This window comes from Bicyclus anynana, chromosome 10, assembly GCF_947172395.1.
Source record: "Bicyclus anynana chromosome 10, ilBicAnyn1.1, whole genome shotgun sequence".
Lineage (NCBI taxonomy): Eukaryota > Metazoa > Arthropoda > Insecta > Lepidoptera > Nymphalidae > Bicyclus > Bicyclus anynana.
In genome coordinates, this window is record NC_069092.1 from 15,626,391 (window position 1) to 15,770,569 (window position 144,179).

At 37.0% G+C, this 144,179-nt stretch overlaps 3 protein-coding genes and 4 long non-coding RNA genes across 7 annotated transcripts; 4 read left to right on the plus strand and 3 right to left on the minus strand.

The window, feature by feature from the left end:
* Positions 1 to 1,328: 1,328 nt before the first annotated feature.
* Positions 1,329 to 9,399, plus strand: LOC112047576 (actinia tenebrosa protease inhibitors-like). The gene is made up of 7 exons (XM_024084717.2): positions 1,329 to 1,337; positions 2,113 to 2,302; positions 2,925 to 3,107; positions 3,943 to 4,157; positions 7,159 to 7,264; positions 8,274 to 8,426; positions 9,200 to 9,399. The coding sequence occupies exons 1-7, from the start codon at positions 1,329 to 1,331 to the stop codon at positions 9,397 to 9,399; spliced, it is 1,056 nt and encodes a 351-aa protein (XP_023940485.2).
* A 2,585-nt stretch (positions 9,400 to 11,984) lies between these two features.
* Positions 11,985 to 40,057, minus strand: LOC112047589 (transmembrane protein 135). Its single transcript, XM_024084735.2, has 10 exons — positions 39,941 to 40,057; positions 24,373 to 24,550; positions 23,010 to 23,143; positions 21,838 to 21,964; positions 21,202 to 21,353; positions 17,812 to 17,902; positions 17,036 to 17,188; positions 15,727 to 15,867; positions 15,016 to 15,182; positions 11,985 to 12,928 (listed from the first exon to the last, which is right to left on the minus strand). Exons 2-10 carry the CDS (start codon positions 24,529 to 24,531, stop codon positions 12,877 to 12,879), a joined length of 1,176 nt encoding a protein of 391 aa, XP_023940503.2. The 5' UTR covers positions 24,532 to 24,550; positions 39,941 to 40,057; the 3' UTR covers positions 11,985 to 12,876.
* A 20,117-nt stretch (positions 40,058 to 60,174) lies between these two features.
* On the plus strand, positions 60,175 to 62,068 carry LOC128198463 (uncharacterized). The gene is made up of 2 exons (XR_008251187.1): positions 60,175 to 60,401; positions 61,617 to 62,068. It is a non-coding gene; the product is annotated as an uncharacterized LOC128198463 (long non-coding RNA).
* Positions 62,069 to 62,525: 457 nt separating this feature from the next.
* On the minus strand, positions 62,526 to 81,910 carry LOC128198458 (uncharacterized). Its single transcript, XR_008251182.1, has 2 exons — positions 81,796 to 81,910; positions 62,526 to 63,060 (listed from the first exon to the last, which is right to left on the minus strand). It is a non-coding gene; the product is annotated as an uncharacterized LOC128198458 (long non-coding RNA).
* Positions 65,471 to 66,914, plus strand: LOC128198465 (uncharacterized). Its single transcript, XR_008251190.1, has 2 exons — positions 65,471 to 65,550; positions 66,594 to 66,914. It is a non-coding gene; the product is annotated as an uncharacterized LOC128198465 (long non-coding RNA).
* A 122-nt stretch (positions 81,911 to 82,032) lies between the features above and the next one.
* Positions 82,033 to 84,178, plus strand: LOC128198461 (uncharacterized). Its single transcript, XR_008251185.1, has 2 exons — positions 82,033 to 82,524; positions 83,621 to 84,178. It is a non-coding gene; the product is annotated as an uncharacterized LOC128198461 (long non-coding RNA).
* Positions 84,179 to 141,415: 57,237 nt separating this feature from the next.
* On the minus strand, positions 141,416 to 143,638 carry LOC128198421 (uncharacterized). Its single transcript, XM_052883901.1, has one exon. It carries the CDS (start codon positions 142,885 to 142,887, stop codon positions 142,123 to 142,125), a length of 765 nt encoding a protein of 254 aa, XP_052739861.1. The 5' UTR covers positions 142,888 to 143,638; the 3' UTR covers positions 141,416 to 142,122.
* Between the last annotated feature and the right edge of the window lie 541 nt (positions 143,639 to 144,179).

Below are 144,179 nucleotides of genomic sequence, written 5' to 3' on the forward strand. Positions count from 1 at the left end.
CAAATGGGTGAAGGACGTCTTTAATTATGAATTTCTTCTACAAGAGTTTCGTTCCAGTAAATTTTAAATTTTAGAGGATCATTATATTTGTCCTTGACTTTAAAGCCCGATGCATGTGATGTCTGAGTTGGTAAATTCTTCATACAAGCAATAAATCCAACCCAGTATTATCCAATTAATTATTATCAATTAACCAATGCATACGGGATTAAAAAAAACTGTCTATTGTATAAATTCATGTATAAAAATTAGTTTTAATTTGTTTCTGCAGTTTTGTATTTTTAACTAAATTATGTTTTTTTATTATTTACAGAATGATACCGTTTTGAAACAGACATAATCAAACACGCAGCGAAATAGAACAGTGGCCTAAAAATAAATAATGATTGTTTACAGAACGTTACCACTGTACTAAGAAATAAAAAATGATAATATTATTTTGTATCATTTTTACAACGGTTAAATCTATAATTTTGTTTTGTTGAGAAATAAATAAGTAACTTAAGCTAACTTATTATAATAAACTGACGGACACGGTCAAGCTTTGCTTTTACTTTTAGCTGATATAGAACTGTCTGGTTATATTATTATACTAGCGGATTGCCGCGACTTCGTCCGCGTGGAAATCAATGTAAACTTTCAAACCCTATTTCAACACTTTAGGGGTTGAAAGTTAAAAATTTTTAAAGAACATTATATTTCGTATTTTTTTCATGATTTATGAACAAGTTTTTATAACTGTAACTCTAAAAATGAAGGACTTTCTATACAAACTTTTAACCCCTTTTTCACCCCCTTCTCATTTGATTTTCGCAATAAAAAGTATCTTATAGCCGTATTATGTATTATGGTCGTATTATGGTCTTCAACCGTGGCAAGTTTCATTTGAATTCATTTGGTAGTTTCAGCGTGATACCCGAATAACAAAAAAACATGGACAGACAGACAGACAGACAAAAAATCGAAAAAAAATATTTTTAGCTTCACTATCGATTATATAATGCCACGCAACAAAAATTTCAAAATATCTTTAATGTACAGAATGTACAACAAACGTTATGCCACGGTATCAACGGAACCCTACACTACCCGTGAGCCAACACGCACTTGGCCGGTTTTTTTTATTTGGAAAAGTTAACTATCAATATCGAAATAAATTGAATAATGTTAATTATTATAATTAACTATTTGGTTTTACCTAAGTTGGGAAATACGACTAATAATCTATATATTTATGTACGAGTTTATAGCATTAATATAAATGGAAACCATTGTTAACAATCAGTACATTGCTTACCGGCACCTAGCAACCTTTCTCATCAAACACAATGAAAACCGTAAGTATATTCTGATTCACGTATAAATAATTGTGAAATTGTTTTAAGAAATGGCAATCCCCTGTTTATTATCGAAGCTATCGCGACTGTAGTCAAGCGCAAGCGATAACACATAACTACGATGAAGACTAATGTATTGATGCATAGACTCGGGTTTGCCTAGAAAATGCCTTTTACATTTGCCTTTTATGTATCCTGTGCTTGTGCTCCTGTGCTTGTGCTTTAAGTTTATATTTTCAAAGGCATGAACCACATGCGTAAAAGTTTTATTTATTTATTGAGAAAGTCAATTACTTTACGCCTAAAATCAGAGTATCTGTTGCAGTTGTACGTAATAAGTACTAAATTTGATATAAAATACTTTACATTCTTCAAACAGATGGGTGAATGTCGTTTCTAACACGGATCTTTTACTATAATGAGTGAAATGAGAATGCGGGGGCTTATTTCAAAAGACATAAGTACTATTAATTTGTTGAGAGTAGTGTATCTAAAGGTACTTTTAATAAAGTACCCACATACTTTTGTACCATATTGCATCCATATTTTAATACTAGTAGACGCCGCGCGGTTTCACCCGCGTGGTTCCCGTTGCCGTAGGAATACGGGAATAAAATATAGCCTATAGCCTTCCTCGATAAATGGGCTATCTAACACTGAAAGAATTTTTCAAATCGGACCGTAGTTCCTAAGATTAGCGCGTTCAATCAAACAAACTCTTCAGCTTTATATTATTAGTATAGGTTCATTTTAATAATAACATTGATTGTTACAGTTATTCTACTTGGCTGTGATAGCTTGCGTTTACGCGCAGCACGAGTGGGACGAGAGGGGAGAGCGAGGCGAGTGGGGGGAGCGGGGCGAGAGTGGAGAGTGGGGCGAGATAGGAGAGTGGAGCGAGAGGAGAGAGTTGCCCAAATGGAGCGATGCGTTTCATTCGGAGGAAGAGAGTGAGGAGACAGAAGGTACCTTGTTTAATAATAACCTTATTTGAACTGCTAAACTGCGGATAACCTTCCGGCGTCTGTTTCCTGCCACTTTCAAGGCTAGAGAAAATGGACTCTTTCTATTAGCGTCCCACGATATCACGAGTTTTATTAGCTCAACGCTGAAGCGGTTGGACTCATCACCGAGGGGTGGTGGTAGTTCGATTCCCACCCGCTGATTAATGTCGTACCTGCTTTCATCACAGTTTTTCCGACTAGTTGGAAGCGAATGGGATTATTGCTAATATTCAAAATATATAAATATAAATAATTTAAAAATACTTCTGCCATGATTCCGTCAAGCGCAAGTCTGTTTGCTCATAAAAAAAGTTCATCACTTCTATCTTACCTAACTCTCTCTCTACAATTAAAACTCACTACCGGACTAAGAAATTATCTTAGTCCGGGATCCGTAGAACATTTTTACAACTGATTAACGAATTAATTTTTGTGAGTAGCTTCATCTCGAGGAGACGATCAACTTTTTTATTTAGGAAAATTCTTGATTGAAGATTACAGTTATAGTAAAATGTTCTAGGGATCCCTGACTATCTACGAGTAGTTTAATTTATTTGTTTGTGCTAACTTCGATCATTTTTAGGAATTCCCGGAATCTGTCTGCAGGATGATAGCACGCGTCACTGCTTTCACGCCGAACCCAAGTACTATTACTCGCCTAAACGTAAGCGATGTTTAACCCTACGCTACGTAGGATGTGTAAATTACGGGAACAATTTCAAATCCATAGAAGAGTGTGAAAGAACTTGTTCAAACAGACCTACAAGTTAGTGTTTTTGTTGTAATCTATATTAATATTATAAAGCTGTAGTGTTTGTTTGCTTGAACACGCTAATCTCAGGAACTACTGGTCCGATTTGAAAAATTCTTTCAGTGTTAGATAGCCCATTTATCGAGGAAGGCTGTAGGCTATATATTTTACGGGAACGGGAACCACGCTGGTGAAACCGCGCCGCGTTAGCTAGTATATTATAATTTGAAGGACTGTTTATAATAAAGGCACTGTTATTTACTTTCAGCGTTGCAATAGCGTCGGATAATTGCCACAATGTTATGTGACCATCATAATCTATACCCTTAATATCACCAGATACACTATTGCAATGCCACTACAGTATAGCTTGGCAACTTCGTTCGTAACACTCCCATTAGTACACGCGGGCCGGGGACGTATATCGATGAAGAAAAACCCACGACTGATGCACCTCAGTTCCCCGCACGCACGTCTTCACACCCGCGCAGTCCTTCCCCCCGTCACCCGCATATCATGGGAGTGTCATCAACGAACTTGTCAATCTATATACGTCGTTGTTTACGTGTCTAAATTTTTTACATTAGGTACTTCATAGTTGGTGTATGTTACACCCTTGTGTCTTGGAAAGCACGTTAAACCGTCAGCCCCGGACCTTATCATTAACATCTGATAGTGGCTGTTAAAGAAATAATATCACTCTAAACCCGCCAACACGCATTCGAGCAGCGCGACGGGCTTAAACTAAGCTCCATACCCCCTCCTCTAAAAGGAGGTAGGCCTGGCCCTGTAGTAGGCCATTAAAATAGGCTCATAAGGATAATATCACACTTCAAATGTCTAATTTCAGAAGGTACCAACATCTGTCTGCTGAAGCCTAACCCCGGTCGCTGCCATGCGTTCTCCCGGAGGTTCTACTACTCGCACGCACAAAACAAATGCATCGAATTCACGTACGGAGGCTGCGGAGGGAACGGAAACAGGTTCAGTAATAAAGAAGAATGTGAAAGGACTTGTGAAAGAAGAAATTGTGAAAAATACCAGACCGCTCCAGTTCCACGATTCGTAAGCGTATTTGTTTTTAGTATAATACTGTATTATATATTCTGTATTTGTATTATATCTGGTAGGAATAGAAACATCAACGACGTATTTTAGACTACATACTAATAGGATACGAAATAAAACGCTTAAATCGGTAGACGAAAAAAGTCTGATGCTCATGATGAGTCTAAGTTGGTAAATTCTTGATACAAGCTATAGATACAACCAGTATTGGCTAATTATTATTATTATCAATTCACTAATGCTTATAGGAATATAGGATTAAAAAAAAACTTTCAATTAGATACATAGGTACCTGGATAAAAAACCAGAGGGCCTAGTGGCGTAAACGCAAATTTCTAAGGAATTGAATCCATCTAGTGGCACTACTGCACAACTGTTTCAATTCCATATAAATTTGCGTTTACGTCAACGTGATAGTAACATTAAGAAAATATTGAAAAATCCCACTATCCACACTGTTCCCATTTGTTTGACTGCAGTTTCGTTTTTTTAACTAACATTTATTTTTTTGTTATTTACAGAGAGATTCCGTTTGGAATAATCGTAATCAACACACAGCGAAATAGAACAGAGGCTTGAAAAGAAAATATGATCGTTAATTCACGGAATGCATCCACTATTCTAAGAAATAAAAAAAAACAATTCAATATTTATTTGTTTTACTTTTACCACGCTTAAATCTATAATTATTTACTAATATCTACAATACTTTATATCTACGAGTAAAGTGTGTGAGGTTGTAGGGGGCAAACTATGAATCTACTGAACCGATTTTTAAACGAACCGATTACGGAAAAGCGGGTGAAACCGCGAGCCGTCTGCTAACCTAAAATACCGACAACGAATTCACAGACCTATCTATACTAATATTATACATGCGAAATTAAGTCTGTCTGTCTGTCTGTTACCTTTTAACGGCTAAACCGATCAAGATGAATTTTGGTGCAATTGTAAATGGGACCTTGAAGCAAAATATAGGGTACTTTTTGACTTCTAAACTCGTTGTTTAGATTGTCCGATTTAGATCAAATAAACGCCATTTTGTTTAATAATCTGTTGGCATTTTTAGATATCTTTCTCATATAAGTCTTGACTATTGGTAAAAATCTCTAGAGATTGATTTGCATAGTCGTCTCTTGATGCCAATTTTTTACCACTAAGAAAGTCCTGCAATGCAAGAAAAACATGACCGGGTCAACACTCATGGCCGGTTCTGGCCGTTTCTGTGCTTTAACTATGGTCTTTTATAGACAATCTTTTGTGCGACCCATTTGTCATTTCCAGTCACTACCCGTTTAAAAAATGGGTCAATTTCATAATTTTTGCTTCAAAGATAATTTTTTTCATAATGTTTGACTCATCATGTTTTTGACATTTTTGGTTTGCAACGTTAACGGGACCATACACACCATTCATAATTTCAGACGCCTGGTATGAATTTGAACACCCTGTACAACAAAACTAAATAAACCAAATAAAAAACAGCGAGAAATGTCACCTTGATTCAATGAGCATAGATATGAAAATCATTAATGGATATTTACGAGTTACAGATCACTACATCCATCTAGCGAACAAAAAATGGATATTTTTTTCCCTTTAATATTAGGTAAAATAATGGTGCTAATACCTAACGCATACGTAATTTAAAAATATCTTTGCAATAAAGTAAACTTCAACGTTATCGTACTTGGGCTTTATAAAGAGTAAAGTGCGATAGTATTTTTATTAGGAAAAAATAACTATAAATATCGAAATAAATCTGCCAATTTGGTTTTACCTAAGTACTTAATTAGTCAATTATTAATAATAATTATAACTCGATAATTCTGTATAAAGTACAAATGAACTCCGTTATAAAATTATTATCACTCTACCGTTTCTACCACCACCTATCTTGTCAAACACTATGGAAATCGTAAGTAAATTCTAATTCTCTTGTTTAATATTAAGTTATTTATGAAAATTATTTCTCAATAGCAATTTCCATATATGTTTTTAGTGAAGTGCTTGGCATTTACTGTATCTGCAGTGGTAATAAAGGCTTTTTACACACAATTAAATAATTTTGTAGATTATGTGTAAACAAATTTATATCATCATCATCATCAGCCGATGAACGTTTACTGCTTGACATAGACCTCTTGCATGGACTTCCAAGCACAACGATCTCGACCCCCTAGCATCCAGCGGCTCCCTGCAACCCGCTTGAATTCCTCGGTCCACCTAACCTCTACCAGCACTGCGCTTTCCGGTGCGGGGTCACCATTCCAGCACCTTGGAATCCCAACGTTTATCGGCTCTTCGAACTATGTGGCCTGCCCATTGCCACTGCAGCTTTGCTACTCGCTGAGCTATGTCAGTGACTTTGTCTCTTTATTTCTGATTTGATCACGCAGAAAAACTCTAAGCATAGCTCGCTCCATCTACCGCTAAGTGACTTTGAGTGAAAGACAAATTTATATTTTTATCATCATCATTATCAACCCATGTTCGGCTCACTGCTGAGCACGAGTCTCCTCTAAGAATGAGAGGGGTTAGGTCAATAGTCCACCACACTGGCCCAATGCGGATTGGCAGACTTTACACACGTAGAGAATTAATAAAATTCTCTGGTTTCCTCACGATCTTTTTCATTGACCGTTTGAGACACGTGATATTTAATTTCTCTTACACAACTGAAAAATCGGAGTAGCATCGCCGGACCGGATTCGAACCTACGCCCTCCGGAATAGTCAGAGAGTAGAGGCAGAGGTCATATCCTCTGGGCTATTATGGATCACTTATATTTTACACTTATTTTATACCATTAAGTAAAGTCCTATTCATGAAAGAAGTCCACCAGACGCGGCGCTAATGTCTTAATGCTCATTGTCATTTGGTAATAGTCTTATTGTCATTAGTGTAAGGTGCTGTCAATTTTAGTTCAGGTTTAAGTCGTGGGACTTCTTTCATGAAAAGGACTCTATATCCAATTTATGTATTTGGGTACTTACAGTTATTCTACTTGACTGTAATCGCGAGCGTTTGTGCGGCGTTCGACTGGGGTGAGCGGATCGCTTCAGTTCAGTCGGAGAGTCAGTTCGTGAGCGAAAAGAACGAAGGTACCTCTCTGACCTTATGCTATAAGTCTGGCAAGTTCATTGATATGCGTGTGACGGGGGGAAAGACTGCGCGGGTGTGATATCGTGCGTGCGGGGAAGTGAGGTGCATTAGTCGTGGGTTTTTCATTCATCGCTACACACTCGGCCCGCGCGGACTATCAGGAGTGTTACGAACAAAGTTGGCAAGCTATAGCAGAATCACGCAGTTTCACCCGCATTGTTGGAATAAAATAGCCCATGTTACTCAGCAATGGCGTGCATAATGGTTTTACTAAGGTAGGCACTATAAGTACAAATGGTAAAAAACAGATAATTCCTTATTCAATACCCTACCTACCTTATAGGTTTGCAATCAGTAATCGGGGTAGTCATTGCATTTTTGCATCTATGATGTGCACGCCATTGTACTGTAGCTTGACTACAATCTCACCTATTAAGTGATGATGCAGTCTAAGATGGCGGCACGTCTTTGTCGGTAGGGTGGTAACTAGTCGAAGCCTCCCACCAGCCAGACCTAGATCAATTAAGAAAACCTCAATCGGCCTAGCCGGGGATCGAACCCAGAAACTCCTTTTTGTAAATCCACCGCGAATAACACTGCGCCACGGAGGCCGAGTGTAGAAACTTCATCTTAGATTGCATTAATTACCATAGGTGAGATTGTAGTCAAGGGCTAACTTGTACGTACGAGTAAGGACTCAATAATAAGTAAATAAAAAATTTATTGCTTCCTATTAACATTTACTGTGTAAAGGTAGAACTATGGGGATGCAATGACCTTCAAACATCTTTATCAAGAAGGAATTCTAACCTCGACTTTATCATTAAGTATCAACTTATATTCTCGATACGAGTCCTCTCAGAATGAGATGGGTTAGGCCAATAGTCTATCACGCCAGCCAAATGCGGATTGGCAGACTCCACATACGTAGAGAATTATGAAAAATTCTCGGACAGGTTTCCTCACTCGACTTAGTAAATGATTTTTAACATTTTTGTTCAATTTTAGTTATTCCTGGAATCTGTCTGCTCAAACGAGAACCTGGTTCCTGCATTGGTCACTTTAATAGATACTACTACTCGAAAAAACATAAACAATGTTTTCGCTTCATCTACGGAGGCTGCGGAGGGAATGCAAACAAGTTTGAAACCGTAGACGAGTGTGAGAGGACCTGTTTAGCGAAACCTAACCTTTCTAAGAACAGTAAGTAAACTTATTTTTTGCTTTTCAAAAGTTTTCCAGCCCCTTCTCTTTCGTCCCAACGCAATAAAAGAGATAGTGGTACTTCCTGTTGCGTTGCCATTGTTTGAAATTTGTCTATTTCTCTTACCGAGATATGACGTTGATCGCATGTTAGCACTAAAAGTGAAGAGAAATAGACAAAATGTATTCCAATAGCGGTAGAGTAATCCCAGTCCCATCTCATTCGTCCCAACGCAATAAAAGAGATAGCGTTAATTCTGGTTGCACTATGTCTATTTCTCTTCACGAGATTATCTTGTTGATCACATGTTAGCACAAAACGTGAAAAGAAAGACAAAATATCGTTCAATGGCAGTGGAGCAGTCCCAGTCCCATCTCTTTCGTCCCAACGCAATGAAAGAGATAGCAGTATTTCTGGTTGCACCGCCATTGTTTGATCTATTTCTCTTGGTCGCATGTTAGCACTACAGAATGCGGTCCTCATATTATTACGCACACTCAACTCCATATGAGAGTGTTCTTAGACATATTTGATGAAAATCGGTTGAGGTGAAAGTGGGGAAGAACAACTGAATGTCTGCAAATATACTCGAGGGGGGGTCTCAAATGAAAGCACCGAAAGGGAATATTAAGGACTTGAACGAGAGTGTAATTAATAACTTAATGACCTACAGGGGTTTTTCAAAATTTTCAATTTTATTTTATTTACTTATTCCTATAACCAATTTCAGTAAGAACCCACCCCTGTTTGCTGAAACCTAAACCTGGTTTCTGCTATGGGGACTTCCCCAGGTTCTATTTCTCTCATGAACAAAGCAAATGCATCGAATTCAGCTATGGGGGATGCGGCGGCAACGCAAACAGGTTCAGATCACCACAGATGTGTGAATTGACTTGTTTAGGGAGACTTAACCATGGGAGCTACGGGTAAGTGTTTCTTATTTAAATTCTTTTTCTATACTAATCTACTATATAAAAATAAGTCGGGTTTTCCTTCCTGACACTATAACTCCAGAACGCACGAATCGATTTCCACGGTTTTGCATTCGTTGGAAAGGTCTCGGGCTCCGTGAGGTTTATAGCAAAGAAAATTCAGGAAAAGGTAGAGGTAGGGTAGGGGTTAGGGTAGGGGTAGCGTAGGGGTAGGGTAGGGGTAGAGTTGGGAAGGGGTAATTGAAACTTTACATCGAGTTTCACGCGGACGGAGTCGCGGGCGTCTGCTAGTATTTTATAGAGATTTACCTACTTTTTGTGTTACCATAACACAAAATATTTAACCATTTCAACGTTACATCACTAAGTAAGGCTATTTATATCCGTATTCCAATGAGAAGGGGAACTAATAGCCTTAATAGCTCAACTGTACGAGTGGTCGTACTCATCACCGAGGGATGGTGGTTCGATCCCCGCACACAGTCTTTCCCGACTAATTGGAGGGCACTAGGAATATTGGTCATAATATTTAAAAAAGATATGGCAAATATTCTTTTTAAAAAAAAAAGAAAACTAAGCGGGTGAAACCTAGGTTGCGAGATATCTCTTGAAGATAAAAAGAAATTGCCGACCAATAGCGGCGGGGTTGAGACACCGCTTACTCTTTCGTCCCAACGCAATGTTGTTATGATGTATGCTGTTAATCCAACTTAGTACTTCCAGATTCATTATCATCATCATTATCAACCCATAATCGGCTCACTGCTGAACACGAGTCTCATCTCAGAATGAGAGGGGTTAGGCCAATAGTCCACCACGCTGACCCATTGCGGATTGGCAGACTTCACACACGCAGAGAATTAAGAAAATTCTCTAAAAACAATTTAATTTTTTTTTATTTCACAGAGAGACAACAGATGATGAGTTTGATGACTCAGTAGGTATGGACATTATCACACCCACAGACAAAGAACACTGAAGCACAGTGAAGAAAGAAGACTAAAATAAGTTATATGATCCACTGAAGACATAAAACGGGGTTTACAAAGAAATAAATACTTTAAAATATATTTGTTTTTTTTTCAGTCACGTCGTATGCATGATTATTTTAGAGTCGGAATAAATAAAATTTCGTCTTAATAAGCTTCCATCGTCGAGTGTAGTACACTGGAAACTCTGTTTATATTTAAATTTTCGATTTTATTTTTATTTTTAATTTAAAAGTATTATACAATGTGTGCCTTAAACGCATCCTTAAAATAATGATGTATTTATATTTAAATGCAACATTGTCGTTTTGTTACATAAAGACGTGTGTTACATGTGAAATTATTTAAATTGCTTTGTATTAAAACATCTAATACCTATATAAAATTCTCGTGGCCAATAATCCAGGCCAACATCTATTTTTCAAACCCCTAAATCCTAGGGTAGGGTAGTGGTAGGGTAGGGGTATGGTATAGGGATATGGTAGAGGTAGGGTAGCGGTAAGGTAGGGGTAGGGGTAGGGGTAGGGTATGGTAGTGGCAGGGTAGGTTTATGGTATAGGGATAGGGTAGGGGTAGGGTAGTTGTAGGGTAGGGTAGGGTAGGGGTAGAGTAGAGGTAGGGTACGGGTAGGGGTAGGAGTAGGGCAGTGTAAGGAAGGGTAGGGAAGAAGTGCAAATAATCTCACGCACTGATTTCTGGGATACTAAACTCTACGAGACGAATACCAGAATCTCGTTTCCCATGCACTGATATTGTAGGTATACTGTGCACTGCTATCGTAATAATTATGTCTCGACTAGGTTTCTACTAATTAGTTACTCTAATTAATGTAAGATAGCGCTATTATTAACTAATCCTCCGACATTATTATATCATTTTAGCCCTTTGTCTAACAATCGTCTATTGAGATAACTTGGATCTAAGATAAAGTTATCAGATGAGACCGCAGTAAAGAGCTACACACAACTAATTAAAGTAAATTAAAATAAACAGCAAATGACTTTCTAAATAATTTATTTAATTATTGTATACTTTAACTCCTACGTACTTACATATATGAATGCATAATATATAGTTTAAAATTATTTATCCAAGTAATAACTTACGACACCAAATCTTAATAATCTGTTAACTGTCTGTACTGTACTGTACTGAAAACATTGCGTAGCTATTTACTAAGTCATTAGGTAATTAGATGGTAAGAGACAAATGAAATTGGAAAAAAAATATGACAACAGAGATTACTTAAGATGACTTTTTTATCGTTATAATTCGGTTTTTCGCAATTTTATTAATAGTAACTACAAATTAGATAACGGTTTTGGTACATTTGGAAAAACCGAAATGCCGTCTGTAAGTAAGTTAGTTTCGGAACAAAAAAATGTCTTTAAATACATCGGCGCCGGTAGCACACTCGACACTGGGCGCTAAAAATTTTGTTTATTATTCATATCTTCGATTTTATTTATTTATTATTTCAAAGTACCTAGTATTATAATTATATTACAGATAATTTTAACCCCTTGTGTAACAATCGTTTATTGAGATAGCCGAAGTAGGTAAGCTTGGAATAAAATAAAAATATGTCACAATGAAAATAACAAAAATATATTATCTATACTTAAAATGATAATTTATAATTAAAATTAACAACATTATTACTTTATTTATTGTCACATACATAATACAAAATGTTTTAACATTAATGCATTAATTATTTAGCGACTGATCACAAGTTTATAACATCACAGTTCATACACTTAATTACCTAATAAATCATTAAAAAAATAATGATGTAATAAACGATTACCATCACTTCAAAAGTAACTAATAAAAATTAGACAAAAAAAAAACATGTTCCTATGTTTATTTATTTTTGTGCACTCTGTTACTGTATTTTTGGTGTATATACTAAATTTCGAGTAGGTACCCAAATACTTACGTGGATTTTTGGCATATATTTTTTAATATGACCTAAATTCCCATTTCCCTCTTAATAATATAAAAAATAAAAAAAATATTCAATCGTCTTCCGGTCGAATCCGACTCTTTTACCGTTGAATTATCGATAGCGCAATACAAGTTACCCGTGGCGCCATCTAGTCTCACACTTTGGAACTTACTTACTTACTATATTCAAAAAGCTAAAAGAAACGAATTTTCATACAATTTTCATTTGATAGTTAAAGCTATCACTCGAAATTCAGTCGGTACAATTTTTTCCGACGACGTCTTTTAAAATAAAGCTGTTGCCTTGATTACAATTTACACAAAACCATAATTTATCCAAAATACTTAGCCTTAAAAAACCTACGAAATTCAGTAGTAGTAGATATTATAAACAATCAAACATATAAACAAATTCATGAAATATACGCATTTAAAAATAAATATATCTTAAAATAATATAAAGTTTTGATTTTTATTATATGTAATATTATTGTTTATTCTTTTAGAGGTAGTTTCTCCATTTCTTGATAATCTTCCTAAGCTACACTTTTGACCATTTGCCTCAAGCTCGCCTCTATGACTTTATCCCTGTAAAAAAAGAAAATTACACACTTTATATGATGTTATATTACCAGTAGCGGACGCCCGCGCCTTCGTCCGCGTGAAATTTAGTTTTTCCAAATCCCTTGGGAACCGTGGATATTTCCGGGATGAAAAGTAGCCTATATGTCAATCTAGAGTCTTATTCAAATAAAAATCTATGCAAACTATCGCGTTTATAATATTAGTAGGACTACACGATAATATGAGTCTGTCATGTACAAATAAGACGCTTAATTTCCTTTTTATAACACAGAGAGTCTGCGACAGCCGTCCTTCATTTTAGGAAGACTGAAAAATTTGTAAGTCTATGGTTCTACTGAGGTTCTACTAAAAGTAGGTAAGTATACGGTAGTCAATTAAGGAGTTTGAACTATAGTGGTCTCGGAATGTAGCAGGTTTTAAGGGTTCAGGACAACATGCTAACCAACTAGCATTAATTAAGTATATTTTTTCTTTCTAACAAAAATTAAACTTGAAGAGATTTGAGAATAAATGGCTTTTTTATTTTTTATTTAACAGTCTAGGAATCATGTCCTCAATCATCACTCACTTACTTCATGGCAACCCTTCGAAAGACACCAACAAGAAAGAAAGTAAAACAAATAAAATTAGTTTTAAAAACTATACTGTCTGTCTCTAGAACGACTGAACCGATTGATTGTATTTGAACTTAGACTGAACCAGTATAGAGGTCGGGAGACAAATAAATGACCAATCAATAAATCAAGTAATAATATATTTAATACTTAATCCTGGAATCATATATTTTAGTAACTAACTATGCAATACTAATAAGTTCTTTGTAATACAGTTTGTGCACCTTCAAGGCAAGAACGAATAGGCATCTTCTAGGCAAACGCGTCTTCATCTTAGACCTCATCATTGCTCACCATCAGGCATGATTGTACTTGTAGTCAAGCGCAAGTCTATCCAAGTATCCAAGATAAAAAAGTACAGTTGCACAACGTACATAATTTAATAACTACGTAATACGTATTACGTAAGCTGTAACTATACTCGTACTTTGTGTTTGTACTTTGTAGAGTATGACTATGACTCACTTGATCACTTCACTAGTCTACGTCAAGGTCAAGTAAATAATCATTACTATTACTACTTGACGTCTTTCACTTTCTTTACCACTTTAATTTAATTTCCAATGCTACACCCATGATTACATATCGGGGAAAGCAATTCAAAAATACCTAGAATAATGCCTATTCACAAATCAACGACTAAAAAACAACGTATATACCTCTATTCGAATGTAACATCGATAGCGCGACTGAAAGAACTAGTGGCGCCATCCATCGTCAGTAAAGAGAAAACACATTTTAAAAGTGTTTTCTCATACAGGGAGAATTATTATTTTACAGAAAATAATGATTGATTTATTATGCGAACAAAAACTTTTTTCATATCTTTTTTAGTTCAGTGATAAACTAGCATCGACTTTATAAGATGTTTCAGTCCTCTCATCAATAGATGGCGCTATAACAACTAATATGCTCAATTAGATCCCAATTAGAAACGACCTTCACCAATCTGTTTAATCAATGACGCAATTACTGTTTGTATAAAACTGTGCATTTTTTAATTTTCAAGAGTTTTTGTAAACATAATTAATTCCATATAAAACACTGTATCCATTAGTTAAACAGATTGATGGAGGTCTTTTCCAATTCGCATCTTCTACCAATAGCTAAGCTATAAGAACTGGTGGTAGAGTCATTACCTACTCTATAATTTGATTAGTAGATCAAAGAGAGCCGTGATAGCCCAGTGGATATGACCGCTGCCTTCGATTCCGGGCATGCACCTCCAACTATTCAGTTATGTGCATTTTAAAAAATTAAATATCACGTGTCTCAAACGGTGAAGGAAAAACATCGTGGGGGATCTGCATACCTGAGAGTTTTTTTAATTCTCTACGCATGTGAAGTCTGCCCATCCGCATTGGGCCAACGTGGTGGACTATTGGCCTTACCCCTCTCATTCTGAGAGGAGAATCAAGCTCAGCAGTGCGCCAAATATGGGTTGCTATTGATGATGATGATGAGGTAGGTACTCACATTCCATTGGTAACACTATTGGTGAGCTTCACGACGTACCCCGGACAGTCCTGGGGGTGGAGGAACCGGGCGTGGAACAGTACCCCCTGGCTGATGCAGTACAGAATCACAGATATTGGAATATTATCAGGAATTATTTTCCTTTCGTACAGTATCGTTGAATACAGCTGTAACAAAATAAGATATCATGATTGTTTTACTGTAAATAAATGTCTTAAAAACCTCAATTAACCTCAAAAAAAGTGTCATCATCTCCTTACCCTTATCCCACTTAAGTGGGGTCGGAGATATATCTTTTCCATTTGTCTCTATTACTCGTCAACTCATCATCCACTCCTTTTACACACATGTCCTCTTTCACACAACCCAACCATCTCTTCTTTGGCCTTCTTATATCCTTCCACTTGCCCATTCAACATTTTTCTAGTAACATGACTTAATTAAAAAAATGTCAATCACCATCTTCTAAATATGAGTAACAAAGTAATTTGTATTTAACAATTAATTTGTTTTCTTCCTCAATTTTATGTTTGTACTCGTAAATAATAACTAATAATAATTTTACCACTTTATATCATCGAAGCAGGAGATATTACTAATTACGTATTGAAATCATAATAATAGATAAACTGCAGTACACAATTATACATTTTATACATTTATATAATGCACACACACACAAACACTAATGCTTCCTTAACAAGATCTCACCTTAAAAGCTCCTGTCAATGAAGCTATCGCAAACCCGAGGGATGGTTTGAAGTTGAACGATAATCCAGCGAGGCACCCCGCAGGCAATGCATACATTGCGGAATCAGCACCATGCGTCTTGCACAAGTAACATATCACAGCCTGGAATGGATAATGAAATGGTTTTTTATACATGAAATATTTTGTTTAGCTATGTATCGGAATAGAGGTATTTGGAAATAAGTTTAGTTACTTAAGGAAGACGAAGTAGTGAATAGTGTGGTGTTACTTAACAAAGAGTTTTTTTTAGATTGAAAGTTATGTAATAAACGTTTAAAGTAATCAGAGGCCGATTTGATTATTTTATTTATTAAGTACTAGCTGACGCCGCGCGGTTTCACCCGCGTGGTTTCCGTTTCCGTAGGAATACGGGGATAATATATAGCCTATAGTCTTTCTCGATAAATGGGCTATCTAACACTGAAAGAATTTTTCAAATCGGACCATTAGTTCCTGAGACTAGCGCGTTCAATAAATCAATCAATCAAACAAACAAACTCTTTAGCTTTATAATATTAGTATAGATGTACCTGTTTTAAAAATACATTTCCTGCAATGATAGTTTCATATTATAGATCGGTTACGTCCCTACAAAATGACCGCAGAAAGTGATCCGAATAAAAGCCACAATAGCTCAACGGTAAGAGCGGTTGGACTCATCACCAAGGGGTGGTGGTTCAATCCCCGCCCCGTTGGTTTATTGTCGTACCCACTCCTAGCACAATCTTTCCCGACTAGTTGGAGGGGAATGGGAATATTGGTCATAAAAAAAATATGGCAAATATTCTTTTTTTTTTAAATAAAAAGAATAATAGGCTACAAAACTGAGCGCACACATGCACAATTTTGTCTTTAATTCCATTATTTATTTATGTATTATATAGTTTTTACACTTCCTGAACACACAACTCGACATTGTAGACGATATTTAGGTATTATTTGCTTAAATAACGTTCGTTGTTAACATTGAGATGTAAAAAAATTTCTTTTTTGAACCTAATTTTTCATGACCTAATAACACATCTAACAGTATTTAATATCATTGATCTTCTGTGACAACAATAAAAACAGAGACTAAGTTCATGAAGTTATTTAGACACTCTTACAATGTCTATTGCCTATAAACCGTCACTTTGATGAGGCTAAAGTATCAAGTACTTATTAGAAACTGTTTCGCGATTTATTACTCACTAATAACACTGACTTTTTAACGAGCTAACTAATGAACTCTTAAAAAATAATATTAATTAATGAAACATAATTATCGTACTCTGTAAATACCGATATAACTGCCGAAGAACAGCCCCATATCCAAGTGCCTCCACCTCAGTTGAGACAGCGCCTTCAACGGCGTGCCCAGCCGTGGGCCCAACACTCGCAGCATGGTGAACCCGAACCCTATGCCGAAGTATTTTAGGAAACCCTGAAAATAATTGTTACAAGTTTATTTTTTACTAGCTGACGCCACGTGGCTTCAGCCGTATGGTTTCTGTCCCAGTAGGATTACGGGGATAATATATAGCCTATAGCCTTCCTCGGTAAATGGGCTATCTAACACTGAAAGAATTTTTCAAATCGGGTCAGTAGTTTCTGAGATTAGCGCGTTCAAGCAAACAAACAAATTTTTTAGCTTTATAATATTTATATGTATAGATTAAATTTACATATTAATCAGGAATTAAGTAAAACATTTTTATGTTTCTAATTTAATATGTTGCAAAGTCTAATTATTGAGAGTAGGTTGCCTAAAATCTTTTGAGGATGAAGGAGAGGGCGATATTCTTGGACGACATTGGTCAACTATGACTATTTTGTACTCTATACGACATTAAATTCTTGGTTTGTCCTACTGGGCAAACTATTTTATTAACCCATATTTAACAGTAGTTTCTTTGGCAATCTACTCTAAATAAAAGTTTGTGTTCAGAAAATAATATTTATTTTACGAACACACGAAATTTTAATTAACATTTTTCATCCAATAAACAGATAGGTGAAGGTCATTCCTAAGGCGGATTTTCTATTAAAATGTTATAATATAAATACCTTTAAAATAAATGGTCTACACGGCCCTGCGTGTGGACAAACGGTTTTTGAATCTTCCGTTTTCCGACGTACTTTTTCAGGAGTGAAAAGCCTGAAATAGAAAATCATGTTTTTATCTACAGTATTAACAACCTAGATCGTTCGGACTCGAACCTTGGACTTCATTATCTTTAGCCAAATATACTAAGCACTGAACCAATGAAGCAACAAAGTAAATTTTGAGTACAAGAATATACAATAACAAACTCAACAAGAATAACTAAAATAAAATCTTTTTAACAAAAAAATTTAACCGACTTCAAAATCACAAAAATAAACTAAAAAAGCGAATAATAACATCGTAAGTGCTACCTTCTGATAACTTTGAAGGCGGTGCAAAGCCAGTGACGTATTAATTAAAGCCGTTTCTGAAAGAACCATGGGATAGAACTGTCTTTAAATCCTATAAGTTAATGATTTAATCAGCTTTAGTTAATATTCACTGTGTTGGCCCCGCCTTCAAAGTGATCAGAAAGTAGCACATACGATGTTATTTCTCGCTTTTTAGTTTATTTTTGTGATTTTGAAGTCGGTTCAATTTTTGTTTCTTAAAAGATTTTATTTTTCTGTTTTTAGTGTGTCCTAGCATTTAATTTTCATAGAAATCAGTTCAGTAATTTTGTGTTAAAATTAAAATACCAAATTTTCCCGTACTCTAGTACCGAAATTAAAAATTTTCATGTAAATTAAATGGGACCAACCTGGGAAGTATACTCTTCCAAACAAAAAAGAATTTTTAAAATTGGTTAAGAAATGACGAAGTTATGCGGTAACAAAACATACGCGTCGGATTGGGAACCTCCTCCTTTTTTGAAGTCGGTTAATAACTCAACAAGATAGGGCTTGCTGATTCTTATTAGTATCTAACTATAAATAGACGTGCCTTGAGAACCAGTTTGCACTGGTTGTCGAGTTGATATCAAATCATACTAAATCGTTGTTAACAGTCCATACAGCGAATCAGTACTTTACGTATTGGCCTATATCTCGTTATCGCTGACTACCGAACTATATCTACGAATATCTTAAAGGTATACCAGGGTCGTAGCTACCGCCGTATCAGCCGTATCAATGATATGGGGCCCTTATCCCGTATAAGGTGCTTCCCGAAAAAAATATATAAAATATTGCGTATAGAGTTTCTTTTTAGAAATTACAAAAGTCAAAAGAGCAATCATTTTTTTCTCGGGTTAAGCCTAAAAATTTCACAAAAATCTCCACTCTTGTGATCTTATTCAAATTTATTAAAGTGAATAAATGTAACTAAATAAAAAGAAATAAATAAAATAAAAAAAACTCGGTTTTGAGCTATATCAAGATGGCGCCCTTAAAGCAATTATGACATGACAATTGACAGCAAACGTCAAATCGACTACTGCATTGAAAACGTCATCAATCCGCCATTATTACCCATAATAGTGTTGCATTTCTTGGGAGATAATGAATATTATTTCGAAAGAATTAAAGTAATAAAAAAAATATTTTCTTTTATTTCCGCTATGACTGGACCTGGGCTCCATACAATTTAGGACCATCTCCTTTGAAAATTATAAATTTAGTTATTTCCTTAGTTTATTTCAATGTTCCTACACTCGATAAAAAAGTAGTATGTCACAACAAACATTTTGGCACCGATTTTATTTTTTTGTGATAGAGTTGAATAAAAAACTAAAGTGATTTTTCGGGAGATAGCGCTAGTCTAATGGGGCCCCCCAACTAACTTTGATACAAGGCCCCTCTTAGGCAAGCTACGGCACTAAGGTGTACTTTTGATATTGCAAGTGTTTGTGTGGATCAGAATGTTGAGAAGTCAAAGGCATGAATACATTAATAAGGACTGGAATAACCTACCTAACGGGAAATCTGAGAGTAGCGCCAGTGATTGGAAAACTAGATGAGTTAAATTAGCTGGATGTTGGCGTCCGAAATGCGCGCTGTTGGCTGACCCACAACTCCACAACACGTAGATGGGCCGATGGGTAGAGTTGGATGCTTGCCCATTAGGCCTATGCCCAGCGGTGGACGTCCATCGACTGGCAATGTTGGTGATTATAATGATGATGATGATGATAAAAAATTCACAAAACAGATTTCACGCAAACAGATTTGCTGGAATTAGCTTGCTTTAGATATAGTTTGTCACAACGGAACGATATCTATAAATACCTACTCTGAAACAGTATTGTTGGAAAGTAAAAATTATAATCCTATAATCCTAAAAATGATATAATTAAGTAATGCTTCCGGTACTATTGATATAATGCAGGTAAGTTTATTGCAAGGTCATGTAATTAAATTTTTTGAATGTAGATTGGTACTGTTATCTTTTTGACGTGACAACGTCTTATAATTCGATGGACCCGGCTGCACACTCGAAAAAAGATGACGTCATGCGTCGTTCCGTCGCCCTAGGGTTGCCAGCTTTTTTTACAAGAGATAAAGTATGTACTGGTCTATGAAGATTATTAAACAGTATTTTAGAAAAACGAACATTTTCTTTTGAAAATGCAACCATTCCATCAATATTTTCTTATGACGTTGTCACGTTCAACAATCGTCAGTAAATCGACTTTACAGACAACCGATTTTTTTTCAATAGGTACCACGAAACTACCCTTGGCTTTTGTTTTATTTTTTATAGAATATTTGCCACTCCTATTCCGATTAGTAATAAATACTGTGTTAGGAGTGAGTACGATAATAGTTCAGTGGGCGGGAATCGAACTCACTTCCTCTAGTGTTAAGTCCGACTCCTTTACCGTGGAGCAGTTGAGTTTCATCACTCATTAGCTACAGGGCTACTGAAAATTATTTACATAAATTGGATCGAGCGATAAAACTAGCGCTTTTTAAATCGGTAAAATACAAAAGTCATAGATTGTAATTTTCGTACCCTTAAATAATATGTTTGGTTTGTCTTATAATAAACAGACGACGATTTAAAAATAGTTATTGACGTGACAACGTCTTATAATTCGATGGACCCGGCTGAACACTCGAAAAAAGATGACGTCATGCGTCGTTCCCTCGCTCTAGGGTTGCCAACTTATTTTACAAGTCTGCCCAGGAATATGTAGAGACCACAACCGCTCCGGTTCGTAAGGTAGGTTCTGCCGAGAAGAGCCGGCAATAAATTCCACAGTTGCTCTATTTAAAACATTATTCTTTACAACATTTCCAACCTCTCAACCTTTTTACTTAACAATGTTAATAAAATACAAAATAAAAAAATACAAAAAAAAAATTAAAAAAAAAACTTCAACGCTCCCGCTTCGGGACATGTAAAAGTGCCCAATCAACCTGTAATTTATGGTACTTATATTAATTAAGCCACTATTATAGTTCGCTTACCATAACAACGGTGTCTTTCTATTGCTATCTGCTTCTAATCGCATAAGATAGAAGAGGAGGGCGCTACCAACCATAAACATTAGTGTTTGTTTTCCTTTTGTCATTGAAAAGTAGCCTTTTCTATCAAAAGTCCTTGTCCAATATTCTATTACCTGAAATTAACAAAATGATATAAACAATTAATTTATTCCTGTAATTCGATTTACTCATAATAAATAAATTATTAATAAATAAAGCAATTAATTCCTGTAATTCAATTTAAAACTGAAATGTCACCTCAAACGGAAACCCTAGGAAACGGGTTAAACGATTTTGATAAAATTTTGTATCTACATAAGTTTTGCTTATCAGTGGTGTGCACAAGGTTTTTAACAAGGGTATGCAATATTCGTAAAAATTGTAGGTACATAATAAAAAAATCCTTTTTCAAAACAGTTTCGTAATTAGTCTTGACCTTGAGGATGGGCAGTACTTCTTTAGGGTTCTGTATCTGTGAATCGTGTATCTCACCAACGTAGGAACCAATATTTAAAAACGATAAAAACAATTCATCATTATCAACCCATATACGGCTCACTGCTGAGCTCGAGTCTCTTCTCAGAATGAACGGCTCTTATAAAAACTCATTATACTCACCAAATTAACGAATAAATCCACGATAAGCCCTCTTCTTGATGGTGGCTCGAGAAGAATAAAGATTCCATTGATCATGTTGGGTATGAGAATGTACGTATAGTACGTCAATTTGTTACCTAAAAGCCTCCTAAAATTAACAAATACGTAAATGAGTAAAGTAATTAAAAAACAAGTCAATGGGAAGATTTTCCTAACTGCGCAATGCTCGCTTTTCAATTGTTGGGTTAGGAGATCTAAGTGAGAGATAATATGTACAAATTTGGAGAAACGCTACGGTCCCACGAAACGATGCTACCCCAGCCCGATAGCCCCAACGCCATGTTACGCCCCTGGTGACGACAAAGAGAAAAAAAATTCTAATTTCGAATCTCAAACTTGTACGTAGAAAAATTAGCCCCTTTGTTTACCGCGACATGGCGAAATGTTATAATTTATTTGGTGACGTTGTACTAGACTATAAGCCCTTGAATAAAAATTACATGTGAAATGACCCAACGTGAATAATGCTTAGAAGGCTGTTACTATATCAGAAAATAACTCTGAACACTAGGCCGTAATTTCTGAGCGGTACAGTGGTGAGTACGCGAGTGAATGGAATTTCTCAGGTACAAATGATGAATTACGACTAATTATAATTGTACGGCTTTGTTATAGTGTTAAAGATGATTAAAAATAAATGTCGAAAATCCTAGTGCCGTACTAAAATGGTGGTGCCGGAAGTCAGAACAAACTTTTAATTGTCGACAATTGCAGAAGCGAAATAGGTCATTTATTACTGTACGCCGTACATTTTTCCAGCGCAGGAGTCGAAATATAAGGGCCGCAAGCCTTACTCTTCACTCGCGTACTCACCTGTACCGCTCAGAAATGACGGCATAGTGCTCAGAGTTATTTTCTGATATAGTAGGTAACAGCCTTCTGAGCGTTATTCATGTTGGTACATGTGATTTTTGTTCAAGGGCTTGTAGTCTATAAGTATTTGAAGCATTTATTTATGTTTTCTTCAAATATTCAGATTATTAAACATTACAAGCAATATTACAGTTCGTTTCATGTAAAATGGTGCGGGTGACAGTTCGTTTCACTCTTGAAAGTTTGCCGAACGCTATAGTACTAATTATGAACGTCATACAGGCGACTACCCATGTTATCTGAAAAACACTATAACTCACCGAATCGTACACGCAAATGTCCCACAAGTGCCACTCACTAGAGCTCCGAAGAGAGTAGAACGCGCGTAATACTCCACTGCCTTCATTAGCTCTTCACGTTTGAGAATTTTCTTACCTTTCATTAAGTTTTGCACCTGAAATTCAGTAACTCGCTATTAGACTCTAAAGTTATTTACAAGTTGGATTTGAACAAACTTTATAACTTTATTTGTCCCAAAAGTATCAAATGATATGTTACTAGCGGACGTCCGCAACTTCGTCCGCGTGGAATTCAGTTTTTCACAAATCCAGCAGGAACCATGGATTTTTCCGGGATGAAAAGTGTTAATCCAGAGTAAAATCTATTTCCATTCCAAATTTCAGCCAAATCGCTTCAGGAGCCGCAGCGTAAAAGAGGAACAAACATACTTACACACTTACACACAAACTTTCGCCTTTATAATATTAGTGTGATGTGATTTCGTGTGCTTTTTACGTACATTTTACATCGGATACGTATTAGTCCTTTTCATGAAAGAAGTCCCCCAGACGCGGCACTAATGTCTTATGTGCTCTTAAGTGGTGATGGTGGCCTTATTGTAATTTGTGTAAGGCGCTGTCAATTTTAGTAGCCCATGATAAGGACTCTAGTAAACACCGTGGCTTTTTTAACTGACTTTACGGCTCTGAGTTCTAGCCCTTTTGAGCACTTTGTCGGTGCTGTCACAGATGCTAGGATTACTAACTTACCATGTACAATGAACTAGAGCTTTGGGCCAATTAACTGTTCGCGTAAGTAGAAACGACGTAGGATGAACGACAGTGCACGCGCCATGTGTGGACGAGTACGTTCGACGACATATTATCACAGCTTACTACCACATATAGCATGATAATGATTATTATCTTACCGTACGAGTATGTACGATGAAGTAGGATTTCGTGCTGCCATTGAAGCTGTTGGCGTAAATGATGACGTAAGATGAGAGATAGCGTTCGTGCCACGGGTGTCGCAGCACATTGTATGGCACATCGCGGCACGTACTGTCCCATACTATGATGATGATTAACTTACCATATTATGCACAATGATGTAGAACTTCGCGCTTCCAATGAAGCTGTTGGCGTAAGTGATGATGTAAGATGAGAGATAGCGTTCGTGCCACGGGTGTCGCAGCACATTGTATGGCACGTCGTGGCACGTACTGATACATACTTTAATGATGATTAACTTACCATATTATTATGCACAATGAAGTTGTTGGCGTGAATGCTGACATACGAGACACTGTCTCTCGTATGTTCGTGCCACAGGTGGAATAGCACATTGCACGGCACATCGTGGCACGTGAAATATGAGATACCATGATGATGATTATCTTACCATATGTATGATGAAGTAGAATTTCGCGCTTCCAATGAGGCTGTGAGTGTAAGTGGGGACGTAGGATGCGAGACAGTGTTCGTGCCATGGGTGGAGCAGCACGTTGCATGGCACATCACGGCACGTGCTGTCGAACATATGCTTGCTTATTTCCACCATCTTGATTTATGCATGTGACCTGTGGCAAAACAATCTGGGTTTTAACCTTTATGTATGGACGTGGAGTCCCACAGGCTCCTCGATGTTTTCGTTTTCTTAGTTTTACCTAATTCTCCCTATTCCTCGCGATTGATTGTAAAACTACCAAAAGGGAGGAGGTTGCATCTTCCGATGAATATCACGTAAGTAAAAACCATAAACTACTTAGACCTTTACATTATGTACTGACTGCCAGTATTAATGCCAATTTACGTTATTAGACTGTTGTCAAAATTTGTATTTGTTACCATATTAATAGTTTACGTTTTTGGATTCTTATATATTTTGAGAAAAAAAAAAGACTTATTTTGCTATAGGAATAAGTTTGACTATATTCAATACCTAAAAAAGTAGTTTTAGACTGAAAAGCACCATCATTTTGATTTTCAAAATTTCTATAATTTTTAAAGTAAAAGTTGATTTTATTTTAATTTTAATTATTTTATTACTAAATCCCATAACTCCAATATTCACTCACTTTTAATGCGATCTTATATAAATTTTCTCAAAAAAAGTGTCTGCATATGCATATAAAATGCCTGTGAGGCTCCACACAGTAGTGATAAAAAAAAATGACGTCCTTACTTAAACGTTAATAAACTTCCAAAAGATGTGAAGATATTTACACATTAACACTTGTCTGTGATTTACTTGACTACGCCGTCTGTTTATCCAATATTGAAGATAGATGGTGTATCATAATTGAAGATATGATATTTAAGAAATAAAATTACAAAAAGTAAGCTTTTGTGTGTAAATAAATAAAAAAAACATTATAGATTATAAGCCAACGACAACCAAACAATCGGGGGTTTGCATTTCCAATAGCCTGTCCGCCATCTTGGACTCCGCCATATTGGATTTAAGTCACGTGACTATTTTTTTGTATTCCTGACAGCAAACCCTTTTATTTGATATCCATATCATGGGGGTGGATTTCAAACAGCCAGTCCGCCATCTTGGGGAGGCCGCCATATTGTATTTGTAATGACGTTTCTAGCATATCATCAGAATTCAGAGCGTGTGTAAAATTTCATCCTAATTGAAGACCGGAAAGTGGGTCAAATTAAGATTACATGATTTTCTTACATACATAGTTACCTGCTGATGTCCTTAAGTTTTCCTAAACCGAAGGTTGCCTGGAAGAAATCGCTACTTAGCGATAAGGCCGCCTTTTGTATGCTGATCTCTTCTTAATTTGTTTTTTATTTCACTTGTTTTTGTCTTTGTGGTGTGCAAATAAAGTATATTTATCTTATTTATCTTATAGTTACAAGTAAAGCTAATATTAATAGGCGTGTTAATAATAAATTATTGATATTTTTGATATTATTGATTATTACGAAAGTAAACAAAATAAAACTCAAGTTATCATTACGGATGATTGATATTGTAAATAACAATCTTTTATTTCGATTTAACACAAGAAAGGGTTTGATGTTATTGTCATATTATCATCACATACCTACTTACAATATTGTGATGTGTAATTCACAAATCACAATCATATAAGTAGGTATTGTATAATATTATAAATAGGTAATAGTGTCCTGGCGTAGGTATAACTTAATACTCGAGCGCTGAAAATGCTTCAGTAGGTACTAGAAGTAGCAAGACAATTAATACTCAGCGATTTATTACATAACTGTAAAAAAACAATTAGAATCGACTTCGGTGTATTGTTTACGTAACATCATTTGGCAGTAACCTTTCAGATAGCCGTGGACGGACTTAAGGTATCTTACTAAATATGAATCCATGGACGATGAAATGCAGAATGTTTGATTACGATTATAATTAATGCTAATAGAGGATGCAGACTAGAATTGTTTTTTTTATTATCGACAGATTAACGCTATAGTGCGATCACGACATCTAATATTTATTGACATTGTAGTCTAAGATAGACGCTATGATTACAAAGTTTTTAGCTATTTTTCTTCTTTTTTGGGCAATTTACGTATCCCTTCCGACAGGGAGACACGCCGAGACTTCGGAATATCCATTAAAACCTAGCGGATTCATCTGCGTCCTACAGTGACATCACAGGATCCGTTGCATATTTTACTGTGATATCCCGAGGTTTGTTCCGATTTTTGTCTGCCCTAATTAAGGTGGGAAGAGGTGCTCTGTCTTTGTATGAGAGGAACATCAACAGCTTCTTTCCTCGCTCTTTTCAGCCTCTTTGAGATCTATCACAGCCTTACTTAACGACAACATCACTGAGAAAATTGCGTAGAGCCGTGATAGCCCAGTGGATATAACCTCTGCCTCCGATTCCGGCGGGTGTGGGATCGAATCTGGTCCAGGGCGTGCACCTCCAACTTTTCAGTTGTGTGCATTTTAAGATATAAAAATATCACGTGTCTCAAACGATGAAAGACATTGTAAGGAAACCTGCATATCTGAAAATTTTCTTAATTCTTAACGTGTGTGGAGTCTGCCAATTCGCATTGGCTTGGCGTGGTGGACTATTGTCCTAACCCCTCTCATTCTAAGAGGATACTCGTGCTCAGCAGTGAGCCGAATATGGGTTGATAATGACAGGGGGATAATGAATTGCGGAAAAGATCAGCCTGACTGTCCAACGTGACCGTGATTTGTACAGCAATTATTAAGTTTCTTGTTATATTTTTTCTAATTAAAAATAATTGTTTGAGAAAAAAAAGGATTGTTCTGTGTCTAGGTATGTTATTCTATAAAATATAGTCTTATTATATTGTGTCTACAGTAAATGGATGTAATAGTGGAGTGGGAGCAATCAGTGCGTAGGCTTGTTAAATTGGAGCAAGCTACTCAGCTGTTGCCTGGATGAGATGGAAAAGGATCAACTAATTATAGTTCAAAAGATCAAGATTATTTTAATTTAAGAATTAATTAACAAAATAGCTTCTAATATTCTTTCATAGTGGTAACTGGCTATTTTTTAATGGAATTTTATGAGAAACTACCGGACGCCCGCGACTTCGTCCGCGAGGAATTTAGTTTTTCACAAAACCATGGATTTTTTCGGGATAACAGTAGCCTTAATCCAGGCTATAATATATCTCAATACCAAATTTCGGTTATTCTAATCTAAATTTCTAATCTAATTCTAATCTAGCTAATTCGGTTCAGTAGTCGAGGCGTGAAAGAGTAACAAACATCAAAATCATCAGTTTTCGCCAATCTCGGGATTTAGCCTCTTAGCCTATAGTTTTAACACTTTCAGAACACTCAACTCGACATTGTAGACGATATTTAGGTATTATTTGCTTAAATAACATTCGTTGTTGACCACAACTAACGAGTTGTGTATAAATTTCCTCTTTTGAGCGCCTCAATTTTCATGACCTAGTAACAAATCTAACAGTATTTAATATCATTGGTCTCGGCGTTTGAAATGGAATTTTATTGAAAAGAAAAAAAGTGATTATTCATTTATTCCTTTTATAATACGAGTAGCTACGCATAATGATACAGAAGCGCAGGTAAATAAAGGCCCGGTCTGAGGTTGGTTTAATTGAAGCAAGAGGGTAACCTATTTGTAGCCCCCATAGCTATCAGTATGCAAAGTTTGTTTACTCTATCGGCGAACGGCGTGCCTTCAGCTTTGCATAATCTACAAGGATGTATGTTTATAATGTGCACATAGACTTATAAAATAGGCAGATGGTATCTCGCTGTCAAACAACTGAAGAACCATAATGGCGCCGAGTATCGAGTACGAGTCTGAAGCCGGCGAAACCCATTAAAAAAAAAACAAACGTCACGCGTATCCTTGACAACCGTATATACAAACTTTTTCATAATTTGTATTTCAAAACTTAACACTGACAATAACAAAAAATTCTCCATCTTATTTCTTTACTTTTTGTGAACAGATTTAAAAATAGTTAAAACTTATTACGTAATTTTTCTTAAATAAAATTTAAAATTACTGATGCGACGGTTCGTGTCGTACCTACTGAATGGAGAAGGTAATACTTTTTGATTTTTGTATTTGGAGCGGCTACGGCACCGTCGTGTTCCATACGCTCCATCTGTATATTATTGATTAATCTGTGGAGTCGACAGACGACATTAAGCGAGATACATGGAATCACTGGTTGCCGTCGGCCTACGATAGTGGGATTTTTGACGGCCTCCGTGGCGCAGTGGTGTACGCGGTGGATTTACAAGACGGAGGTCTTGAGTTCGATCCCCAGCTGGGCCGATTGAGGTTTTCTTAATTGGTCCAGGTCTGGCGGGTGGGAGGCTTTGGCCGTGGCTAGTTACCACCCTACTGACAAAGACGTACCGCCAAGCGATTTAGCTTTCCGGTACGATGTCGTGTAGAAACCGAAAGGGGTGTGAATTTTCATCCTCCTCCTAAGAAGTTAGCCCGCTTCCATCTCAGATTGCATCATCACTTATCAGGTGACATTGTAATCAAGGACTAATTTGTAAAGAATAAAAAAAACAAAAAAAAAAATCTATGTCTATACAAAAGGTCTATGGCCTGTTAGTGGACGGTTCATGATGAATATGTGGTTTACATATTATTACAGAGAAAGCTAAGAGCCGTGATAACCCAGTGGATATGACCTCTGAATATGATTCAGAGGGTCTAGATTTGAATCCGGTCTGGGGCATGCACGTGTATCATATCACGTGTCTCAAACGGTTAAGGAAAAACATCGTGAGGAAACCTACATACCTGAGAATTCTTTTTTTTTTTTTTTTTTTTTTTTTTTTAATTTATTTTGTACCAATATTAGTAACACACAAAAGTAAAAGAAAAACAGTGGACAAGGAAACACTTATCTCTATAAGAGATCTCTGCCAGTGACCCTTGCAGTGGGAGAGATTTTAAACAAAAGAAATGGATAGGTACAACAGAAAAAAATTCTCTACGTGCGTGAAAGCTGCCAACCCTCATTGGGCCAGCAGTGGTGGATTGGCCTAACTCCTCTCATTCTGAGAGGCGACTAGTGCTCAACAGTGAGCCGAGAATGGGTTGCTAATGATGATGATGATATTACATTTTAAAAAACGACGACCTCTAGTCTATATCTATACTAATATTATAAAGCTAAAGAATTTGTTTGGTTGTTTGATTGAACGCGTTAATCTCAGGAACTACTGGTCCGATTTGAAAAATTCTTTCAGTGTTAGATAGCCCATTCATCGAGGAATTCTATAGGCTATATATATTATCCCCATATTCTTACAAGAAGTTTTTAATAAAATGCAAAACCATAGAGCGTGTGTAGCTTTCTTAGTTTGCATGTTCAATTTTGTAATCCAAGATATAGTTAAAATTCTGAAGATATTGTGATCGAGGCAACTCTAGTACTTAGGGTGTAGAAATAGGATTTAAACTTGCCTGAACTTGTTTGGACTTGTCTCGCATCAAGGTGCTGTTAGAGTTGTACAACTTTTACTAGTACCCGGGATATTGTGCTAAGTTTCAGAACAACAAAGTTGGTTTGAGATGCTAGAAAGTGCAATTGATGCTCTATGGATTTTTGTATTCTGAGGCTAACTATAGGTGCACCTATAGTAAGCCTCAGAATACAAAGACACAGATTAATCAATAATATACAGATGGAGCGTACAGAACACGACGGTGTACAAAATTTAAAAACGAATACATTCTTGAGTCAGTACTACACAAAGCGTCCCATCACTAATTTTAAATATTATTCAAGAAAAATGGTATGCGCGGTGGTTTTGCATATCGGAGGTCCTGGATTCGATCCCCAGCTAGACCGATATAATTTTCTTAACTGGTCCAGGTCTGGCTGGTGGGAAGCTACCGGCAAAGATGAACAGCCAAGCGATTTAGCGCTCCGGTACGATGTCGTGAAAAACCGAAAAGGGGTGTACATTTTCATCATCCTCATATCAAGTTAGCTTGCTTCCATTTAAGACTGTTATCACTTATCATCAGGTGAGATTGTGGTCAAGGGCTAACTTGTAAAGAATAAAAAAAACGGCAACAGAGAAACATCATTTGTGAAAATTTCAACTGTATCACGGTTTACGAAATACGGCCTGGCGATGGATGGACGGACGACGGAGTCTTAGTAATATCATTCCGTTTTGCCCTTTGGGTATTGAATCCCAAAATCAGTTTTAAAAAAAATTTTAAAAGTCGAGTTTACTGTCGAATCCATTAATTTTTCTTCTTAATGATAAAGACGCTTGACGGTAATCGGATTAACTTTTACCTTCATACAGAGAATAAAAATATTTTGTGGATACTAATAATTACTATTATTATTATTATATTATATTACTATTATATTATCATTATAAATGTTTTTGAAAGAGAAGCTGCTGAATTACTTACAGGATGTTCTATAGTAGATTGTTATACAAGGGGCTAAAAAGACCCATTATATACGAGGTATTTTTAGGGCCCGAGACGAAGGCGAGGGCCGCCTAAATAGAAACCTAGTTTATAATGGGTTTAGCCTCACGTGTTACACTCTGCTTTTCACTACGATTGCGAGAAAATAAAATTGTTTAGTACAATATTCAATGATTTATTTTAATTGAAAATTAAATGTACAAAGTCTACAATTTTGGATATTAAGGGAGATGCTTTTACCCGGTAACATAATTTCCGACTACTTTGAAGATGAATAATGAAAATATGAGGTAAACGTGGGAGATAATAGTTTAGAAAACTCCTTTCGTAAGTGAATCCATTCGTTGTTGTTTTCTTCACTTATTACATTTTTCGTAGGTATCGTAGGTAAGTATTTAAGTAAATGCGTCTCGACTTTGATGGTAACAGATTAAAAATTTCATCCATCACCAAATTAGGATCACCATTCTCACTAGACGAAGACAACAATAACAATTATCGTTGAAAAATATGTAAGTCACGGTCACAAATTTACAATGAATTTCGGAAAAAAATCGAGTGTGTATTATTCACGCCAATTGTTTTTTAATTTCTCGCTTTCAATTTTATTTTTTTCACATGAGAAAAAGGCAAAGGTATTACACCGTAAAGGATGTCCCATGTCTTCAAATCTCGCTCTATTCGCAACTCAATAAAAATTAAATAAAAAAATAAACGCAGCCCACAGACAAGAACGCATTCATTCCAATTTAAAGTTTTTTATTTATTTTTCAAAACAATCAGAGCCTGTACCAGTACCACTATAATGATTCTATTTTCGAATAAAACCTCCTTCGTTTTATAGTAGGCTAGTACTTGGCTAGTACTCGTAACAGACAATAATTAAAAAAACAAAATTACTTTAGCCCCTAGAGGCTAATATGTTTGTTTAGCTCCGCTGTGGAGTGGTAATATGACAGTGTTTTTGAGCAAGAGTAGTGAAAAGTATATTTTAACCCTCCGAATCGGAAGTAGAGTCAGTAAAGCACTGTTTTATAAGTTTGACTATGTATTTTTTGAGTAGAGCCGTGAGAGCCCAGTGTATATGACCTCTGCCTTCGATACGGAGGATGTAGGTTCGAATTTGATCTGGGCATGCACCTCCAACTTTTCAGTTATGTGCATTTTAAGAAAAAAGATAACACGCGTCACAAATACATACAATACGAGTATGTTAGAAATCGATCCGATGGTCATAAATTGGTGATTATTTTTAGAATATCTGTAAATATAATTTTTTAATAAAACTTTGGTATTACAAACTCATCATTATTTAGAATATGGTACAGAGCGTTTTTGTGAATTGTGTATCTACTGCACAAAAACTTAATATGTAGTTACTTTATGAATTATAATTTTAAACATTTGATGATATTCAGAAAAAATGGCACATTTTACCTACATATTATTTAATTAGCTCATTTACGTAATGTGTTTTTACAGTTTTCATATAAATATGTTTATAAATAATTACCATGTAATGATATGTATTAGAGATTTAGGTATATTATACCTGTTAATAATTACTTAAATAATTAGGCTGCTTATAATTATCATCTTTTTCAAGGTGTTGTAAATAATACTAATTTTTAATTAAAAAATTCCACTAAACTGCAATGTGTGGAAAAGAATGACATCTAAAACCTGGTACAGAGTTCCTCCAAAACAGCAATTGAAAGACAGCCTGCGATTGACATTTTCATCATCATCATTATCATCATCATCATCATCATCATCATCATCATCATCATCATCATCATCGTCATCATCATCATCTTTGAGATAATATATTTTCAAGATTTTTATGATTTCAACATTAAAAACACGAAGACACGCGCGTACGCTAGTTATAACTATAAAAAGAACTCCGGGAACATAAATTACATGATACAAAAATAAATAATAAAATTTATAATTAGTAAAACAATTTCTACAAAAACTTAAAGCTATAATATTTACACAAGGCTGTTTTTTATTGCCATTAATTGCATCAAGATGCAAGGATGCCAAACATTACTTGATGATAAAAAACGGTCAAGCTCGAGTCAGATTCACGAATTTATAATAAACAAGAGAGGCTGAGACTAACAGAATATTCATTAAAATATACGTACAAACCTTTTTTAGTTAGTAGGGTAAACGCGTAAGATAAAAAGCCTCTTGCATGAACTACTATCAAATAATACACATACAAAGGCCTGTTTGCGATGAGTACGGAATTATACGGGCTTAAGACGAAGAAAGACGTCATTGTTACGAGAAAGATTATTTAGACGTCGGATTAGCGTTAATTAGAGAAGATTCCGCCGTGTTTACAAGGGACTGACGGTGGTTCCTAAAAGGTTTTCATTAAGCGGAAAGTTAGCGAAAATTAGGGAAAAATTTCCTTAAAGTTATAATTAATCATAGATTAAACGAACTCACTTCAAGGTCACAGAAGATTGCAGATTCGATTCTCAAGTAATTTAATGAAAATTTTTAGAAACTTGGTTTGATATGTGGATCGAAGGCATGGCACAGTATGGTAGGTTATACGGCAATTAGCAAAGATATATAATTTTTACATTTTTTAAATTGTAAAAGTATAAAAACATAAACTGAACTTTCTTTATGAATAATACGCATAAAAAATATATATTTGGCGACACAATATTGCAACATTTTTTTGTATTATCATACAACATATTTACAAAAAAGTCTCCAGAATTAAAAGGTAGAAATCCCAATTCTGCCAGTTCGCAAATTATACATATATATATATATATATATACACCTAGACTCAGACACGCACACAGATGAACGTATGAAGACAAACCGCCATTTATCACACTTCACACTATCACAGTAATATTATATAGGTGAAAGTTTGTGTGTGTGTAAGTATGTTTGTTCCTCCTTTACGCAACACAGATTAATCCTACTAATATTCTAAACGCGAAAGTTTGTTTGGATGGATGTTTGTTACTCTTTAACGCTGCAACAACTGAAGCGATTTGGCTGAAATTTGGAATGAAAATAGATTTTACTCTGAATTAACACATAGATTACTTTTTATCCAGGAAAGTCCATGGTTCCCGCGGGATTTGTGAAAAACTGAACTCCACGCGAACGAAGTCGCGGACGTCCGCTGGTTTCCGATATCTGGCAATAAAATCACACTCACACATAGATACTCGGCGCCATTATGGTGCTTTAGTTGTTTGACAGCCAGATACCGTCCTCCTATTATATACTAGCGAACGCCCGCGACTTTGTCCGCCCGTAGACCTCCTTAATCCGTCATTCTTGCAAAAACCGTTTGTATCGCATGTCTACTAACTATAAACTACCTCCCTGTCAAATTTCATCACTATGTATTAAGTTGTGCTCTGTAAGAAGCGGTGATCGAAACTACATAACTGCTATAACTTGGCAACTTCGTTCGTAACACTCCCGATGTTTCGCGCAGGCCGGGGGGCGTGTAGCGATGTATGAAAAACCCACGACTGATGCACTTCACTTCCCCGCACGCACGACTTCAAACCCGCGCAGTCTTTCTCTCTGTCGCCCGCATATCATGAGAGTGTTATCAACGAACTGGTCAGACTTATAACTGTATATACCTATAGAAAGATCAGTGACTGACTTTTTATGTAATGACGAAGGTCTGGCCTTCACGGGCTCTTGTTGATGAACTTTGCTCGCACGTGGTCACACAATTGGCATTACAAACTAGCACAGATTGTATGATAGCTGTTATTGTGATTGTTGGATTCTAGAGTATTTTGATCTTATCTTTGAGCGAGTTGATTATACATGCTAATATATCTACTAATATTATAAAGCTGAAGAGTTTGTTTGTTTGTTTGATTGAACGCGCTAATCTTAGGAACTACTGGTCCGCTTTAAAAAATCCTTTCAGTGTTAGATAGCCCATTTATCGGGGAAGGCTATAGGCTATATATTATTCCCGCATTCCCACGGGGACGGGAACAACGCGGGTGAAACCGCGCGGCGTCAGCTGGTTTTTTATATTTGGTTTTTGAATTAATATTTTTATTTCAACTCTCAACTGGAGCAGTGTGGTGGGTCTAAGCCCCATAATCTCTTATGCGGAGAGAGGACTCTCCATGCAGTAGGCCGTTAAATAGAGGTTGATATTGATGAAATATTTTACTATTAACCATACCGATCATTAATTTCTCTTTCTGAACTTGCACTTCGTCCGCATGGTTTTGGGGTCAAGTTTAGAAAATACTTTGGTTAGCGGCGATGACGTAACATTAGTATTAGTATTAGTAGCATAGTCTGGCAAGTTCGTTGACACTCCCATGATAAGCGAGCGACGGGGGGAAAGACTGCGCGGGTGTGAAATCGTACGTGCAGGGAGGTGCATCAGTCGTGAGTTTTTCATTCATCGCTACACGCCCCCCAGCCCACGCGGATCATCGGGAGTGTTACGATCGAAGTTGCCAAGCTAAAGTAGATGATGACGTATGCGTGCCAAATATCAACGCAATCCGTTTAGAGGAGCGATTCCGGTATTTTACACTCGTCGACGAACTTTTCGTCTATACCACGTCTTATTTGAATTTGATCATTGTTTTAAAGGACGCTAAAATTAATATGTATACTTTTTCGAAACGAACGATGTCAGTGAGTTGAAACTTTACAGAATTCCCTTAATATACGAGTAGTAGTTTAAGCTGTGTGTTGATAGATATGTCAGCAACGATTTCCTATTTTTTTTTTCTGATAAATAAGTAAAATGTAAAAATTGTTCTTAATTTAAATCTTCTAACCATGTGTTTGATTAGGATTAAAATTAATTAAATAACATAAAAAACTAACGTTAAAGATATATATTAAGTTTTCAAAATGTCGATAATAATTTAAGGCAATTAGATATGATTTATTATAGGGTCTTATGTTTATTGTAATCTTGAAAAAAATCAATGTAATTGTGAGATATGCTACCGATTAAGATAACGACGAATTATTTATTAAAACAACCGGATAGAGTGTACTAGATGTTCAACAAACATAATTATATTTTGAATCTCTAATAAAGTTTTATCAAAAGTAAGTATACAAATTATTATTTACCAGAAATATTCAAGGAGACTTTACATCGAATAAAAAACTTTACTGGTAATCTTAAGCTAATTTGAATATTTTTTGCTAGAATTTCATTTATTTTTAAAATTTACTTTGAGTTAATGTGTTTTTTTAATTAGTTAGGTACCTAAACTCAGTTAACCTAAACTAACCTAAACTTACCTAAACTCACTTACTTTGTTAAAAAAAAATACGTAGGTACGCTGTTGGCTGCTGCTTTTTTTTTAAAGATTTAACGTACCTCAATAGGTATCTTTAGTTGACCCCTCAAGTTGAGTTCTTTCCGAAAACCTTTTTCAACGCAAACAAGTAGGTACGTGTACCAGTTTCTATAAATAGCCGACGACCCGCGGTTTTTTCTGCGTAGTTCACGTTCCCATGAGAATACGGGGATAAAATATAACATATGATACTCATAAATAAATTGACTTTCTTGTGGTAAAAAAATTTTCAAAATCGGTTCTGTAGATCCAGAGATTTAGAGAAAACAATATCCAGAGAGTACAATACCGGAAACTGCGAGACATCTTCATCATCATCCGAAATTCCTCAGTGCCTGGAGAGAAAAGTCTTCGAACAGTGCATGTTGCCAGTGATGACCTATGGTTCCGAGACTTGATCGATAACTATGGACCTCATAAGAAGACTCAGAGTCACACAGCGGGCGATGGAACGAGCTATGTAAGAAGCATCTCTGCGGAGATCCGCAGAAAAACCAAAGTTTTTTTTTTTACAAGTTAGCCCTTGACTACAATCTCACCTGATGGTAAGTGATAATGCAGTCTGAGATGGAAGCGGGCTAACTTGTTAGGAGGAGGATGAAAATCCACACCCCTTTTCAGTTTCTACACGACATCGTACCGGAACGCTAAATCGCTTGGCGGTACGTCTTTGTCGGTAGGGTAGTAGCTAGCCACCACCGAAGCCTCCTACCAGCCAGAACTGGATCAATTAAGAAAATCTCAATCGGCCCAGCCGGGAATCGAACGCAGGACCTCCGTTTTGTAAATCCACCGCGCATACCACTGCGCCATGGAGGCCGTCAAATACCGACACCGACATAGCTCAACGAGTTGCGGAGCTGAAGAGGCAATGGGCGAGGCACATAGTTCGAAGAGCTGATAGACGTTGGGATCCCAAAGTGCTAGAGTGGCGACCCCGCACTAGAAAGTGCAGTGTTAGTCGACCCCCCCACCAAGTGGACTGACGACATCAAGCGAGTCGCAGGGATTCGCTGGATGTAGTTGGCTCGTTATCGTGATGTTTGGAAGTCCCTACAAAAGGCCTATGTGTTGCAGTGGACGTCCATCGGCTTATATGATGATGAGAAGAAGAAATTCGCATGATATTAATTTTGGTGTTAGTTTTTTATTATTAATTGACGTTCCAACTAAAAGATCCTACTAATGGTAAGTGTATGATTTATGTATATCTTGTTTATAGCTTATTATATAGCTTAGTTATAGCTCATATAAATGTGTTATTTATAGTATCTTACTATAGTCATTATATTTAAAGAATAATTTCTTTATTTTAAAACTTGCAGAACGCTCCCGGTTTCACCTGCGTTATCCCCATTTCCGTGAAAATACGGGGATATATTATATATTTTTTAAATATATAAATATATATATCAAACTCTCACATAACGTGTTTTTATATTGGTACAAGAATTTAATTCAAAATCGGCCCTTAAGATCCAGAAATTACCCTCTACAACCTCACAAATTCACAAACTTTATCTCTTTAGGTATACTCTTAATCTCTCTCTCTCTCTCTCTCTCTCGAAACTTTGTTGTCAGTCGTTTGTCTACTTTTGTAGACTACCGGAAACATTATAACAAATAAATACTATAGAAAATAAAAACAAAATCAACACAAAATTGAACTACAGGAAACTTTTCAGAAAACACATTAATACGCGTCAGCTTGGACTTACAAAATAAATATTAAATTTTATATACACTGAAGTTAGAAAAATGAGCTGTCAATGGTTCCTTGCGCTTAGCATTCTGTGCCGAGCGTTGAGAAATTATTTCTTTCCTTCGAACTTGATTAATTTGTCTACAATAGCGCTGTTATTCTGTCACCAGTGCCTTCGAAGTTAATGTCAAATACAACATAGACCAGGCGCTATGGGGTGTGCAATGTGCATAATTCGAGGACTTTGAACAGAGACGGTCAATGAAACACTCCAGTGGTTCACTATGACTTCATTCCATTAAAGTGTTTTTCAGATAGCATGGGTACGGTGACAGTCGCCTGTATGACGTTCATAATACGTACTACTATCGTGAATCGCGGCAAACTTTCAAGAGTGAAACGAACCCGCAGCATCCTACATGAAACGAACTGTAACAGCTAGTTTATTAAAAAACACAAAAAAGAAAAAAAAACAAACATTCCTTAAAAATGTGTCACTCCAAAACTATTCAATGAATTCAACTGAAGCTTAACATGACTCGAGTTCATCAACATGGGACTTTCAATTTTGACAAATAAAACCATTGTAATAAAACCATACATATTAAATAATACTAGATACTGAAAACCGTCCACGTTTGAGACACGTGATATTTAGTTTCTTAAAATGCACACAACTGAAAAGTTGGAGGTGCATGTCACAGACTGGATTCGAATCTACGCCCTCCGAATCGAAGACAGAGAACATATCCACTGGGCTATCACGTCAATAATTTACTACAATGTAATAAAAACCCATAACTTTCCGTTGATTTTAAGTTTTTAAATAGCAATAAAAAACTTCAAGAAGTGTAAATTGCTTGCATTATACACTGACCTATGTGCTAACTCCATTTCAATTGTTTGTAGATCGGAAGACGTACGAGCGGTGGAAAATTTACGTGAAAAGTACCTTAATCTGGTTCCATTATTTCTGAACTAGTTAAAGTTATTCTACCATACAAATTTAATTCATATAAAAATACTATTAAAAACAGAAACAAGGAAAGGAAGGTAAAAAATACTTTCCAACTCATTCTACAAACCTACCATATATTAAATGATCTTTTTAACATAATAAAAATAGAACCGACTTCAAAGACGTAGGTATTTCAGTTGTTTTGATTTTAATACAAAATAACGAAACCGATTTTCATGAAAATGAAAAAAATACCAATGTGAACGTACTCTTTCAAACTCTTTCAAAGAAAAAAAAAATTCAAAATTGGTTAATAAATGACGAAGTTATGAGGTAACACACAATAAAAAACATACGCATCGTATTGAGAACCTGTTTTTTTAAGTCGATTAAAAAAAATTAAAATCGAGTTGTTTCGAAAGAGTTCAATCACAAACAATATGTTACGAGATTTTTTTAAATAATTAAATCACTCAAATTAATCCAATAAATATGGTAAAACAAGTCCACAATATACCAAATATTATGAGGTATTCAAAGTATATAAAAAAGGAAAAAGGGACGGCAGCATAGACGGTGGGAAGACGAGCTGAAGCTTACAGCTGGCCCATTCTGGAGAAGAGTAGCTCTGGACAGGAAGCACTGGCGAGAGCTGGAGGAGGGCTTTGCCATGAGGCACAATGAGATTAGGGACATAATTTAATTGTACAAAATCTTCATTAATAAAGGCTATTTTATTTTATTTATTTATTTAAAGTATATAAAAAAAGGATTTTCAAAATCGGTTCACAAACGACGAATATCGCTGGACATTTATCTACATTAAAGAAATCATACTCGTACATACAGACATAGAACCTCCTCCTTTTTGGAAGTCGGCTAATAAAGTACAATTGTACATAGACAATAAACTACCTACTAGTCTTATTTTTCATTAATGTGTTACTTAATATTTAATGTGATAACAATTAAAATGATGAAATTATAATATGGCTTACAAAAGAAAAATAACATACCAACTTATACGAGTTGTTCGTAATAAAGTCGTATCTGAATTTTCAATGAACACTGACATCGACTGTACTGCAAACGCGTAGCGGCATCACTGAATTATTGTGCAAACATTACCTCTGTACTGTCTTAAGCTGCCTCTACACGACACGTGCTCGGCAAGTAAGTTATGAATGCAAATATTAACTCAATATAGTCAATTTACACGCACAAAGAAATATCGTGTAAGTTACTAGTCTTATTCACAACAAAAGTTTTTGTCAATATTATTCCTGAGAATTTCATCGAGTCAAAATTCATAATTACTATTTATTAATAGATCAATGGGTTTATTTTACGTACAATCAAGTTGCCTTAATTATTTTATCTCATTAAAGCAAATCACAAATAGCTTGAATATCATGTAAGATAAACTTTTCTGTAGAAACCGCATGAAAATTTCTTTTGCTGTTTTCACACTCAGGATTCTTATTTTACTTGTATATTATACCTACATAATAATGTCAAATATTTTATCATACACATATTTTGTTGAATAATATAAATTCAATTTATTCTTTATTCAATCAATACACAATTTTGTGGAATTGACTACAATATAAATGATTAATTATTATTTTAGGTTAAGATTTCACAATTCAATACAACAAACGTGTACGTGCGTGTAGAGATATCATTACAATCGCTATCAGTGGACTGATAATCGCTTTTCATTATTGACCAACGTGTTTATCTCATGAATCATGTGAACCGGAAAGTGCATTGTTTATGTACACGCCTATTTACTATTTTTACTATACACCTACTAATTACTCACACACACACACTTGCTGCCAATATTTATGAATGACTCCTTGATGTTTAGTGGTTACTATTGTCTATTAACAAACCAGCAAATATGTATTCCAATTGTAATCCATATTTTATTGCAATCAAAAGCCAGTTTTTAAAAACAGATTTCATTAATGAATGCATTCAATAAATCCTTATTTTTATTTTATTTATTTATTTATACTTTATTGCAAAAAACAAAAACAACAACAAAGAAAACATAGAAAACATAGAAAACAAGTATGTGCAAAGGCGGTCTTATTACTTATAGCATTATCTGCCAGACAACCCATGGATAAAGGAATTAATGTAATTAAATGCGGGATAGTGCAACAAAAGAAAAAAAAAATTAAGTATATTTAAATATTTCAAAATAATTTCTTAAGTTTCAAAATAATTTCAGTTTCAGAGGGACCACTTATCAGTGCGGCATCGTAACAAAACGCTGAATCTCCAGCGGTAGACACGAACTGGCACTGTTCACGTTAGGTCGGCAACATAACAGATCAAGAACCTTGCTAGATCAGATCAGATCTAGGATAATTTAAAAAAATAATAATTACTACAATAATGCAACTAAAATTGCCCTCCTAACTCAATTGTATGTTGGTTAAAATTTTACTAACCTCAAAAAAGCACTAGAATTCTGGATAAATCACACTTATTAAATTAAATTAAATTAATTAATTAATTAATTAATTAAATTAAATAATATATTTTGCCACTGTCACTTGTCTATTTAAATAGCGCACATACATAATGTAATGTGTACTCCAAATAATGAATTAAACTTTTATTTCATGTATTTATACGAAGTACTGTTTTCACGTATTCAAATTGTGTGAACGGCAATATAGAATTTATTACCTTCATTATAAAGTGTATTATGGTACAGTCTAATGATTGCCATGGATTACTTATGGGATTACTGTGAAATTTTCCTCCTTGGACAATACAGGAAGTTGCGAATAACGGTATCGATAATCGATATCACAAATGGTGATACGTTTTTTCAAATCTGTTTAATTACCACTTGAATGGAATCTCACCTGATAAGCAATGATACTGCCCTATATCTAGTCCAACTCTAGCTCGATAATTTAGGGTAGGGTCCAATGACCTCTATAGAAACCTCAATAGGTTCAATGACCTTTTCAACTTTATGACGATTTTCTAATAATAATTAGGATTTTCTATTATACTGTTTAGGTTAGCCGTCGTATCTCCTGCAAATCTTAGACTACTAGAGTAATTTGTATAAGTTATAATATCATCATCATTCTCGACCCATATTCGTCCTACTATTGGGTACGAGTCTCCTCTAAGAATGAGAGGGGTTAGGCTTTAGTCCACTACGTTGGCCCAATTGTTGCCCAGTTGGCGGATTGGCAGACTTCACACACGTAGAGAATTAAGAAAATTCTTGGGTTCCCTCACGAAGTTTTTTCACCGTTTGAAACAAGTGATATTTAATTTCGTAAAATGCACATAGCTGAAAAGTTGTAGGTGCATACTCCGGACAGGATTCAAACCTACGCCCTCCGATTCGAAGACATACATCATATCCACTATGGACGTCCACTGCAGGATGTAGGCCTTTTGTAGGGACTTCCAAACATCACGATACTGAGCCACCTCCATACAGCGAATCCCTACAACTCGCTCGATGTTGTCAGTCCACCTGGTGGGGGGTCCACCAACACTGCGGTTTCTAGAAAGGGCGTGTGCTCACCCTTGAAATATCGGATCGTTATTATCCCATTACAGTTACACTAACTCTAAACCTGTCTATACTGGAGCTGTGTGGTGGGTCTAAACTACAAATGACGTCAGGCCCATAAGGCTAATAAATGATAATGACCTCTTTTTTTTTTATTCTTTACAAGTTAGCCCTTGACTACAATCTCACCTGATGGTAAGTGATGATTGTGTCTAAGATGGAAGCGGGCTAACCTGTTAGGAGAAGGATGAAATCCACACCCCTTTCGGTTTCTACACGACATCATACCGGAACGCTAAAGTCTTTGTCGGTACCTCTCAGTTACGAGGTATGTGCCAGACTGCGAAAGGTCGTCAGGTCTTTAAACACAATAGATATATTTTACTTGCTGATTTACTCGAAAACTTTAGAAACTGGATTTCGAATCAATCAAATACATGTAAGAATAACATGTAGGTACCTACTCGTAAATTTAAATAACTTTGTAAATACCTCGATGGTTATACGCCTAGCGCATGCATCGTTAGGTCCAGGGTTTCAAGTTCAGGGTCGAGAATTTCCTTAAAATATTGGAATTTTCTCCGTTTCAGTTCTTGCTAATAGCTCAGACGACGAATGACATAGCTCAACGAGTTGCGAAGCTAAAGTGGCAATGGGCAGGGCACATAGTTTGAAAAGCCGATGGGCGTTGAAAGCGCCCAAAGTGCTGGAATGGCGACCCCGTACTAGAAAGCGCAGTGTTGATCGCCCTCCACCAGGTGGACTGACGACAACAAGCGAGTCGCAGGGATTCGCTGGATGCAGGTGGCTCATTATCGTGATGTTTGGAAGTCCCTACAAAAGGCCTATGTCCTGCAGTGGACGTCCATCGGCTGATATAATGATGATTATGATGATGACTTTTGAAACGTCTAGTTTGATTATTTGTAAAGACTCTCTCTCCGGTTCGGAACGGATTATATTGTAATAATTTGTCATACGTACTCTTATATTAAACATTCAAGACAATTAGTTTCAAAAACATAGAAAATCACGTATATTATAAATATTATTTTGAACAAAATAATATGCTATTATTCGTGGTTATTATGGCTTTTCAGTTCACCTAAACCGAGATAAACTCCATGTTTGTGCACTATACAATAATGGATTGTTTTTAAGATCCCTCAATTACTTTTGAACAATGACATTGGCTTTACTTGTATTGTCAGTCAAAAACCGAGATTAAAGTGGGTTTTTGTTTGTGTACAATTTCAAAAGTTACTTAAAATCATCATTATTATCAACCAATGGACGTCCACTGCTGGATATAGGTATCTTGTATAGACTTCTAAACACTACGATCTTGTGCCCCCATCTTCTAGCAGTTTCCTGCTTTCTGCTTGATATGGGCGGTCCACAATATGATAAAGGGACCCCGCAACGAAAAGAGTAGTGTTGGTCTACCGTTTACACTTTCCAGTACGAGGTCGCTATTCCAACACCTTGAGACCCCAACGTCCATCGACAACGTAAAATATAGAACAAACGAAGTTATGTGTAATTGGATACAAAACGATTTCCTTTTCTTTTTTTTTACTATCTACAAGTTAGCCCTTGACTACAATCTTACATGATGGTAAGTGATGATGCAATCTAAGATGGAAGCGAGCTAACTTGTTAGGAGTAGGAGTAGGCTAAAATCCACACTCCTTTCGGTTTCTACACGACATCGTACCGGAACACTAAATCGCTTGGCCACGGCCGAAGCCTCCCACCAGTTAGACCTGGACCAATTAAGAAACCTCAATCGGCCCAGACGGGGATCGGACCCAGGGCTTCCATCTTTTAAATCGACCGCGCATACCACTGCGCTACGGAGGCCGTCAAAAATTTCCTTCCGCCGTTTCCTTCTCCCTTTCAGCGAGTAACTAACTACTCACAGCGAGTGACTAATTACCTTATATTAATTGTGTTAAATTTTTCCCTTTCAACTTAAATGATATTCATTAACATACGAATACAACATTTCACCACTCAGGGCATTCCTACAAAAATCAAAATTGAATCTATTCTAATATTATAAAGCTGAAGAATTTGTTTGTTTGTTTAATTGAACGCGCTAATCTCAGGAACTACTGGTCCGATTTGAAAAATTTTTTCAGTGTTAAATAACCCATTTATCGAGGAAGGCTATAGGCTATATTATATTATCCCCGTATTCCTACGGGAACGGGATCCACGCGGGTGAATCCGCGCGGTGTCAGCTTGTATTTCATAACCCGACTCAGGTCTCGAAATAAAGATAGACCTGAATGCGCATAAACTAACCAATGAACCGAGATGATTAATGATCAACTAAAATTATCACTAACTAGCAGAACTTCGCGGTTTTGCCCGCGTAGTACCCATTCCCGTGGGAATACGGGGATATAATATAGCCTATGTTACTATCTGATAATGTAGCTTTCTATTGGTGAAAGATTTTTTCAAAATCGGTCCAGTCGTTTTTGAGTTTATTAATTACATAAAAAATACAAATTTTTCCTATTTATATTATCTGTACAGATTCATCGTCTAGGCGGTCATACGTGACCTTATGACGTCAATCTATCACTAGCTGACGGAGTGTAGAGTAGGTGCGTCACCTTTATCTAACGCATTGTGTGCTCCAGGACTAGCGCGAGTGGGTTTGACATCTACGTCACTCGCGTACGCATGGTCGTGCGTATGTAGGTAACTACATGTATGTAGAGTAACAATAATAACATTACCGTAAAGTTATTATTCGTATTTGTTAACCGACTTCCAAAAAGGAGGAGGTTCTACGTTCGGCTGTATGTATGTTTTTTTTGTTTATGTATGTCCAGCGATAATTCCGTCAATTATGGACCGATTTTGAAAATTCTTTTTTTTGTTTTGTAGGGTTTACTTCCAGGGTGGTCCCATTTTTTTCATGTCAGGATCTGATGATGGCATCCTGGAGAAATTGAGGGGAACTTTCGAAAGTTGTAGAGACGGCTAGTACGTTTGTTAGTGTTTCCATAAGGTATTTTAAACCACTACAACTTTATGAAGGTTTGGAGTTGGTCTGATGATGGAGCCGAAACACAGACGATGGAACTCGTCAAGGATTTATAGCAGTCACCTTTTGTTTGGGCTTGATTAATTTGTATTGATGAGTACTTTCCACCTATATGGGTTGTGACTGTATTAAGGGTCTGGTGATGAAGACGAGGGACAGTGAAGAGAACTCCTCGTCGGTTCACAGTAGCTACCTTGTGTTTGGACTTGATAAATTTGTAATGATGAGAACTTACCACCTAGATGGATTGTGACTGTATTAAGGATCTGGTGATGAAGACGAGGGACAAAATTATCAAGTCCAAACACAAGGTAGCTACTGTGAGCCGTCGAGGAGTTCTCTTCACTGTGCTTCGTCTTCATCACCAGACCCTTAATACAGTCGCAATCCATCTAGGTGGAAAGTTCTTATCAATACAAATTTATCAACTCCAAACACAAGGTAACTACTGTGAACCGTCGAGGAGTTCTCTTCACTGTACCTCGTCTTCATCATCAGACCCTTAATACAGTCACAATCCATCTAGGTGGAAAGTTCTCATCAATACATTGTTGTTTTTGAACAGGTTGAATTTTTTTTATTAAAATTTTTATTAAAAATAAAACATGTCAACTGCGAGTTGGACTCGCCAATAGTTCCATATGAAATATATCTACTTTTACTTATAAATTTGGCTGGTGAAGGCTTCGGCTGTGGCTAATTACCACCCTACCTTATTGGCAAAGACGTACCGCCAAGCGATTTAGCGTTCCGGTACGATGTCGTGTAGAAACCGAAAGGGAGTGATTTTCATCCTACTCCTAACAAGTTAGCTTCCATCTTAGATTGCATCATCACTTACCATCAGGTGTGATTGTAGTCAAAGGCTAACTCGAAAAGATACACACATCACTACTTAGCCCCAAAGTATGCGTATAGTTGTGGGTACTAATATAGCGGAGTTTATAATATTTTATATAGGTACCTACTTCAAAAAAATACTTATATATTGTATAAATACACCCAGACACTGAAAACATCACACAAATTATTTCCAGTAGTGGGAATCAAACTCACAGCCGTGGATACAGAGAGCAGAGTCACTGCTCACTGCACCACGCGCATATAAATCATTCTTCGTCTTAATTTAAAAGCAATACGTCATCATAAAAAAATAATTAAATATCTGTTTATGCTTGTGACAAAGCCCTTTCATCCGATACCCCACATGGCAAGGTTATTTGTTTAAATTGTCTAATACAGATTCGTATAAAACCCAAAAAGTATGCACTGCATTTTGACATATACGAAGTGCTCTCGGGTCCTAACCCAATCTAGACTTATTTTATTAGTAGGCGAGCCAAAGAGAGAATTTTTGTAGTTACTCGAGCGCTGCAGATGAACATAAGGGAGTATACCTTGAACGTTGTTGTATTAGTCCTTAATATTGGTGGGAATGTTTGTGTCAACAAAAAAAATACTCTTTGAGGCACGGGTGTGTTACACCATCAGCATTCGACTCCAAGCTGAGAAATTTACCTAGAGAATAAAGAGGAAAGGATATCTCATAGTTTTAGTTTTTTTTTTTATTGAGAACGAATACAATAAGGAACTTAAGCTAACTTATCCCAACAACTATACAAATCATGCCCACGTGGAATGATGGCAAGAGTACTAGCTGCATTTCCGCGCTGGACAGCCAGGTTATTCCTTTGCACAAAAAATGAGTCAGAGCTTCTGTCACAAGTCGAGGCAACTAGCTGCGACTCCATGGCCCAAGGGTCTCCACGGCAAAAGGTACATTTATGTAACTCTTACTTGGCATACTTGAGCCACTTACCGGTTTCAGCTTTTTCTGCTGCGGCTCCCGGTCTTGTTTCTGTCTCCCTTATAGTCTTGTCCCTTATGTCTTATACTAATAATAACATGGTGCTAATGTGTCAACGCATGTAGTGTCTCACATTAGGGCCCGCCCCCATTTCCCAGGGAACCAGCGTCAATGCATCTCTCTTGCCATCATCCCAACTTATTCCTGACGGCTCGATTAAATTCATAGTCTAATAATGTTATTTTTTTTAATACCGTAGAACTATTGACTCTTGATAATGTTTGTTTATCTAGCCACCCATAATAATTCTAAAACATCGTAACCCACGTTTTATAGGTAACTTTGTATCGATACCGGTATTAAAATTGGCCGATCGCCAAAATAATTTCCTAGTGAGCTGGTATTTATCGCTTCGGGCGCGAAGTGTGTATGCGAAGCGTGCAATGAAAGCACCTGATAATAATTATTAACCCAATAGAACAGATAATATTATACAAAATACAAAATTAGCTGTATTTAGCAACGATTATTTAATACTATAGACATGTTACGTGCCTACAAAATAACCGCAAAAACTGATCCAAATTCAGCTACTTCACTGAGCGTACGCGTGCGTTTCCGTAGGAATACGGGGATAATATACAGCCTATATATGCCTTCCTCGATCAATGGGCTATCTAACATGTAATAATAACCAGTGCACAGTTAAACCAATTGTGGTATGTGTTGCACTATGGTTAGGCTTAATTTAAATATGTTTTTTTGTAGAATTATAAATAATTGAGATTAGATTAGCGCGTTCAACCAAACGAACAAACTCTTTAGCTTTATAATATTAGTACAGATTTATGACAATTTCTGAACACTGCCTGAGCACACAGATCGACATTGTAGACAACATTTATGTATTATTTGTTTAAATAACTTTCATACTTTACAATGCGTCTAAATGAAATTAAGACAATTGACTAATTGTCTTAGTTAGAAAGTATGAAAGTGGCTACTTATGTCCGCCTCAGTTTCGACGCGTTAGTGATAATCCAATACTATATAATCTTTGATATCTACTGTATTATTAGTTCTATGTGCGACACCACCTAATAGCATCATTATGTTCGCGCTAATTGAAAAAGATGTTAATTCAAACGAAAAAAATTGTTACCATTAAAACCCAACAACAATAAAAAAAGCTTTGCGTCATTATATTTTGTTACATACTTAACTTTAAAAAAACACGATTTTCATTGAGAAACTCCTTCATGTTTTCATATATAAATAATATAAACTTAGATTTACATTTCACGATGAGATTTAATGTCGTATCATAAACGTTAGCTTATAAAAGTCTCCTGACGGAAGATGTAAAAATTGTTATAATAATTGTAGTCTTTTAAATGAATTGAAGACCCCAGACAGTCTTAAAACTGCACGTTCTTTGTCATGTTCATACCATTAGGATTATATTGATAAGACTATAACTTAATGGTTCTGTATATCATCATCAGCAAATAAAAACCCACCACGCTGCTGCAATGCGAGATGACGTCAACAGGGTGACAATTTTTACGTAATATTTCTTAGAAAAACAAAACTCACTTTCTTACAGCCTGATCCAGGATTCAAATCTAAGACCTTGTGATGCAAAACCACTTAGGCTAACCATTGTACCAAAGGGGTTGACTCTACTGTTATTGATGTTGCTATTTATAAATTATTGAAAGAAAGAAAAGAGAGAGAAATGTTAATTCCTGGATCCAAGACTCAAACGACTGTTTCAGTCAAAGACCAGATCCAGATAACCAGTAAGTATATTTCGACAGGTTGAGTTTCGAATCCATAGTTCAGTCTATCTATCTTTCTTTTTTTATTCTTTACAAGTTAGCCCTTGACTACAATCTCACCTGATGGTAAGTGATGATGCAATGTCATGTTAGGAGGAGGATAAAAATCCACACCCCTTTTCAGTTTCTACCGGAACGCTTGGCGGCAGGTACGTCTTTGTTGGTAGGGTGGTAACTAGCCACGGCCGAAGTCTCCTACCAGCCAGACCTGGACCAGTTAAGAAAATCTCAATCGGCCCAACCGGGGATCGTACCTAGGGCCTCTGATTTTTAAATCCACCGCGCATACCACTGCGCCATACAGGCCGTCAATATGTTTCTATAGTACATGTCCATTATACACAGACAAACAGAAACTTGAAACTCGAAACTCACACTTTCGTAATTATTATACGAACGACCTTATGAAAAAGAACTACAATAGTGGAACGTGACAACGTCATAAGAATATACTGATGGAATGGTTGCATTTTTCAAATGAAAATGTTCGTTTTTCAAAAATACTGCGGACAGTACAGTGGGCTTATCTGGGTTAATAATCTTCATAGACCAGAATATACTTTATTTCTTGTAAAAAAAGTTGGCAACCCTAGAGCGAGGGAACGCCGCATGACGTCATCTTTTTCGAGTGTGTAGCGGGCTTCATCAAATTATAACGAATTTTGAATTTTCTTCATCAAATTTTGATGGCCTCCGTGGCGCAGTGGTATGCGCGGTGGATTTACAAAACGGAGGTCCTGGGTTCGATCCCCAGCTGGGCAGATTGAGATTTTCTTAATTGGTCCAGGTCTGGCTGGTGGGAGGCTTCGGCCGTGGCTAGTTACCACCCTACCGGCAAAGACGTACCGCGAAGCGATTTAGCGTTCCGGTACGATGTCGTGTAGAAACCGAAAGGAGTGTGGATTTTCATCCTCCTCCTAACAAGTTAGCCCGCTTTCATCTTAGACTGCATCATCAGGTGAGATTGTAGTCAAGGGCTAACTTGTCAAGAATAAAAAAATATATATATCAGACGTTGTCACGTCAAAAAGTAAATGACTACATGAAATGAAACAAATCCTACATTTAATTTTGTGTTTGAGTCCAATTAGAAATCAACTCGTGTTCCATTTAACGGCCAGTGTCATTAGTTTGACCCAATTTATCAAACAATGTGCCTTGATTGTGCCCATTGAAATTTTCTATAATAGACAATAGATTCAACTTCATTCACGATATTATGAACTCACGTCGGTATAGTAACAATGAAACAAAAAATCAAATACGAATTTGATTAATTTCAAACATTTTGTGCATTTTAAATTGGCATATTTTATTCAATCAATCATTCAAATATATTTTATTCAAATTTGTCCATAGTCATGTTTGAAGTGCATTGAAATGTTCTATTTCGATATTTTTAAGGTTCCGTGATAATCAATAACAATGAAATTTGGCACTAGGCAAATAAAAATAATAACAATATTCAGCTGATTTCTCATTTAAATTATATTTTGGTAATCATGCCTAATGGTAAAATTGCAGCCGATATATTTACTTCTAGCAGACCGACTTCTAGCAGGTGTATTGGAAGCTGGAAGTGATATCAATATCTTCGCAGTACGAATCAGCAACGAGAAACTATAACGTTTTTTTACTAAATAGTGATATATTTATTCATCATTTGTAACCATTTACACTAAGAACTAAAGTAATCTAAAAACTATATCGTTAAGCATAATATAATTATTGCTACTACTTTTTACACAGGAGTCACCATATCATCCTACTAATATCATAAACGCGAAAGTTTGTATGGATGTTTGTTATTCTTTAACGCCGCAACTACTGAACCGATTTATCTGAAATTTTGAATGGATATAGATATATATATTGTATATATATAAATGTACTAGCGGACGTCCGCTACCTTTATAGTTCAATAGTGGACGCCTGCGACTTCGTCCGCCCTTAGACCTTAATCTGGTCCACTTCCAAAATCCGTCCTAAGCCGACGTTTACCAACTATAAACTAACTCCCTGGCTAATTATATCTTTGTACGTCAAGTGGATTCGAGATTTCTCGATTTTGCATGACCTTTTGCATTTATTCATTATGATAAGTTGCCACTGTGTGTCATTATACAAAATGATGAAATTATATATTTCCAGTTTAATTAAGACTTTTACAATGCCTCAAGGTATGCGTACTTAGCCGTAAAACAATCACCTTCGAGTAACCACCGATGCCATCTCAGAAACATGAAATTCTATTTGGATGAAATTTTGTTCTTCTTTCTTGAATTAATTTTAAGCGCCATCTAGCAAATTACATTTTTTAGATAATTTATAATCTCGTAAGTATTATATTCTTTTAAATTTCAAATACTGTAAGTCAAAATTGTCCTTTTGAACCCTTTAATATGACTTGATGATACATATTAAGTAACCATAAGATTTATAATTTTGATTTATAAAGAACAAACACATTGAAATAAATCTGAGACATATTTTCTCTAAAACATCTCTTAAACACAAAAAATCTTGATATTTATTGTTTTATTATTTGAAGTCATGTCCATGTTAACATTTTAAGTGAATAAAGAGCTACGTCATCAGACGAATGTCTTTCATGAGTCATTATATAAGCTTGGCCCACTCCGCGAGTTATATTGCGCTGTATTCGAGAGCCAGGCTTTGTCTGCGCTCGTCTGTTATGGCTCCGCCTAAAGCCGGCATCCTGTATACTTGTCTGGAAAACAAGGGAATGTTTCTTGTTTTCAAAACATTTTTCAAGTATTTTTCAACGTTATTGTCTTCGAGAGCAACTGGGCTAAATGGCTTTTGTGTGTTATTTATCAAGTGCTGTTGTCTCGTTCAACTAGCTAGGTTGTTGTTTTATTAAATTCAACTTATTTTGTTTTGTTAAGCAGACTTTTCTTTTTTTATTCTTTACAAGTTAGCCCTTGACTAAACTCTCATCTAATGGTAAGTGATGATGCAATCTAAGATGGAAGCGGGTTAACTTGTTAGGAGTTGGATGAAAATCCACGCTAAATCGCTTGGCGGTACGTTCTTGCCGGGTGGTAACCTCTCACCATCCAAAAATATTAGTTTCATTAATGCAACAGTTAAGGATTGTGAGGTATTGGTTTGTTAGTTCCAGAGCCGTGCTGTGAAAAAGATTTATTTTAGTGTGATCAAGAGTTACTTGATCTCATACGGCGTAGCTTCTTCATTATTTTACTAACACACTGTGAGAGTGTGAGAGTGTGAGAGTGAGAGAGAACTTACCATAAGAGGCAGACAGACAAAGAACTTGTTAGGAGGAGGACGAAGATCCACACCCCTTTCGGTTTCTACACGACATCGTACCGGAACGCTAAATCACTTGGCGGTACGTCTTTGTTGGTAGGGTGGTAACTAGCCGCGGCCAAAGCCTCCCATCAACCAGACCTGGACCAATTAAGAAAACCTCAATCGGCCCAGCTGGGGATCGAACCCAGGACCTCCGTCTTATAAATCCACCGCGCATACCACTGCGCCACGGAGGCCGTCAAATTTTTCTATCTTTCAAGATATTTTCAGTTCTCAGTTGCACAGAAGTTGGTATTTGCCTTTGAGTTACAAAAACTAAAACAAGTCTTTATTTTTAATTATTTGTAGGTACTTTTGACTTTGTGAACATCTTGCAATACCTACTATTGTTGTGCTGTACACAGAGGTTTGTAAACTTCAACATAAGGAAACTTAATAGCTGTCATTATTATCTGATAGCAATCGACACTTCTCTACAGACATTTCACGCCCAAGACATCAATATTAAAATATGAGTTTCAAGCCCGTAGGGCCATGACATTATGTCTTAGGCGGTAATGGTAAGAAAGAAAAATAAAAAAATATCCATTCTTGGCTACTATTGTAGTGTCTAATTCTTCGATAACTTGACCATGTCAAGACCAAAACTAAAGTAGTATAAACATCAGAACATTACATTATTATTTTAGAATTTAAACTATCATAAGTGTTATATCATAACTGATTATGAAACACAGCTAAAACTCACGTCGGAGTATGCCCGACTAGTTTGGATCATGCCGCTTTGCAAAAACCAGATTTCATATCATCAATTAATTACATTATGATGTAATATTTGACACGATCTTTATAAAGGTAAAGGTGGTAAGTGAAGGTGCTCAGTATTGAGTTGAACGAATCAAGCCTTGATCCAAGCAAGCAAGTTGGTAAGGCATTTGAAAAATCTCATCAAGATCATCATCATCATTATCAGCCGATGTACTTCTACTGCTAAACATAGGCCTCTTTAAATGACTTTCAAACAAAACGGTTTTGAGCCGCCTGCATCCAGCGGCACTCTGATAAAAGTTTGTCCTAAAGTGACCGCGCTGGTTTGGTCATCGCAGGACTAGATTTTTCCGCGCCAGTGTCGAAAGCATACAGAAGATCTCAGTATTAGTTTAGGAAACTATTTTTAGATAACAATTAAAATAAAATGAGAAGATAATATTGATTGACATGTAAAATTTATCACACGCGTAGTTTGCAGTTGTAGTGGCCGTGTCGCAAATTGTTTTAGATGTCCATATTTACTGGAGATTCATTGTTATTATGGGCCCACGGAATCCTTAGGTGTTGCTATTTATAGTAACATGGGGTCGTATTGTGTTTATACTGTAGGTATTCTGGAGGAGGGTTGTATTTCAATACATAACACTGACTGAAACGTGAAATGATGGTTTATACAGGCTGAACGAAACAATTTTGAGAAACGAAGTTTGTTTGTTTAATTGAACGCGCTAATCTCAGGAACTACTGGTCCGACTTGAAAAATTCTGCCATTGTTAGATAGTCCATTTATCGAAAAAGGCTATGGCTATATATTATCTCCGTATTCATACGGGACCGGGAACCACGCAAGTGAAACCGCGCGGCGTCAGCTAGTATTATATAATTGGAAGGGTTCATTGGCGTAATTATGCTATGTTTTATCATAATCATCATTATCATCCGATGGTTGTCTGCTGCTGGACACACACCAAGGTGTCGAGCTTCCAGCAGTTCTTTGTAACCTGGTCGATGTCGTGGGTCCATGTGTTGGGGGTCGACCAACACAGCAATTACCGGTGAGGGGTCGCAATTCGAGCACTATATGACCCTAACGTCCAACGACTTTTCGAACTATGTGCCATGCCCTTTGCAAATTCAGCTTCGCGACAACCAGAGCTATGTTTTGATTGATTTTGATTCTTCTGCGGATTTGGCGGAGCTTACAAGGGACAAGTGCTAACAAAAGCCGCCCAGTGTCGTATCAAACTAGGGTGTACCTACGTGTTTAGTTACACCGGAAATTATGCGCATCATACCGCAACATAGCAATGCTAGTCGGTGGCAGAAATAAGCTAGGTACACCATAGATGTATTAGGTACTACAGCGTTAGCTTTTAGCGTTCTCTGTTCTGTGGGTACTACGGTACCATGGAACCAATGATATAGGTGTACCCTATATCATTCAATTTAAAATTTCAACAAGAAGCATTTGGAAAGACAGTTTTATAAATGCAAAGGTTGGAAGATGTTCTTCTTCTTAAATTGCTTCTTTATTAGTGAAGGTTGGTACCTTAAAAACCACTGTACCAAAGAGATAGAGTAAGCCATTCAATTTCAAATTTCAAGAAGAAAACTTTCCAAAGACAGGTTTATAAATGCAAAGGTTGGAAGATGTTCTACTTCTTAAATTGCTTCTTTATTAGTGAAGTTTGGTACCTTAAAAACCACTGTACCAAAGAGATAGAGTAAGCCATTCAATTTCAAATTTCAAGAACAAAACTTTCCAAAGACAGGTTTATAAATGCAAAGGGTGGAGGATGTTCTTCTTCTTAAATTGCTTCTTTATTAGTAAACGTTGGTACCTTAAAGACCACTGTACCAAAGAGATAGAGTAAGCCAGTCAATTTCAAATTTCAACAAGAACACTTTCGAAAGACAGGTTTATAAATGCAAAGGTTGGAAGATATTCTTTTTCTTCTAAGAGTGCTTCTCCATTACTTAAGGTCGACGGTCAGGCGAAAAAGATTTTCGGCTGTCTTTATGCCAGTCCTCTCCCTCATATTACGGAGACAGGACTTCTTCCTTCTTTCTTGGAAGATGTTGGGAGACGCTTGTCTTAAAAACAAGACACTAATATAGTTAATGTTTTATAAATATAATGTTATGCACTGCTACTTGTCAGAAGACGAAGCTAGCACAAGTATAAATAGAATGAAATAATAAATCAGCACACCGAACTGGCTAACTTGAAAATCATATAACTTCCAGGGAATATTTCTCGAACGCTCCCACCGCCCGTATTTCATTTCTGGTGCATACTTCATGAGCGGCCGCGGTCGAGTCTCGTCGTAATGTTTGCCTTCACTTAATGTGCTGCGAGGATTTAGTTACCTGCTTTAAAATGGACGGTATTTGCTATAATATCTTGTTCGAATTTCAAATTTAAAGCCGTTTGTTTTACCACTGTTTGCTAACCGATGGAGCAACTGCCTCGTTTCGTCCTGTGGTTAGAATAATTAAGTAGTAGTTAGTAATAATGTTCTCGGTTCCAGAGATAGGCTATAAAATGTTGATCGTTGAGAAGTTGTTTATGTTACCATATCAACTGTAAGCCCTACAAATTCTCTACCCATTAAGCACAGAGCTATGTACTCGTTTCAGCTATTCTCTTGCTGGACAATTCAAATAGGCAGATGGTGATGAGTTTTTACCTTTACCTATAACAAACTGCCATAAAATGCCATAAATTGAAAGAAAAAAAGAAAGAAAGAAAGAAATATCTTTATTTTTAGGCAGTGCCACACATTACAATAATAAATTTAAAATATATAGCTTATAGCTAGAGTAAAAAAAGAAGAACGCCTTGCAATATGTGGCATAACCTAGAAAAAGGCCCTAACTCAGCATTTTGCTACATACTTGCACTGATTTTCAGTTCAATTGCAATAACTTCAAGATCAAGGTTCTCATAGAGAAAGCTTATAAAACGAGGACTTGTTTTAAAACGCAAGAAAAAGCTTATGTGAATTGATGTAAGTAATTGGTATTAGTTCTATACTCGTACGTCTAAATAAATCTACTACGGTGGTATCAAAAAATATCTGGCTGAATTTGATGTGGGCTTCTTCTCAGATTTGGAATATTAGGAAGCCTTCATAACTTTTATTATAATATAAACTTTTAATGTCTTTTTTTCATTTTATTCATTACAAGTTAGCCCTTGTTTTGATTACAATATCACCTGATGTAATGATGTAATGATTAAGTAATGGTGCAATCTAAGAAGGAAGCGGGCCAACTTGTTATGAGGTAGATGAAAATCTACACCTCTTTCGGTTTCTACACGGCATCGTACCAGAACGCTAAATCACTTGGCGGTACGTCTTTGTCGGTAGGATGGTAACTAGACACGGCCGAAGCCTTCCACCAGCTAGACAGCAATTAAGAAGATCTCAACCGGCCCAGTAGAGGATCGAACCAGGACCTCCGTTTTGTAAATCCACTGCGCATACCACTGCGCCACGGAGGCCGTTAAGTCAAGTCAAGTCAATTCTTGAGTTTGATCACATGATTCTGGAAGATTTACAAACGAATACAGACTTTCCGTATAAACGTACTACGCTGAGTAATGTGATGATTAAACTTGGTTTTAAGTATAAAATACTTAATAAACAAGTATTGCTTGAATCAACGCGATTTCAAGTTTGGCGATACAAATATACAGGGTGTTCGGGAGTATTTCCCATAACTCTATATATATTCATTATCCTTCATGTAATTATCTCATCATCATCTCCTCTAATCTTAGAACTACCTGGATGAGATCGTGAAATCTCATCCTTAAATATTGCTGGGTTTATTATAGTATACAGGATAGGATGTACAGTAAAATACCAGTTTCAACGAAAAATCTTGAATCCAATAGCAATAACTTGCATCGACACTACAGCGAGCGCTTAAAAATGGCGAATATTTGGGCACAAAGCACCTTTGTAGGTTCTCGCGGAAAAATTGCATAGAAATTGAGCCAACTAACTCGACGCATATGTTTGAAGAGATTGGCAACGTTCCACTGTTTCCATTGTAGTAGCATAACCAAATTTTCTTTTGAAAAAACAGGACTTGCATTAACTGTAGAGGTCGCCATTAACGGTCAATTATTCTCACGTTTCTGAAAAGCAAACGGTAGTACCCACGCGGCATACTATACAAGTCATGTACGCAATGACCAACACACGATCAATTATAGTCGTGGGTGCTACAGAAACGTGAGAGTAATTGACCGTTTGTGGCTAGCATAATATAGCGAGTTACTGTGTTATTGCATTGTTGGTTTCTGATCACGAGGATCTAGGTTCGAATCCTAGGTCGGGCTGTAAGTTAACGAGTCTTATTTCTTCTTAGAATTTTTAGTTATAATTCTCAGTCCCAAATTGGGAAGTTGGTGATGTTACATGTACCTTGTAGAGCAGAATTCAAAATTATCACCCTAAACGAGCCAACCCGCATTGAGGCAGCACGGTGGGTCTAAGCTTCATATTCCCATATGTAAGGAAGAAGGCCTGACCCTGAAGTAGGCTTTTAAAATAGGCGGATAATGTTGACTGTTTTATTGGGTATTATTATCAGTATATTTTTATATGGCCTACTTGTTACTACAGTCGCAATATAGCGATGTTACATATCGATTTTTTTCACAATCGTTAATGCTTCGTAAATAAACGAATGTTATTCGCATACATTTTTGATTTTCAGAGTGGTTCAAAAAAGATAATTTATAGGTCTCATGGCTAGTGAAGCCGATAACAATTATTATGAAATTAACTCACGCTTGGCAACGATCTTACCTGACGATAAGTGTATGTTTATTCTAAAATAGAAAACACTTATTTACACAATTCACCACAACCTATTTAACTATATCTGCGCGGTGCTATGAAATTCCAAGTATTACTGAGAACGCAGAAGTCTTTCTGTCCGCGTCTCTTTTTCAGATAGCATTGCCACCCTACATTCAGAAGTAGTACTTTCATTCTGTCATTATGCAATTCCTTATGGCGGTTAAATTGTGCATTAATAAATGGTTCTTTTTAATGTATACTGGCACTCATTTCTAGTTAGTATTGTTCCTGGTAAACACATTCAGGCTAATAGCACAATACTGCTAATAGATTTTGTTTGTTTCAAGTAATTTTTGGTTGCTGTAATTATTTTTTGTTTAACTAAATACTTTTATGAGCTTGATTTATTTAACGTTTTATGTGTAGGTAAATGATTTCTTTTAAATTCGATTACAAATTGTATTTTAGAAAAAACAATTAGGTAATAGTTATTAAATATTGAATTAGCAGAGAATTAAGAAAAATATCTGGTATGCAGTTTTCTTCATTATTCTTCACCGTATGAGACACGTGATATTTAAATTCATAAATAACACGTGCCTCAAACTACTACGTAGTTGTAACTAATATCATATTTACGATAGCTATGTGTCTATATTATCATCATTATAGTAGCCGATGGACGTAAATTGCAGGACATAGGCCTTTTGAAGGGACTTCCAAACATCACGATCTAAAGCCGCCTGCATTTAGCGAATTCCTGCGACTCGCTTGATGTCGTTAGTCCACCTCGTGGGGGGTAAATCAACACTGCGTTTTCTAGTGTAAGGTCGCCATTCCAGCACCTTAGGACCTTAACGGCCAACGGCTCTTTGAACTAGGTGTCCCGCTCATTGCCACTTCAGCTCCGCGACTCGGATCCTCTCATGATTCGATCACGCAGATATACTCTGAGCATAGCTCGTTCTATCGCCTGCTATGTGACTGTGAGCCTTTTTATAACTTGTCTTTATAACTTACTTAATTAGTGAGTATATTATGACATTCATTACACTTTAAGCTGTAAAAATCTTAAAAATAGGTGTACCTACAATATACCTTTACAGTTTTAAAATGTTTACATAAGATATACCTACATATGACGTCGTGTTCCAGGTTGATACATAATCATCAGGAGCACAAGCCTCATTCTCCTATGGGAGAGAGCATTTCTGAAAAATACGGCACCCTTAAACAAAGTAGGTATGTGACCTTAATTCTTTATTAGTTCATTACTTTCGTTAATGAACGAGGTGAAACGTCGCCCAAACAAAACATCGATCATCGCACTGCACATGAAACTGTTGAAAGTAATAAATTATTTCGTAATGCCGTTTTATTACTATAGTACAATTTATAGTAGTTTACTCTGCAGCTTCCATTGAGTGGAATTTATAGTTCTCTCTATTGCCTACCTGCTCATACTGTTTACTGTTACTGTACCTATTTGTCGGCATACATCCGACAAAGTTCTGAAATTAAATATATTATAGTCATCATGAATATCCTCAGACCAATTATTGTATAGGACCTGCCTCGCTAGACGTTACTTTTCTGTCAAAGTATACGATCAACGATCTAATGCGATTATAAAAACTGTCTTTACAGTATCGATGTTTCATAGTTGTAATCGTGTTCGTTGGTTCTTTAACCAACCTTCTTTAAAAATACCTTTTAGTAGTTGAATGGTGTAACAAACGGGTGAAAACTTCTAGTTTAGTATAAGATATATACCAAATCCAAGTTCGTTTTCTTCAGAAAATGACAATGAAAATGACAATGAAATTTTGTTCTATCTATAGTTTGTATCTATAATCGGTCTGAATGAACCTCACATACACTAGGTATGTGATATTCATGATATAAACACATACACAAAATTTAAAAAATAAAACCCAGTCACGCTTTGAAAAGGTTATATAAAAAAGGTTATATAATAATTATAATTTGTTCATTTTCAATAATCATGAGTTACATTGAAACAGTGGTATTTATACATGCATTTAAATACCAAATATATTCTGAAAACGAGGTCCCAATTAGGCTATAATCGTCAACATAAAATTATTCACATAAAATCATCAAAATAAAACATTTCTAGAACTCTGTACGACGAGCATTCTAACATCAGCTATAGTAATTTATTTTACTATCTATTAAATTTTTTTTAGATGAAAAATAAATAGGTTTTTAATAGGCACATAATGTGTATTTAAGACACTCGTTCTAAGGCTAGTAGACGATACTTCGCATTCAGTCATAGAACAATGAAAACCGTAAGTGCCTTTTAAAATTTAATTTAATTTAGTTATTCTATAAATAAGGATGATGACAGTTTTTTAAATAGTATATAAAATAGGAGTCTGCTAGTAGTAAAGCAATTTTGTAAAAGTAACAGGATACCTGCGAATTACTGTCAGAGCTACAGCAGAGTAAAGGGGGAAAATGACAGACGAGAAGTTTCTGCCAAAATGGGCGATGCGATAAGTGTTGATAACATAGTACCTAAAATGCTAGAATCACAAAAAAAGTGGAAAACTATTACTAACTTCCTTGAAGATATTATAAAGGAAAAGGAGAAGGAAAACAACAACAACGACATAAGAAATAGGCAATAGTGTTACCGTGCTATAAGCTGAAAGGGTACACGGCTAACAGGGTGACAGGAGGGGTTTTAGCCCTACTACTAGGGCACTACTCTTTAGGGTGTCCATGAGGATTTCCCCTCCTGAAAGAAAAAAAAAGTCTAAGATGGAAGCGGGTTAACTTGTTGTTGTAAGGAAGATGAAAATCCACACTCCTTTCGATTTCTACACGACATCGTACCGGATCGCTAAATCGCTTGGCGGTACCTACGTCTTTTTCGGTAGGGTGGTAACTAGCCACGGCCGAAGCCTCTCACCAGCCAGACCTGGACCAATTTAGAAAACATAAATCAACCGGAGGTCAGGGTTCTAGAGCCTCCTCTTCCTACTCACAATACGCGCTGTCTCAAGAATCACTGCCTTCTGTATCCGACCCTAGATCCAACAGTTCAGCGAAAGCTTCTTAAGGTGGTGTTTGAAGCTATTCGCTATAACTATGAATGAAACAACTATTGGAACAATAATGGTATACCATGTTATTGTGTTATTGCTGCGTTACTACGAAATGCGGTACGGACGGCTTCAGTGTACTCGTGGCGTTCGAGCCGTCCACATCTCTTGCTGTGTAATTCTTTATGGGTTACTTGGGATAGGCAAAGAGAGTGACTTGAGTGGAAAAGGGGAGTGTTTGTTAACAGTCAAAGGATCCTTTAACCCTACACACATCGTTTACAAGTACGTGACTTCACTCAAAGTCATTCTCTGCCATTCTAGGGTCCTATTTTAGTTACAGTTTGATTTGTTAATTAAGTTGTCCTGACGAATGTTGTGAATCATAACCTTTGTACGACATTAGTTTCTTATTTTTGTAATCACTTCAGAGTCTGCTAAAAATTGTTATTACAGTTACTCGTCACCTTCGTCATTGCTTGCATGCTCGCGGCCTTCGTGTTGGCTGCGCCTCAGCTTGGCGGATTCGAAGGTCTCCCAGAATACAGGTTGAGTGGAAACGCACCGAACCGAGTGACCAGAATGCTAACTAATCCTAGGGCTGCAGGCGGACGTGTGCCAGGTCTGTGGCGACCCTGTGGCAATGATATCAATTGCTATCTTGAAACTCAGAACGATGTCTAACAGCTACCACAGAATATAATTTGAAATTCCTAAAGTAGGCGTCCACAACCCCATCCGAACATACCTATCTATCGGCACAGAAAACATATGTACAAGATCAGGCGCATCGCATCAAACAGAATTTTTAACCGACTTCAAATTGGAGGAAGAGCGTTCGATGCGGAAATGTGGTTGCCTGCCTTAGTGACCAATATTTTAAATTAAATTATATTTGTCATGATGCATTTTGTTTTGTTTTATTTACATTTGCTTGTAATCTACAACTATTATTTATTTGTTTATTAATATGACATACACAAAATATTAGCAGTAGGTATGGAAAATTTTAGCTGTATTCCAGGAACAAAAAAGCTTTAATAAAAAAAGCCCCACTCATTCTTTACATAGGTTCTTGCAAGATAATAAATGGAGATCAGAGTGGCAGTTTGATACTGTTACTATCGCGATAACGTTAACGCGTATTTCCAAGAAATTGAAACAGCGCCCTCTAGTGGCACTACTGCACAACTGTTTTAATTCCACAAAAAATAAGCACATTAGTAAAAGTAACTTTATTACTTATTAATAAGTCTTCGCTTGACTTATTAATAAGTAATAAAGATAAGCATACTTTTTGTCGCGAAAATAAAATCTGAAAGGGGTGATTTAGGGGTAGAAAGTTTGTATGGAAATTCCTTCTGATTTATTTTGTAAATTTATTATTTATTTTATATATATTGGTCGACTATTTATTATACTTTTAAAACTTACAAAAATATAAATAGAAGAGTGTGAAATAGGGGTTAAAAAGTTTACATAGCTTTTCCCGCGGACGGAGTCGCGGGGGTCCGCTAGTAGTATTAATATACTTAAACACGTCTAACCAAAACGTGTCCGATTTTGAAAGTATTTAAGTCTCGAAAAAAATTAATATATTCTTTAATATCCAATAGAACAACAATGAACAATTTAAGAATTAATTGCTTATAATTTAGTCGTCGTCGAACAGGCCTAACTTCATATAGGGGTAATCCTTGTCGTTTGGATCTTGGAGGTACAAAGGTAAGATGTCGTTAAACTCGTCAACTATTTCGCCGATTGTTTTGTGGTGGAAGCCATCGTACAATTGCCTTCGTGTTCTAACGATTGCTGTAGGATCATCATAGCCGTCACTCACAACAGGCACAGCATACGCGAACGGCGCGCATACACAAGCGATTACGGCAACGTAGAGTAACTGCAAATAAATAGATAAATCATCACCATTATCGGAGTATTGAAAATGGCCCACGACGGGAAAGGTGTTCCTATTTACAGGCAGTGGCGTGCACAAGGTTTTAAACCAGGTTATGCACTATAGGTATAAATTGTACAAAATGGAAAATTCCTCCTCCAATATAGGTACCTAATGAAACCTCAGGGTATGCTCTGTGTTTATGCATCTGTGAAGTGCACGACACAGTTTACAGGAGAGGAAAGCTAAGACATACCATGCTGCTTTAAAGCAAAAATCATAAATTGAATTACCTTTAATAGAAATCTAGTTTGTTGTCAATGTTGAGTCTAAACTAAAATACCCCTTCCGTTGTTCTTAATAACCAATGAAATAAAATCATTGGTTGCATCACGGCAACAACAACGGTAAGTCTACGATCCCATGGTTAGCTGGTTCAGCTATACAATGAGGTACAGGGTTCGAATCCCGGGTCAGGCCAACAAAAAAAAAACGTTAATGGGATATTTATTACAATAAAAATTTTAATAGCAGTTTGGAGTTGAGAAGTTAGCGGTGTTGGTTCACCCTTTGGTTCTGCGATTGATATTTCACTGGTCGTGTCAGTCTGCCGTCCCATCGGACTATGAAAGTGAGGGAAAAGGGAGTGCACCTGTGCCTGAGCATACACGTGTGCACTATACTCGTATTACCTCCTGCGTACATGGTTTCGCCATGATATTGGCCGTCGTGGCCGAATATATTTATACCTACTATTATTATTATAAATGATGGATCCAAAATTAATTAGTACAAATACCTAAAAATTAAAAATCTATACTAATATTTTAAAGAGGTAATGTTTGTAACAATTCTTTTTAAGGGGTAATCTTCGGAACTATTAATCCGATTTTAAAAATTCTTTCACCAGTAGAATGCTGCGTTATCGGGGAGTGATATAGGATAACTACTGAGTTATCACGGGTTTTCTCGTACTGGTCGGACCGAAAAACTTGCTTATTCGCATGCGCTGCCTTAACCATTGTGTATAATTTCAAATAATGTATGGAGGCTTTTTGAAAAAAGTTCGCGATACCATATATCTATTTTTTATATTTTAGCAGATATAGTACCTTTTGTATTTTAATAAATTATTTAAACTATATACTAAGGCTTACGTCATTATTTACACAACTAAACTTAAATCCCTAACAAAATAAATTACTTAATCATCAAGAGAATATTACAGAGATAAGATTTGCCCTTTACAGTATGTTAATTAGTTATATGGTTTCGGAGATAATACAAAATTTCTAAAAGACGCAATAATGCCGCTACAAGACGCCCCGCGCTTTCACCTGCGTAGTTCCCGTTCCCGTGGGAATACGTGGTAAAAACATAGCCTTTGACACTTGCACTTACAAATTTCATTGCAGAAGTTGGAGATGCACACTGGCTGCTTTTTACAAACGCGTTTATTTATACTAGAATAAATTGTACCTTTATCTATTTCTAATTTTAACATTTAGAGATAAGTAAGTATGTAACTCATTTATCTCTAAATGTTAACAATAATGACCAGCGCCGAAAGCTTATCATTCTCTTCGAGGCACGAAGGTGTATACCGCCAACTAGACCCAACTTTGGGCCGAGAATTTAACTGAAAATTTCTTGAATGAAAGAAAATCTCAGTATGTCGTAGCCCGACCCAGGGCTCGAACCCACGACCTTGTAATTCGAAGTCACATAAGATAATAACCACAGCTTTTCTCTTGTTATACAGTACTCATTTCAAAGAATTTTTTTTTTAATTTTTTTGTAAGGCAAGGCGCTATGATGCTTGTACTAGTTTTTGCATAATCCGAGGACTGCATTCTGTTTACACTTTTGAACTCAGAAAGGCACACAGATTATTATTCTGCATGTTGCTAGGAGATTTCTTGGTCTATTCTTAAGTTATAGGTACCCTACCCTTTTGATATCAAATAAATGGACTGAAGCTTTGTATTAGTTTTATTGCTTGTTTTAATAGCTAAGCCTAGCAATAAAACTAATACAAAATCATCATCTCCGTAGCCTTATCCCACTTATGTGGGGTCGGAAAAATATGTTAATCTTTTCCATTCGCCTCTATTACTAGTCAACTCATCATCTACTCCTTTTACACACATTTCCTCTTTCACACAATCTAACCATAACTTCTTTGGCCTTCCTCTCCTCCACAAGTCTCCTTTAAAAGTTTAAAAAAAAGTCCGCGAAAGTTCCCGCGGGATTTGTGAAAAACTGAAATCCACGCGGACGACGTCGCTGGCGTCCGCTAGTCAGCTATAAATTGATTATAAATTACTATCCTATCAATTCAGTTTAATTTAAAAAACAATTATAAATAGATTTTTAATAGGCATACCTACTCGTACTAATGTATTGTTAATATATTCATACCTATATTTATTACCGTTGCAAGACCTACGCAACCAATAAGTGTATGCATTTAATCAAAGCACAATGAAAACCGTAAGTACTTTCTAACATTTATTTCAGTAGGAGCATATAATAACGCCCTGCGGTTTCAACCGCGAAGCGAAAATATAGCCCATGACACCCACAAATGACGTGGCTTTCTAGTAGTAAAAGAAATTTCAAAAACGGTTTAGTAAATTTAGAAATTACCTCCTAAAATATCACAAACTCTACCTCTATATACTAGTTAACACCCGTAAGTTCGACCGCGTGGAAGGCCCTATCCTTTCGAATTTTAAAGAACAGTTTATTTATTCTATAAAACTTCCTCAGCAAGACCCCCCTTTATGGTAGTTTATGTTTCCCTATGAGTGTGTCAAAAACACAGTGGCTTGACATCAGAAAATGATTTATACTAATAATGTTACTAATAAACCCTGCTGGAGTGGCAGAGCATAAACTAGAGTGAAGTCCCGGACTTGTAACCGTTGTATGTAAGGTTAAAAACGTATTTTGAAACTAGTTAATCTTCTCCACTCAAGTCATTCTCCCCGTCTATCCCAAAATAATGCATGAAGAATTATCCAACAAGAGCTGTGGACGAATTGATTTGATTTTTTATTTGATTTTGATTGATTAAACGACGTGTATTCTCTTGCAAGTTAGTCCGCTACCATCCTAGACTGCAACGCAAATGAACATCACGTGAGATCAAATTCAAATAATAAAAAAAAAACGTTTTTATTTATATAGCTATACAGTTGTAATTTGTACGCCGTAGAAGTAGGTGCGACAGGATTACCAGCAAAATCTCTCTATAGCTTGCTTAAAGACCTTGGCTCCTCTAGAACTGCAGCTAGTTCTATATTAGAACGGGTATCCAAAGCTGCTCTAAATATCTTACCAAATTTGGTTAGGCAGGGAGAACACGAACGGAGGAGGGGAGTAATAATATTCGATTGTTAAGGAATTCCTCAACCCTACATCCAATGGTCACAAGTCCTGGACTTTGCTCAGATTTTCTCTCCACGCGATGGACCCGGCACCTGCACGGTGAATCCATGGATTGCTAAAATATTCATCTCCCATTATTACAGTTACTCGTCATCATCATCATGGCTTGCGTATTTGCGGCCTATGTATTAGCTGAGCCTGAGTTTGATGAAGACTTTGATGGTGTCCCAGATTATAGATTGGAAGGGAAAACACGGGATCAGGTGGCCAGAATACTCGCTAATGCTAGGTCTGTGGCAGGTTTAATCTGATTGCCCTGACCTTATACCTCGGTCTTGACAAATAGAAAGGTTTCAATTTTGTCGGACTTTATCTGAACACACAGCTACAGTATAGGTACAATAAAAAATTATAATAAAATTATATGCGCAGCGTAGTCTGTTCTGTGATCGTGATAATTATTATTTTTTTGTTTTATTTATCTACCAAACCAAATAGGTACCTTGTTGTATTAATTTTTATTTAAGGATAACTCAATTTAACTTACTAAAAATTATTGTAAGGCAAGATTTTATACTTAATAGAGATACGTCAAAAGCGCGTAGAAACCGAGGCGAACAAAAGCGGCTAATTGACCGCATTTCAATGAGTCGCATAGTAGGTAGATAAACAGCGAAAGTTATTAAAACAAATAATACTAAAAATACAAAATACAATGTCGAGAGTTGTGTGTTTAAGAACTGTAAAAACTGACCGAGTATGTACATAATTACGAGGGAATTAAACACAAAATTGTGCAAGTGTGCGTGGAGTAGCTAAATTTGTCTCGCTTGTTGCGGTAATTTTGTAGGCACGTAATATGTCTATAAAATCAAAATCAAAAATTAGCGACTCCACTAAGAACACACATGCACAATTTTATGTTTATGTAATTATAATATAGCTTTCCACATCCTAAGCACACAACTCTTTCATCATCATCACCTCCTCTCCCTTATCCCACTTAGGCGGGGTCGGAAAAATATGTCAATCTTTTCCATTCGCCTCTATTACTCGTCAACTCATCATCCATTCCTTTTACACACATCCAACCATCTCTTCTTTGGCCTTCCTCTCCTCCTGTCCTTCCACTTGCACATTCAACATTTTTCTAGTAATATTCCTCCCTCCGCATTACATGTCCATACCATGGCAACCTTCTGCTCCTCAATTTTTCTGTCACTGGCGCCACTTTCAGACTTCTTCTTATATACTCATTCCTTATTTTATCTATTCTTGTCACACCACACACCCATCTCAACATACGCATTTCGTTTACATGGATTTTTTACTATCCGTCTCTTTCACCGCCTAACATTCTGATCCATACAGCACGACAGGTCTTACAACCGTTTTGTATATTTTACCCTTAAGTCTAAGAGGCATTCGAGGGTCGCATAGTACACCTGAGACCTGTCGCCATTTCATCCATCCCGCATTCAGTCTACTTTTCACGTCGCACACAACTCTTTATTGTAGACAATATTTAGGTATTATGTGTTTAAATAACTTTCGTTGTTGAGCGACTAATTGAAATTAAGACAATCATGCACATTTGTCCGCCTCAGTTTTGATGCGCTAGTGCCCTATCTCTAGTATAAAATATCATTGATCACGGCTTATTCAATAAAGCTTGCCACAGAAAAAATAGAATATCCTATTTCATGATACAAAAACCTTATATTTTCAGTAGAAATAAGCAAATTATGATCATTGCGCATTGTACCTACCTTTCCAAAGAACCTTCTAAGTTTTTACTGTGGGTAGTGATAAATAAAATATGGTCTGCAGAACAAAAATTATTACAAGCATTTCGTTTTTGAGCTTCCTTCCTTTGTAAAAACAAAAGTTTAGAAAATGTTGTAGCGAAAATGTTTACGTAAGTTGCCGGCAGCGAAACGGTATATCGGTGTTTAGTTTAGCTTAGAATTGTTTGAGCTAAAAATAAACTCGGCGAGCTTTTGAGAGGCGGTTCTCTTTTATCTAACTTGTGGAAATGTTCGGAATTACTGCGTCGAGTCAGCTGTTTTACCTATATGTACGAGTATAGATTGGCCAGATAGCTTTTTGAACATAAATGGCTTATTTATATTATTTAAATATATTCTATTTGTAGTACCTATGTCATAATAACTCGAAATTGACGAGGTTGTGGGTAGGAAACTTTTTAAATAATAAGTTACAAACGACTGCAAAGAATAACAAAAATTTTATACCAATTTACAACCCTCCATAAATGGGGATAGGTGGGTAGAGTGACTTGAGTGGAAAAGGGGAGTGTCAGTCGACTATCAAAGGATCGTTTAACCCTACACACAACGTTCACAAGTGCGTGACTCCACTCAAGGTCATTCGCTTCCACTCTATACTCTTATTTTGATTACAGTTTGATTTGTTAATGAGGGATGATGAGGGAACTCCTCAACGATTTACAGCAATTACCTTGTGTTTCGGCTTGATTAATTTGTATTGATGAGGACTGTATGTTCTACCAGGATTTGAAAATTGGGATACATACGAATTGGATGTGGATATAGAGATGATTATTATACCAGATATGGATACGGATACGGATGTGAAATTATTTCGGATTATCCGGTAGTTTCGGATAATTTCGGTTACGGATATTAAATTTTTAACGAACAAACAAACAAAGCGCGCGAATTGTGTGTCGGCTGCTCACGGCTGATCAAAACAACTTAACATAACGTGTTTCGATTACGCTCCGATCATAACCAATATTATCCGAAACTTTAATTTCGCATTCGGCTACGGTTACGGAGCTGCCTAACATCCCTGTTTATTATTATGGCTTATAATTTTTAACAATTAGCTATATCGCTTTAAACAAATATCCATTAATAAAATTTTCGCACTGAATAATATTTTTGCGGGCGCTTAAAATTTACCCTTTCACAATAAGTACCTGAATCAGGTATTAATTGTGAAAGACTGAATCTTTTAAGGGATTTTTATATTTCGATACAATACAAAATAAAGCATACTTATGGATTACAGAAACAAATAATAACAATTTATTATTCGTCAGATAAGTTTTAAGCACTTTACTGAACTGTTTTCCTTTGATAGCGGTTCTGTTTCGAATATTGCTCATCTGCAATTTTTATAGCTCATAAATTGACGGTGCTTTAAAATTATTTGTTTCTGAACCAGCAGTACTTGTATCATCTTTACTTAATAGCAAGTAAAGAATACTAAAGAGATAAAGTTTGTGGTATTGTAGGGTTATATTATCAGGATCTAACAAACCTTTTAGGACAAAAATCTATATTATTTGTGAGCGTCATGTGCTTTAAGAGGTTTATCCCCGTATTCTAACGAATGGGAACTACGCGTGTGAAACCTTCGAGCACCGGCTCGTTGTTCATATTTGTAATTAAAAGCAAATTTTAACGAGTTACTGCAAGTTCAAGAGTGGGATCCCCTACCTCCTTATAGGAGAGGGAATCTGGCGCTTAATCCCGCCACGCTGCTCTAATGCAGGCTTTGGTTGATCATGCTTTAACCACCAAACTTAACTATTGGCTTGGTTCTTCTTCTTTGAAGAAAGAACTGATCTTAGTACTCAGTTCAGCTCGACCCAAGATCCGAACCCAAGACCTCGTGATCCAAAGCCTACACTGAGAAAAATAAGCTACTTACGTAATACGTGAGGAACTTGCACATTACTATTTAATACAGGTGCAGCATTCGTAGGTTTAATAGGTGCTCTATACTTAGTAATGATGCAGCTTACTGTCCCGTTTAGTAGCAACACTATGTTACGTATGGAGCTTGTATATTATATATATATCGTTTATAAGCGTAATAGTGTCTGGTTTGCTACGTATTTTAAGTACAGCGCACCAGGATTTTTTTCTCAGTGTAACTACAACAACGAGGCATTAATAATTTGTATTTTAATCGGATCATCAAAGCTGCTATGAAATCGAGTCTAGACTTTTTTATATATTTTTTTATTTTTACAAGTTAGCCCTTGACTACAATTACACCTGATGGTAAGTAGTGATGCGATCGAAGATGGAAGCGGGCTAACTTGTTAGGAGGAGGATGAAAATCCACACCCCCTTTAGTTTCACACTTACCGGAACACTAAATCGCTTGGCGATACGTCTTTGTCGGCAGGGTGGTAACTAGCCACGGCCGAACGGCCCACCAGCAAAAATTTAATGTTAGGTATTTGCAGTTTTATTAGGGCTTCATTGATAAGCTAACATATTTTTCCGCCTATTGAATAATCCCACACTACATTTGTATGGAAATACCACAGTAGAAAATAGGCAGTAGTCGATACCTATATTTTATAGTGAAATATAATAAGAATTATGTACCTTCCATGTTTAAACCAACTAACTCTCCAGTTATACTCATATTATCATCGTTGTTACAACCTAACCCAATTCTGCTCACTGCTGAGCTCGAGTCTCCTCTCAGAACGAGAAGGGTTAGGCCAGTAGTCCACCACGCTGAACCAATACGGATTAGCAGACTTCACTAACGCAGAGAATTAAGAAAATTCTCAGGTTTGCAAGATTCCTCACGATGTTTTCCTTCACCGTTTGAGACATATGATATTTAATTTCTTAAAATGCACATAACTGAAAAGTTGGAGGTGCATGCCCCGGACCGGATTCGAACCCACACCCTCCAGAATCGGGAGCAGAGGTTTTCCTCACCTTCCAAACACAATTCAACCCCCTTTTAAAAACTTTTAGGGGCAGATTTGAATTACCTAATTTGTCATTATTTGTTATTGTTAACGGACAGACAGACATCCAAAAAAAAAAAAAAAATTACAGTTATCGATTACAACTCCCTCAAACAAAACCCTCCAACAAAAATTTTCAAAAAATCTTCAATGTTCAAAATCGGACTTGTAACAGTTTCATTTTAAGTGCATATGTAATAAACATAGAGAGATACAAATTTCAAAGCCTTTTATGAAGACTCGCTCCAATGCACTTGGCCTATTCCACCCATTTCTTCCATCCAACCATCCACCTCAATGCGTCAAAATGGAAGGTACGAAAGGCTTGCAATCGGTAACTTATTTTTTCTCGCAGTAATTTAACACGACTCAGTTAAGTGCTCTCCTAACGGGTGAGTCTTTGGTTACTGAACGGTGTTTTAGCAGACTCTTGTTAATGGCTATGAATTTAAACCTTTGTCGTTTTTTAGATAGGTAGGTACGATTTTTGACTTATAACTAAAGAGTTATAAGTCAAAAAGAGAGAAAATCTATTTCCAGAGTAAAAATCTATTTCCATTCCAAATTTCAGCCAAATTGCTTCGGTAGCCGCAGCGTAAAGGAGGAACAAACATACTTACACACACAAACTTTCACCTCTAAAATATTAGTGTGATTAGTGTCAATGTGATGTGATAAAACCTACTCGTAGTAATTATATTGCACAAGTGGGTCTTCAAACAAAAGTTGGACTATTCAATTGATTGATTAGTCTTCAATGAAAATAAAAGTAGAAAAGACTTGAAAAGCACTCTCGTCTCTGAGCCTGCACTGCATTGACGGACTGAAATTTATGGTAAGGCTAAGAGTTAAAAATATCATAATAATCATTAGTTTAAGAACTACAGTGTCAATAGACAATCACACAAATCGCGGAAAGGACTGAGTTCAGCGTCACAGGTTAAAACAAAACACTTTAACGGGAATAATGGATATGGCTGAGAAAATAAGAAAATTTTCCCACCGTTCTCATAGCTTCTGTCTATAGTCAGATCGTAACATATTATACTATAGGTATTCTCCTTGCGCAATTTCGATATAACTTGTTGACTAGGGTGCTCTTATAAACATAGTGTAGACTAAAATTGTCTGAGCCAAATAATTTCAAATAAATACTATCAAAAATAATATAATAAAAATCTATACTAATATTATAAATGCGAAAGTAACTCTGTCTGTCTGTCTGTTACCTTTTCACGGCTAAACCGATCAAGATGAATTTTAGTATAATGGTAAATGGGACCTTATAGCAAAACATGAGGTACTTTTTAACCCAAAAATAAATAAAAAAAGGGTAAATAGGGTAAGTAGGGGAAATTTGGGTTGAAAGTTTGTATGGAAAGTCCATAATTTTTGGAGTTATAGTTTAAAAAATACAAAATATAATGTGATTCAAGAAATTTTTTAAAATTCAAACCCTAAGGTGGTGAAATAGGTGTTGAAAGTTAACATTGATTTCCACGCGGACGAAGTTGCGGTCGTCCACTATAGTTTAAATAAATAACTAATAGAAATGCAAATAAGTAAATATCTAAATAAGAGAGAAAAAAGGTAATATAAAATTAAGTGATCAAATAACAAACAAAATTACTTGTTTAAAAAAAAATCATCTTCAGACTCTAAGGGGACGATGCCGACGAAATAATAGGTATAATCGACATAAGTACTCTATGGTAAGTCTGTATTTTTTATCTTTGCTGCTTTGAGATGATACTACTACATTAAACAAATGAAGACGCACAATCCTTCAAGGTAATTGACCGTTGTAGCACCCTTAATATCCTATAATATTATACCTCCTCCTATTATTACAAAAACCATAAAAAAATCATTTGTTGATGTATATCACAAAAATCATCAAAAAATCGTTTGTTAATGGATTAAGACACATTTACTATAAACGTTTCTAAATCAATACATTTAAATAGAATATAAGACATGTCTATCTGTGATTTTAAAACAACTATTTTTTTTCAAGTGATCATAGTTTTTTACACTCTAAAAAATAATCAAACTTAAAAAAAATATATAATGTTATAATTTGTTTGTTGCTATTTTAGGCTAAACTGATCTTAGTGGGACTTTCACCAAAAAATAAAGAAACGTTTTGGGCAAATTATAGACTACCTTGTATCCCAGAAAAATCCATGATTCCCGCATTTGTTATTCGTGAAAAACTGAATTTGACGCGGACGAAGTCACGGCAATATGCTAGTTTTTAGCGTTCTGTACGTAACGGTGAATGATAAAAACAGTAATAATTAAAAATCATTTATTTAGTTTTATCAAAAGTAATTATAAATGATATTGAAAATAATATAAATTAGACTCGTCCAATAGAAGCGATATGAACTTATCCAGGCATAATGAAAACTGTGAGTTCTTACACGTACCTATATATAATAATATATCTTTAATAATACAAAAAAAAACACGAATTTCATAATGATGTAAATGATGTAATAAGTATTCCCATAACAATATTGAAAACAAATAATTAAATGCAATTTAGTTTCATAACAACTAATATATCTAATATATAAAATTCTCGTGTCGCGGTGTTCGAACTTGAACTCCTCCGAAACGGCTCGACCGATTTTGATGAAATTTTTTGTTCATATTCAGTAGGTCTGAGAATCGGCCAACATCTATTTTTCAAACCCCTAAATCCTAGGATAGGGTAGTGGTAGGGTAGGGGTATGGTATAGGGATAGTGTAGGGGTAGGGTAGCGGTAGGGTAGGGGTAGGGTAGGGGTAGGGTAGGGGTAGGGTAGGGGTAGGGCAGGGGTAGGGTAGGGGTAGGGCAGGGGTAGGGTAGGGGTAGGGTAGGGTTAGGGTAGGGGTAGGGTAGGGGTAGGGTAGGGGTAGGGTAGGGGTAGGGTAGGGGTAGGGTAGGGGTAGGGTAGGGGTAGGGTAGGGGTAGGGTAGGGGTAGGGTAGGGGTAGGGTAGGGGTAGGGTAGGGTAGGGGTAGGGTAGGGTAGTGGTAGGGTAGGTTTATGGTATAGGGATAGGGTAGGGGTAGGGTAGTGGTAGGGTAGTTGTAGGGTAGGGTAGGGTAGGGGTAGGGTAGGGGTAGGGGTAGGAGTATGGTAGTGTAAGGTAGGGATAGGGAAGAAGTGCAAATAAATAAATTAATAAGTCAAAGCGAAGCTTGAGCGAGTCCGCTAGTTATAATATAATATAACATAAATAATTGATATTAAAACTTTCATCTCTTTTTTAATATTAAGTAATTGTTTAGTACAAATTCCAGCACCTTGGGCAGCACATACCATTCGTATGATGATAAAATAAATAAAAGAATTAAAAAAACTTGGTAAATCTAAATATTTTTATAAAAACGAAAGGCGCACTCATTACGATTTTTCGAGAACTGCTTCACGTACAAAGTTGAAATTCGGTAGGGAGGTAGTTCATAGTTAGTAGACGTCCGATTAGAAGGGATTTTGCAAGAGGACCAGATTAAGGATATCTAAGAGCGAATGAAGTGCGGGCGCTTGCTAATAATATATACTTGGCGTTGAACATGGCCTCCTCGATTTAGTCTCTGCGTGGTCTCCTATATTTTGTCTTTTATAAAGAAGTCTAAATGTAGACATTGCCATGTAACTATTTAAATTAAAAGAAAATCATTGTAGCACGGTTTACCTGTGTGATAAAGATCATTAGCAAACGACCTGTAGGAATTAATAGCTTTGCTTTTTACTCATGTGAAAAAAATAAAATTAAAAAGCGAGAATTTAAAAAACAATTGGCGTGAATAGTACGCACACACTTGATTTTTTTAAGAAATTCATTGTAAATTTGTGACCGTAACTTACATATTTTTCAACAATAATTGTTATTGTTGTCTTCATCTAGTGAGAATGGTGATACTAATTTGAAGATGGATAAAATTTTCAATCTGTTACCATCAAAGTCGAGACGCATTTACTTAAATACTTACCTACGAATACCTACGAAAAATTTAATAAGTGGAGAAAACAACAACGAATGGATTCACTTACGAAAGGAGTTTTTTAAACTATTATCTCCCACGTTTACCTCACATACTCATTATTCATCTTCACATTAGTCGGAAATTATGTTACCGGGTAAAAGCATCTCCCTTAACATTAAAAATTGTAGACTTTGTACATTTAATTTTCAATTAAAATAAATTATTGAATATTGTACTAAACTATTTTATTTTCTCGCAATCGTAGTGAAAAGCAGAGTGTAACACGTGGGGCTAAACCCATTATAAACTCGGTTTCTATTTAGGCGTAAAATACCTCGTATATAATGGGTCTTTTTAGCCCCTTGTATAACAATCTACTATTTCAACTGAAGCCGTTCGTTTTCCATTCTTCCACAAATTGCTGGGCCCAGCTGCCCTATTTGTAATTTGTATGTAGATGACATTTTGTCAATTGATTTATTTTTTATTTTAATAGGTCGATAATAAAGACCAAAATAGGAAATAGACCAGCAGATTTGTTGTTAATTTTGTTGAAATTCATGTTTTTTTTAATAATTCAAGAAAATAGATGATAGTCTATCCCCCCCCCCATCCCTTCCTCGAAACTACTAAACCTTAAATTAAAAAAAAAATGCATAAGTTACCTTTTTCAAATCATTCAATATTGTGCCTACCAACTTGCTACCAACTTGCATTTTATTTACTACTCCTACCTACCCCTACCTTACTTTTCTGGTTGATTTGTTACACCTTGTGTCCGAAAAATTCAAATATCTTACGGAACCCTATTTTTTTTCCAAAATAAAATTTAGCCTATGTTACTTGTGGATAATGTAGCTTTCGAATGGTGAAAGAATTTTTAAAATCGGTCCAGTAGTTTACGAGCCTATTCATTACAACCAAACAAACATACAAACAAAGTTTTCCTCTTTATAATATTACTAGCGGACGCCCGCGACTTCGTCCGCGTAAATTTCGATGTCAACTTTACTACTACCTCCTATCCCTACCCTACCCCAAACCTACCCCTACCCTAACCTAACCTAACCTTACCTACACCCTACCCCCATCCTACCCTTACCCTCCCCGTACCCTATCCCTTTCCTACCCCTATCCCACCCGTACCCCTATCTCACGCCTATCCTACCCCTACCCTACCACTTCCCTATCCTACCCGTACCTTACCACTACCCTACCTCTACCCCTACCCTACCACTACACTAAACCCGGCCCTAAACCTACCCTACCCCTACGCCTCCCTACCCGTACCCTACCCTACCCTGTAACTTCTCTATCTTACTCCTACCCTTAGCAAACTCGGTCCAGTCCTTCGAGAGTGGTGGTATGACCAAGAGAAATAAAGACTTCTATGCTAATAATATAAAGAGGTAAAGTTCGTGTTGTTGTAGGAGGTAATCTCTGGATCTACTGGACCGATTTGGAAAATTGTTTTACCAATAGAAAGCTACGTTATTTGCGAGTGTCATAGGCTATGTTTGATCCCCATATTCACACGGGAACGGGAACTACGTAAATGTAAGCGCCGGGCGTCATATAGCGGAATTACTGCGTCTTTTAGAAATTTTGTATTATCTCCGAAACTATTTAAATAATTAACATACTGTAAAGGGCAAATCTTATCTCCATAATATCCTTGTGATTATTAAATAATTTATTTTAATAAGGATTAAGGTTTAGTTGTAAAAATAATGACGTAAACCTAAGTATATAAAATTAATAATTTTTAAAACTCAAGAGGTACTTACTATATCTGCTAATATATAGAAGATAGATATATGGTGTCGCGGACTTTTTTGTAGAACTTTTAAAGATACATAAAGTCTCCATACATTAATATCAATTTTACACAATAGTTAAGGCAGCGCATGCGAATAAGTCTGTTTAAGAGGATTTTCAGTACGACCTGTATGACAAAAACTGTGATAATTAGGCTAATATATATGATACCAATATAAAATATACACTCTCCGATAATGTAGCATTCTACTGGTGAAAGAATTTTTAAAATCGGACCAGTAGTTCCGAAGATTACCCCATTAAAAAAATGTGACAAACTTACAAACTTTACCTCTTTATAATATTAGTAAAGATAAAGATATATTATATAATATTGTGCCTCGGTCGAGTCGAGACAGAAAATGTGCCCGCCATCGCTCAACGTCTGGCTTCGAATTTATCACGAGACACTGCGATCTCTTCAAATTTATATACAAACTAGCAAATGCCCGCGACTTCGTCCGCGTGAAAATCGATGTACATTTTCGACCCCGTCGCCCCTTCTATTTATATTTTCGTATGTTTTATATATAAAAATTACAAAATCGCAACCACCGGCCGAAGGCCAGTGTACAATAAAGTGCGCTTTTTTTTATTGCTTGGGTAAAATGCCCAGTCGTAGCCATCGTAGGAGGCCCTATCCAACCCCTGGCCGACGGCCGACGTGCAATGAATTGTGTCATCATAAGTTCCCGGCCGAAGGCCGGTCTATAAAAAAGTGCGCGGCCGAAGGCTGCGCGTTTTTTGTGCTTGGGTAAATTGACCAGGAAAAAAGGAGGACTTTTCATACAAACTTTCAACCCCTATTTCACCCCCTTCTGATTTTATTTTCGCTATAAAAAGTATTCTATAACCTGCTCCGTATTATGTTCTCAAACCGTGCTAAGTTTCATTTGAAATCATTAAGTAGTTTCAGTGTGATGCCCGGTCAACAAAAAATAGGGTCAACAAATAATCGAAAAAAAAATATTTTTGGCCTCAGTATCGGTTGTATAATGCCATATGATAAAAAAAAACATTTTAAATTAATCAATAAGTTCTGTAATTTGACCTGTTACAGTTTTATTATAAGTATAAACTATTTTTGTATAGATAAACTATATATTAGCTATTGCGCCAAATTTGTGCTCTTTTTGTTTGTTGGCCGGAACTTTCATAAAGGCCCAAAATTAATGAATCTCCTTTTAGGTCAATCCAATAGGTAGTTATTGCTTGAAATAGTAATAAATCTTGCATAACATCTATACTTTTATACGATAAAAAAGTAGACAATGTGACTATTTAAACACAAAAAGAATTATTCAGTTTGAACCTGAACTTTTAAGTAGTTCCTGAGATTAGCTTCGCGCGTTCAACCAAATAAACAAACAAATTGGTCAGTTGAGTATAGAATATGTGCCTCAATATCGATATTTCACAGTTTTAGTGGAAAACTCGTTTCTCCAAATAACGCCTGCGAATCAATTTGAGCAATCCGGTTTTTTCAAGATAACTTTTTTTCTATCTGTCCAATTTTAATGAAACAAAGCCTACATGTTGCCCTGAACTTTGCTTAATCTATTTGTGAATTTCGCGTCAAAATCCGTTCAGCAGAACCACAGAATAGCGCAAACATACAGACAGACAGACAGACAGACAGGCAAGAAAAAAAAAATATATTTTTGTATTCTATTGCTCATTTTTAATCGCGCTGACTTGATTTTAGTTAAATTTAGTCAAAGTACAGACACTCGATTTCTACTCTTTTATTATAGTATAGATAGATAGATAGATAGACAGATATATGCTGTCGCGACATTTTTTGTAGAAAATGATGTGTTCTATAAAGTTGTTGTACATTATTTTATTCTAACAAGTTGTTGTACATAGTTTTTGCAGCGCACGCTGGTAAAGAAAAACTTGGAGAAGGTTGAAAAAGTTTATTGTAAGTAAGGTTAGATCCGATGACAAATTGGCAAGCTACAACCGTCTCGTGCGCGTGTTGGTTGAGAGTGAGGTCAATGGTCATCTCACGGTCGAGTGAATGACGCTGCTGTATTTGCAACCCCTTGGCGTTTTGAATAGCAATGACAATGTGCTTGAGGGAATTAGCAGACTTTTGGGAAGGCGCGAACACACGCCTGAAACTCCCATAATGTAACCCAAGGTGGGTTACATTATTGGAGTTTCAGGAAGGATCCCTAATTTTTTTGAAAATAAAATAGCCTTCCTCGATAAATGGGCTCTCTATCACTGAAAGAATTTTTCAAATCGGACCAGTAGTTCCTGAGATTAGCGCGTTCAATCAAACAAACAAACAAACGAACAAACTCTTCCGCTTTATAATATTATCACTGAATATATTGTGTACAAATGTACTATGTTTTGACGTCATTACCTCTTTTTACTCCACCTTTAAATAACTTTATTTACTTATACACCCCCCACTAGGTGTACCGAGGCTATCAAGCGGGTTGCTATTAGGTTTATTCTGACTTTATAATATGGGTCATTGTATTGTGCCCACTCTGATATAGTAATCGTAGACTAATTATGATGACATATCATGATTTTTTCACATATACTTACCTACATATTCATGTGGAGAGCGAGTAATACAAATAAAACAAAAGATAATCAATGAAATAATAGTATAAACATTATTTTTTTAATATCAAAATTAGAGAATCGATTTAATAAAACAAAAAACAATTATTTGGAAAATCTACTGGCAATACATTATGTAACGGTTATTGGTGGATGTGTTACCTAGTACAAACAATTAGACCATTGAATTGATGTTGGACTGTTTATTAAAAAAAGTAAAATGAACCAGGAGGACTATTCCCTATCTTCGGTATTTAGATTATATGTAACAAAAGTCATCCGCTGACTATTGGTGGATATCAATCAGCAGGTAGATGATATTTCTCAATAGTTTTGATATTTACTTTAATACGTTGATAATAAATACCAAAATAGTGAATAGACCAACTGATTGACATGAAAATAACCGCTTCAAACGCCTAATTATCAATAAGCCAATAGACCCTTTGTCGGATTTCATTTGATGGAATGTCGACTTTTCCTCCTCGTATATTTTGTATATAATAGGATTGGCAGACTTTACACACGCAGAGCATTAAGAAAATTCTCTGATGTGCAGGTTTCCTCACGATGTTTTTCCTTCACCGTTTGAGACAAGTGATATTTAATTTCTTAAAATGCAAAATTAACACAACTGAAAAGTTGGAGGTGCATGCCCCGGACCGGATTCGAACCTACGCCCTCCAGAACCGGATCATATCCACTGGGCTATCACGGCTATAAATTTATAGATTACACAATAAATACTTATCTATACTAATATTATACAGCTGAAGAGTTTGTTTGTTTGGTTGAACCCTCTAATCTCGGGAACTACTGGTCCGATTTAAAAAATTCTTTCAGTGTTAGATAGCCCATTCATCGAAGAAGGCTATAGACTATATTTTATTCCCGTATTCTTACGGGAACGGGAACCACGCGGGTGAAAATGCGCTGCGTCAACTAGTACAAGTATAATCTATACTTATAATAAATCTGTAGAGACGTCAATTCTGTATATGAAATATATTTCCAAAATAACTATCAGGGGGTGATTAGTGATTAAAACTGATGCCAAAAATGCAATCAGTAAAATTTTTGTCTGTCTGTCTGTCTGTATGTTCGTTATAGAAACAAAAACTACTAAACGGATTTTAACGAAACTTGGTACAATTATTTTACATACTTCTGGGCAGGTTATAGTATACTTTTCATCACGCTACAATCAATAGGAGCGGAGCAGTGAACAGAAAAGTTGAGAAAACGGGAGAAGTTACTCCATTTTTTAAGCTTCCGTCGCGTGTACAGCCTTAATGGTTAAGGCTACATAGAAATCATGTATGACGGAAATGTTCTCCTTAAAATTATTTAAAAAAACACAGCAGCATATATATGTCTATCTTTTATGGTTGACTCACAATGACACGTGTAACTCCCGATAGCTTAGCAGTTCGGAGCTTTCTAATTATATTTGTCTACTCTTATGTTTATAACACTCATCACTCATCCCTAATTAAAATAAATAACATTATTCCCTATTCAATACACCATAGTTATACATGAAGTATATACGCTAGGCCATCGCGCGTGAATACTGATTCATGCTATATGGGTTATTTTTGAGTAACAGTCGCTGCGCTCGACGCGACTCGCAGCGGGAGGAATAAAGAGGCGGATAAATGAAGAAGTGCAGCCTTAATGGTTAGGGTAGGGGTAGGGTAGGGTAGGGTAGGGGTAGGGTAAGGTAGGGTAGGGTTAAGTTATGGTAAGGGTAGGGTAGGGTAGGGGTAGGGCAGGGGTAGGGTAGGGGTAGGGTAGGAATTGGGTAGGGATGGGGTAGGGGTAGGGTAGGGTAGGGGTACGGTAGGCTAGGGTAGGGGTAGGGTAGGAGTAGAGTAGAGGTAGAATAGGCATAGGGTAGGGGTAGAGTAGGAATAGGGTAGGGGTAGGGTAGGGTAGAACTAGGATAGGGATAGGGTAGAGGTAGGTTAGAGTAGGGTAGGTAAGGGGTAGTTAAAAGTTTACATCGACTTTCACGCGGACGAAGTCGCGGGCGTCCGCTAGTAATAAATAAACGCACCCAGTTAGAAATAAAGCCCAAATTAAAATATCCCAGCAGTTATTGTTACAACGGTAACTATGGATACAAAATAAGTAAGGTACATATAATTATAATTAGTACTTATAAAACAATTAAATCTAAAAAAAACTTACAAGTTTCATTGTGACAGTTTGAGACGCACCGGCTTCCTTTTAGAGGAGCGTTTATTTACGTTTATATACGAGTATGATGTAAACCTTATCTATTTCTAATTACTTTGCCCTAAATTGACTTTAAACGTCTAATAAAAACAATCAATTCCTGATCAACATCATCATCATAATAATCACGTAAGTAATTAAAAATAGATAAGGTGTAGTTTATACAAGTACTAGTGGACGCCTGCGACTCCGTCCGCGTGGTATTCAGTTTTTCAAAATCCCGCGGGAACCATGGATTTTTCCGGGATGAAAAGTGTTAGCCTATGTGTTAAGCCAGAGCCAGATCGCTTCAGTAGTAGCGACGTTAAAGTAGTACTGAAGGGATTTGGCTGAAATTTCGAATGGAAATTAATTTCACTCTGGATTAACACATAGGCTACTTTTCATCCCGGATAAAACCACGGTTCCCGCGGGATTTTGAAAAACTGAATTCCACGCGGACGGAGTCGCGGGCGTCCGCTAGTACTTGTATAAACTATACCTTATCTATTTTTAATTTCTTACGTGATTATTATGATGATGATGTTGATCAGGAATTGATTGCTTTTATTAGACGTTTAAAGTCAATTTAGGGCAAAGTAATTAGAAATAGATAAGGTTTACATCATACTCGTATATAAACGTAAATAAACGCTCCTCTAAAAGGAAGCCGGTGCGTCTCAAACTGTCACAATGAAACTTGTAAGTTTTTTTTAGATTTAATTGTTTTATAAGTACTAATTATAATTATATGTACCTTACTTATTTTGTATCCATAGTTACCGTTGTAACAATAACTGCTGGGATATTTTAATTTGGGCTTTATTTCTAACTGGGTGGGTTTATTTATTACTAGCGGACGCCCGCGACTTCGTCCGCGTGAAAGTCGATGTAAACTTTTAACTACCCCTATCCTACCCTACTCTAACCTACCTCTACCCTACCCCTATCCTAGTTCTATAACGAACATACAGACAGACAAAAATTTTACTGATTGCATTTTTGGCATCAATATCAATCACTAATCACCCCCTGATAGTTATTTTGGAAATATATTTCATATACAGAATTTACCTCTCTACAGATTTATTATAAGTATAGATTATACTCGTACTAGTTGACGCAGCGCATTTTCACCCGCGTGGTTCCCGTTCCCGTAAGAATACGGGAATAAAATATAGTCTATAGCCTTCTTCGATAAATGTGCTATCTAAAACTGAAAGAATTTTGTAAATCGGACCAGTAGTTTCCGAGATTAGCGGGTTCAACCAAACAAACAAACTCTTCAGCTGTATAATATTAGTATAGATAAGTATTTATTGTGTAATCTATAAATTTATAGCCGTGATAGCCCAGTGGATATGATCCGGTTCTGGAGGGCGTAGGTTCGAATCCGGTGCGGGGCATGCATCTCCAACTTTTCAGTTGTGTGCATTTTAAGAAATTAAATATCACTTGTCTCAAACAGTGAAGGAAAAACATCGTGAGGAAACCTGCACATCAGAGAATTTTCTTAATGCTCTGCGTGTGTAAAGTCTGCCAATCCGCATTGGGCCAGCATGGTGGACTATCGGCCTAAACCCTTTCACCCTGAGAGGAGACTCAAGCTCAGCAGTGAGCCAAATATGGGTTGATAATGATGATGATGAATCTATAAATTAATAGGATGAAATCTCTTAGTACCTTTAACAGAGGTTATATAAGATGACGGTTATTAAGACGGTTAGATGGTTATATAAGATTTACTTTGGGGCTAGTGTCCATTGTCAAATATATTTATTTATTTGTTTATTTGCAGTTATTCTACGTTGCCGTAATCGCTTGTCTATGCGCGATGTTCGCGCACGCTGTGCCTTTTGTGAATGCCTATTATATACAAAATATACGAGGACGAAAAGTCGACATTCCATCAAATGGAATCCGACAAAGGTTCTATTGGGCTATTGAATAAGAGGGTATATGTTTACGGTTATTTTCATGTCAATCTATCTTGGTTGGTCTATTCACTATTTTAGTATTTATTAACAACGTATTAAAGTAAATATCAAAACAATTGAGAAATATCATCTACCTGCTGATTGATATTTACCAGTAGTCACCTGATGGCATTTGTTACATATAATCTAAATACCAAAGATAGTGAATAGTCATCCTGGTTTTACTTTTTTTAATAAACAGTCCAACATCAATTCAATGGTCTAATTGTTTGTACTAGGTAACACATCCACCAATAACCGTTACATAATATTGTAATATATTGCCAGTAGATTTTCCCAATAATTGTTTTTTGTTTTATTAAATCGATTCTTTAATTTTGATATTAAAAAACTAATGTTTATACTATTATTTCACTGATTATCTTTTGTTTTATTTGTATGACTCGCCCTCCCTGCAGTTTTATCCACATAAATAATGATATGTGAAAAAATCATAATAAATTAGTCTACGAGGATTGGCCATTTCAGACCCTAATCTGTCTCAGCGCTATACCAGAGTGGGCACAATACAATGACCCATATTATAAAGTCAGAATAAACCTAATAGCAACCCGCTTGATAGCCTCGGTACACCTAGTAGGGGTGTATAAATAAATAAAGTTATTTAAATGAAACACAAAAAGAAAAATACAAGCTAAAAAAGAAGGAAAACAGTAGCAAAGGAATTTTATCATAAACTATTTAAATTTTATGAAATAACTAAATTTTTACAGGTTCATTAACAACCCATATTCAGCTCACTGTTGAACACGAGTCTCGTTTTTAGCGGTACAAATTGGATGGTCAGTGGCTGACATCAGAATGAGAGGGATTTGCCTAACAGTCAACCACGCTGGCCCTCAATATCAATCAATCTCGCATACTCAACAATTAGATGATCGCAAAAACGAAAAAACAATGTATTGTCTTACGTTTTACGTATTGTCAAACGGGCAGACGAAGTAAAAATTATAAAGGTGGAGTAAAAAGAGGTAATGACGTCAAAACATAGTACATTTGTACACAAGATATTTGTATATAAAGTTGAAGAGATCGCAGTGTCTCGTGATAAATTCGAAGCCAGACGTTGAGCGATGGCGGGCACATTTTCTGTCTCGACCTTACTCAGATTTCTGTTTATACACAACAAAATATGGTTGCCTGGACAATAAATTAGACGGTTTGTTTGTAATATGTTTATTAAAATTTTATGAGGCAATTTTATATATTATATAATAATAATATTATAAAGAGGAAAACTTTGTTTGTATGTTTGTTTGATTGTAATGAATAGGCTAAAAACTATTAGACCGATTTTAAAAATTCTTTCACCATTCGAAAGCTACATTATCCACAAGTAACATAGGCTAAATTTTATTTTGGAAAAAAATAGGGTTCCGTAAGATATTTGAGTTTTTCGGACACAAGGTGTAAAAATTCAACCAGAAAAGTAAGGTAGGGGTAGGTAGGAGTAGGGTAGGGGTAGGGTTCACGCGGACGAAGACGCGGGCGTCGGCTAGTATACCTATTATATAACAAGTGAATGATTAATTTGTTGTGTCGTGTCTCAAACGGTGTATGTTCTATGTGTGTAATCTGCCAATCCGCACTAGGCCAGTGCAGTGGACTAAGGTCTCCCCTCTCTTTCTGAAAATGGACTCGTGCTCAACTGTGAGCCGAATATGGGTTGTTCATCATTATCAACACATATTCGGCTCACTGTTGACGTCGAGTCTCCTCTCAGAATGAGAGGGGTTAGGCCAATAGTCTACCACGCTGGCCCAATGCGGATTGGTAGACTTCACAAACGCAGAGAATTAAGAAAATTCTCTGGTATGCAGGTTTCCTCACGATGTTTTTCCTTTACCGTTTGAGACACGTGATATTTAATTTCGTAAAATGCACACAACTGAAAAGTTGGAGGTGCATGCCCCGGACCGGATTCGAACCCACACCCTCCGGAATCGGAGTCAGAGGTCATATCCACTGGGCTTTCACGGCGGTATTGTTAATGATGAGTAAATAATTAATAATTGCTATTAGCCGCAAAAATCCAAGCGATAACTCTAGAAAATTTATATTCAAGTTATCTCAACCAAAGTGACTAACTGTTTTCCCAAGGTAGAAAATATTTTGTAGGTACAAAAATATTTGTAGTACAAATAGTTACACTATTTATATAAATGTTGTTTCTGAACACATTTTGTTGTGTTCTTTTGCGGCCGTCATTTTCAATATGGCATTTTATTAGTTTAATAGGTTTGGGAAAGGCTATCGCGAATTGCCTGAGGCTATTACCAACTACTTCACTTTTTACGCCTGATTAATCTCGAAAGCCTTTGAAAATATTTACTGGACATCATTTAGATCGAGAGCCGGTGAACAATTTGGACTTTAGACCTGCTAGTATATTATACTTGTAGAGTTCCGTATTGTGACGAAGCCTTTTTAGGGTTCCTTAGTCTAGAAGGAACCCTTATAGTTTCGTTATGTCCGTTTGCCTGTGCTTTCAATTTTCCGCTGCTTAGTACAGAGACTATTCTACAAGAAAGCTGTAATTTAGCATGATTTTGTACAATGTACATTATAAAGTTTAACAAAGTAGTAAAATAATGTAATCCCCTTCATGTAAAGTGGGAAAGAATTTTTTATTACTTGTTTATTTCATAGTGGGAGATCTTTTACCTCTACTTTTCGATTTATAAGGTTAACATTAAGGTTTACTGTACTCTTAATTTAGCTTATAAGCAAATTTAAATTGCCATATTTTATAGTGTTATACTCGATTAACTTAAAAAACGTACACGGAGCATGATAATTGCATAAAATTCCCCAATGGGTTCCTTCCAAACAAATGCAAAGTGAGGATGATATTTCTATCGTTTATCCCATTGTGTGGAATATATTTGATTGTTTGTTTGTTTGCATGGAATAGGCTCCAAAACCACTGAACCAATTTAAGAAATTCTCTTACTGTTGGGAAGCTTTACTCTCCCCGAATGATATAGGCTATTTTATATTTCATCCCCGTATTCCTACGAGAACGGGAACTAGGCAAATAAACCACGTGGTGTCTGCTAGTCAATTAATAAAAATATAATAACTGGCTCTTACACTAATTTGTCCTCTAATAAATACGCGAAAATATTACTCGTATACATTATTGCGTAGAATCGCTATCATGTCTTGGCGAACAAATAAAAAGTCCATTTGGGAGAGCCTGTGATGTGTAATAAATATTATAATAAATAACATATTACTTGCTTGGGGAAAACATGTCATTTGAGGAAAAGGCCAGTTTTGCGTGAAAAATGACGATGTTCACTTAGGTAAGTTTTCTATTCCTGACCATGATAAAGTGTAATATACTATGATATTTCATGACAATCACCAATCTACTGTTGTGTACCTACCTACGAGATGTAAATTGAATGACAAGAAATAATAGTACTGGCTATGTAGCTCTTTCTACAATCGCAAACGCTTCGAAATAAAAAAAATCAGTATGACATTTGTTTTAACAACAAATCACATGATCAAGTTGTCGATCGTATCTGTCATTCTCATGCATTTTTTTAGCTTTCTAAGCGTTCGCGTTTGTAGAAAAAGAATCGATGTGCCACAAAAGGATACATGATTTTATAGGCCTAATTAGATTTAGAGTCACACAGTTCCTTTGATAAAGCGTTAGCTACATAATAGTATGACGTCATGAATGGTGGATAACTTCTAGGCAACTTGCACCAAATGGATTGCAGTAGACAGGTCACCTCCTCCCAAAGGAAAATCCGATTACGGGCCTCGAGGTTTAGCCTCCTTGCCCGGGTAAGGCGCGGGGGATCTTGCTCTCCCGGACATGTTCTACAAGCCCCTTTCGGGGCTGAGGCCTTCTGACCTTTGGGTCGTTTAGGTCAGTCCTCAACAGGACTGTGATGCGCTTGGATGGTGTCAAGTCCAGTAGAGTACCCCGCGCGGATTGCGATACAAATGATTTGCTTCTACGTTTCCAATTCCAACAGCTGAAGTGCCTTCTCAGCAGCTATATTTTATCCAGGTTTAATTTGAAATGTAAATTATAAGGTACTGGATTCAACCCCTTAACGGGCTAAGAAATATTGAGTATTTTTCTTGAGAACCTTTTAAAAGCAGTCCATTGGGAAAATTGCCATGTTACATACCCGTACCTCGAAGAGCATTTTTCCAGTTATTATCTTTAATATCTGACACTGATCGTTCCCGCCAACCCGCTTTGGATTGAGCCCACAGATGAGTGGTAGGTTGATAGTCACTGTATCGATTTTAAAGTAAATAACACAGAAAAAAACTTCGTCACAGATGGTAAAACTTACTCATATACAAAGCTTAAAACTTTTATTATCACAAAAGATATCGAGATATCAAAAACAAAACTGGATATATTCGATATGTCTGTTTTATTTTCCAAGAGATTCGATAATGTTTAACAGATGTCGCGCTGCCTTTTGTACGTTGTTTTGCTCAGCGTCGAGAAAATAATACTCGTATTAGCTGAATAATTCTTTTGACAATATAGCTGGAGATATAAACTTTGTCATAGCTTTCTTGGGAAATGAAGGATTTTCATACAAAATTTGCTTATCAGCGTGATAACTACTTGTTGCATCATTATAGCTCGGCAAGTTCGTTGATGACACTCCCAGGATATGCGGGCGACGGGGGGAACGGACTGCGCGGGTATGAAGTTTTGCGAGCGGGGCATTGCTACCCCGCTCCCGGCCCGCGCGGACCATCGGGAGTGTTACGAACGAATTTGCCGAGCTATCACTACAGGGCTAGGCCTCCATTCATATGAGATATAGAGCTTTTACCCACCACGCTGTTCCAACACAGATTGCGAGCATACTCTGTTTACATATAACAACACTATCAGACGGAATGGCGACCCCGCACCGGAGAGTGCAGTGTTGGTTGACCCGCCTCGAGGTGGACCGAGGACATCAAGCGGGTTGCAGGGAGCCGCTGGATGCTGGCGGCTCGAGACCGATGTTTGTTGGAAAATCATACAATAGCTTTCCGGTGCGTGGTCGCCATTCCAGCACCTTGGGACCCCAACGTCCATCGGCTCTTCGAACTATGTGGCCTGCCCATTGCCACTTCAGCTACGCGACTCGCTGAGCTATGTCAGTGACTTTGATTTGTCTGCGGATCTCCTCATTTCTGATTTGATCACACAGAGAAACTACAAGCATAACTCCACCACCTGCTGAGTGACTTTGAGCCTTCTAATAAGGCCCATAGTTAGCGACCAAGTCTTAAGTTAGGTGATCATTATCAAGCGCAAATTTTTATTTCATAAAAAATATACAAAAAATAGTTATTGTTATAAATGTATGCTAATTTTAATATAATTTCTCTCACTAAGCAAATAGTGGAATACAAATTTTAAATTCGTATAATTTATGTACATTGAACATTCTAGGGAGGGCATTAAATTTTATTGCTAGAATCTAATCAGTTGGGTACCAGATAAGACCCAAATTTGGCCGATAGGTGTAATTTAGTTAACCCATCTCGATTACAGCCGAAATTAATCCTATATTTGACCACATTATTTAGGCCGTTTCGTTGTTTTGGGCCCTTCTCTACTATTGATGATTTAAAGTTATGATTTAAAGTTACAAATGGATGATTTATGAGTGACTAAGTACTTTTGCTCAAATTATTCACAATTACGAGTATTTCACTGTAATTACTATGAATCATTCATATTTTATAATTATGCTGCATTTTTTTTTCTCAACCCATAGTCGAATGACGCAAAGAGGAGTAACATACTTATTTTAGGCCTAACATGGGTCCACGACACAATATTAAACTTACACGTACGCCACTATTGGTCGATATTTTTTGCCTTGCCTTTTTATCGTAGTGGTCTTCCACGCATATTAAGGCATAAAAACTGTTTTATCAGGTCGTTAAATTATGTAGCATACATATACCAAGGAAAATAATTGATTAATTCAGTCCGAGAAAGCTTATGACAAAATTTGGCTATATTAACAATATCGAGAAAAGAAAAATAGTATAAAGAGTCACATTAGCACGCTCTAACCATATTCTAACCCTTGGGCCACGACATTACGTTGGCTCTGCTCTGTTTTTACAAATAATATACTGCGAAAAGCGTAGGTTGGTTTTGTTAGCCATTTAAATAGGCTGATAATGTAGTTAGTTGTAAACAATCAAATATTTCTGTGCAACTTAACATTTCGTATAAATCTCTAGATACATTACATACTGTTCGCGCTCGCGCTCTGTGTTGGTGTCAATCAAAATTCTCCGTCTAACTGACATTACATGTATTATGGGTCTGTGAAGTATTAATCTGTGCCCGCGCGTTTCGGTCTTGTCACTTCGGTGCACGCGTCGTTTTATTCCATTGTCAAAATTTTTCACCAACATGTCTATTTTTTTTAACCAAAGATGTAAAGAAACTAGTACAACTACTGTAACAATCTAAGCTGCTTTTTATTAATCTACGCTGCCACTCATCCACTAATTCACCAACAAAACTGGCGACCGTGATACACGACTTGCAATCTTTGGATAAACTGCGCTTCGGCCGGATCAAGATCAAGACAAAGAAAAAAGGAGCAACGGCGGTGCTCGACGGCGATCCCAGCGATAAAGTGAGCCCGTTCCTTATCAATCCTTTTCTCGCCTGTGTTCCCGGCTCTAACTGTTGCAACAATTGTTCCAAAGGTCTCAAGTGACTAGTATTCAACCACGTGCTTTTCGCGAGCGTTTTTAAGTAACCTTAACTTTGTCGTAAACTTAACCTAGTCCAAAGGTCATTGAACTTGTAATACAGCCCAGCACAAACAATCTATTTCAGCGGCTTCTCCACGCCTCGCGTCTAACTGCGCGCTCGACGGCGAGAGCCTGCAGCGACTTCAGCTGTCAACTATCAGCTTCATAACCTTGACCGCCGAGTTTATCGCCAGAAACGAGGAGCGTACCTACCGTAACGTTGACTTTATTTATCATTTAAAATGGAAAAAGAGAGTTTTGATACTGCCCTTAGAGAACTAACGTCAAAGCGTAGCTCATTTAAAGGTCGTCTCACTAAATTTAAAAATACTTTGGAGATTTTGAGTAATTCAAAATCTATCCCACAAGTAGAAATCAGTAAGCTATCAATTAAATTAAGTAGATTTGAGGGATTATTCACTGAGTTTGATGAATTGCAAACTCAGATTGAGATTTTAAATGTGGAGAGCCAAGAAGTCGAATTAAATATTAGAGATATTCTTGAACAAGATTTCTGTTACTGTATTGCTACTGCCCAACAATTAATTGCTGACAACTCCTCACCAAGAAAATCCTCGCACTCTTGCTGCTCTAATGAGGATGATAGGGACAGATCATTGTTGGGATTTAAGTTGCCTACCATACAAATTACTAAATTTGACGGTTCATATTATAAGTGGTTGGAGTTCAAAGATATTTTTACATCCCTAGTTCATGATAATAACAAAATTAAAGATGTCCATAAGTTTTATTATTTAAATTCCTATTTAGAGGGAGAGGCCGCCCGTGTAATAAGTAACTTGGAAGTCGTGGATAAAAATTATGTCAAGGCATGGCAGCTTCTCTGCGAACGATATGATAATAAACGTCAACTAATAAATAATCACTTAAAGGCTTTATTTAACATTGATACGGTTAGGGAATCTGAAAAATCCTTAAGATTTATTATAGACCATATCTCAAAAAATCTACGTGCCCTCCACACACTAGGGTTGCCCACCGAGAGCTGGGACATGATCATAATCTTCATAGTTTCTCAGAAACTGGATGCTACCACAGCTCTCAAATGGGAGGAGTGTAGGAGTAATATAAGGGACTTGCCTACATTGCATGATTTCTTTGAGTTTTTGAGAAATCGGGCTGATGTATTTGAGACTATCAATAAAAATAAGAATATCAGACGCAGCTCCAGTGCGGATATGCCGTGCTCTCCAAAACACAAGTTCCAAACATCTAAATCATTTGCCACAACGTCTTCTAGTACAAAAGCCATTGCATGCTCGGTATGCAAGGCCAACCACCGAGTCTATGAGTGTCTAGCATTCAAAGCTAAATCTATACGGGACAGGCTATCTCTAGTATCCTCTTTAAATTTGTGCAGAAACTGTCTTCGCAACAACTGCAATGTTGAGCACTGTCGGCTGCCAGGTGGCTGCAAGATCTGTAGGCAGCGCCACAACACCCTTATACATGTCCCTGAGTCGGTGGATGAGCCGAGCGCTCCTGTTGAAACAGTCTCTATGTCGTCCTTGTCTTCAACTGAGGTATTGCTGTGCACTGCCATGGTAAATGTGATCAACCCCTCCACTAATGAAAGAATGGTAGTGCGAGCTCTTCTTGACAGTGGGAGCCAATGTTCATTTTTGTCAGCATCAGTGAAAACAAAGCTCAGGTTGGCTTCTCAGAGCACTACAACCAAGATTATGGGTATAGGCGGCCAAAAGCTAAATGTTAATACACAACGTTGCTCAGTGCGCATTCAGTCAAAATGCAGTGACTTTTCTACGACTACTACCTGTCTTGTCCTGCCTAAACTCACTGGCAATATACCTAAAGTTACATTTGATATAAACCATTTCAATATTTCTAATTTCCAGTTGGCGGATCCAACGTTCAATATACCTTCTGAACCAGACATGATCCTGGGTGCAGAACTATTTTGGAGTATCATAGGTACCGAGCATCATTCCCTTGGTGAGCATTGCCCTACTTTACGCAGCTCTCTACTAGGGTGGCTAATAGGAGGCCCTATAGGTATTGTTCCATCTGTGTCTAAGACATCCAAAACCATCCACTGCAATCTGGCTTGCAGTGATGATGACCTATCTAATCAAATTTCTAAGTTCTGGGAACTTGAAAAGGTCCCATCTAAGCCAAGCTATACTGAGGAAGAAAGACTGTGTGAACAGCACTTCCTTGAGACTACCAGCCGCCATGACAATGGTCAATTCAGGGTGAGAATCCCACTTCGTTGCAATAGAGATTGTCTAGGGAACTCCTACACACTAGCCGAGCAAAGATTCTTTAGACTTGAAAAGCGATTCATTAAGCAACCTTTACTAAAAAAGTTGTATGTTGAGTTCATGAGGGAATATGCAGACCTAGGACATTTATCTGTGTATAATGAAATCCCACCTGATACAGCTTACTATATTCCTCATCTACCAGTTTTGAAACTAGATTCCGAATCAACCAAGATCAGGGTTGTATACGATGCTTCTGCCCGTACAACTTCTGGATTCTCGGTCAATGACCTCCAAATGGTTGGACCTAATGTTCAAGATTCATTATTCAATATATTAGTTCGTTTTCGCCAATATAAATATGTACTAGCAGCAGACATAGAGAAGATGTACAGGAGCATCATTGTACATGAATCAGATCGCGACCTGCAGCTAATTCTGTGGAGGGAACACCCAACACAGCCTTTGCAAACATTACAATTGAATACAGTTACGTATGGCTTTGCTAGCTCCAGCTTTCTCAGCACACGTTGTCTATGGCAGTGTGGCCAGGAGTGTGCTGAGGCTAGGATTGCCGACATAATTAAAAGTGATTTCTATGTGGATGATCTGTTGACAGGAGCTCAGACCGAGGAGGATTTGATTCATGTACAACAATCTGTTAGTGGGGCTCTTGCAGCTGGAGGCTTTCACCTAAGGAAATATCGCTCCAATTCTACTGCGTTACTAAATTCATCCTTGTCTAACGCGCAAGGTGACCTTTCCATTAGTAATGCTGCTAGCACATTAGGAATAAGTTGGACGTCGTCGTCTGACCGACTTAATTTCCCTATTAAGTTTTCGGATCCAGGCGTAATTACAAAGAGAACCATTCTGTCTTGCACCTTCAAGGTTTTTGACCCTCTTGGTCTTCTTTCTCTTTGCACCATAAAACCCAAGATCATCATCCAAAGGCTTTGGTCAGAAACAAAGCTTGGATGGGATGATAAGGTTCCACTTCACATTGAGTCCGAGTGGCGTACATTTGTAAAAGGTTTTCAAAATATTACCAATCTATCAATCTCTAGACAAGTTTTAATCGAGAATCCCATTCGAATCGAAATGCATAGCTTCTGTGATGCATCTGAGCTTGCATATGGTTGTTGTATTTATCTTAAATCTTGCAATGCTAAAGGTGAAGTTCAGGTTCGTCTACTTTGTGCTAAATCAAGAGTAAGCCCTATAAAACGGCAGACTATCCCCCGCTTAGAGCTTTGTGGGGCTCTTTTAAGCTCAGATCTCTCTAACTCAGTTACTCAGGCTTTGCGATGCCGAATTGATCGCCATGTGTATTGGACAGACTCCAAAGTTGTTCTGGGATGGCTACAGACATCTAAATCAGCAAAAACGTTTGTGGCCAATAGAGTAACAGCAATTCAGGAACTGTCAGACTCTAGTTTGTGGCGTTACGTCCCTACAACTCAAAATCCTGCAGATCTAGTGTCACGTGGTGTGGATCCCTCCAACATAAGCCCTTGCCCACTATGGTGGCACGGGCCTGATTTCTTGTTAGGGTCAGAGGAATCTTGGCCTTCACAAGATCATAACAAAAGTATGGTAGAGTTACCCGAGCTTAAGGTTCATATGGTTGAAAAGTCTAATGATTCATTTTTTAACATTACCAATATTTCTAGATTCACATACCTACAACGCGCCTATGCATGGTTGCTACGTTTTATCCACAATTCAAGAAATCCCAATGATAAATTTACAGGTCCTCTGCAGGCCTCCGAATGTGAGAATTCTTTGCGTCTGTTGATAAAGATATCACAAAAGGAATCCTTTCAGAGCGAGTTGATCTTACTATCCAACAAAGAACCACTTAAACCAAAATCTATTTTGTCTTCTCTTAATCCATTTATTGATGTTGATGGCATATTGAGAGTAGGAGGCCGTCTGGTCTTATCTGACTTTGACTATGATAAAAAACATCCGATCTTACTACAGGCTAGTAGTCACCTCACAAAAATCTTGTTTCAATATGAGCATGTTCGTTTGATGCATGCTGGTCCCTCCCACCTACTGGCCTCTATTAGAAATCGTTTTTGGCCAATAGGTGGGAGGAACCTAGCGAGAAATACCACTAGAAGCTGTATTAAATGCCGGCGATTCAGAGGAGAGACTATGACCAATATCATGGGCAATTTGCCCAAAGACCGTCTCACAAATAGCTTTCCCTTCAGTGTAGTAGGTACCGACTTTGCTGGACCCTTTTTGATTACTGATCGTAAAGGTAGGGGTGCTAAGATTAGTAAATGTTATTTGTGCATTTTTGTATGCTTCACATATAAGTGTGTGCATCTAGAAGCCGTTAGCGAACTCTCTACTAAAGCCTATATTTTAAGTCTAAGGCGCATGATTTCGCGCAGGGGAATCCCACATATTCTTCTGAGTGATCAGGGCCGTAATTATGTAGGTGCTGCGCGTGAAATAACAAGTTTTTTGACATCTAAGGAGTATGAAAACTCTGTTGTTGATTTTACATCCAAGTTAAACATAGAATTTAAGTTCTCTCCTGCATACGCTCCTCATTTTGGCGGTTTATGGGAAGCCGGAATAAAAAGTGCTAAATTTCATTTAAATAGAGTCATGGGTAATGCGCATTTGACCTTCGAGGAACTATCCTCGCTATTTGCTCAGGTTGAAGCCATCCTAAATAGCCGACCCCTCTGTCCTCTCAGCTCTTCTCCTAATGATCTCCAATGCCTAACCCCGGGACACTTTCTAATTGGCAGACCTCTTAGTTCACTACCAGGCCCATCATTTGCCGAAGTCAAGGAGAGCCGCTTGGACCGATATCAACGTCTAGAGAGAGCCAGGCAACACTTTTGGAGAAGATGGTCCAGTGAATATGTGGCCGAGCTACAGCAGCGAGTGAAGTGGCGCACCAAATGCACTAATCTGAAGGTGGATGATCTTGTATTAATAAAAGAGCCTAATGCTCCACCGCTCTGCTGGCAGCTGGGGAGAGTGGCGAGGCTATACCCTGGATCAGATGGCATACCACGTGTGGCCGACGTCGCTACCGCCCAGGGGACCATAAGACGTGCTCTCAATCGCCTAAGCCTGCTGCCAAGTGACGATTCAGCTTGAAAACTTCATTTCAAGGGCCGGAGGATGTTCGCGCTCGCGCTCTGTGTTGGTGTCAATCAAAATTCTCCGTCTAACTGACATTACATGTATTATGGGTCTGTGAAGTATTAATCTGTGCCCGCGCGTTTCGGTCTTGTCACTTCGGTGCACGCGTCGTTTTATTCCATTGTCAAAATTTTTCACCAACATGTCTATTTTTTTTAACCAAAGATGTAAAGAAACTAGTACAACTACTGTAACAATCTAAGCTGCTTTTTATTAATCTACGCTGCCACTCATCCACTAATTCACCAACACATACCTACATGCATATCCATATAAATATTCCTCAATCAATAAAATATGTTCCAATAGTCCTCCAGTTTATTTATTATTCAAGTATCTTTATTGCATCAAAACCTATACATGGAACATAAAAAATCTGTTAACTTGTAAATGCACTGCAAAAAATGTACTATGAGTTTATCAAAATTCAGTCAGTATTTCTGGAAATGACCAAATCGCTGCTTACCTTTTAAACTAGTATCTGCTTCCGGTGTAGGCTTTCAGCGAAAAAGCCAAACTCCTTAATTTTCGATTTTATAACGAGACCTTTTAATGATCTCACGGGACTCTCCTATCAAATGCATTAGCTAAATAAATAGTTTACTTGAGTATTTATGTTTTTAATAAACTCAACTCTAGTGACAATACGTCGCCTACGTGTTTGTAGTTAGGTGCCTAATAACTTGTACTAAATTCGTAAGCAATCTCTCTAGGGGCGATAGCCGTGGCCCGAGCATAATGGTGCGAGCGTAGCAAATAAATTGCATCATGGGTTTTTGTGTTCCTGGTAAGAGTAGTTAGGTATATAATTTCTATTACCAGTTGGTGTCCCATTAATAATCCTATGGCAAGTAATCTCCTGATGTATAAATGTTTTGAATGACTATTTGAACGGCAACGGCAAAGTTCGAGCCGTGATAGCTCAGTGGATATGACCTCTGCCTCCAAATCCGGTCCGGGGCATGCACCTCCAACTTTTAAGAAATTAAACATAACGTGTCTCAAACGGTGAAGGAAAAACATCGTGAGGAAACCTGCATACCTGAGAATTTTCTTAATTCTCTACGTGTGTGAAGTCTCCCAATCCGCATTGGGCCAGCGTGATGGACTATAATGGCCTAATCCTTCTCATTCTGAGAGGAAAATCGAGCTTAACAGTGAGCCCAACGTGGGTTGATAGTAATGATGATGATGATGAAAGAAAGTTGACATGCCTGTCTCTTTTAATTGATTTAACGATAGAATTTATATTTACGATGAAAACAATAAAAAATGTTCAAATAATAACGCATAAAGCCTACAAAAATAGAATTAGAAAACTTTCGCAATACTTTAATTTATTTGGATCGTCGAATCGATGAAGATTACTCCTAAGGGACGCTATAAAGAAGCGAACTGAAATATACACAGTATTATTTAGGTTTGCCCATCCTGTTTTCTATTTTGTTGCCTTAATTTTCAATATGGGGTCCGCTTTATCATGTAAGAGGATTTGGAGGCCCCCGGGGGCTATTACCGACTACTTCACGTTTTTACGGCTGATTAAGCTTGAAAGCTTCTCGAATGTTCTGACGTCACTCCAACGAATAATGCCGGGAAATATTGCTTCGGCATAATTGTGGAGAGATTCGGTCGGACGAAGCTTTGGTAGAACTAAATTGACAGACAGGACCAAGCTAAGGACCTATTTTACCTCCAAGCTTTTATTTAAACTTCAAGCAGCTCAATTTTTTCTCACGTTCGATTGTAATTGTAGTAGTATGTACTTTTCAATTGTGTGCATTTTACGAATTTAAATATCACATGTTTCAAACGGTAAGGTTAACCTGCATAACTGAGGATTTCTGCGTGTGTAAAGTCTGTCAATCCGCATTGGGCTAGTTTGGTGGACTATAAGCCTAACCCCTCTCATTCTGAAAGGAGACTTGTGATCAAAAGTGCGCCGAATATGGGTTGTTAATAATAATACCTGCGTATCTTTGTTTAATGCAAATTCAGTATTGACCATAATCGGGATGGATAGGTTAACGTGCTGCCAATAAGTATAGTAATATTACCAAGTTACCTAAGGTTAAGGTATAGTTATATTACCAAGTTACCTAAGGTTACCTAAGTTAAGTTACTCGGGGCTGCTATTGAGAGTTTCTCAGAAGCATTTGTAAGACCTACTTACCTCCACAGTAATGTAACACTGGACCACTGATAAACCATACATAAACCTGTATGTTGCTCAATATTCAGATTAATTCCATTCCAGAGATTAGCCCGAATATTTTTTTAAGAGATTATTTGCCATATCTTTTAAATATGACCAATATTCCCATTCCGCTCCAACTAGTCGGGAAAGACTGTATTAGGATTGGGTACGACGATAGACTAACGGGGCGGGGACCAAACCACCACCCCTCGGTGATGATTCCGACCGCTGTTACCGTTGAGCTATTGAGGCTCTTAATTACAAACAGACAGACAAGACATCCGGACACACAAAATTATAAACAAGTTTGTGTGTGTTTTATTAATACCGTGATATTGCTATCTTAACTTTTTTATTTTATTCATCTAAATTCAATTAAGAACTCCATAGAGAATTGGAAGTCTTAGGCGTCTAATATCGTTACAATTATTAACGAACTTCTACATCTGAAACACAATTACAAAAGCAATTAATAAACCAATATCGGAACAACATTAAACCTAAATATCGGGTATCGTATAACATTTATCGAGTGTAATCTACACACCACAGTTAGCATTGCGTGTTTTAAGCCAGCCAGATAGTGTATGCAAATTCGTTACCAGATATGTGTGTGCAAACGGCCAATACCCGGCCCCGGTATTGTGCGCGAATATTCATTAGCAAACAAGCATCCACCGAATAAAGGAATACGACTATTACCGGTTCTAACGAATCCCGACGAATGGTAATTCCGGATAACACGCCCGAGCATTAATGATGTCGTCATAAAATAATGCAACCGTCGATACTACGCTACATTATTTGTTTTTAAATGCCCACCCGCCAATACAACGTCGTTCAGATATTATACCACCTTATAAAAGCTTATCAAGATGATATTATGATGTAGAGAATCTGGTTAATTGGTGTAATAAAAATATGTTTCATAAAGAAAAAAATATTTTTTTTTTTGCTTAAAAAGTTTGCCGATTCCAATGGCGAAGAAACATTTGAAACTATATTTTTTTTCTGTTGCCTTGACAATCAAGTCTTCAAAAAAGTCGTCAACGATGTTTGCCTGGATGATTTGGAAATGTAGTAAAACGTTAAAGCAGTTTTTTTTTTGATAATGTTTTCATTATTAGTGTAGAATTATCAAGTACTTTTAGATATAAGCAAATTGCCAAGTGGTTAGTGTAGGCCACAGAACAGAAAACGCTGAAAGTAACGCTGGGTAGGCCAAAGTCAGGAAGTAATTACTAATTATTTAAGTTTTGGGTAATTCAATAATTGAGGAAGGAGGCTAAAGGGCATAAAATCTAAAAATGAATTATTATGGGTTGATATTTCTACATGACACTATATCCCCCCCCCCCCCCCCGGTTAAAGTAATTTGGAATTGTCAAAAATTCATAAATCAAGAAAAGACTTTTCTATTTCTCCTATTCCTAATATTTGTAAATAAAGTTTTCCACAGACCTCAGTGTCTCGTGATAAATTCGCGCCTCGACGTTGAGTGATGGCGGGCACATTTCTGTCTCGACCTCTCTCAGATTCTTTTTTATTCACTACCAAAATATGGCTGTCGCGATAATAAATGTAGACACTTGTTTGTGATATCTTCATTCAAATGCGACGTGACAATCTACCCATTTACGATGAACCTTCACGGGACGTAATGTAGAATGAAATAATAAGTAAGGGACAAAATATATACATGCTTAAGGTCGCTGCATACGGGACGGGGTTTTGGACGTGGACGAGAAGGCGACGAGAACTGAAATGATAAAATTATATAATGATTTATTTATTTTGCTATCATCCGCGAAAATTCGGCGAACCCATGCGACAACGTCACCCAGGTCCGACAAAATACTCTCTACGTACGTTTCACCCCGAAACCGGAGCATCCTCAGGAGATGTTGACTCTACAACGTGCAATTGCAAAGTGCAATGAAAGCAAAATAAATAAATCATTATATAATCATGATGAACTTCCGCAAAGTAACGCCTGCTTCTATCCAATATTTGAAATGATAAAAACAAGCCGTCCTAACCGTGTCCTATTACGCAAAACGTGACGCTTGTTTGTGATATCTTCAATCAAATGCGACGTGACAATCTATTCATCTACGATGAACCTTCACAAGACGTAATGTAAAATGAAATAATAAGTAAGGGACAAAATATATACATGCTTAAGGTCGCTGCATACGGGACGGGGTTTTGGACGTGGACGAGAAGGCGACGAGAACTGAAATGATAAAAACAAGCCGTCCTAACCGTGTCCTATTACGCAAAACGTGACGCTTGTTTGTGATATCTTCAATCAAATGCGACGTGACAATCTATTCATCTACGATGAACCTTCACAAGACGTAATGTAAAATGAAATAATAAGTAAGGGACAAAATATATACATGCTTAAGGTCGCTGCATACGGGACGGGGTTTTGGACGTGGACGAGAAGGCGACGAGAACTGAAATGATAAAAACAAGCCGTCCTAACCGTGTCCTATTACGCAAAACGTGACGCTTGTTTGTGATATCTTCAATCAAATGCGACGTGACAATCTATTCATCTACGATGAACCTTCACAAGACGTAATGTAAAATGAAATAATAAGTAAGGGACAAAATAAATACATGCTTAAGGTCGCTGCATACGGGACGGGGTTGTGGATATGGACGGGGAGGCGAGGCTGACCGTGCCCCAATACGTGAAACGTATAATAACATACAAACATAGGTGACATACAAATCTGTCCTTTTCAGTTATTTTTCAATTCTACCTTAGGTACACCTTCCCGCGAAGGTTTATCCTGGATGACTATGTTCTCACGTCACGTTTGAGTGAAGATATCATAAACAAGCGTCTATTGTGACTATTATGACGGCCTCCGTGGCGCAGTGGTATGCGCGGTGGATTTACAAGACGGAGGTCCTGGGTTCGATCTCAAGTTTGCATCAAGTTTCACGCAGAAAAAGTAGCCGTCCGTTAGTTAATACTAAGCCTAATATTCCATGACTCCAAACCTGGACTCGTGATTCACAAACGAAGTTATTAAATACTGTGCCATTAAGGTAAAAGAGGTCTGGAGAGGGTATCGCAAATCAGAGATTTAGGTCTGACGGTCGACGCCAAGCTAACTTTTAACGATCATATTAACACAATATGCAAAGAGGCGCATAAGCTTTTAGGATTTGTATTGCGGCAGAGTAAGCGTTTCACTAATCCGTTAATACTTTATACTTTGTACAATGCATATGTCCGCAGTAAGATGGAGTACAACTCATCTGTCTGGAGTCCGTTATGTGCTACTCATACACTTACCGTTGAGAAAGTCCAAAAAAAATTCGCACGTGGTTTGTATAAAAAAATTTACGGTTATTACCCATATTTGTACCCTTCCTTGTTTGTGTCTGGTATGGTGGGGCTAGACACTCTGGAGTTAAGGCGAAAGAGAGCTATTCTCATCCATTACTTCCTGCTAATACACAATAAAGTGGATAACTCGGACGCACTGTCGCGATGTGCCTTGTCGGTTCGAGAACCAGGCAAGTTGCTTCGGTCGTGTCGTAAGCGACCTTTTTTCGCTATCAAGTCGTTCCGTACGCAATATGCTCGAAATGCCCCAACTAATCGGGTACTGTCGATGCTCAATTCGTTGATTGCTCAGCGCCAAGATCTAGATATTTTTGATATAAAACTTCATGTATTTATTGATATTGTGTTACGAGTTCCATCTAACAAACTATAAATATACTAAACTATCTATATGTTATTATAAACATTGTCTGTTATTTGCTGATAATAATTCTTCAATGTCATGATTACAGTTTTTCGTTTATAAGATACTGATTTGACTAAACCTAAAGATTCTATCTTTAGCTTTATTATTTAAACTCAGATTAAAGTAAACTATTTACATTTTATAATTAATTTAAATATCATAATGATATTAATTTCATAATGTTAGACTAAGCCGTAAAACTGTATAATTAAAAAGTAGTTGTAAGATACAGAAACCATTTTGAATTGTAAAACTGTTTGAGTCATAGTCGGTAATTATTTTGTCGTCTAGTAGTCAGTCGAGCGCGATCTTTGTTGGTGATAATACACGTTGTTGGAACTACACGAAGATTTTCATTGCTGAATACACATTCCTGACGTCACGCTGCCCGTCTTAGTAATATTTGTAAACAGCTGTGAATTTTAATTTTAATTTTATAGAAATATGCAATTTATGTGTTTGTATTGTATAGTGATTATATTGTAATTTGTTTATCTTTTATATTGTTATATTGTAAGTCTGTACTTTGTATGCGTTTTGGCTTAGCTGTAAGCATACTAAGGATATATAATAAAAAAATAAAAAAAACTCATAATACATGTAATTAGTCCCACGTACTTTTGAAACATGAGGCTTTAATCCGTATTGTAACAATAACAACCTTTATATTTGTAACAAGGGATCAAATAGGTTAATACGAGGGCTTACACCGCCCCGATAGATCTAATGGATGTAAAGCCTCACCTTGAGCCGGTAGAGGACCTCAATCAGATGTTGGTTTAGGATTGTTTAGTCATACTGCCTTTTGTATTAAAGCGTTGAAGGTAGTTCGTTTGAACTGAAAAACAAATATTTACTGTAATCCTGTTTTAAAAGCATTATAATTTTTGTAATATTTAATTAATCGGTGCGTTTGCTTTTACATATTTGGAGTATGTGGGAGTATGTCGATAAATGCTGAGCTGTGGCCTTTTATTAGGCCAGCTGATCGTGCCCTATTACGTATATCTTTTAGCAGACTCAGAAGTGATTACAAAAATAAGGAAACTAATGTCGAATAAAGGTAAATAGCCACGGCCGAAGCCTCCCACCAGCCAGACCTGGACAAATTAAGAAAATCTCTATCTGCCCAGCCGGGGATCGAACCCAGGACCTCCGTCTTGTAAATCCACCGCGCATACCACTGCGCCACGGAGGCCGTCATAAAACTATAAATATTACTATAATTCTAGTCTAGTTTTTAAATACTTACAACAACGAGGTTTAAAAACATCGTCACAGTATTCTGTAAGGTACGCTTCGGTACCTATGTGCTTTTATAATGGATAGTAAAGATGTTTCAAGTCAAAAATGTTCAGTCAAACCCTTAATATTAAATTTAACAAAGTTAACAAGAACTCGTTATTCGTAATAAAGACTGTTTAGATAAGAAGTTCTAGCGAAATGAGGACTGGTAAAGCATGCCACTCGATCCATCGTCTTCGCTTAGATTATATTTTATGCTTTAAATTTATTCTCCTTAAATTCATATCATTTCATAACTACTCAGGTCTATTTATGCCAGAGATATTTCATACTTGTCGGTAGCTGAGATCAATTTAGGTATACAAATTATTCTGTAAAAAAAAGTATAGCAGTGGGGCCCTATTTTTTATTTGCACTGGGCCCTTGGTTACCTAGCTACACCACTGGCTTTAAAATTGGCCATGACTCAATTAAAAACTATTAATCATAAAAATAGTTCAGTCAATCTATACTAATATTATAAAGCTGAAGAGCTTGTTTGTTTGTTTGATTGAACCCGCTAATCTCAGGAACTACTGGTTTGATTTGAAATATTCTTTCAGTGTTAGATAACCCATTTATCGAGAAAGGCCATTGGCCATATTTTATCCCCGTATTCCTACGGGAACAAGAACCACGCGGGTGAAACCGCGCGGCGTCTACTAGTTATAAAAATATTCCGATTAAGATATCGAACCTATAATCTCATCTTCCGTAGCCGTACGATCAACTATTGGACCGACAAGGCAATAATGGAGAATGATACTATAGCTTTAACGTTTTATTTGCAGTGCTATTCCGCGAAATCCGATATTCCGCCTGACTCGCAACACAACTTGCTTCGTATATTTTCAATTGATCCTTTCAGAGCGTCCCGAATTGTGCCCGCGTCGCTACGTGCGGAATAACATCGTAGATCCTAGTTTTTAGTTGGCTACTACGTATTACGAGAACAGTGAAGATCGTCTTACGTCTATAATACTTTATGATATAAAAGACGCCCCGCGGTTTCACCCACATAGTTCCTGTTCCCGAAAGAACACGGAGTAAAAAATTGCCTATGACTCTCGCAAATAACGTAGCTTTCTATCGGTATCGGTTGTGTAGATCCAGAGATTACCGCCTACAACCACACAAACTTTACCACTTACAATCTAAATATGTAAAACTCAAATGACTGACTGACATGGTGATCTATCAACGCACAGCTCAAACAACAGGACAGACCGGGCTGAAATTTAGCATGCAGATAGATTTTATGACGTAGGCATCCGCTAAGAAAGGATTTTGGTAATTCTTCTCCCAAGGGGATGAAAGTTTGTATGAAACTTAGTCAATTAGCTGAAATTTGGAATAGAAATAGATTTTACTCTGAATTAACACATAGGCTACTTTTCATTCCGGAAAATCCAGTTCCCGTGGGATTTGTGAAAAACTAAATCTCGGGCGTCCATTAGTGCTTTAATAAAATTCGTGTTGGCTATACTTCAATATTACAATTATGTTAGGGGCGTTTATTTTCACAGCGTGAACAGATCGAATCATTTAGATGGATAGCCGCTAAGTGCTCCCTTGATATATTTTGAACCCCCGACGTCTCGACGGGGTAAATCGGTACTTATTCACGACAAGAATTTTCACTTACAGCGTTACAGATCTAGACCTTCTTGACAGGGGCGTAACTAACACCGTATCAGCCGTATCAATGATATGGGGCCCCCGGACTACCCCCTTACGTGTAAAAGCAAAAAGGAGATGGTCCATTTCAGGTCCACTCTTGTACCCCGTATCATTAAAATTTTAAAAATACAAGTATTTTATTAAAATTTATTAAAGTGAATAAATGTAACTAAATAAATAAAATTAAAACCCAAGTTTTTGAGTTATATCAAGATGGCGCCCCTATAGCAACTGTGACATGACAATTGACAGCAAACGTCAAATCGATTACTTCATTGAAAACGTCATCATTCCACTATTATTACCCATAATAGTGTTGCATATCTTGGGAGATAATGAATATTATTTCGAAAGGATTAAAGTTAATTCGTAGATTTGTAAAATCAAAAATAGTTCTTTTATTTCCGTTAGGTTACAATGACTGGGCTCCATATAATTTTGGATCATCTCCTTTGTAAAGTGTAATCCACAATTTTACTACAAGAATCTGATGCTTCCCGGAAAAAGTCATAAAAAAATTATAGTTTTTCACTTCAGAAATGACAAAAGTAAACAAACCCGTTTCTTTGTGAGTATTGGTTATCCTTCATTTGAGACCCCAACTAATTTTGATACAGGGCTCCTCCAAGGCACGCTACGCCACTGCTTCTTGATGTAAGTAATTTACAGAGTTCATACACCTTTTTTTAATTCTTTAAGAGTTAGCCACTGACTACAATTTCACCTGATGGTAAGTGATTATGCAATCTAAGATGGAAGCGGGCTATGAGGCGGACGAAAATCCACACCCTTTTCAGTTCCTACACGACATCATAACAGAACGCTAAATCGCTTGGCGGTATGTCTTTACCGGTAGGGTGATAACTAGACACAGCCGAAGCCTCCCACCAGCCTGACTTGGACCAATTAAGAAAATCTCAATCGGCCCAGAGATCGAACTCAGGATCTCCATCTTGTAAAACCATCCCGCATACCACTGCGCCTCGATTAACTTTTTTTTATTGAATACTATTTATTATTACGCCAGCCACTCATGTTTATTGTCCAAACTACAGGGCGCTTAGAGATATAAAAGCGTCGAAATATGGTTATGGATATGGTGTCGATAATAATAATAAATAATTAAACAATTATGTACTCGTAAACTTGATCCTGAGTGGTGGAGTAGAATTTTTAATTAGTAATATCTTCAACCATTTTGCTCCTCTGATAATAATTATTATAAATCAACTAGCGACTTCGTCCGCGAGTAATTCAGTTTTTCACAAAACCCGCTGGATTTTCCAGGATACTAAATATCTTTGTTTCACAGCCAAATCGGTTAAGTAGTTGCGGCGTTAAAGAGCAACAAACATCCATACAAACTTTCGCATTTATAATATTAGTAGGATTATTTTATTACTCTGGCATTTCCATGGGGTAAATCGATACATAATCACTAACATTGACCAACAACTTTGGTTACAAATTAACTTTTTCGTAGTTGTGTCCCGCAGTTATTTATGTCAAAATTAGAATCCCGTAGTTCGTTATCAACCCATATTTGGCTCACTGCTGAGCTCGAGTCTCCGCTCTGAATGAGAGGGGTTAGGCTAATAGTCCACCACGCTGGCCCAATGCGGATTGGCAGACTTGAAACATGTAGAGAATAAAGAAAATTCTCTGGTATGCAGGTTTCCTCACGATGTTTTCCTTCACCGTTTGAGAAACGTGATATTTAATTTCTTACACTGCACACAACTGAAAACCCAAATTCGAACCCACACCTTCCGGAATCGGAGGCAATGGTCAAATCCACTGGGCTATCACGGCTAATACCATGTTTACTGAAAAGTACTTTTTAAGAATTAGTAAAAATGTCGGAACCTTCAACTAAGATTCGCAGATTGGCAGTTTTATTCTTAAATATCCCCAATTCTCTGTTCTCACACAATAAGGGAGTCACGAGTCGCAAAATATTTACGCGACACAATCTTTCTGTGCCGCTGTCGGAGTATTTATCACGTCACAGCGCGACTGTGAGCGATCGTCGAGCCGCTTTGTTAACTAAGTCAAGATTTCACTGTTGATGGCGCGTTTTTGTCGCCAGCTCCCGGCCTATTATCGTGACGTCACAATTTTGTCGCCTTTTTGTCATATTTGTGTTATTATTTCTGTGTTATTTTTTATTGTTCCGTAATGGGAAAAGGCTGAACTGAAAACTATTTTAATAGACAAATGTCTATTAAAATAGTTTTCAGTTTATTTTTAACGTACCAAGGGTCAGGCATGTGCCTCTATATAACTGTCAATAACTGATAAAGACCGTGTCTGTCTAACTTATTCATGTGTGCCTTAGGACAATGTTCAAAGCAATGTATAAAATGATACTTTTGATCCGCAAAAAACCAAATTAGATTTTACTGGCCAACGCCACGTAGTTTGACCCTTGTAGTTCCCATTCCCGTGAGAATACGGGAATAAAATATAGCCTATGACACTCACAAATAACTGACTTCCTTGTGTTTAAGGAATTTTCAAAATCAGTAGCTCTGGATCTACAGAGCTGATTTTAAAAATTCTTTTACCACTTATAAAAATTACCCCCTACAACACCAAAAACATTACATCTCTATACGAGTATTTAGTATAGATATACATTTTAATTTTATAACTTTATTGTATTTATACGACTCTCCATGTATTCCACCGCGTAGTTCCCGATCCCGTGGGAAAACATAGATAAAAATATAGCTTAAGACACTCATAAACAAAGTGGTTTTCTAATTAATAATAAAATTTTCAAAATGAATTATCCAAAGATTGACTGACTGATTAGACCCCCACCATAATTCAAAAACTTTACCTCAATATTAGTATATTATTCATTAATTATTTTATTTAAAATGATTCTGTGGTTACACGATAGAGTTTAAATTTTTAATGAAATTATTAATTAAATTATTATTGATTATTAATTTCATTCCAAATTCAAACTCTATAAACAAACTCTATAAGTTAGCCCTTATCTACAATCCCATCTGATCCAATCAATCAATCTAAGATCGAAGCGGGTAAAATCCACACTCCTTTCGGTTTTTACACGACATCGTACCGGAACGCTAAATCAAAATCAAGATCATAAAGCACTTAAGCTACGCTAACTATAGTCTACACTTAATCAACAGAATCTTGTATAATGTGCTATATATTTGGAAGGGGCCATACTAGTAAAAACTAAGAAAATTCATCGATTAACTCAAAGTTAAGGTAAACTAGTAATTTGTAGTATTGGTGCCGTGAAATATTAACCGAAGTGAGAAATTGTTAACTCCAAGATTGTTGAAAGTTCGACAATACCCCATACCTAACTAACCGCGGTATGGGTGTCAATAACTTAGCTGGAGACAGCACACATTTGCGACAGTATTGTCGTAAGATAAATAATCGCATAAATATACAGTTTTGTACTGTAGAAAAACAAGGTAGAACTGTGTACTGTGTAGTAGGTACCAGTAATAGGTACCAGTAAGGATTTCTAAGAATTTCTAAGGAATTTAACTAGTGGCACTACTAGAGCCTCAATAGCTCAACGGTAAGAGCGGTCGGATTCATCACCGAGGGGTGGTGGTTCGATCCCCGCCCCGTTGGACTATTGTCGTACCCACTCCTAATTACAGTCTTTCTCGACTTGTTGGAGGGGAATGGGAATATTTTTCATATTTAAAAAAATATGGCAAATATTCTTTAAAAAAAAAAAAAAATAAAAATAAAAAACTACTGCACAACTATTTGTTTACAGTATGAAAATATTGAAAACTCACACTAGGCACACAGCTTTTAGTGACAGAGCTGGTCCGGCGAATTACTACATAATCATCGTTACTAACAACCCATATTTGGCTCACTGATGAGCACGAGTCTCCTCTCAGAAGGAGAAATGTTAGGCTAATATCCCACTGCGCTCGCCTAATGCAGATTGGCAGTCTTAATAAAAATAGATAATTTAGATAATTCTCAGGTTTCCTCACGATGTTTTCCCTTGGGCGTTTGAGACTCGTAGTATTTAATTGCTTGAAATTCAAAAACTAAAAAGTTGCAGGTGCATGCACCGGACCGGATTCGAACCTACGCCCTCTGAATCAAAGGCAGGCATTTTTTTAAAGATATGACCAAAGATTTTCTACTAGTAGACACGAGTATTTTACGTGCCTACAAAATGACCACAAAAATTGATCCGAATCTAGCAACTTCACTGAGTGCACAACATTTTGTGTTTATTTAAATTTTATTTTATATTTAAACTTCTTGGACACACAACTCGATATTGTAGATAATATCCTACTAATATTATAAACGCGAAAGTTTGTATGCATGTATGTTTGGAAGTTTGTTACTCTTTAACGCCGCTACTTTTGAAGCGATTTGGCTGAAATTTAAACTAGAAATAGATTTTACTCTGAATTAACATAAGGATACTTTTTATCCCGAAAAAATCTATGGTTTCCCAAAATTTTGTGAAAACTGATGATTTTGATGATATGAATGTTTATTACTCTTTCACGCTTCGACTACTAAACCGAATTAGCTGAAATTTGGTATTAAGATATATACTATAGCCTGGACTAACACATAGGCTACTTTTATCTCGGAAAAATTCATGGTTCCCGAGCGATTTGTGAAAAACTAAATTCCACGTGGACGAAGTCGCGGGCGTCCGCTAGTTTAGATATATTTTGTTAATATAACATTCACGTTATATTAACAAAATATATCTAAACTAGCGGACGTTTTGTTCGTTGTTTACAATGCGACTAATTGAAATTAAGACAATTAGCCACTCTTGACCGCGTCAGTCTCGACACGGTTGTGATATTATCTATAACATAAAATCTTTGGAAATGACTAATATCTATCTTAAAATCTGTCAATATGTACCTATGCATCTTCAATATGACATTCAAGTTAACAGCCGCCACTCCACCGCGTTTCATATGGTGAGCGCCGGCTCCAAGTCAAACCGCAAACTACCAAGTTCAGGGGCAATGAATCAATACGTCGCTGGAGGAGAAAACGCAAGTTTGATTTATGTGACGTTTACAGTTCTGTACGAGGAAAGTGAATTAACGCCTTACAGATGTAGTGGAACATGATTTGTGTTTAGACAAACAAGTAGCCTACGAATTATATTTAGGACTTAGATACCGCAAGTCCTTCCAAATATACATTACAAACATTGCACCAGATGCCTTTTAATCGACTTCAAAAAAGAAGGATGCGACCCGTAGGTCAAAAACTACTAATTCGTTCAAGATATAGAAGATACCTACATATTATTTCAAGAAGCCGTTCGATTTCACCCGCGTGGTTTCCGTTTCCGTGGGAATACGAGGATTATATATAGCCTATAGCCTTCCGCGATAAATAGGCTATCTAACACTAAAAGAATTTTTCCAATCAGACCAGTAGATTAGCGCCTTCAATTAAACAAACAAACAGCATTATAATATAGATTTAAAAATTATTAAAATTATCTGGTTTAAGGTCTGTTACTCTTTTTAAAATTTTTGCTAATTCAATTCACAGAACAGGAATTAGATTTCCACTCTGTTATCTATTGTCTATCTATTATAATTTAAACTGAATGATCACATTTGTTGCTGAGGGCAGAAATGAAAGCTACAGAATGAATCATTATTTTTTTCACATTTTCACTAAAGCACAATGAAAGTTTCTAAGGAAAGAAAACTTTCTTTTCCCACAGAAACCACATTTGATAGGATGAAGTCCATCAGGGCAGCTAGTTTAAATGTACCTACTTTTGCAGATACAGTAGATGCTGAAGACGTCTTAAATTCTTAAAATGAGTTTCCGCTAAAACCGATTCGGAACGATAAATACCGGAACGAATAAATCGCTAGCGGTACGTCTAAGCCAGCAGGGTGGTAAATAGCCACGGCCGAAGCCTCCCACCAGACCTAGATCAATTAAGAAAACCTCAATCGAATCAAGGATCGAACCCAGGACCTTGGTCTTGAAAATCCACCGCACATACCACTGTGCCACGGAGGCTGAGTTAGGTGTGATGGTGTGACATGGCTAGTTACCAATATGTATACAGCCAGTTTAAATGTACCTACTTTTGCAGATATAGAAAATGCCAAAGACGTCATAGATTCTTAAAATGAGTTTCCGCTAAAACCGATTCACGCTGCTATTGCAAAATATTTGTGGAACGCATAAAAACCGTTCCGTGCCACGCCCTTTCCGTTCACCCCTCGGAGAGGAAATTGACGCCATATATCGAGACTTATCTTCAGATCTATCTACAAGGGCGTCGAGGCGGCAGTACATTCATTCCTATTGAGGAAATTTTTTTTTTAAGAGCATTAGCCATGTTTTGCTATGCCAAACCTTTTTTTTCGAAGGGAATACTCATATATTGACGGCCTCCGTGGCGCAATGGTATGCGCGGTGGATTTACAAAAACGGAGGTCCTGGGTTCGATCCCCGGCCGGGTCGATTGAGATTTTCTTAATTGGTCCAGGTCTGGCTGGTGGGAGGCTTTAGCCGTGGCTAGTTACCGACAAAGACGTACCGCCAAGCGATTTAGCGTTCCGGTACGATGTCGTGTAGAAAGGGGTGTGGATTTTCATCCTCCTCATAACAAGTTAGCCCGCTTCCATCTTAGATTGCATCATCACTTACCATCAGGTGAGATTGTAATAAAAGGCTATCTTGTAAAGAATAAAAAAAAAAATATACCTGTGGTATGAGTTGTATAATCTTTTACCTTTTTCAAGTAAGCCCACTTACATCTTAAACAGCATCGGTACTTTGTATATAATAAAAAAGTAATAAAAGGCTTTATTTAGCTGAGTACCGTACACACAAATGAATTAAAGACAAAAATACAAAAAAAAACAAATAAATAAATTAAATAACTTGACTAGATCAAATAAAAAATATCCGATGAACGCAGTACCTACTAACAATACCATATATATGAGACTTATTTTATATTAACAAATCGTTACATTAATAAATAAATTAACTAATTATGGAAGTTAACTAATAAATGGAAACTAAAAAAAAAACGATTTCACTGCAGCGAACCATAGTGCTTTAGATACCGAACAGCATTTTGAATAGTCAAAAGACCTGCACTAAACTATGTATAACTATTTAAATTGTTCATATTGCCAGTAGAGAAGTATTTGCGAGGCATTTTCCTCCACTCAAGTATAGATTACCGTTGTATCCCAACTTACAGGGTGCTACAGAGTCGCGCTGCGATATATTTACGAGCACCCTGTTTGTGACAAGTTTACGAGGATCGTTTTTCGCACACCCTATTGTTCTGAGACGTATGTTGTAAGTACAGATATTTTCAATTACTGTTATAAATAAAAGCTTTTCCCTTTGTATATTTCAGATGTAAGGAGCGTGAAATGATTCAATAATCAATTCTGAATTTCAATTCGTCATCATCACACCAGCCGATGGACATCCACAGTTGAGAGTAATAAAAATTGGGTTTTTGGCATTTTTTTTATTTATTTTACAAATATCCTGACAGTTTTTGTTTTTTATTTATTAATTAGGTAATATTGATTTCATTTCGCCGAATGACTCATAAAGATCATTATATTATTCAAAGGTTCACTTACCATTATAGTCAATTGTCTTTTGTAGGGATTTCCGAACGCAGGGTGTCACCTACCAGCAACACGCTTGAACTGTCAGATTTAGATATCTAAGGAGGGGTTGAATTCTTCCTGCATTCCAATACAGTTCGAAGAGCCGATGGACGTTGGGGTCCCAACTCCCAAGGTGCTGGAATGGTGACCCCGCAATAGGAAGCGCAGTTTTGGTCGACCTCCCACCAGCTGTACTGACGACATCAAGCGAGTCACAGGGATTCGGTGGATGCAGGCGGCTCAGGATCGTGATGTTTGGAAGTCCCTACAAAAGGCCTATGTCCTGCAGTGTACCTCCATCGCATAATATGATGATTCCGATGCAGAGGCTGTACCTATATATTCTTCAATGTACTTATTGACATACTTTTCGAATAATTTAAGTACGAATAAGACTATAAGCTTCCCAGTTAGTAAATATAAGGTGAAGGAACCTGCATACCAGAGAATTTTCCTAATACTCTGCGTGTCTGAAGTCTACCAATCCGCATTAGGCCAGCGTTGTGGACTAAGGCCTAACCCCTCTCATTCTGAGAGGAGACTCGAGCTCAGCAGTGAGCCGAATATGGGTTGATAACGACGAAATATAATAATGAATTTTTCGAGAATTACCGTCAAGAAATACGACGCTACTTTAGAAACTTGCTCAATACGTTGACGCCGTTGATGGCGCGTTCAATTTGTCTCAATCCATCATCCGCAGTAAATTGCTGCTTAGCGGGTTAAGTGCTGCTCCGGCCGAGATAGATGGCAGAATGTTGTATCAGTTTTTAACCGACTTCCAATAAAAGTAGTGCCGGATTAAAATCACTTGTTGCCCTGAGAATTATTCCCGGGACCCCATATCCTTTGTGTGTGTTACTTTTTTATTCTTTAGAAACTAGCCCTTGACTATAATCTCGCGAAATAAGTGAGGTTGCAATTTAAGATGGAAGCGCGCTGACTTGTTAGGAGGAGGATGAAAAACCACACCCCTTTCGGTTTCTACATGACATCGTACCGGAATACTAAATCGCTTGGCGGTACGTCTTTATCGGTAGGGTGGAAACTAGCCGAAGCCTTCTACCAGCCAGACCTTATTCATTATTTTCCCAGATGTGCTCGGACATGGTTTGTCTACTTATCCAAGTCTGCTTAGCTTTGGATGTAGTAGTTAGTTGTAAAGGGGACTTATCGTAAGCTCTTAAATCCGTTGCGATTCCATAATGTTTCGACATTTCGTACCCTCACAGCCATAAAACTTATCGCAGGACTGTTTCGTATAGCGATTTGAACGTCATCGACTATTTCATTCACTAAATTAATGCCATTTACTGAGGTAATACTATTTACGCTTATAAACAAGATGAACAAATATCATGATGGTTTTGTAAAAGGTAGTGTTATACTCTCAGACAAGCGTTTGACAGTAACGCGGTTGTTCTGTAATGTTACCAGTAGGTACATCCAACCAACAACTGCCAACTGTTCCACAGGCCTCTCCTGAATAGACTGACTTTAGCTGTACTAACTAAATATTAGGTAAGTAACGTGCTTGTCTGGTTTAAGATCTTTATTTTCTCAAAAGAATTACATTAAATTCGCTTATATGATAAATACAATTAACTCACTAAGGTAATTATTCACGTGTGAACATTAGGCTTGTTCCGTAAGGTCCTATAAAAATACATATACATATTATGTATACTCAAATTCATAAATGCATATAAATTCATCAATCACCCTTTAGGTTGGTCGTAATCGAGGAAAAACGTAAAGGTCCGAAACGTTCGTAATATCAAAACATTAGATTCCATTAATCATCCAAATTATAATAGTTCAGCCGGAACATATACCGTAATGTACTACCACAAATGATATCCAATAAACATTTACGATTTGTATCACTATTAATCAACGGTGACAATGGCTGTAGGGGCAGGAATTAAGTGGTTTCGGTCATCCTAAACGACAGTTTGATGCGGCTTTTAGATAGCTTTGGACACTAAATAGCAATATTAGTAACGTTGTTTGGTCAAAGTTAGAGAATATTATGGTATTTTGTTGTTCAAAGTGGCTGACGCATATTCAAATATTAATCGAGGTTTCACTAATAAACTGCCTAGCTAGTCCAGTGGTTAACCTATGCGGCTGTTCTTGGTTTGAGTCCTAGATAAAGCTCTGAAATTTCGGGTCTTGCTTTGCAGAGCTCATTAGCACAGTCTTCTTAGTCATGATCACCTAATTATGATACTAATCGTTAGCGTGCGTGTAGGTACACGACGCCGCACTTGCACCGCACTCGCACTTCTCCGGCACCGGCGCCGCAATTTTTGACGCCAAATTCTAAGCACACAGTACTATCGAGTATGTTATACTATACATGGATGAGTTTATCGGTTCCAAAAATTGCGTGGCATCAATGAAATGTAAACGGTGTTTAGAATTTGCACGTCATAAAATTGCGGCGGTGATGCGGGAGCGGTGCGGGTGCGGTGCGGCAACGGTGCGATTTTTGTCTGTGTACACGAATTTGCGGTGCGAGTACGGTACGGGTGCGGCGTCGTGTCTACATTTCCGTCTCTCTCTCCCTCCAGTCCCTCATAACTGAGGATTGTGATTGCTCACGTGGTAATGTCTATACGATGTTTCTTCGCCGTGTACGGTCCTTGGCGATTTGAACGATATCGTAGAAGGCAAGATCGCCGACCTCTTTGAGTGATCTGACCATTGGGTTGGGATTCGTGGCCTCTCTTCTTGCCATTATAGTCCACGTTTCTACACCGTACTTAAAAATAGAGAAGACAAGGCGACTATGCTATCTATATATGTATATAGCAATGATATTACCACCAAAATCGTTTCTTGTCTGATAGCTATGACTCGGTTCTTTCTGATCTGACTGACTTAACCACATCACAACATAAATTCCAGTATCTGGACATAACTACTGTTTTATCTAAACTAAATACCTCACTTTATTCCCCGCCTATAATACGGAGCTTGTAATCGACAAAATAGCCATTTCTCTTAGCGTGTAGGTTGAGAGCTCTAGTGATGTCCTTTATTTTGTCGAACACTTCCCTCAGAGTCAGGTTGGATATCGTCCTCGTCGCCTCTCTCGGCACAGCTCTATATCGATTCTTTTCACGCAGCGATTTCTTTATGTAGTTAGGGAGGTCTGGAACAAAAGGTTATGTAATATTAAATTTCTGTCGGTAAAGGAAATACATTTTCACTTCTCTTTTGATTCGTATCTAGAAATTCGCGTTTTGTCGCGATCAAAATACATGTTGTTTCATCGGTTTGAAGTACCTAAATACATTCCTGAATGTTGTTCTCCAAAGTTTTCTTAACAGAAAAAAAATATTACTAGCGGACCCGGTCAAGCTTCGCTTTAATTTTTGTGCACTCCTTCCCTACCCCTACCTTACCCCTAACCTGCCCCTACCTTACCCCTAACCTACCACTACCTTACCCCTAACCTACCCCTACCTTACCCCTAACCTACCCCTACCGTACTCCTACCCTACCCTTACCCTAACCCTACCCTGAGGCGGACAAATGTGTATAATTGTCTAAATTTCATTTAGTCGCTTATTAAATAACGAACGTTATAATATCTAGATATCGTCTACAATGTCAAGTTGTATGTTTAAGAAGTGTAATAACTATATAAACATAAATATATAATGGAATTAAAGACAAAATTGTGCGTGTGAATGCTCAGTGGAGTCGCTAAATTCGGTTCATTTATGATTTCGCAGGCACGTAACCTATCTATAGTATAAAATTATCATTGGCCTAAAGCAATAAGAGTATTATCTTACCTCTAGGTCGGGAGTATTCGTACTGTGCCACAACCATTACGATAGCTAGAAGCGGCAAAGCGACTCGGACAAACATCCTGAGTCTTGCTTCCGAGCCGTACTTGTTTACAGTTTCCTTTTGTAAACTGACTTTTATTGTAGTACGTATAGCATTACAGAGTACTTTGATATAGAAGTGTAAATTAAATATTTTTAAAAAACAAAAAAAATCAAAAATTCATTTATTTCAAGTAGGCTGAGTATATAAGCACTTTTGATACGTCAGTTAACTATTTGTAAAGATTCTACCACCGGTTCGGAAGGCAGATTCTGCTGAGAAGAAACCGGCAAGAAACTCAACAGTTTCTCTTTTTTAAAAAAAATCATACAGTAATATTATAATTACAATTTATGACAACATTACAATTTCTTATAGTTTTACTTCCTGTGTGAAGGTGGAAGCTGATCCAACGGCCTCCAAGCAACTTTGTCATTAAGGAACTCATCGATGGTGTAGTAACCTCGACTAAGCAAATGTTTTTTAACACACTGCTTAAAGTTGTGCATTGGCAGGTCCATCACAGTCTTGGGGATCTTGTTATAGAAGAGTACACCCAAATATAATATTATTTAATATCTAACCCAAATATTTAATATCCAACCTTTGTAGGGAAGGAACTGATGGCATAGTCTTGGTTGTTTAGGATTTCTTTTTGTAAACTGACTATTATTGTAAAAGGTAGCGTTACAGAGAACTTTATGGAAGTTTAAACGAAATATTTCTGATGTCCAGCTTTTTAAGTGAACGTTGAAAACTACAGCGAAACGGTACTATGTTGTTTATGTCTCAAAAAGTTCAAAGTCTTTATTAAACGTAAGCTAGGAAAGTCTTATTATAGTGTTAATGATTATGTAAATGATAAAACGTCTTGGTGTTGAACGGCACTATACGATTGTGTGCTTAGTTCTAGATAAGTAAGTTTGTAAAATGGTGATAAAACAAAAAAGGAAACCTTCATACCAGAGAATTTTCTTAATTTTTAAATGGTGAAGTTTGCCAATCCGCATTGCGCCTGCGTGGACTATTGGCCTAACCCCTCTCATTCTGAGAGAAGACTCGAGCTCAGCAGTGAGAAATTCAAGAAAGCTTAGAATAGGTAAAATAAATCCAAATATCTAAAATAATATTATAAAACTGAAGAGTTTGTTCGTTTGTTTGAACGCACTAGTCTCAGGAACTTCTGGTTCGATTTGAAAAATTATTTTAGTGTTAGATAGCCCATTTATCGAGGAAGGTTATAGGCTATATATTCTCCCCGTATTTCTACGGGAACTTGAACCACGCGAGTGAAACCGCGCGGCATCAGCTAGTTATATTATAGATGTAGAATTTAATTAAAAAAGATTGAGATTTCTAGAAGCGTCAGTGCGAATCGAGCAAACACTTCGCTTCTTTCTTCCGAGCTTTCATTGTTTACACTTTTTTGTAAACTAACTTTTTTACTGAGTAGTTGTAATGAAGTAAAAATATCTTCTAATATCCGGACGTCAGTGAGATGTTATTTCTTATAGATACTATAATAAGTTGAAGATCGGCTTATGGGAATAAATATTAAATGGTTTGTTAACTTAGCTTTTAGTTTTACTACATGTAGAGAAATAAGAAAATTCTCAGGTGTACAGGTTCACGATGTTTTTTCTTCACCGTTTGAGAGAGGTGATATTTAATTTCTTAAAATGCACATAACTGAAAAGTTGGAGGTGCATGTCCCGGACCAAATTCGAACCTACGCCCTCCGAATCAATGGCGGAGGTTAAATCCACTGGGCTATCACGTCAAAGAGTAGTATTTATTATATCTAAAATCAATTTTATTCATCCTTAAGTTACGTTTTCTCCGAACCGAAATAATTAAGGTAAGTAACAGGTTTAATTATGGTAATCGTCGCGGTGATAAGGAAAATGTATTTTCTTTGCTATTAGGGTTCTGCTTGACAAAAAGTGAAAGTTGGATAACTAATCTGCTTACCGATTTTTTTTAAAAAAGAAACTGATTAACTTAACTTAACGTAAATTATTTAGAAAAACTTGTGTAAACAGGCAATAATACAACTTTTTCAAAAGTGTTTTAGAAAATTAATCCGTCAATTTTAGGAGTTTAGTCAGTATCTATTAGTAAACAACTTTGAATTTAATCAATAGTTCTTAGCGAATTGGTTATGTAGTAGTTTTGCGGTAACGATAAATTTGATATTTTCATATAGGACAGAATTTCCAATATTTAAAAAAAATGTGTTAACTTACAACTATACTACGCCACATTGTATTTCTTTGAGTATAATATATCATAGCGGGAGCTGCGATTTAAAGATCTCTTTACGAGCCCAGCAGCTCTCGCAGCTCCCGCTCACATCTAAAAAGATAGTTATGGATTCGGAAATACTACCTTGTCTCACTTACGGATGCCAAACCTGGACGTTTGATGCTAAAACATAAAGGAAAATCCAGACTACGCAGAGAAAAATGGAAAGAAGTTGTTTAGGCATAAAGTTGAGAGACCGGGTGAGAAACGAATACGTCCGTAATAAAACAAAAGTAACCGACGCCTTAACTTACTGCCTAAAAAGGAAATGGCAATGGGCTGGTCACTTGCCCAGATGTACCGACAGAAGATGGACCGAAAGAGTGATGAAATGGGCAGGTCCAATAGGCACAAGACCGAGAGGCCGCCCAGCTGCTAGATGGGTAGATAAAATAGAGGCGACAGCGGGAGTGAAATGGCAAGAGGCAGCTAAAGATAGGGAAAGGTGGAAAACATTGGAGGAGGCTTTTACCCTTAGGGGGTCCATATAAAAATAAATAAATAAAAAACGTGTAAATATAAACAAAAAAAAAATCAAATTTATTTTAGATATGTTATTTAAGATTGTGTGTTAGTTTTTAAGATTTATATGGAATTCAATAAAGCTTTATTATTATTATTATTATTAATATTAATATATCAGATATCAGAAGCTAAATGTGATTGTGCTCAGAGTGTAAAGAAAATTAACATGGAATTTAACATTGACAAACTCATAAACCTAGAAATACCCAGACACAAAAATTTGGCCATAGTACCTTGTAAAATTGAAATGCCAGTATATTTAAATAAGAAGTATACAAAAACGGTAAAATTGTTAAAATAAATATTAAGTTACGGAACCCTTTAAATGCCACCTATTCACACTTGAGTAACTTTTTCTTCCCGCCATTTCTTACCTTCGCCCCTAACGAGCGAAGGAGGAAAATCGAAGAAAATCTTACGTAAGCTTTTAATACTGTTTAATATTTGCCGGGACAAATTATAATTGATCTGAGAAAATCGTTTTTATAGGGACGATTCTGTGAATTATTAGGGGAGTTGTTTTAATTATGCAAAGGTTTAGAATTAGAAACATTTTTGGAACAAGGTAGATATTGTTGGTTTAAATTACGTTATAGATTAAACGAAATTGGATGTAATTTCATGTTTATAGATATTTGTTCTCAAAGAAACAGTTAAAATCAAAAATTCATTTATTTCAAGTAGGCTCAGTATACAAGCACTTTTGATACGTCAGTTGACTATTTGTAAAGATTCTACCACTGGTTCGGAAGGCAGATTCTGCTGAGAAGAAACCGGCAAGAAACTCAACAGCTTATGGCAACTATATTCTACCTATATCAGGTAATAATGTTATCAATAATGTCAGGCCAGGGACATAAATGATAATGAAAATATAATGACATTAAAGATACTCGTAATTAATTGATCATCATCATTTACAACCCATACTCGACTCACTGTTGACCACGTGTCAACAGTGAGTCACAGAGAGACGGATTTAGCTCTAGCTAATAGTTCACCACGCTGGCCCAATGCGGATTGGCAGACTTCATACACGTAAAGAATCAAAAAAAATCTAAGGTATACAAGTTATCTCGCGATGTTTTTCCTACACCGTTTGAGACATATGATATAACTACCGGACACCCGCGACATCGTCCGCGTGAAATTTAGTTTTTCACAAATCCATGTGTTAATCTAGGGTAGAATCTATTTCCATTCCAAATTTCAGCAAAATTGGTTATTACTTGCGGCGTTAAAGAGTAACTAGCATCCGTACAAACTTTCGCGTTTAGTAAGAAGCAGAATATTTAATTTCACATAACTGAAAAGATAAAAAAAAATGCACGCAACTGAAAAGTTGAAGGTCCATGCCCCGGATCGGATTCAAACCTACGCCCTCCGAATCGAAGTCAGAAGCCATATCCACTGGGCTATTGCGGCTAGCATTAATTCATTACATATTGATGGGCAACCTCAATTATTTAACACCTCGTAGTTAAAAACTTTCGACCATTGTATTTTCGCACCATCCATTTAAAAAGTGTTCTGTACAATTTAGGGAGTTGCAGTTACGATTGTCAAACTGCTGTAACAAACTATTTTACAAAACATACACACAACAACAGACTTTATGTAATTCGGAATATGGACTATAATCGTTTGTTTTTCAATGTCGCTAACAGGCTGTTCACGTCGCATGCTTATCCGGAAGGCGTGAAACTCCTTTTACGTTAACGTTTTGTTTGAATTTGTGTTCTTGTGTTTTGTGAATGAAGTTTCTCGCAATGGAAGGTCGTTTGTGTTTCTTTTCTTTTTGCTTGGGCCACCTATTGTTTGACACTTCGTGTTGCTGCCTTTTCTATTTTTCTCTTTGTACGGAATATCGCCTGGGGGAGTACCTAGCTAGGTAGCGTCAGGATTATTTTATTGTATTTCCAAACTTTTTATACTCGTAAGCCACTTTTCAGATCAGGGTGACTTATATTGCATTTTGCAAATTCAAAAGAAAAAAAAATGTTTTTGACTAATTTTAAGAAGAGAAAACTTTTTAACTAATTTTAAAAAATAAAAAATAGAAGATTACACACAGGAAAGATAAAGAAGGATAAATTAATTAAAATATTTATAAATTGATAAGTTTTAGAAAATCTTGACCCTTGAAACTAGCTCTCTATGAAAGCCAGTACGGTTCAAACTTTAAACTTGATAAACGAACTTACCCATGGCAGAAGTATGTTGCCTGTGATACTTTCATCATCATCACATATCAGGCGATGAGCATTTACTGCAGGACATAGGCCTTGTAGGGACTTCCAAACGTCATGGTCCTGCTGCCCTAGCCAAGTGGCATGTCGATTCTCTTTCTACGATCGCTAACGTTTCGGAAACTAGAAAGATGTAAGGGAATGACGTTTGCTATCGACAGGTCACGTGATCAACTGTCATTCCTGTACATTTTTCTAGTTTTCAAAGCGTTAGCGATCGTAGAAAGAGAATCGACGTGCTACTTGGCTAGGGGGTTGAGCCGCCTGCATCCAGCGAATCCCTGCGAGTGGCTTGATGTCGTCACCTGGTAGAGGTAGACTGTCGCAGACACATCTATCACATTCTATCACACATACCTACATATTATTGCTATGTACTTATTATATTATGTACTTATTATGTACTTATTATATTATGTACTTATTATGTACTTACTATGTACGTATTATTTACTTAAGTACTTACATAAATCACTTATAAGATAACATACTTGGTATGTACTTCACTGATAAGAACTACTACACACGATTATTCTCTACTCTTTTATTTCAAGTGCTTATTTGAACATATTGAATAGCTAATATACTTAATAATATCATTCAATCCTCCATTTTAACAAGTACATGCACCGATTGAAACATCACAACCCTTACACAGCAAAATGTATCTTATTTCCAAAACATTAGGAATTATTCCTCAATGTATATGTCACCAATAGCTTGACTTAGGAAAGTAGCTTCCTGCAGCTCGATTTGTCAATGTCGCAGCTCATATTTTATCGTCCGGGACAATGGTAACTACATTTTGATATCCCCCTGTAGTTTTGAGACGTTTGATCGATGGCGGGCTATATGGAACCGGTCGTTCGTTTCTCCGCGGTCTGCGCTTGCCTTTATGGAAAGGATGTTATTGATGGTGCGCCTTTTTGCTTTGTGCTTTATTTGTTGTATGGAGGTTTTGTATGACAGTTTGTCGGAGGCTTTGCGGAGATATTTAACATATGGGCCACCTTTTTTACATTATAGGATATAATAATTTAATTTTCACAAAAAGTATAAAAACTTGACATAACTTATAACTTAAGTAATAATAATATTAATAAAATCATTTATTCAGCCAAAAAACATAAAATAATTAGGGGAAAACATGAGACTTAATATAGATTTTGACGCCCTCCGTAGCGCAGTGGTATGCGCGGTGGATTTACTAGACGGAGGTCCTGGGTTCGATCCCCGGCTGGGCCGATGGAGGTTTTCTTAATTGGTCCAGGTCTGGCTAGTGGGTTCAGCCGTGACTAGTTACCACCCTACCGACAAAGACATACCGCCAAGCGATTTAGCGTTTCGATGTCGTGTAGAAACCGAAAGGGGTGTGGATTTTTCATCCTCCTCCTAACAAGTTAGCCCGCTTCCATCTTCGATTGCATCTTAACTTACCATCAGGGGAGATTGTAGTCAAGGGCTAACTTGTAAAGAATAAAAAAAAATCAAGACACCTCGCTATAGTTACGATGCTACGCTGTTGTAATATAGGTATCAAAAACATTTTTACTTGTATCGAAGGTGAGAATACTTGCAAATAACTTGTCAAGGTTATAAACTCAAGTGTACCTACAAGTAACCAATATAAATTTATTTACAAGAGTAATAAAGTCCCGAGAAACCCAGCGCAAAATTGTATTTCTTACCTGAAGTCCGCCTGATTGAAATAAGGCTGAACGAAACAATATAATAGAACCAAGTTAATGGGAGGGTAGCACTAAATTTCCAAGGGAGCGTTCCATCTGGTCATCTAACACTCAATATGTAAGTAGATTTTAAACCTAAACAAATGGTGTTAAGGTGCAAATTGCATTGCGTGTTAGTTGTTTACAAAGTGTTATTCTGTGTATTATAGAGACCAAGTCAGCCGACATTGTTGATAAGGGTCGCAGTTCCTAAGGCAACAGAGCCTATCGCGCTTTACTTCTGTCAAAATGTTTGGTGCAAATCAAAGACTTTCGAGTTTTAAGTCAATCAGTACGTATAAATAAAGTTGTAGTCTGTCTTTGATTATCAATCAAAGATGGACTACAACTCATCTTAGATTGCAAGATATCCGTGTTTTTTCAAGTGTTTACTTATAGTTATTTATACGAAACACAATCAAGCTATTTAAAATTTTTGTCTGTCTGTTTGTCCGGGCTTATCTTTGGAGCGGCTAAACTGATTTTGATAGGACTTTCACTGAAAGATAAAAAAGTTTAATGAGCAACACAAAGGCTACTTTTTATCCCGGCAAAATAGAAAAATCTATGGTTCCCGCGAGATTTATGAAAACCTAAATTTCACGCGTCCAAATTAACGGTTATCCGCTAGCATAAAACAAGATAATACGTACAGCATACGTACAGCAGCTTTTCAACTGCCCATAGGTAATCGTAGATAGAAAATAGAATTCAGAATCATCGCCGCAATCATCCCGTATTGGGGCAATGTGGTTACTTAGAGCAAACCCTGAAGCTTTGGCCCGAATTTGAGACCTGTGGGAATAAATTATTAAGCTGTGTTTTTTTTTTAAACGTCACTTAATTGGTATGTCGGACTCATAGATTTAAGAGTATGTACAAAGTAATGTGTGGACTACATCTTAGTTACATCACAGAATATGACAGTATCTCTGTCATCAACTAGTTCCGCTCCGCTTGTAAATCGGACCACAGCCGATTCCTCGGTAACAAATTGAGTTTACAACATCAGATCAGGAATCAAATTAGATCATATTTCGCAAGTCAGTTAGCGCGACTATCAGTTGCTCTTATCATTCTTGTTGTTTCAATACAAAGTAATTATTTCTCAAGTTGAAGGACTCAAGTTATATAATTTAAGTGGCGAATATCTTAACCAGCATAAGCAAGCTCCTAGGTTTATACCCCTAGGAATTCTTTACCATGTTGAGCGACCTTCTCGATATGTCGGCCTCCGTGGCGCAGTGGTATGCGCGGTGGACAAGACGGAGTTCCTGGGTTCGATCCCCAGCTGAGCCAATTGAGGTTTTCTTAATTGGTCCAGGTCTGGCTGGTGGGAGGCTACGGCCGTGGCTATTTACCGCCATACCGGCAAAGACGTACCGCCAAGCGATTTAGCGTTCCGGTTGGATGTCGTGTGGAAACCGAAAGGTGTGTGAATTTTCATCCTACAAGATCGTAATTGATGATGCAATCTAAGATCGAAGCGGGCTAACTTTCTAGACATACATTCTAGGCATACCGGAATGCTAAATCGCTTGGTAGTACATCATTGCCGGTAGGGTGGTAAATAGCCAAGGCCGAAGCCTCCCAACAACCAGACCTGGACCAATGGAAACCTTAACCGAGATCAAACCCAGGGCCTCCGTCTTGTAAATCCACCGCGCTTCCGTCGAAGTTGATACTGTACCCTGTGCCTCGATGAACAAGTAAAGCCGTCATTCATTATTATCATATCATTATCTTTTGACCTTACGGAACGATTTGTTTCGTTTCCTGTCTCATGTTAACATTAATTAACGGCTATGACGATTTTAGGTGAGCCAAGTATTAGCTATTCAGTAAACTAACTTGGCCGCAAACCTGATACGACCCATTAAACCCGTTAGTTTAATTAAACTCATAATTCAGTTAATCGTGTATGCATAGGGCTTGGTACTTGCGTAAATAGGCAAGCGGTTTATTAGTATGCAAAATTATTTGGTAAGATTTATTCACCTGCAGTAGGTAGGTAGCTACCAAACCACTTAGGCAAGTCAAAAACCAAAAGTAATCTCAGCATCAGAACACACTAGCTTCTAGAGCGAACGGTGGCATCCATATAATATTGTGGATGTCCAGGCAACTTGTACGAAACGATTTGCATCCACATTTCTAATTCGTACAGCAAAAATTTGCAATTCCTTTCCGGCGTTTGTGTTTCCTGACACTTATAATTTAAACACCTTCAAAGCAAGAGTGAATAGACATCGTCTAGGTAAGCTCGCTCCAACTTAGACCGCATTAATGCTTACCATCAGGCTTAATTGTAGTCAGGCGCTGGCCTATATTGCATAAAAAATACTATTTCACATTTGGTACAACCTTAAAAAGGATCCAGCTCAGCATTATGCTGCTTGCTTATTTTTACCTGATTATCTTGAACCAGATGACACCACGAAAATGCGTAGTCACATAGCGACTTAAACTTAACTAAAAGCAAAATACCAAACTAAAAATAAATGTAGGTACTTATATTTGTCTTGGTCGCTAATTGTGGGCTATGGAGTGAGCTATGTTTGCGTGATCGAATAAGAAATGACGATATCCGTAGAAGAACCGAAGTCACCGACATAGCTCAACGACTCAGTTCAAAGAACCGATGGACGTTGGGGTCCTAATTTCGACCCCTTGTACTATAGATAGTGCAGTATTAGTCGACCCCGTACTGACGGGTTGCTGAAAGCTTGATGCTGGCTTTGTAGTCCATTCAAAATTGATATTGTTCAATGACCCAAAATCAAAGGAGGTATGGAGTTCCTGTCATATTACCAGTATTCAATAGTATCAAATTCAAATAAAAATTCATTTATTTGAATTGGACTAATATTACAAGCATTTTGGAAATGTCAAGTCAAGACATGATTTAATGGTGGTAAGCAAAGTCGAAAACTTAAAATTAGAGTTACGAGGGTCCCAAACGCCCTCAGCCACTGTAGCCAAGTGGCACGTCGATTCTCTTTCTACGATGGCAAACGCTTCGAAAACTAGCAAAATATAAATGAATGACTGATCTTGATCACGTGACCTATCGATAGCAAATCTGTCGTGCCTATACATTTTTTTAGTTTTCGAAGTGGCTGGTCCGAGAAGAGCCCACAGCAATCAGCAACTCTTCAAATCAAAACACAACAATTCTGCTTGCTTTAATACTTTTCGCGGTATTTCCCTTACTGATCTTAGACACTATTTCTATTAAACTTCTATACTCTTTTAGTAATTTATTATCACTTGAGTTTTTTGTTGTGATGACCTATGGATCCGAGACTTGGTCGCTAACTATGGGCCTCATAAGAAGGCTCAGAGTCACACAGCGGGCGATGGAACGAGCTATGTTAGGAGTATCTCTGCGTGATCGAATCAGAAATGAGGAGATTCGCAGAAGAACCAAAGTCACCGACATAGCTCAACGAGTTGCGAAGCTGAAATGGTAATGGGCGGGGCACATAGTTCGAAGAGCCGATGGACGTTGGGGTCCCAAGGTGCTGGAATGGCGACCCCGCACTAATAAGCGCAGTGTTCGCAGGGATTCGCTGGATGCAGGTGGCTCAGTATCGTGATGTTTGGAAGTCCCTACAAAAGGCCTGTGTCCTTGTCCTATATCCTGCAGTGGACGTCCATCTGCTGTTATGATGATGATGAGTTTTTTGACCAACAAATTTTTCCCTAAGTCTATATATTGACATTTATAGTCTCACGACTCAGTCACCAACATAAGGTACAACTAAAGCAAGATCATTTATAATAGTAGCAAAAATAGCTTACCAACTAAAATAAATCTAGAGTTTAAGTGTTAAAACCTGCCCAATTTATAGTGACTCCACGAAAGGAGGGTAGTCCACGTAAATCAAGTTAACGGTGGAGTTGGACCAATCGATGGCCATACATTAAGAACAGCTGTAGTCGGACCTGTTCCCAAAGCCGTGATATGTTGCGCCGAACTTCAACCAGCTATAAAATAGATTCTGTTTTGTCAACGCTCCAAAGTCTTATCTATTAGGTCTAAGCTAGCAAATAGTGTTCAAACATTAAGTAAATGACATCGCGTAGTTAAATGAAAGCAAAGTTATTAACTAAAGCTTTATTCCAAACAAGCTCATCTGATTTTTAAACAAAAACCATCGCTTAGGCCTAGTTCGGACTACTTTAGTATTTTAGTCGAGTACGAAATTTTTTTGGCGGTAAATCCAAAAATTGTTCGTACTCGACTACAATACTAAAGTAGTCCGTACGGCCTCTTAGGCCACGCAAGGAAGATGTCCTACAATTACAATTTACAAACTATAGTAAGGTAATCTGTCATGTAGGCATGAGGTATATGAAATGCAATGGAATGGAATGGAATAAGATGAGATGGGATGGGATGGGATGGGATGGGATGGGATGGGATGGGATGGGATAGGATGGGATGGAATACATGGCTAAAGCCCCTGTTATATATTATTTAACGCCCTAAGTTTATAATAGCCACTTGAACACAACTTCATTGTGTTAGTACTTACCCTGACCACGACACTGGACGGTCAAGCCGCAAAGCTTCAAATCTATCGTAATAATGAACTTAGTTGCGACTTCGAGTAAGCTTTGGACTTGCAAATTACTCGGACCACTGTTTTATTTACTAAGATCGATCTGAGAGAACAAATAATTCTATCCATTTGCAAATTTGGACTTAATCATTTAAAGAAGTCGGTTCATTATCTATAACTACTTATATTAGCGACCAAGTCTCGGAGTCATAGGTCATCACTGGCAAACTTAGACTTGGTCGCTAACTATGGGCCTCATAAGAAGGCTCAGAGTCACACAGCGGGCAATGGAACGAGCTATGTTAGGAGTATCCCGGCGTGATCGAATCAGAAATCGGAATATCCGCAGAAGAACTAAAGTCACTGACATAGCTCAACGAGTTGCTAAGCCGAAGTGGTAATGGGCGGCGCACATATTTCGAAGAGCCGATGGACGTTGGGGTTCCAAAGTGCTGGAATGGCGACCCCGCACCAGAAAGCGCGGTGTTGGTCGACCTCCCATTAGGTAGACTGTCTCAGGGATTTGCTGGATCCAGATGGTGTTGTTTGGAAGTCCCTACAAAAGGCCTATTTCCTGCAGTTGACATCCATCGGCTGATATGATGATGACTAATATTAATAAGGGGAAAGATTTTACTGTTTGTTGGCTTTGAATTGCTGGCTCTGAAACTACTGGACCGATTTAAAAATTGGTCCAATGGAAAGATACCTAATCAGTGGTTAGCACAGGCTATATTGTATCACCGTATTCCTACGAAAATAAGAACTGCGCTGGTGAAACCGTCAAGACCCGTTAAAATGTCTGGCCATTGCACAAAACAATCATAGAAAAAAAATCACAATCTATATAATATAAAGCAGTTTTTACAATACTACAAACTTGACCTCTTTATAATCAGTTCTCTCACTTACTACTAAACTTACTAAACCGATTACCAAAATTCTATTACCACTTTCAAGCCACGTTATTTGTCAGTGTCAAAGGCTATATTTTAGTCCCGTATTCTCACGGGAACGGGAACTATACGAGTGAAACCGGGGGGCATCAGCTGTTCCAAATTGAAAATTCTCCTACAATTCTACAATATTACAAGCGGACGCCGCGAATCCGCGTGGATTTCAGTTTTTCACAAATCCCGCGGGAACCGTCGCGGACTTTTTTTTTAACTTTAAAGGATAACAATTCTGTCATACATGATTTTTGCTAAACTTTAACCGTTTACGCAGCGGACGCAGCGCAAGCTCTCAATAAGAAAAATCCGATTTTGAATGAATTTTTCTTCGTTGGTGTTCCGCTCCTATTGGTCTTAGCGTGATTATAATAAATGGGCTATCTAATACTGAAAGTATTTATCAAATCAGACCAGTGTTCCTGAGATTAGCGCATTCAAGCAAACAAATAAACAAACTCTTCAGCTTTATATTATTAGTATAGATAATAATCATAGTTATGAAGAAATATAGAAAAATTATTGCATTTAAAGCCGGGCACTGAACGGCGACACTTGTGAAAGATGAATCGTGATGAATGATAAGCTTTCTGTAAATTAAACAGCTGTTCCTTACTTAAGTGGTCTTTAGAATTAACCCTTCAACATTTTCTTTTAAAACTTTGATAAATAGTGGATTACTGTTCGCACTGGTAAAAATGAGGATAATTTTTAGATTTATCTCTAAAATTCAGTTTTAGAAAATAACGAGTTAAATTTTTTTGAAAGTTTCGTCCTGCAAAACAATGAAGAATGAGTATCATCATCATCACAAACCATATTCGGCTCATTGTTGAGCACGAGTCTCCTCTCAGAAAGAAATGGGTCAGGTTAGTTCACCGTGCTGGTTTAATGCGGATTGACAGACTTCACACACCTAGAGAATTAAGAAAATTCTCAGGTATTCAGGTTTCCTCACAATGTTTCTCCTGCACCATTTGAGACACGTGCTAATTAATTTCTTAAAATGCACATAACTGAAAAGTTGTATGTACATGCTCTGGACCTAATTCGAACCTACGCCCTCCAATTGAAGGCAGAGTTCATATCTACAGAGCTATCAGTGGACATCACTTTTGGATATTAATTCATAATTAGAAAACTTTGTCAATTTCTACGTTTAAACTACTACTTTGGTTTTTATAGAAATTCATATATACTAGAAATATATACTTACTAGAATTGGGTTATCTTATCATATTACCTAGTTTACCCAATGATATGTTATGTTATTAGTATATTACGGTAACATATACAGCTTTATAGTAATTCCAGTTATCAAAATCGACAAATCTATATTTAGGTATGCCATACCCACCACAGTCGGTGTTACTAGTTTTCACTTCATTCTCGCGGGGTTAATTATATATTGACGAAGATTTAGTCATACAGGCTCTCGTTCTAACTATATTCTGTGAATACAATCATCCGAACTCCAGTCATTATTTGACATATTTCAATTATTATACTCACGTCACAATTTCAGTCATATTTCAATTATTATACTCGTAGATTGTTAGATATAAGGCTTATCATTATTGTATATGTGTGTGTGTGTGTTTTATTTATACCTTTTAATTTTATATTGTTGCTTAATTTGTTGAAACACTTTTATTTGTTTAGCGTAGTCCTATTATTTAGCATATTAATTCAAGGTTGTTTGTTTTTACTTGAAAGGTAATAATATAGCATATTGTCACTGTGGCTATGTATATCCGTGGTGTCACCTGGATCGAGGTAGCAGCTGAAAATCAGCGCCGCTTGGCCAAGTACTTTGCTTGGTTTATGCGGCACAATGCTGAGCTGTAACCTTTTTTCAAGGTTGTGCCAAACATGACGAAGTGGTTTTTGATGCTTCAACTACTTTAGTTTTGATTTTCAATTGATCAGGTGGTTGAAGCATCAGACACATATTTTTTCTTTATAATTACGGGCATTGGGCAAATTAAAACAATAATTTTAAACTATAATAAGCAGTATATTACTCACACCTTTCATCAAAAGGTCACTTAAAGCATTTATAGAACTAGAAAGTAATATGACTCATATTTCAATGGAAATAGGGCTCAAATTCGTTGGTCTCTGGAAAGTTATTAAGAAGTTAATGAACATTAGAGGCTGAGCTGTTTTTGACACCACAGTGCGTGAAATCCTCGTAAACTTGTCTGATGCATAATAGCAGTAAATATTTGTCGGGTCTGTTGTGACCCTAAACTAAGGCCTCGATCACACTATGGCGTTTCAACACGCTTGATGCTCTAACAAGACATTGACTACTATACAGAGATGATTTATTTAGAGTATTATGATCGTGATCATCCCTTATCATTCATGTTTAATAGCCTATACTATAAGTAATTATAAGTAATTATAAAAGTGATGGCAGCTGTATGCCAGAAATAAAGAGACGCATTGCGATGGCGAAAAGTGCCATGACCCGACTGAACAAAATCTGGAAGAATAGAGGCATATCAAACAACACCAAGAGTCGCCTTGTCCGTGCCTTAATATTCTCGATTTTTATGTATGGAGTAGAAACTTGGACCATAAAAGCAAGAGAAAGGCTTAGGATAGACGCGTTCGAGATGTGGTGCTGGAGGCGCATGTTAAGAATACCTTGGACAGCCAAGCGCACAAACGTGTCTATTCTATCGCAGCTCGGAATCAAGGTTAGGCTTTCCTCCTTATGTTACCAACGCATACTGGGGTATTTCGGGCACATTATACGGCGTGGTGACTGCAGTTTGGAGAAATTAATAATAACAGGCATCACTGACGGGAAAAGACCGAGGGGCCGCTCACCAACACGATGGGCTGACCAGCTGAAGGAGGATAAAGGGACGAAGTTCTACACTATAGCAGCGATGGCCACCAACAGAAGCCGATGGAAGGCGTGGACCCGCAGGAGGCTGGGATCTTACCAGGACCACGATCTTCAGTAATGAAGCAACGACTATAGAGAGAGATAAGTAATTAGATTTTTTCACCTCGTCCCGTACCTAAGATGGGGTTTTGAAAATTTGATTTGTGAACACAATAAAGGCATGACGTTTTAGATATTATGGGCTGATATTGATTCACTTGAGAGAGCAGTCATAGCCCAGTGGATATGACCTCTGCCTCCGATTACGGAGGGTGGAGGTTCAAATCCAGTCCAGACCTCCAACTTTTCAGTTGTGTGCATTTTAAGAAATTAAATATCACGTGTCTTAAACGGTGAAGGAAAACATCGTGAGGAAACCTGCACACCTGAGAATTAATTAAATTCTTAATTCTCTGCGTGTGTGAAGTCTTCCAATCCGCATTGGGCCAGCGTGGTGGACTAATGTCTAACCTCTCTCATTCTGAGAGGAGACTCTAGCTCAGCAGTGAGCCGAATATGGGTTGATAATGACGATTGATTCACTTAAGAGCAGATTCACATTGAAGCGATAAAAAAAATAAAAAAACATGAAAAAAATGTTCTCTGAAGGTCTTCTGATAATGAAAATACAAAGAATTCCAGAATTGGATAGACGTTCCCATAATTGAATTGTAGGTAGTATTCATATCTTATTCATGTGGTTCTGCTCCCGTGGGAGCTACAAGCGTCTTGATACACAAAACCTATCAGGGAAACAAGATGGGATGATGAAAAAAATATTATAGTGGAACAAATATTTTTCTTGATATTATTATTTTTATTCCACGTTAAAATATTACCAGACAAAAATATTTAACTTAACATTTTATGAAAAAACATAACATAGTTTCAGTCATAATTTCAGTGATTTACTAAAATATTAAAAACTAGCAGACGTCCGCGACTTCGTCCGCGTGGAATTTAGTTTTTCTCATAATATATATATATACCAAATTTCAGCTAATTCGGTTCAGTAGGCGAGGCGTGAAAGAGTAACAAACATTCATCAAAATCATCAGTTATCGTAATTCTCGGGAAACCATGGATTTTTTCGGGATATAAAGTAGCCTATGTGTTAATCCAGAGTAAAATCTTATTCTATTCTAAATTTCAGTTTATAACATTAGTAGGATGTTTCAGAGATAAGTACAGGGATTTTATTTTTGTCAGCATCACCATCGTATCAGACGATGGACATCTACGGCTTGATATAGACATAGCCATAGCCACGGCCAAAGCCTCCCACAAGCCAGACCTGGACCAATTGAGAAAATTTCAATCGGCCCAACTTGATATCAGAACAGCATTGATCGTCAGTCCACCTAGTGGGGGGACCACCCACTGCATGGACTAGTGGAACTCTTTGATCCCAAGATCCCTACGAATGTGGACATTCATTTATATTTTCATTCCTGTAAATATACTAACTATTATTATTATTATGTAACTATTTAGCTCAGAATATTACTTTCTTAGAAGCTTCTGTTCAAGTTAATATATCTAGTAACTGAAGACAAAAACAAATTTAAACAGAACATTATAAATGCTAAAAGTATTCCAGATATTGGAAGCGCACGGCAATTTCCGCTCCTCCTATATAATCCTACACTCGCGCAGGATATTGAAATACCTGTATCAATTGAAACGTTATTCATAAGCTGTATTAGGAAGCAATAACACATATTTTATTAAAATATATAAATGACATAAATATAAAGTAACATCATTATTATATAGCCCACTCCAAAACCAGGCCTCCCTCCATCCTTTTTTCTTTTTTTTTTTCTGATTGTGTAAGTGCCGTAGGCTCCTTATGGGACCTCAGCGGCGTCATTGGAGGGTTTGGGCGAGCGCAGAAGCATCGCCTGATGGGGCCCGAAGGCAGAAGCAGAGTAGATGAGCGGACCGACTCTCTAAGGGCGTCTCCTCTGAGACTCGAACCTCGGCTTAGAGGGCCGTTCGGGAAGGGTGTTTTGGCCTGAGTGTATCCGGGTGCCCACGAGATCGTGAGTTGAAAAGCACGTCTGGGTGACGTCAGATATCGGGGACCTGGATGGATGGAGGGAGATTCAGACCCAACATTCAACTCGAATGTGGTTTGGCGAGCTTAGGATGACATTTGACACTGTAATTATCATCAGTTCAACTGTTTTGTCAAATACAAACTCAAATTTTTTACATCAAGTATACCTTTTTTATGCAATATTAGCGATTCGGGTCAAGCTTCCCTACCTACCCTACCTCTACAAATGCTCCACTCCCCATTTTAGGGAGGTGAGAGGTTAGAAAGTGGCAAAAAGTAGCCTATGTCACTCTCCATCCCTTCAACTATCTCCACACATACCTAGAAGACGCCCATTCACTCTTGTTTTGAAAGTTTTTAAATTCTAAGAGTCAGTAAACACAAATACTGGAAGGGCATTCCAAATTTTCGTTGTGCGAACTAGAAAATATGTGGATGCAAATTGTTTCATACGAGTTGCCTGGGCATCTACAACATAAGGAATAAGGATGCCACTGCTCGCAGCATCTTGCTGTTCTGTAATAGAAAGGAAGGTTTTAATGGCCGTGACGCAGTTTTGGATTCACAAAATGGAGGTCCTGGGCTCGATTGAGATTTGCAACTTGGTCCAGGTCTGGCTGGCGGGAGGCGTAGTTGGCTAGTTACCACCCTACCGACAAAGACGTACCGCCAAGCGATTTAGCGTTCCGGTACGATGTCGTGTAGAAATCGCCAAGCCACAAACAATCTCTACTAAAGTGACACTATTCAAAACACCCAAGTCAACAGACTGTGTTTAGTTTTGTTTTGGGTACCGCATGTTAAAACAATACCTGTGACTTCAAAACGTAAGCAAAACGAAAATTCAAACGATTGTACCCAAAAAGCGACGTGGCACGTCCATTCACATGGAAAAGAGAAATGTAAATATCCATTGTTAATGTACTGGGCCACTTGGACGCAATACATTTATGATTTGCGAAAATGGCCTTAAATCCTCTTTAGTTTCTCTTCCCAACAGAAAATGTCTTCCAAACGTTTCAAAAAGTAGGTACTTGCAATAATTTAATTTAACTACACATAATATTAGTTTGAAATTATATATACTTACTTGTACATGTTTCTCGAAAGAACGAGGCCTTACATCGAAAACAATTATTATTATACTTTAAATAACTCCGCGCTTATGAAGTCAGGCGCAACACAGAGAACATAAGGATTCAATCTTCGGCCAGTACCTAGAGCATTTTCGTACTCACTCCACAGTTACGACTAATTCGAGTGGAATAATAGATTGGTTACATTAAACGATAATATTGTTTTCAAAAAATCAAATATCATTAACAGCCGATGGACGTCCACAGCTGGACATAGGCATCTTGCATGGATTTCCAAACTAAACGGTCTCGAGCCGCCAGCATCCAGTGGCTCCCTGTAACCCGCTTGATATCCACGGTCCACCTAGTAGGGGGGTAAACCAACACTGCGGCTTCCGGTGCGGGTCGCCATTCCAGCACCTTGGAACCCCAACGTCCATTGGCTCTTCAAACTATGTGCCCTGCCCATTGCCACTTCAGCTTTGCGACTCAAATTTTTCTTTGATTCTCATTTGTGATTCGATCACGCATTGAAACGCCAAGCATAGCTCGCTCTATCGCCCGCTTATTATGTAATAAAAAGTTTGTTTAGTTGAACGCACATATCTTAGGAAGGTAAAAAATCAAATTTAAAAAAATATATTTTTGCGGCGCGAATCCTACGCGTATGTCGTGTCTTAAATGTTCTGCTCTATGGGTTTCACCCATTCGTTGTGTACCGTACAATTGTACTTTGTGTTCAAAATTCCCTCTGTTAGTTCAAATGGTATAAATAAACAATTTGATTTTTGTTTTACAAACATTTCCTACGAAGGGTCGCTATTATTTTCAGCATTGTTAGCAATTTATTTATTTGTTAGAAATGAGTTGTTTTGTTGAGTTTGGCAAAACACTTGGCTAATACGTGATCCTTTGACGCCAGGCGACATGATTTGGTAGTTAGGTTCCCTTAAAGCTTTACCTACCTCTAAAGAGAGGGTAATGACAGTGGCGTGCAGAAGTATTTTTAATAGGGTAGGCAAAAAAGTATACTTACGTCCAAATATTAAGTTGGCAGTTGGCAGTGCACTTTTGCATAGATAAAGTGTACGTTACTTGGACTGCCTAGGACCCATACTTATTTTAACCAAGGTACTCTTTGAAGTCAATGTAGCATGCCTCGATGGATAGTGATGGATGATGGATTATCCGATATAACATTTATAATATCGGATCTTGAGGACCTGGATTTGGGGTGGGGCTATGAATCACGCTATTGTGTCTTTAAGTCACGAATTTCTAAGTAGTAGCCCAGAATAGGAAACTTGGAGGTGTTACATTACTAATACCTGTGGCTCGTAGAGCAAATAAACAGTGGCATTGTCACCGTCACCACCACCAAAAGGATGAGGAATAATCTATTTCCAATATTCACATTTTTTTAATAGTATTTGAAGTTTACACTCAACGATAAAACTAATCAAATCCATTCACATTTGTGTTTGGTATGCACGTTGAATAGAGTTTTAATGTTGTAAAATTATATACAAGCATCCCAGGGGTACCTAACAAATAAATTATTTATACTCATTTTATGAAAGTCTGATCAAATTAATCGTAACAAGCTCAGATCAAATACCTAAGGACTTGAATAGCAAAATTGTCTGATTTTTGAAGACGAGGTAATATATAACACCTGAAGAAGGAATTCTTCATTTTAGTACATTAATACCTGTAGTGCCTACCCTAATCAAAACCTTGTGCACACCACTGCCTATGTGGGTCCTAATCATGGAGTCTTTGGATTTGCTTGGGCTACAAAGTATTAAGTTCTCTTTCTTTTATTATATAGATATATTTAATATATAATATTCTCTATATAGATATATAGAGCTAAACATTATTATCATTATTTTCATTTTTGATAATTAATATTACCCCCTATCATAACCCTATACCAGCTAACCCACATTAGAGCAGAGTAGTAAGTATGTCTTCTATAATGTCGGCTCCACATTAGTTTCGTACATTCACGGGATGCTCACAATTGTTTGAAACGCGAAATGGACGTAGAATCTGCTGCAGGAATAGGGATGATGACAGTTTTTTAAATTGTATATAAATTAGGAGTATGATAATAGTAAAGCAATTTTGTAAAAGTAACAGGGTACCAGTGCGATCATGACTTTCGGAGCTACAGGGATTTAAAGGGTCAGATTCACGGCACTAATGTGGAGCCGGCATAAGAACTAAATCCATAGCAGGAAACCTGGTCTGTAGTGAGCTTTCAAATTGACTGTTAACCATGATATTATTGCAAGATCATCCTTTCAGAAACTGGCAAGGCAGCCCATTAAGTTATTTAGATGCCTATGTATAGAAGTTTGCCCTTCAGACATTCGGATAGATCACGGAGGTTAAACAAGTTAATCAAGTAATACATAGTTAAATTGTATTAAATTCCTTCGACTTGCAAATACTTCGTAGAATAATGCCGATGTTATTGACCCCATAACGAATTGAGTAGAGTTATTCGGGATTGAATCTTAGGGTTATTATTTATTAGGTACTTGTTAAGCTTCTAAGTAAGAATCTATGGTAATAGCTTATCAAGCTATTGTGTCAAGAAAACATTAACCTAGAGCATGATTATCAGCTTATTGTAATGGTCCTATAAGAAGAGTCCAATCCCAGTAGGCCACAAACAAACGACTTTCAACCTCCAACGGATTAAAAAGGTATTTTATTATTTGTGAAGTTTATATATCAAGTTATCACACTGAAAATTGTTACACGAACCATTGAGTTAAATTTATAAGAAAATATAGTTTTAATGGTATTGTAATTTAGTATAGCAGTTGTGGGAAGTAGCTCCGTGGTTTGATGCAGGTCTGTAGGTGCCTTACATTAATAGTACGGATCCACTGATCCGCATCGTATTTATCGGACGCATCGCATTAAACGGATTTTTAATTTTATGGTAAATAAAATCCGTTCGATGCGATCCGTACGATACGGATCAGTGGATGCACTTGTATGACTTTCTATACAAAAAATACTAAAATCCGTTTGTAGCGATGGATCCGATGCGTACGGTGAGGATCTGTGGACGCCTGCCGTTAATGGTTGGCGTCCCCTGATCCGTATCGTACGTATCAGACGCATGGCATCAAACGGATTTTAATTTTACGGTAAATAAAATCCATTCGATGAGGATTAGTGGACGCACTTGCATGATTGTCTATACAAAGAATACTAAAATCCGTTTGATGCCTGCCGTTAATGGTTGGCGTCCCCTGATCCGTATCGTACGCGTGGGACGCATCGCATTAAACGGATTTTTAATTTTACTATAGGTAAAATACATTCGATGCTATCTGTACGATGCGGATCAGTGGAAGCACTGGATTTTCTATAAAAAGAATACTAAAATCTGTTTTATGCGTTAACGGTTGGCGTTCCCTGATCCTCATCAGACACATCGCATCAAATGGATTTTTAATTTGCGAATCTGTGGACGCCTGCCGTAAACGTATGTTACCGATATATCGACAGCATAATGGGGATAAGGCCTAAACTCAGGTTTAATTCCTTTCGAAAATGCGACGCCATGTCCTCCCGTTAATCCACTTTCCCATCCAATTAATGCTCTTAATAAGGAAAATGGATTAACGCTTAATCGTATCGTGTTCCGACACTTTTGTATTGCTTCACGGAAGTAAATTAACGGTTTTGTATTATGCGACAATCGCAAAATGATAATATTTAGAACTAGCCGACGCACCGTGGCTTCACCTACATACGAGTAGTTCCCGTTTTGGTGAGAATACGGGGACAAAATGCATGACACTCACCTCACACATAACGTGGCTTTCTAATGGTGAAATAATTTACAAAATCGGTTTAATAGATTACCTTCTGCAACCCCATTTACTTTACCTTCATAAAATATTATTATAGATTATTGTTTTGAAATGCATCAAAGTAAACCAGCCTATTCACGTTTAGAGAAATTATTTCACGAATAAATTACAGAATGCCTAATAGTAGCTATTTAAACTTACGATGATATGATATTGTAAAAATAATGTTTGTTACTAAAATATTCATTTTAGCCTAAAACAAGTTAACAACCATGTCCTGCATTAGGATTGCTACTAGAAAGTAATAGGCGTCAAATAAGTACCTAGGTAAAATCATTAGCAATAATAAAAAAAAAAAAAAAAAAATAAGCCTTTTATTCGGACCTCATTAAGGATATCTTACAAAATAGTATATACAATACAAAATATTACATACATTTAAATACTATATCGTTTATACATTTAAAATTTTTCGTATATTTCGTTTTTATTTACTTTCTGTAGGTCCGTTTGCCAATCGGCAAAGGCCTCCTCCAACCTTCTCCATTCAGTTCTTTCTCTGGCTACTCTAGTCCAGGTTTTCCCAGCAACCTGTCTGATATCATCTTCCCATCTTTTTTGTTGCCTTCCTCTGTTCCTTTTCCCTTCTCTTGGATACCACTGTGTAATTATTTTGCTCCACTTGTCCTTTCCTCTGATCATGTGTCCCGACCACTTCCATTTTAGCCTTTTTACTTTTAAGGTCACATCCTGTATTTTGGTCTTTTTCCTAATATTACTGTTTCTTATTCTATCTGCTCTTTTTACTCCTAACATGCTCCTCTCCATTGCTCGTTGGCAAATGGTAAGTCTATTGGCTATGTTTTTCGTTATGGCCCATGTTTGACTTCCATAGATTAAGATTGGTAGGACGCAGACATTGAATAATTTGCTCTTTGTTGCTATGTGTAAGTTTTTGTCTTTCATTACTTCCCGTAAGCCCCAATATCTTTTCCAACCGTTTGCTATTCTTCTTTCGACTTCTTTGTTTACATTATCTGTAGGTGATATCAACTGTCCGAGGTATATATATTCTTCAACATAGTCAATCTGTGACTCGCCTACTATTATGCTGCTTTCAATTCCATTGGTCATTACTTTTGTTTTTTCGGGATTTAATTTCAGTCCTACTTTTCCGCTTTCACATGCAAGGTCATTTAACATTATATTAAGGTCTGCTGCTGTTTTTGCGAATAACACAATATCATCAGCAAATCTTAAGTGTGTAAGTGTGCGGCCGTCGATATTAAGACCAAGATTTTCCCATTCAAAATTTCTGAAGATCATTTCTAAGACAGCGGAGAAAAGTTTTGGAGAGAGCGGATCTCCTTGTCTTACTCCTTTTTGTATCTTAAATGGTTCTCCTTTCTTTTCTAGCTGAATGCAGGCAGAGCTGTTTTTGTAGACATTTCGGATCAATCTTATGTATTTTTGTTCTATACCTTGGTCATTCAACGCCTCCCAGATTTTCGTATGTAATAGCGAGTCGAAAGCCTTGCTATAATCGACAAATGCTATGTAGTATTTAAGTTGATATTCCCCATACTTCTCAATGATTTGTCTAACAGCATGGATATGATCAAGAACCGAGTATTCTTTTCTGAAGCCTGCCTGTTCTACTGGCTGTTGTTCATCAAGTTTTCTTTCAATTCGTTTGAGTATAATTTTAGCAAATATTTTATATACGTTGGACATCAGACTTATAGGCCGGTAGTTTCCGATATCGTACTGATCACCTTTTTTGTACAAAAGGATTATATTAGATTCAGTCCATTGCTGTGGAATCGATTCTGAATTTGTGATATCATTGAAGATTTCTTTGAGAATAGGTGTTATTACCTGTTTTGTTTGTTTTAATAATTCGTTGCTTATTCCGTCTGGTCCCGGAGCTTTATCGTCTTTTTGAGTTTCTAGAGCGAATTCTACTTCTTCCTGCATGATACTGGGTACGGTTGACATTTCTAACATTTCTAATTCTTCTTCCACTCTAGTACATTCGTATAGTTTCTTGTAATAAGATGTAGCGATTCCTAAAATTCCTTGTCGTCGGTTTTCCCTTTTTGTTATTTAGCTCCTTATTAGCCTTTTTTATTCCTCCTGTCTGCAAAATGTGTCTCTCCATTGTTTCCATTCTTCTCTGAGTTCTGTCTTTTCTTATACTTTCTTTTATTTCTTTGCTGAGTTTTGCTATTTTCTTTCGTCTGTCGTTAGTACTTTTTCCATTGATTAGGTCAGCTCGTTCATTAAGAAGATTGGTAGTTTTAGCAGACTTCCACTTGTCAGATAGGTCTTTGTTATTAGTCCTTTGTTGAATAGATGATTTGATTGTTCTTTCTAACCAGTTGTATTTTTCTTGCACTTGCATGTTTATTGTTTCTCTATTGTAGTCAATCAGCTTTGGCATTATGAAATTGGCTATTTGAGCTGTTTGGTATTTGGTCGGTTTTGTTAATGTCATTTTATTTCTAGGTCTTGGGTTTTTTGGCGGGTTTGTCAATAGTTCTGCTCGAATCATTCGATGGTTGGTATTGAAGTTGAAATTGCTTAAAACTTTCATGTTTGCGAAGTATCTGCTTTTATTAGTCATTATAAAATCTATTTCATTTTTTGTTTTCCCGTCTGGTGATATCCAGGTCCACATTTTACTTTTTTTCTTCTTAAACATTGAATTCAAGACTCGCAAACCATTTTCCTGCGCAAAGTTTACAAGCTTCTCTCCGTTTCTGCTTCTGGTCTTTTTTCCATATCCAAATGGTCCCAATACTGTGTTTTCTTCTGGTTGCCGTTCTCCAATTTGGCCATTGAAGTCTCCTAATACAATAATACTATTATAAGCATGGTCTTGGATTGTTTTATATAAATCTTGATAGAATGAGTCTACTGTTTCTACATCAGATTGTTCCGTAGGTGAGTATACTTGTATGATGGACCATGGGTCTTTGTACCCCGGTAGCTTAAGATTCATTAACGCTATGCGCTCTGATACTCCTATGAAGCTCTCCACGTAGTTTGCAAGGTGTTTTTTAATAATGAATCCAACTCCATGATGACCTGGGGTCGTTCCTATATGATATAGAAGGAATTCTGAATGGGAAATAATTCTTTCTCCCATTCGCCTTATTTCACTTAAGCCAACAATGTCCCATTTAATGCGTTTTAAAGCATACGTCAGTTCCGTGAGATTTTCTTCATTTTTAAGGGTAAGTACATTGAGTGCAGCGATGTATATTTTGTGTTTATGATCTTTTTTGTTATAAGTGGTGGAATTGTTATGTCTTTGTGTTGGAGGGTTGTGGTCTTCTTCCCCCACGAGGACCAGTCGGCTTGGGGGAGGTTTGTGCATTATTTTTTCAATATTGCCAGTTTTTCCGTAGTTGGTTGGGTTTTGGCGTTTGCCGATTGGTAATTGTTATTGTTTTTTGGTAGTTACATTAGAAAAAGAGTTCGATCTCGACCTCATCACATCGAAAGCATTCGTCCTGTTCGACTTGATTGAAGAAACGGTTTGATATTTTTTTGTTTGGGTATTGTAAGAGGAGGGTGAGGCAGATGATTCCCTTTTTCTTTTGTCCTGGCTATTTTTATTCTCTTTGACTATTAGTTTGTCATATTTCAAATAGGCTATTTTTCCATTCTTCCTCTCTTCAAATAGCTCTGCTTTTAGTTTTCTCCTCTTTTCTAATACTTCCTTTGAGTAATCTTCACTGATATTAATAGTCTTTAGATTTTTCCTATTTTTCAGAATTTCGTTCTTTTTCCAGTTGTTTACAAACGAACATAAAACCGGTCGAGACTTGTTACTTTCCTCATTTTTAGTTCCTATCCGATGAATTTTGTTTATTTCGTAATGTTCTAGGTTAATATTTAAATCTTGCTTCAGATTTTTCTTTAGTTCTTGAATAAGTTCATAGGCTGAGGTTTCTTTTTCTTCTAGGCCAAAAACTATAACATTATTTTTCTTTTCCCCTCTTTTTAGAAACTCGATTTCGTTCTCTAGTTTCCCTATCTTAAGTTTTAGTTCTTTGTTTTCCTCTACTAAAGGGATTAATTTTTCTTCCATTTTATCCATAATACTGTTTGTAATAGATTCTTTCAATTCCACAGTTTGGGTTTGCATCAAAGTTTGCATCTCAATTTTCATGCTGTCAAATAATATTTGAAATTGACCTTCCATAGTAACGTTGATGTGCTTGCGTATCTTGCGTATATAGGGAACGTATCACTTGATTGACTTGACGTTGACTGTAATATGCCAAAGTCAGTGTGTAAGATTTTGTTTACGTTGGTATGTTTAATGCGAAGAACGCACTTGGCCCAGTTCGAATTCCGGAAACTTTTAATATTTTTTTTTTTTTTTTTTTTTCTTTTTTTTTTTTTTTTTTTTTAATTAAAAATAGGTTTGTTTTTTTTTCTTTTTTTTTATTTGATTTGTTCAATCAGAAATGAAAATTTAAAAATGTAATTTTTGGCGAGATTCGAACCAGGTACTCGATGCGTCTTTTCCTTGTGAGATCCAAGTGATCGTACCACTAGACCAACTCTTTACGTAATATTCGTGACGAAAATAGTGAACCTAGCACACTTTGCTTGTTATTATTGTTCAATGACAGTCGATGCAATAATTTTATTTGCTCACCCTCGAAAATTTTTTTTATCACTTCAACTGTTTGTGACTATTTTGGTGTTCTAATCATTTTAACTCTTATAACAGTTTATATTTATTCACTTTCCAAGGAGTTCGTTGTTTTTTGTTTGTAGCTGTGATTCACTGATAACGTAATTGCTGTGGTGATTTGGATAGTTCTACTCAGCGATTGTTTGTGTTTTGCACTCGCAGATGATGTCACATATAACACGAAATTATCACGTTTCTTTGAATTATTAGGTTTGCAAACGCTTCCACTGTTGAGTTACACAATACTATACGTTTTATAAAAACACTCAAAACTGGATATATTCGTTCTTTAAATTTATAAATTAGTTTTTGCACGGAGCCGTTGCTTCACCGTTCGGAGCAGCGCCCTCTCTCCAAATCATTAGCAATACATTTATATAAAAAAAATCGAAGTACTTAGTAAAAAGTTACAGGTTCATACATAAAAAAATATACGCGTCAAATTGTCTTTCTATCCTTCGTCGCTTGAAAGTAGAAGTGTCTCTTTGTAATTTCAAAATAGCTGTTTTATCAAGTAGGTACAAGAAGTGTTAATAACTATTTGTAATATACTAGAACACAAACGAACTGTTTAAAAATGAAATCTACACCCCTTTCGGTTTCTACACGACATCGTACCGTAACGCTAAACCTCTAAGCAGTACGTCTTTGGTGGAACGGTAACTAGCCTCGACCGAAGCCCACCAGACACCACCAATTAAAAAAAAACCTCAATCCGCCCAGCCAGGAAATCCTGGACCTACGTCTTGTAAATCCACTCCGTCACGGAGGCCGTAAAAAGACTTCATTCC

Bases quoted from the DNA above. Each gene is read 5' to 3' on its own strand.
- LOC112047576 (XM_024084717.2), top strand. The intron at 2,303-2,924 runs GTACCTTGTTTA...GATCATTTTTAG, and splicing joins AGAGAGTGAGGAGACAGAAG to GAATTCCCGGAATCTGTCTG. The intron at 4,158-7,158 runs GTAAGCGTATTT...GGGTACTTACAG, and splicing joins CCGCTCCAGTTCCACGATTC to TTATTCTACTTGACTGTAAT.
- LOC112047589 (XM_024084735.2), bottom strand. From the start codon at position 24,531: ATGGTGGAAATAAGCAAGCATATGTTCGACAGCACGTGCCGTGATGTG. The intron at 17,189-17,811 runs GTATTTATATTA...AATTATTTTCAG, and splicing joins GTAGACCATTTATTTTAAAG to GGTTTCCTAAAATACTTCGG. The intron at 15,868-17,035 runs GTACGATAATTA...TATCCATTCCAG, and splicing joins GTTATATCGGTATTTACAGA to GCTGTGATATGTTACTTGTG.
- LOC128198421 (XM_052883901.1), bottom strand. From the start codon at position 142,887: ATGGAAGGTCAATTTCAAATATTATTTGACAGCATGAAAATTGAGATG.